This window comes from Neopsephotus bourkii, unplaced genomic scaffold (assembly GCF_033783945.1).
Source record: "Neopsephotus bourkii isolate Nb327-2 ecotype Australia unplaced genomic scaffold, CSIRO-AGI_Nbou_v1 NB_122, whole genome shotgun sequence".
In the NCBI taxonomy this organism is placed as follows: Eukaryota; Metazoa; Chordata; class Aves; order Psittaciformes; family Psittacidae; genus Neopsephotus; species Neopsephotus bourkii.
Genome location: NW_026900639.1, coordinates 1683174 through 1824436, shown reverse-complemented (window position 1 = coordinate 1824436; position 141263 = coordinate 1683174). Strand labels below are relative to the sequence as shown.

Sequence of the window (141263 nt, the reverse complement as noted above, 5' to 3'; positions counted from 1 at the left end):
TACACACACAGGATCCCACAGACATACTCCACAGTTACAACACTTGAAACAGAGACAACAATTAATAACGCAGTTATAACAACTTGTCACCAGTACCAAAATCACAAGACCAAAATCATAACTATAACAACCCACAACATAAGTCAGATACCAGTAAAAATCCAAAACCTTTTCTACAAGACACCCACTGCGTCTTGCAGGAGCCAAACCACAAGATGCCCCCTGCTTCTTGTGGGTTTATACCAAACAGACGCTAGCAGCCGGGTATACACGTTTACCCACGAGATAATACCTTTCACGAGATGGTCCTTGTCTGCTCCTGCAGGGATCCGAATGAGTGAAGGGGTCCCTCCAGGAAAACAACAAGAACTCCCGAGGGCGCTAGGGGAGCCCTGTCCTCAGCGGGTCCTGCAGCCGAGCAGAGAGGGTCCCACCTGGGGTGCCAAATTGATTCGGGGAAAACTCCAGGAACTCGTCAACAAAGTTTTAAGTTGACAAGCAGGTATTCTTTATTGCGGCTCCGGGAGACATGGGCATGCATACAACAATGTGGTGGTCTTTAAGGGTCGTTTACTTTCCCAACAAGCTTAATTAACATTACAGACATAGCAACCATCCTGCACTTTTACTTATCTATTAGTTTAACTGCTGTCATCCTGGACATCAGCTAGTCTGGGATACTCCCTAGTAGATGTTTACACCAGCTTAACGGCTTTGTTAACACCAAACATAGCAATTATCCTGTATTTTTATTTTACTCCTGGTGCGACTGAAGGGAGGGGAGGATGGGGGAGCCGATGGAGAAGATCGGGTGCTATGGGTGGGTAAATGCCTTCCCGATCACCTCTCGAGTCCCGCCCTTGATAAGGGGGTGGTAAATTATCTAAAGGCTCCCATGATGATTTATTTGGTTTATTCACCTTCCCTTTCTTTTCTTTTAAGGGAAATAACGAAACTGTTATAGATGACCCTTTCCATATTGCAGCATAATCACTCTCCTCTTGATTGAAAGGTTCCTTACCATTTACATATAGATTTAAAGCCTGACAAATCCATCATCAAAATACCCGAATATTGGCCAATATTTCCTCTTTGATCCACACTTCCATACAGTAATGGACCATTTATTTATTTATTTATTTATTCCCCCTCCTGGGATGGCCAAAAGCCCCAGTACTTAAGTGTTAACCCCAAGGGACTGTCTGGGGGTGTATCTGGTAATTAGCTCCCTGTCTTATTCCTGGGACCTCTCCTTAAAAGAGGTCCACGCTTGCTTCACAGATCCCGATGCCCTGCCCCGTATTTCCACAGGTCCAGGATACCCAGTCCGTGTCTCAATGGTGCACAAACACAAATCACCAAGCACTCCTTCTCTGCACCGGCCAATTCCCTCAGGGGAGATTGGAACCGCGGTTAGAGGAGAACATCACAGTCACACTCACACACCGGCCCTCCCACCCAACCGAACGGTACTCACAGTCCGTTAATGTTTTATTACAAGTGATTAATACCGAGAGGCAGTAAGCAAGCAGCGCTGGGTGCGCCGGGGAGTCTCCGCTCCACCCAAGACGCACACCGAGAGTTCTGGGGTACAGTCTCTTATACTCCTCGGCCTTGGGTTTCAACCAATCCTGTCGTCTCCTTCACCCGAATATCCACGTGGTTCTTTTTCATTGTTCTCCTCCTGTTGCTGAGGTCTTATCTTTGGGTGATGAAACTTCTTAAAAAGTCATTGAATTCCTTGGCAATACATTAACAGGGAATGTCTGTCACAAGCTTAACCACCATCTTAGCCCCCTCAATTCCATTTCTTATATAGTTACATATCGAATACACAAGTTTCACCTCATCCCCTAACAGAATGTATCCCTTGATTACCTAGCCCCCTTAAGGTTAAACAAAACACCCTCTGTAGTTAGCAAAGCGTTTGAGACATTCAAGTAGTTAAACAAAGTACCCCTTAAAGTAACAAAGACTTTGATTAGGAAGGATTATTCCTTTGTTCCTTCTTTTCTTTTCATCATTGTATTGACAGGAACTCCCATCTTAATCTGATCATTCCTATACATCCTACACATGATTTTCGATCCCTCCCAAAGTGCAATGATGACAAGGACTCCTAAGTTTCTGACACGAATCATTCCTATATACCTCACAATTCCCCCCTTTGTTTTTGTGCAACTTATTGAGTCGTGTCTTGGCCTCCAATTTAATAACTGCCTTTTGAGCAGCAGATAATAATGGAGTTATCTTTGTTTTCAATATCATTAACGAGTGGGTTCCTCCCTTATTTTCTGGTTCCAATGGCATGATGGTTAATTGCATGTTTTGTATAACTTTATGTATCAATCCGGTGAAACATGGGATTATACATGGAATAATTAATAGTCCTCCAAATATTCCTAATATCACTATACCGATTTTAATGATCCAGTCCCCATTTAAAAATTGTCCCCAAGATCCCAATCCTCCTAAATTGATTCCATTCCAGGTTGATACTGGAACATGGGTTATCTTTTTCATTTCTCCCACAAGTTCACTTGTGGCTTTTCCCTCATCATCTGTTTTTAAACAGCAATTACTGAGATTGAATTTTCCACAGACCCCTCCTTCTTGAGCTAGCAAATAATCCAAAGCCAAACGATTCTGGTATGTTGCAGTTCTCATTTTAGTATTTTGCTTTGCAACTAGTCCTAAAACATTTCCTGTTTTATTTACTATTATTTCTACTACCGCTTGTAATCTTATAAACCTATTCAGCATATATATAGGAGTCCTGTATCCCCAGGACCCATCTGCAGCCCAAGTTGCCGGATCATAATAAGAAACTATTCGCTCAGGTGGCCACTCATTGTCTTTCCAATTGCCAATTTGTAGTTCTATATCGTTTTCTCCTTAGTTCACCTGTTACTCTATATAACTGGACTCCCAAGCATTCCCCTCGGCTTATAGGTAATAAAAAGAAACTGGGTCTGATGGTTCCTAATATACATGATCCTGTCCAATTTTGAGGTAAAAATGCAAAGGCTATTTTACCACAGATCCAATAATGTCCATCTGGAGTGGGCCAACCATTTGGTATGTTAGTTCCATTAGTCCAGTTACTGAATCGCTGATTTGTTTCAATAGGTTTTCCCCATTTTTCCCAGTCTTTTTTTGTTCTGTTCCATATATATATAACCCCCCTCACAAAGTAAATTTCCTACTGGTTTTCCACCATTTTCTAAACTCTACCAACAACTTTTCCCAATTATATTCGTTTGTAAGATCCATTGTTGTCTCCTATTTTTCCCTTTTCGATTTTTCCACATTGCAGGATTGCTTATATTACTCTCCATTGCCTCCCAGGGCCATCTCTCCCCTTGGTTAGTTCCCCCACAAACACAGCAGTTAGTTACATTCAATGCTTTAGCTATATTTTCAGCAAGATTTACGAAGAGATTTTTAGCAACTGTGGGAATTTCATATTGGACTCCTATTTCCTTTTCATGATAGAAGGAATTGAATAATAAGTGGTGTTGTACTGACTCTCTAGATTTTTCTTTAATTATTACTTGTAAAATCACCCCTGGATCTTCTCCAGTTCCATAAATTGATAGTCCAATTTTTACCTCCTCTTGTCTCCATTGTCCTGGGTTCCAGATAGGTAGATCGACAGGATTACAAGAATGGGCTGTGCAATTGGCAAAAGTTATTCCCTTTCTAATTTCTGCCCTCAGTTGGGTTCCCTTGCATTCTTGGGGCCATCCCCAAGTAGAAGTTGTACTCCAGCAGGCACAACTCCATCCAGTATGTCCACAAAAATGCTAACTTCTTTCGGATTGACTATCATATTCCCAATCTGCGTAACAACCTGTAGGTAAATATGATTTCTCTTTTGGTCAGAGACAAATATATTATTCACATTCTCTATAATACCTCCTCCAATCCAAGTTTCCACAATTTGAATATAGGTCATCATCAATAGTGTTACAGGCATCAAAGGTTACTCATACAGGTTGTCTTAGATTAGTTATTATTTGGCTTGTTGCCATTAGTCTTCCTTCTGCTGAGTTTGCTCTTATCTCCATCCAATATTGATAGGGGAGGTTTTTTTTGGATTAAAACATACCATTTTAGTTCCTTCTTTACAAAGTCCATATTGAGTTTGAATATATATATATAGTAGCCAGTTACCATTCCCTTGCATTCATACACGGTGTGATAGAACAGTGTTTGAGAGCTCACTTCTCCTCGTCTAGTTGTAGTAACATATTCACTACAGTTGTTGTTTCTAGCAGCCACTGCAGTTTCCCATACAGGTCTTATCAGGACCAACACCAAAAGAGGTCCGGTCAGGATCAGAGTGCTCAGCAGTCACAGCCCCAGGGGTTGCAGCCCTTGGCAGACCTTTTCAGCTGCAACACCTTATTCCCTCCAGTCTTGCCCTCTCTGGTAGGTCAGAGGTATATTTTCTGTCGGTTATTATGGCAATATTATTTGCCTCAAAACAACTGTTCCAATGAGGTGATAATTTTACACCAAATGCAAAAGGACTGTAACTGATTTCTCAAAAATGATTCCTGGTCCTCCCTACAAACAGTAATATACTTTTAATTGAAACTCTGAGCCCAGTTATACCTGTATTTCCCTTACCATTTTACAAGAGTCAATATGAATTCCCTCAGTTACTCATTAAGTCCTTTTTAGGGTCAGCTTGATGTCTCCAGGTTCAGTCATGACCTTCCATTCTTTTACCGGTCCTTTTACTCCTGAGGTGTGTGTCCACCCTTTTTCAGCAGTTCTTATCACCATTTCAGAACGCCATAATCATGGATCCAGAGTTGACACCATCCTGTCATTCCCAGAAATGTCTGGATATCTTTAACTGTAGATGGTCAAGGTGTTCGGCAGATTGCTTCCTTCTTAGCTGCTCCAAGTTCTGGTTGTCCGCCTGTTATTTTGAATCCTAAATAAGATACTCAGGTTCGAATTAGTTGAGCCTTCAGTTTAGATACCGGGTATCCATTTAGCCCAGAAAGTTTAACAATTCTACAGTCCATTGAACACATTCTTCCCCAGTTTTGGTAGCAGTTATCAGGTCGTCCACATACTGTAGTTAAGCTCCTGTCTGGGTGGGTGTTTCCCAGAATTCTAATTCTAGTGCCAATTGATTTCCAAACGTGGTCAGTCTGGTTTTTAAATCCCTGAGGTAACACCGTCCACGTGAGCTGTGTCATTCTTCCTGTTTCAGGGTTTTCCCATTCAAAAGCAAATGCATTTTGACTTTCTTTGGCCAGGGGCAGACAGAAAAATGCATCCTGTAAGTCCAGAACAGTAAACCGCTCCTGATTAGTATTCCATTTAGTCGATAAGGTTTACAGATTAGCTACTACTGAATGAATGTCCTCCACAGTTTGATTGCTCGGAGATTTTGAACTAATCTGTAAATTTTCCCATCGGATTTCTTTAATGGCAAGATAAGAGTGTTATATTCCAATTCACATTCAGTTAATAATCCATTTTTTTTAATTTCTTTGTTTCCCTTTTGATCCTTCAATTTTAAGGGATATTGTTTAATTCTAATTGGGCAGGCCCCCTTTTATTTCTACTTTAACAGGCAAAGATTTTTTTTTATTATTTTTTTTTCCTTACCTGGAACTTCAGATGCCCATACTCTCAGATATACCTGATCAAGGATTTCTTCTATTTCAGGGAGATCCTCCTGTTTGCTTTTCTATTGAATTGAAGATAAATGTAAAACTTCAATTAATCGATCATTTTTGACTCCTAATTCCATTTTGCCTTCTTTAAATGTTGCTTCTCACCCTAATAAAGATTTCTGGAGGATTTGGTATGTATAAAAATTTATGCATTCCTCTTTGTTTTCCCAATTTATACTCTAAAGGTTTCACAAATTCTTTTCCTCTGATTTAAGATCGAATAAGTTGCTCCTGTATCCACTTAAAATTCCACTTTATTCCCTCTACTTCCTCATTTTAATTTAACCACTGGATCTGCTAGGACAGATTCCCCAGGTCCCTGTTAGTCTAGTTCTAATTCAGTCACCGGAGCCACCCCATGGCACTTCCCCCAGGGCAGTCTCACTTCCAACATCCAAACTCCTTACAGTATGCACACTGATCCCATCCCACAAGAGAATTCAGGTTCTTATCTCTGCCTGTCAATCCTCCTCTACCTCTGCCTCGTCCTCTCACATTAGTCCCTCCATCAGTTTCTACTTGTCCCAAAGCAGCCACTGTAGCCGTGCCTACAGCACAACTCAGCTCTTTCTTCTCTACATGTTTCCGACTCTCCACATTTCTTTAACATTCCCAAGTCCTTCTGCTCCCAATATCACATCTCTCCACCTTAGCTTTATGGTTTTCCCTTTCCTTTTCCAAAGCCAAAATTAGGGATCTGGCAGAGCTATATTAATTTCACATTCTGTCTGCCACTCCGGGTGGTTTCTTAAAGTGAAAAACCTATCTGCATACATCACTTCATCCCATTTTCCCTGCCGCCTCAAAAACAACATTAATTGTAACAATGTATTATAATTAAGAGTTCCATTTTTAGGCCATTTCTCCTGATCTTCCAAAGTATATAAAGGCCACCATTGGTTACAATATTTTATCAATGTTTTCTTGTTTACTGAGCCCCCAGGAAACCCTCTCAGTTCTTTCCAATGTGCCAAAACGCACCCTAAAGGACTGTTTTTCAAGATCTCTCCACTCTGCCGATTTCCCATCATTAATCTTGCATTCACACACATACACACACAGGATCCCACAGACATACTCCACAGTTACAACACTTGAAACAGAGACAACAATTAATAACGCAGTTATAACAACTTGTCACCAGTACCAAAATCACAAGACCAAAATCATAACTATAACAACCCACAACATAAGTCAGATACCAGTAAAAATCCAAAACCTTTTCTACAAGACACCCACTGCGTCTTGCAGGAGCCAAACCACAAGATGCCCCCTGCTTCTTGTGGGTTTATACCAAACAGACGCTAGCAGCCGGGTATACACGTTTACCCACGAGATAATACCTTTCACGAGATGGTCCTTGTCTGCTCCTGCAGGGATCCGAATGAGTGAAGGGGTCCCTCCAGGAAAACAACAAGAACTCCCGAGGGCGCTAGGGGAGCCCTGTCCTCAGCGGGTCCTGCAGCCGAGCAGAGAGGGTCCCACCTGGGGTGCCAAATTGATTCGGGGAAAACTCCAGGAACTCGTCAACAAAGTTTTAAGTTGACAAGCAGGTATTCTTTATTGCGGCTCCGGGAGACATGGGCATGCATACAACAATGTGGTGGTCTTTAAGGGTCGTTTACTTTCCCAACAAGCTTAATTAACATTACAGACATAGCAACCATCCTGCACTTTTACTTATCTATTAGTTTAACTGCTGTCATCCTGGACATCAGCTAGTCTGGGATACTCCCTAGTAGATGTTTACACCAGCTTAACGGCTTTGTTAACACCAAACATAGCAATTATCCTGTATTTTTATTTTACTCCTGGTGCGACTGAAGGGAGGGGAGGATGGGGGAGCCGATGGAGAAGGATCGGGTGCTATGGGTGGGTAAATGCCTTCCCGATCACCTCTCGAGTCCCGCCCTTGATAAGGGGGTGGTAAATTATCTAAAGGCTCCCATGATGATTTATTTGGTTTATTCACCTTCCCTTTCTTTTCTTTTAAGGGAAATAACGAAACTGTTATAGATGACCCTTTCCATATTGCAGCATAATCACTCTCCTCTTGATTGAAAGGTTCCTTACCATTTACATATAGATTTAAAGCCTGACAAATCCATCATCAAAATACCCGAATATTGGCCAATATTTCCTCTTTGATCCACACTTCCATACAGTAATGGACCATTTATTTATTTATTTATTTATTCCCCCTCCTGGGATGGCCAAAAGCCCCAGTACTTAAGTGTTAACCCCAAGGGACTGTCTGGGGGTGTATCTGGTAATTAGCTCCCTGTCTTATTCCTGGGACCTCTCCTTAAAAGAGGTCCACGCTTGCTTCACAGATCCCGATGCCCTGCCCCGTATTTCCACAGGTCCAGGATACCCAGTCCGTGTCTCAATGGTGCACAAACACAAATCACCAAGCACTCCTTCTCTGCACCGGCCAATTCCCTCAGGGGAGATTGGAACCGCGGTTAGAGGAGAACATCACAGTCACACTCACACACCGGCCCTCCCACCCAACCGAACGGTACTCACAGTCCGTTAATGTTTTATTACAAGTGATTAATACCGAGAGGCAGTAAGCAAGCAGCGCTGGGTGCGCCGGGGAGTCTCCGCTCCACCCAAGACGCACACCGAGAGTTCTGGGGTACAGTCTCTTATACTCCTCGGCCTTGGGTTTCAACCAATCCTGTCGTCTCCTTCACCCGAATATCCACGTGGTTCTTTTTCATTGTTCTCCTCCTGTTGCTGAGGTCTTATCTTTGGGTGATGAAACTTCTTAAAAAGTCATTGAATTCCTTGGCAATACATTAACAGGGAATGTCTGTCACAAGCTTAACCACCATCTTAGCCCCCTCAATTCCATTTCTTATATAGTTACATATCGAATACACAAGTTTCACCTCATCCCCTAACAGAATGTATCCCTTGATTACCTAGCCCCCTTAAGGTTAAACAAAACACCCTCTGTAGTTAGCAAAGCGTTTGAGACATTCAAGTAGTTAAACAAAGTACCCCTTAAAGTAACAAAGACTTTGATTAGGAAGGATTATTCCTTTGTTCCTTCTTTTCTTTTCATCATTGTATTGACAGGAACTCCCATCTTAATCTGATCATTCCTATACATCCTACACATGATTTTCGATTCCTCCCAAAGTGCAATGATGACAAGGACTCCTAAGTTTCTGACACGAATCATTCCTATATACCTCACAGGATGAGGATGCAATGGGATGGGGATATAATGGCATGAGGATGGGATGGGGATGTGACAGATTGAGATGGGGATGGGATGAGGATGGGATGGGATGAGATGGGGAGGGGATGGGGACAGGATGGGGATGGAAAGGGATAGGACATGATGGAACTGGATGAGACAGATGGGATAGAATGGGACAGGATACTCTATAAGGTGGAACAGGATGGGACATGGCAAGACCGGACAGGACACAATCGAGTCGAAGGAAATAGGATGGGGATGGGATGGGATGAGGATGGGACAGAGATGGGGATGCAGTGGGACATGATGGAACTGGATGAGACATGGCACAGGTGGGCCAGGATGCAGTGGGGTGGATAAGGTGAAACAGGATGGGATACAGCAAGACTGGACAGGACACAACAAGGTGGAAAGAAATGTGATGGGACAGGCCAGGACGGGGTTGGGGTGGGATGGGACAGGCTCTGCGTGGGGACAGGAATGGTCCAGGAGCGAACAGACCGACCAGGACCGGGTGACACAAACGGGATGGGGTGGGATTGCACAGGACGGGATGGGGCAGAGGCGGACAAGCGGGGAGGCGCGGGAGCTGCACGGAGGCCGCGGTGGGGGTTGGGGGGGTACACACTGTTAACGATCGTCCGGTTTCCATGGCGACACCTCCCTCCGGCCGCCATTTCACAGGCCCGCGGGGCGCGAGGCCGCAGGGCGGGGCGGCGGGGCCGTGCCGCGGAGAGAAGTGGCCGCCAGGGGGCGCCCGCGCCAGCTCCGGCCATGGCGGCGCCCGACGGTGCGGGCCGGGCCCTCCCCCCTTCCCTACATGCGCGGTGTCCTGCCCCGGTCCCCGTGGCACCCGCAGTCCTCCCCCCCGTTCCCCAAGCGGAACGCTAGGGCCCTCGGCTCCCCTGGCGGCCCCGTCGCACCGATCTGTCCCCCGTTCCCCACGGTCTCTCCCATTGCCTTCTCACCCCCCACCCCGCAGTCAGATCTGTCCCCTGGGACTCCCCAGGAGCACCGCGTTACCCTAGGCCCCCCCCACCCCTCATATTCCTCTAGGCCCTTCCCAGTTACCCCTCACAGTCCCCAGCCCCCAGTTTCCCCAGCCGCTCCTCAATCCTCCCCAGTTCCCACTCCAGCCATCCTCAGATCTCCCCCAGTTCTCCCCCTTAGCCCAGTTATTCCAGGAACAGCCCCTGTGCCCCCAGTCCTGCCAGCCCAGTTATTCGTGGGGCCCCCTTTAACCCCAGTGCTTCCAGTTGCCACCAGTCCCTCCCCAGTTCTCCTCAGTCCCTGCCCAGTCACCTCAAGGCCCTCCCCAGTCCCCTCCCCGGCCTTCTCCAGGTCCCCCGGCACCTCCAGTCACATCAGTTCCCCTCCAGTCCCCCCCAGTTCACTTCCGTCATTCCCTAGTTCTCTGAGCACCTCCAGTCACCCAGTTCGTCCCGGGTTTCCCCCAGCCTTGCCCCAGTTGCCCCCAGTCCTTCCCCCGTTCTCCCAGCCCCTTCAGTTAACCCCAGTCTCTCTCCAGTCACACCCGATCTCACCTCAGCTCCTCCCCAGTCGCCTCCCATACTCCCCCACTTCTCCCAGCCCCACCAGTCACCCCAGTCCCTCTCCAGTCCTCACCAGTCTCGTCTCCATCCCCCGGCCCCCCGTGCAGCCTTCCCTGCGTCACCCCCGTTGTCGCACTCCCCCCCGTTCCTCTCGCAGCCGCGGCCCGGCTGGAGAACCCACAGACCCGATCCCGGGGCACCCCCCACGTCCCCCTGGCCCCTTCCCCGCGTCGCGGAGCCGATGACTGGGCCGGGCGGGCCGGACCAGTGCAGGCGGGGGGGGGCCCCGACGGTGCGCGGCTGCCCGCGCGCGGTGATGCCGTCGATGCGACAGGGGGCGCTGCGGTGGCAGCGGGCGCCCCGCTCCGCCCCGCCAGGCGCGGCCCCCGGCGCGGCCCGCGCGCGACGGCTGCGGCCTGCCCGCCCCCTGCCGGCTCGGCGGGGCAGCGGCGGGGCCGGAGCGCCCAGCGCGGAGCGGCGGAGCCGGGACGCGGAGCCGCTGCTCGGTCTCACGTCGCCGCCCCTTCGCCCCCTCCCCGACCTTCGCCCCCGCCTTCCCCGGTCGGGTCGGGCCGGGCCGCGCCCCGCCCCCGCCGCGCCGCCCCGCCGCGCCCCCGCCCCGCCACCGCCCCACCGCGCCGCGCCGCCCCGGGCCCAGCCCGATGCCCGGCGGCTGGCGGAGGTGAAGGAGCGAGCGGGTGCTGCAACCTCCCGGCCGCGGCCCCCGGGGCCCCGGGCAGGGAACAAAGGGCCATGGCCGAGGGGGCTCCCGTTCAGGTAAGGGCACCCGCCGCTCCCCGCCGTCTGCCCAGAGCGGGTCGCGGCCCGGCCCGGCGCCCCCGGGCCGCACGTCGGGGAGGGCCGCGCCGTCGGGGCCGCGGCGGGAGGCGGCAGGGCGGACGGGCGGCGGGGGCTGTTAGCGTGCGGCACCGCGGCCGCCCCCCCGGGGGGACGGGACGGGCAGGGCCGGCGGAGGCTGCGGCAGCCTGAGCAGCCCCGGGGGGGCGGTGCAACCGGGTCGGGCCGGGCCGGGCCTCCGCGGCCGGCGGCGCCAGAGCTGCCGTCGGGGGCCGGGCCTGCGCGTTCCGCTGCCTTCCCCAACCCCGGCGGCCGGGCCCTGCGGGTCGGGAGCAGCCTCCCTGTGACAGACCCGCCGTTCCCCGGTGATAGGCCGTCTCCCCCTCCCCCCCCCCTCGTGTCACTGCTCGGTCCCCATGGTGATAGGGTGCCCTTGCCCCGACAGCACCCGACAGCCCCCCCGGGGGTGTCCCTTCTCCGTGCCCATGGCAACGGGGCTCAGCTGTCCCCTGTCATCCCCTTCCCCCAGTGTCACCACCCGGCCCTGCGGTGTCGGGGCGCTCCCTCCTTCTCTCCCCGTGTCTGGTGCTGCCCATCCTGTGGGACCGACGTAAGCAGCTTATCAGGGTCAGCGCCCTGCGGGGACGCGGGCACTTCCCCACCGCCCTAGGCCCTGAAATGCGCCTCCCCCGGGGTCTCTGTCACCCTGAGGATGCCCCCCCCCCACCGTGACACCTGCACACCTCTTCCTGCAGGCGCCGGAGCCGGTGCAGCAGCCGTGCTATTCCTCACCCTTCCGGCCGGTGGCCGGGCACGAACGCACCTCGGAGCAGGAGACACAGACAGCTGAGGTGTCCTTGATGGTGGTGGCGGCAGTGCAGGCGGTGGAGAGGAAGGTGGACTCCCATTCCACCCGCCTGCTCGACCTGGAGGGTCGGACGGGGATGGCAGAGAAGAAACTGATTGACTGTGAGAAAACGGCGGCAGAACTGGGGAACCAGCTGGAGAGCAAGTGTGCGGCACTGGGCACCCTCATCCAGGAGTACGGGCTGCTCCAGCGGCGCCTGGAGAACATGGAGAACCTTCTGAAGAACAGGAATTTCTGGATCCTGCGGCTGCCCCCAGGCAGAAAGGGGGAAGTCCCCAAGGTAACGGTGTTCTCTGGCCGGACAGAGGGAAGAGGTGGTGGGTGAGCAGGGACAGCCCTGGCACATGTGAGTCACTCGCAGCAGAGCTGCTTGCTCTCAGCTTCCTGGCATCTCTCCCATGGGACCTGCCTGCAGTGGGAGATGGACCTGAAAGCAAGATCCCCTGTATTCAGGCTGGAGGTTTCAGTTCTTCACCACACTGCACAGCCCAGCAGCAATTCACTTCCCCCCCCCCCTTTCTTTTTTTACCAACATTTGAGAGAAACCCTGCAGATTTGGTGGCTCTTTTACTACCTTGGCGCTGCACTGGGGGCCTCCTGGGTCAGGAATGGAGCAAGCAGGAGCTGCTGCTGCAGGGAATGGGGACCTCTGGGATTCAGGGGAAGGCAAGTGAGCTTTCTGCATTTGCAGTTGGGCTTAGCTGAGCTTCAGAGGGAACCCACTATCAGTATTCAGTTCCCTGCATTTCATGGTCACCTCAGTAAAAGCAACTTTGCAGATGGGACCATGTTGAACATGGCAAAGGGGACATCACTGGAGAGAGTGGAGGGGCTACAGAAAAGGGGGGTTCAGCTCAAACACTCAGTCAGGGAGTTAAAGCCGAGTGCTGCATCTCCTTCTGAAGAGCTCCATTCAGACATGGTGCAGCTTGCACATCCCAGATTTATCCTTAGAAATTATTTCTTGGCACACAGATTTGAAAGCTGCAGTCTGCTCCTAGCCTATGTGCACACACTAACTCATGATAACTGGAGCCCTTCAGGCCCAGGTACAGCTTTCCTTTGAGTTCTGGGGTTTTACATCAGCTCATCAATAGAGATGAGATCCAGCTGTACCCCGTTTTTTATCTCCTTGACTGTCCCTCCAGGTGGGCACAAGCCCTATCACCTCTGCAGGTCATCCCCACTGGTGTGGGGACCAAGAGGAAGATGTTGGTGTCGGTGGTGGAAATCATGTTGTGGGTTCATGACCAGGACTGGCCATTTGACTGAGACCTTTGATCTCATAGAAATATCTCTCCAGGAGCTGTTTTAAATATAAAAACCAACTCATTGATGGCCATGAGGTAGCTGAATCCTGGCCATGTCCAAGCAGGAAGGAGCTACTGCTGCCACAGGCTGGAGATAGGTGTGGGGCTCCTGGGGAGCAAGGTGGCTGCTTGAACCTGTGCTGCTGTGATTGCAGGTGCCGGTGACGTTTGACGATGTGTCCGTCTATTTCAACAACAAGGAATGGGAGAAGCTGGAGGAGTGGCAGAAGGAGCTGTACAAGAATGTGATGAAAGGGAACTATGAGTCGCTCATCTCCCTGGGTAAATATGGGCTCTCCAGGGCTTCTGGCTGCCTGCAGGCTTGAGCACCTTCTGAGTCCTCCTTGGAGATCCCTTTGGATCCCCTTGAGACCCAAATACCCTGTTAAAAGGAGACCTAAAATCACAGGAGGAGGTTTCTGGCCTGGGTAAGGGCATCCCTCCGGCAATGTTCACTCCCAGCTCGGGGTACACTGTTGTCCCAGCTTGGTGGGGGGGTGCCCACAAAACAAAATGGGCTGGAGACGTCCCAAGGCTCCTTCCAGCCAGTGTTACTTGATGAAAACCCAGTACCTTCCCCATGGCTGTTGTAAGGGATTCCCTTTGCTTTTTGGGTCTGCAGTGGGTACCAGTCCATGCACCCCATCAGAGAAAACTTTTCCAGAGGGAAAAATTGTCTGAGGTGGTCTTAGCCCTGCTCTGTTGAGGTGTTTCCTGCTGAAGCTGCAGGAGAAATCCTGGCTCTGCTGCAGCCAGAATAGAAATGCTTTTGGCTTCAGGAGAGCCAGGAATTTACCTGAGAAGTTCTAAAAGCCCACCAGAAAAACACACAAGTTGGGTTTCTTCTCAAAGGGAGTTCCTCTGTGTGTGGCTCCTCAGCTTCTGCCTCCGTGACTCCCTTCTGCCCACAGCACCAGGCTCTCCTGTCTGCAGACCCTGTATGGACATTTCTGAGTGTCTTCCTGTGTCTGCCCCGGGAATGAGGAAAGGTGGAAGCCAATATTAGGATTTCCCTGTGCAGTAATCCCTCTCTTCATCCTTTTCTCAACAGACTATGCAATTTCCAAACCCGGTGTCTTGTCTCAGATTGAGCAAGGAGAGGAGTCGCGGGTCAGGAATGAGCCAGACTTGGAGGAGAGTGAGATCATTACTGATGCCACTGCAGGTGAGGCAGCAGCTTAGCACAAAGGGAGACGTAAGTTCAGAGGAGGTGCTCACCCCGAGGCTAAAGCAAGTGCTGCTGAGAGCTGTGCCTGCTTAGGAGTGGGAAAGATTTGGCTAATGGGTGGTTGGATGTGCAGGTACAGCTCAACATATAAACCAAGGCAGGTGGAGCCCAGACAGTTGGACACTAAGAGCCATCAGCAAGGGAAGCATCTGTATCCAGACCAGGTCCTCAGGGAGCAGGTGTGTTTGGCAGACCAGGCAGTTGGGTCCTGTTGGGTAAACCCATCCACCAAAAAAAGCCTCTGTGCCCTCTCTGACTGTGTGGATGCTGCTTGGGTTTATCCTGGGAGCACCCCACAGGCAGGGAAGCCTGCTCCATCCTGCGCATGGGTACTGGGGTGCTGAGGGGTTTCTCTGAGGGCAGGGAACCAGGGACCCCGAGTCCTGCAGTGACTCCTGCTCTAAGGGTGGTGGTGGTGGGGGGGTGATAAAGAGATAAGAAGAGATGGTGTCAGCTCCACTCACCCCAGGCTGCAAACATGGGGTTGCTCCAACCCCCTGCTGTGATCTTGGTCACAATGATCTTTAAGTTAGATCAAGGCCAACAGGAAAAGAAAAAACGGAGCTGCTAGCCAGCATGGCAGCCAGGGATGTAGGGTGGTGGAGGGGTGCTGAGCTGCAGGTGCTGAGTCCCCAGGCCAGGCAGAGCCAGTCCCCTCTGCCTGCAGAAGATCCCAAATGAGAGGCAGGAGCATGGCAGGGGTGGTTGAAGGGAGAGCAGCTGAAACCCCTCTGTGGGATCAGCAGGCAGAGCTGGTGGGGATTGTTGCAAGTGGTTTCTTTGTCCCGGCTCCCTGGAATGATGGTGGGTGGGAATCTCTCTTCGCTGCAGCTGGCATAAGGGTTGTGATCAAAACGGAGGAGCTCCTTCCTGAAGACAGCCCTGAAAACCCTGAGCTGCATGGGATGTCGGGGCAGTCGGAGGGGAGCTTCCAGAGTCCAGATGAGGAGGCAGCCTGCGAGAGTCCCTATGGCTCCGTCTCACCTCCGAGGGACCTCCCGGGAACCAGCCTGGGTGACTCGTCTGAATACGTGTCTGACTTCAATGAGATCCAGAGAGTCATCGTTCACCATGGGAGCTGCGCGGGTAAGATGCTCGGCTCGCGGCTTGGCATGGCATGGCGAGGGGGCAGGAGGCCCAGGAGGGGCTGTAGTGTGGTGGGGGAAGGTGAGGAATGGGTGAGATAGAAGAAGGGATAAATCCTCCCAGAACCAGCAACAGAAGGAAAGTTTCCGGCTGCAGCAACCTCAAGGCAGCTGTGGTATTAACTCAGGCTAGGAGGAAGAGGCAGCACACACATGGTGGACATCAGAGCGTTGTCTCTAAGGGCACCTGACCCACTCCAGAGCAGAGCAAGCACCTCTGAAGGTGGGAAAAGCCCTTGTTACACACAGAGACCAAGGGAAGACGTGTCTCAGGCAGCATTTTAATGAGCCCCAGTGAGCTCCCACTGCCAAAGCCGTACTGTTGCAGAGGGCAGGACACCAGCTGAGGACTCCTGCCCTGGTGTTAGTTGCACAGAGGAATGGTGTAAGCCACTCAGATGTTTACACACCAGAATCTGCTGGAGGAAAGTATGAGGTCCAGCATGTTGACCAGTATGGCGGTTACTTAGGAGAGGTCTGGAAGACAGAGAGGAGAGTGGCCAGAGGTCTGTGGTGTGGGAGCTGCTGGAAGAGGAGGGGAAGGCTGAGGTTATTTACTGGGGATATGAGAAGATAGCAGCAGGTGCTTCATGTGTAGAAGTCTGGTATGGGCCAGATCCTACAGACATGCTTTGTGGATGGAGATGGGAAAGCAGAGTGATGGGCTGTTGGGAGCAGCAGGTTCCCTGCCTTCTGGTGGCTTTGCAATGGTGTAACACAAACCAAGAAAGATAAAGTTGGGCTCTTGAGGTTCTCCTCCACTCTGTCTCGTGTATCCTGTGGTCTCCTCATGGTTTTCTGAAGGAAACCAGCCAAGCCACCAGTGCAGCTGAAGCTGATCCTCATCCAAGAGCCAGCACCTCTGCCAATGCTTGGGGCCCCCACTGGTGGGGTTGAGCGGGAGCTGCAGCAATGCTCTGACCATGGTGCAGGTGCCAGCTCGAGCAGTGACAGCCCCTGGGTCCACATAGGGGAGGCTCCTTGCTGCAAGGAGGAGGAGAGGAGAACCTGGGAATGTGGGTTTTCCCCACAGACCCCTCTGTTGGAGGGGAGAGCTTTGATACACTCTGCACCCATCAGCTGCCTCTTCTTGGGAAAGCATGGCTGCTCTTCCTAGAAAAGTACATAGGCCTGGCTCAAAGTCCAGTGCAGGGTGACATGGGAGGGATCCACCATGGGCCTTTCCTCGGGACATGCTGGCTGTGTGTCCTGCTGTGTGTGTCCCCACAGCCAGCCTCACCAAACGGAAACAGCCGGGTCACCTCTGGCTGGCAGTGGTGACACAAGGGGGGAGCCTGAGCTGTAGCTATCCATTGCATCACTAGTTGTCTTGGGGAAGGAGGGGGTCTTTCCCAGTGCCCTGTCCCGGTGAAGCTGAAAGAGGTTGACAGTCCCGGGCTGCGTTAATGGATTCAGGAGTGGAGCTGGAGGCCAGCAGCCCTGTGTGGTGGTTCTGTGGAGCAGTGCCATGCAGGTGTGGTGGTGGAGCCCAGAAAAATGGTAGCAGATGTAGCTGCTCCAAAACCACTTGGCCACCTGATTCCTTGCAAATCGGTGGTGCTTTTACCCCCTCTGTCTTGTAGCATCATGAAATTGCAAAGCCTTTTGGCAGACAGGGCTCACCGCACCCTCTGAAGGAGCCTGTCTGGGAGGCGGGTTTTCTGTCTTCCCTGTTGCAGGGTGTGCAGACTTGCCTTGCTACTGCAGGAGGACATGGCTTGTCCCAAAGCTGGAGGCTTTTCATGTCCGGGTGGTTGGGCAGAATGGACAGTTGCACGTGTTTGAATAAGATGTTTGATGGGCTGCGAAGAAGCCCATGCAGATGTTTCTGTAGTAGCCCCCAGGTGCATAAAAGGCCACCCATCCCACCCAATGACCCTAACACTGTTCTGGTTTCCCCCCTCAGAGGATGGGATCGTGATCAAGACGGAGGAAGAAGAAGAGGAGGAGGAGGACCCTGACGCTCTGGAGCCGTGTGACATGTTCTCAGGCAGGAGCGAGCCGCCGGCGTTCCCCAGCCACGAGGCCGGGCTGGGCTGTGAGGCACAGTGCAGTTCCAAAACACAGCCCAGGAGCCTGGTGGCCACCCGCGTGAGGAAACCACCAGCGTGCGAGAGGGACTCTGGAGACATGAAGCCAACCGCAGCCCAGCAGCGGAACCGCACGAGGGAGAGACCCTACATCTGCCCCGAGTGCGGGAAGAGTTTCATGCTCAAGATCAACTTCATGATCCACCAGCGCAACCACCTCAAGGAAGGGCCCTATGAGTGCCACGAGTGCGACCTCAGCTTCCGCAACAAACAGCAGTTCCTGCTGCACCAGCGCAGCCACACGCGCCGGGGTGTGGAGGTCCCCCGGCGCCCTGAGCATGGTCTCAAGCCCCAGCCACGGGCCCAACCTCCGGGGAAGCCCTACAAGTGCTCCGAGTGCGAGAGCAGCTTCAGCCACAAGTCGAGCCTCAGCAAACACCAGATCACACACGTCGGGGAGCGGCCTTTCACCTGCGGCGAGTGCCGGCGGAGCTTCCGCTTGCAGATCAGCCTCATCATGCACCAGAGGATCCACGCCGGCAAGAACGAGATGGCCTTCCTCTGTCCCCAGTGCGGGAAGAATTTCACCCGGCCCTCCCACCTCCTGCGGCACCAGCGGACTCACACCGGCGAGCGGCCCTACCAGTGCAGCCAGTGTGAGAAGACCTTCAGCGAGAAGTCCAAGCTCACCAACCATTACCGCATCCACACCCGGGAGCGCCCGCACGCCTGCGCCGTCTGCGGGAAGGGCTTCATCCGCAAGCACCACCTCCTGGAGCACCAACGCATCCACACGGGCGAGCGGCCCTACCACTGCACCGAGTGCGGCAAGAACTTCACCCAGAAGCATCACCTCCTGGAGCACCAGCGAGCGCACACCGGCGAGCGGCCCTACCCCTGCACCGAGTGCACCAAGTGCTTCCGCTACAAGCAGTCTCTCAAATACCACCTGAGGACGCACATGGGAGAGTGAGGGGCTGCTGACGGCTTCCTCTCCCTCCCTTTCTTCCCTCCCTGCCTACATCCCTCCCTCCAGCCTTCCCCTTCCTTCTCCACTCATCTCTCCCTCCTTCCCTCCATCTTCCTTCCCCCAGCTCAGGGCATGGACATCAAGGAAGCTTTGTGTGGCAGCGCCGCTGCTCTGGTGGAGACAGCTAGGCTGATTGGAAATAAATTAATTAATTAAAGCAAGCGATGTGCGGCAAAGTGAGAAGATTAAATGTGTGTATACAGTTCACAGCAGCAGTTGGTTTAGGGGGAATCCTCACCATCAGAAACAAAACCACAAAGGCAAGCAAACCACCAACAAAAAGAAACCTGTACAGGGTGTTTTGCCGGAGTAGGACTCTTTAACTGCTTTTTAAATCTACTGTTTGGTTTTCTAATAAATGTGGAGGAACTGTTGGGGTTTTTTTGATAAGGAAACGTAGGATGGCCAAGAGGATTTTTTGGTTTTCCTTTTTTTTTGTTGTTGTTGTTTTTTTTCAATGCTCTGTAGGCTAATTCTGGCACAGTCACTTTTTTTGTCCAGGAGATCTGCAGAGACGCTGCCTCGTCCCAGCTTTCCAGGCTGGACGTGACAGCCGCTCAGCAGCGCGTGGAGACAAGGAGCTCCCAGCCCGGGGAAGGTGAGTAATAAATAGATCCAAATGATGAGGAAGTTCTCCGTGTGTCTAGATTGGAAGCACTGATTGGTGCCTGCCCAGCTCTTGAGGCTGTGATGCACTCCTGAGTTATACAGTAGAATAAAATACTAGTTGCAGTAAAAGAACCTTTTTCTGGTAGGACCCCATCAAGCCAGGCTCCTCTGAACACTCCTTTGTAGCACTTAATCCTTCCACAGCAGCAGATGTCTCTTTGATGAGCAGTGATCCAGGTGCCCATCCTGCTGCTGCCATGGGAGCTGCGCCAAAGGCATCTCGATGCTGAAGCTGTGGGTCTTGCCGTGGGGTGCTGTAGGGTCACAATGTACCCGGGCACGAGACCGTGACCTGTTTAACCTCTCTTCTGCTCTCTTTGACATACGCTGTGGCAAGCAGGCCGCCCTTGCCCATGCCAGTGGCATCGTCCACACAATCCTCAGTGGCAGGAGCAGTGGGACGAGGGACAAGTCCCATGCTGGCTTCAAGAAAAGCCATGGCCAGCTTGGGGCTGCCTGTGGGAGACCTCCCAGCTCCCAAGCACTTGCTGCCAGGGTCCCTTGCCATGCAGCTGTGGCTGTAGTCACAGTGGCAGGGACATGGGTCAGCTTCCTGGCTGTTGGTTTGAGTGCCTGTCTCCAGCAGCTCAGCTCTCCATGGTCCTGGTTTCTCCTCATCACAGCTCCTGTAGCTGGGTGAGATGCACCCCAAGGGCAGGGCCATGGCTGAGGCAGTGACACCAGCTTCCTGGTGCACACTGGGCTCTTGGCCAGCGGGTGCTGTGGGGAGAGCGGTGTCAGATCTCATGTTGGACAGTGGCATCAATAAACAGAGTGATGATGGGATAAGTTGTCGGGACCTGTTAATGCCTTTGTAGAATCAGAGTCCTCCAGGGCTTTCCGTGTGTATGAACCCCTCCTAAATGTGTAATTTACAGCCTCTTCCATGCTGGGAAGTGTGTGAGGGCAGTGCAGCCACACAGAGAGCACCGGCTGGTGACCATTATGGAAAGCAGCATTTTGGGGCTGCCAGGGCAGGATCCAGCCGAAGTTTCTGCGTTCCCTTTGCCAAAGTTGTGCCTGAGGCTCCCTGGGAGCAGTTTGGAGTTCCAGTTCATGGCATGTGGTCTGACATGGGTTAAATGTGTGCTGCCGTGGGGCTGGATGTCCCAGAAGGAGGTGCTGGTGCAGGACTGGAGAGCCTGGCTGCAGCTCTGGCCCCTCAGCAGCTGCCCGCATCCCCCTCATCAGGGTTAAATGCAATTAGAGGGAGCAGAGAAATTAAAAGCAGAACTGACTCTCAGCAGCTCATGTTCATCCCACTGACAGTGCCACAGACCCAGTGGTGTCCTTTTTTCTTCCTAAAAATGGATGGATTCAGCTCTTTCTGCCGAAGCAAGTGCTTGGGTGTTACAGCCAGCCTGGGCAGCCTTGGGGATGGACATGACAGGGCTACCAGTGCCTGTGCACTGCTCGGTGTCACTGGTCCCTCACACAGCAACTGCTCTCCGCCTGGTGCTGCTTCTTGCCTGTCACACACACATGGGACAGCATCGGGTGCTGGACATTGCCAGGATTTAACAACATCCAGGTGACCTTCAGCAGCTCAGATGTCAACAGCGCATCTGCAGGCACAGCTCCCACGCTGAGGGGGACAGCACACCCATTGCAAGCCCTTGGGGTGGCAGCAGCACTGAAAAAACAGAGGTGGCAGTGCTGCAGGGCACAAACCTGGGGGTGGCATGAGCCACAAGCAGCCTCACCACTACACAAGTCTTTGTAGAATCACAGAACAAAGGATTCGTTTGGGTTGGGACCTTAAAGCCCATCCAGTTCCAAACCCCTGCCACAGGCAGGGACACCTTCCACTAGACCAGGTTGCTCCAAGCCCCATCCAACCTGGCCTTGAACACTGCCAGGGATGGGGCAGCCACAGCTTCTCTGGGCAACCTGTGCCAGGGCCTCACCACCCTCACAGGGAAGAACTTCTTCCTCAGATCCCATCTCAATCTCCCCTCTGTCAGTTTAAAGCCATTCCCCCTTGTCCTGTCCCTACAGACCCTTGTCAAAAGCCCCTCTCCAGCTTTCTTGTTGGCCCCTTTAGGCACTGGAAGCTGCTCTAAGGTCTCCCCTGGGGCCTTCTCTTCTCCAGGCTGAACAAGCCCAGCTCTCTCAGCCTGTCTGCAGAGCAGAGGTGCTCCAGCCCTTGAAACATCTTCATGGGTTGATCAGTCAGAGCCATCTGCAGGTTACTGGCACCCTCCATGTAATTGCAGTTGGGTTAATTTGGGCAGTGCAGGATGCTGTACAGTCCTCTGCTAAACCACCACTCCACTATGGGGGTTAATGGCACCATTCTGTAGGAGGACCAGTTATTCGAGGGCTCATGTCCCCATAGGTTTGGCCTGGTCATGGTTGCCTAGCCCTTCCTGACACAGGGTTCTGGGGGAGCTGGATGCTGCTGCACTGAGAAGGCTGCAGCCCTGGAGACAGGGGACAAGCAGGATGCACCCAGCACGCCACAGCCCAAAGGCTGTCACCCTGGGATGCTGCAAGGATGGCTGGTGAACAGAGGGATGAAAGCACCATGTGGAGCTCACCACAGCTGCCAGAATGGAGTGTGGGACCTGCTGTAGTGGGGAAGCAGGCAGCTGGGTGACAAACAGGCTTTCATCAGAGCAGGAGACGTGGAGAGGGGGCTGCTTGACCGCTTCATTGCCCAGCTGCCATCAGCACATCAGGGATAAGTGGTGAAGGGCTCAAGGGGCTCTCAAGGGCCCTCTCCTCTTCCCTAAGCACCTGTTTCAGATGTTTCGGGGTGAGAGCAGAGCCATTAGGAGTGCTGGTGGTGGCCATAGGGTGCAGGGACAGAAGCTGGAGCGTGAATGCCCCCCCACCCCAGGGCAGCAGCTCAGTGAGCACACAGCGAGGCAGCCGGTGCAGGGATGTGGCTCATGGGCTGGATTACACTTGGCTCCCTCATGTCCCAGCTGCTGCGCTGCCACAATCCCTTCAACTGCATTAAATCCCCAACGCTGGCGGGCGGGAAGCAGCTCCTGCAAGCATGAGGCCTCCTCAGGAAGGACCCTGCTCGGCACCTCCAATCCATGCTTATAAATGACTACCTTTATTGACACAGCCAGCGCAGCCGTGCTAGCCAGCAGCACAGTGCCAAACGTGAGGGCTCGCAGCCCTGCATGCCCAGGAGGGCTCCAACTGCTCCCAGGAACTGCAGTGATGATTTATGCACACGCATATACACAGACACACGCGTATGCACATGCCCATGTATGCACAGACACAAACACATGCACACGTGCACTCACACACATGCATGTACACACACGTGCATGCAGAGCTACACACACAGAATCAACTAGGTTGGAAAAGACCTTTAAGACCATTGGACCCAAGCGTTACCCCAGGACTGCCAAGACCACCACTAAACCATGTCACTAGGGGCCTCATCTACACAGGTTGTGAGTGCTTCCAGGAATGGTGACTCCACCACGTCCCTGGGCAGCCTGTTCCAGTGACTGATCACCCTCTCTGGGAATAAGTATTTCCAGTATCCAGCCTGCACCTCCCTTGGAGCACCTTGAGGCCGTTTCCTCTTGTCCTATGGTGTGTTAGTTGGGAGAACAGACTGACCCCCATCTCACTACAACCTCCTTTCACGCAGTAGCAGAGAGCGGTGAGACTTCTACACCTGAGCCTTCTCCTCTCCTCAACAACCCCGGCTCCCTCAGCCGCTCTGCACAAGACTTGTGCTCCAGACCCTTCACCAGCTTTGCTACCTCCGGACCTGTTCCAGCACCTCAAAGTCTTTCTTGCGGTGAGGGGCCCAACACGTACACACATACATATGTATGCGCACAGACACACAGGTGCATGTACACAGAGCCATGCAGACACACACATGGACGTACACACACGTCCAGGCACCGATGCACACACACACGCGTGTGAACACACGGCACGTCCCCACCGCTCCCCGTACCCCTCCCGGGGCCCCCTCTCGGCACCGCCCGCGCCCCGCCCGGTCCCTTCCCCTTCTCTTCCCCTCCCCGCCTCCGGCGCGTCCTTCCCGGAGGCCGCAGGATGGCGCGGGCCGTGCTGGCGCTGGGCGAGAGCCTGGTGGAGGAGGCCACCTGCCCGCTGTGCCTGGGGCTCTTCCAGGAGCCCCTCATCACCGACTGCGGGCACAGCTATTGCGGGCCCTGCCTGGCGGCGCTCATGGGGGTCCCGCCGCGCCCCGTCGCCTGTCCGCAGTGCCGCGCCGCCGTGGCACCGGCCTCGCTGCGGCCCAACCGCTCGCTGCGCTCCATGGCGCAGCTGACGGAGGCTCTGGACAAGGCGCGACGGGCCCAGTGCCAGCGGCACGGAGAGCTGCTCGGCCTCTTCTGCGAGACCTGCCGCTGCCTGCTCTGCCCGCTGTGCCGAGGCGAGCCCCAGCACCGCGACCACCCCGCCCGCTTCGCTGAGGAGGCCGCCCGGCAGCTCCGGGTACGGGAGGGCGGGGGGGATGGAGGGTGTCTTGGGGTTACTGGCGGGGGCTGGGCCCCTTCCCTGGCACGGCTTGGTGTGCTTTCGGGTACAGACTGGGGTACCCGCGAGGCACGGGCTAGGACACACTTGGCATGGATCTGGGTACTCCCCATGCGCGGGCTGGGGTCCTCTCTGAGCACAGGTCAGGGTCCCGTTGGGGCATGGGCCAGGGTCCCTTCCAGGAACCGATCAGGGTTCCCTCTGAGCACGAGCTGGGATCCTCTTTAGGCATGGGTCTGGGGCCCCCCATGCTGGGGCTGGGGTCACTCAAAGCACAGGTTAGTCACCTCAGGGCACAGGCTGGGGGCCACTCTCAGGCATCAGTCTGGAATCAACTCCCAGGCACAGGGTGGGATTCCCTCTAAGCATAGATCCAGATGCCTTTTGCACATGGGCTGGGTTCCTCTCTGGGCACAGGTTAGGGTCCCTGTCCAGCTACAGCTTTGGGTCCTCATCCAGCTGTTGGCTGATGTCCCCATTTCGGTATGGGTTTGTGGTCCCCGTCTTGTGGCAAGGCTGGCGTCCTTGTATCTCCACTACCCTGCTTGGGCTGCTGGTCCTCCCACTGCCCATTGCCTCCCCAAGACCACCCAGGGTGCAGGTCTCACTGCTCCCTGCTCTGTGACCCCACAAGGTCCTGAGGGCCCCATATGTCCCCAGCCGGGGACAGGGCTGGGGCTAAAGGGACAAAGGCTCTGCCCCCAGCACATGGGCTGGGGTGCCCCAGGCCAGCACCCTGTTCTGCTGCAGGGCATGGCTTGGAGGAGCACAAGGGGACATATTTAACACTGTTGAATTTATGGAGCATGCCTCACACACAGGGCTGCTGTCATTACAGACCTCTTCCACAAATCCCACTTCCAACACCAAAAGTTGTTTTTCCTAATTAAAGAAAAAAACCCCAACAAACCAAAACCGAAACAAAAAAAAACCAAAACAACAAAGCCACAAACTTCAGGCTTTCCACATGAAGCTATTCCAGAAATGTGTCTGGAGCAGCTGTGCATGGGGATCTCCCTAGCCTGGCATAACACAAGTTGGCAGAGAGGTGGGTGCTGGCTCTGAGTGCAGCTGAGCACAGGGGCTGTTTGGCGACATCACCTCACTACTGCGTTTGTAACCCTCAAATATCCCTATTTTCCTTTGTTTTTGATGGTTTTAACCCAGGAAACACTCCAGAACAACCTGGTTCTTCTACAAAAAGAGAAGGAAGAATTTAGGCCCATGGGACAAAAGAAAAGTGAGAGCCTGCTGGTAGGTATTTCTCTCCATGTGCACAGTGTGCACCTTCCTGTCTCCACAGCCACATCCTGTCTTCCCTGTTTCCGTAAATATTTATCTCCTTTTCTGTAACCACACCACTTTCCCTCTCTGTCCATCCCATATATTATTTGTCCCTCCTACTCTCTCAGAATCTGCTGTCCTTTTGGGGCCACCAGCATCCATCTTTGCTTCCCCTTTTCCCCTCTACCAGCTTTTCCTCTCCAAAACTTCTTTTCCCCATGATCCTGCCCCATTCTCTGCAGCCCCCTTCCCATGCTGTGATGTGGCAGCCAGAGGATGGGATGGCTCAGGGGCCTCTGCATGGGTGCCTTGCAGGAGAAGGTGGCCTCAGAGCAGCAGAGCCTGCGAGGTGCTTTCATGCAGCTGCAGGAGTTCCTGCAGGAGCAGGAGGATGTCCTGCTAGCCCAGCTTCACGAGGTGCATGAGGAGCTCAACCAGGAGCGCTGCAGATACATCTCCAGCATTTCAGAGAGGGAAACGCTGCTGGACACGCTGATTGCGGAGATAGAGAGCAAGTGTGACCAGCCGGTGGCTGAGTTCCTTACGGTGAGGCTGCATTACCCACCTGGGCGCTGCACCCATCCCTGGTGAGGCTGGGGGCACACTGCATCCCAGTGCCCATGCAGCCTGGCAGTGAAGAGCAGCGCAGTGCTGGCTGGGTTGTGACACCACAGTGTGTGTGGTATGAGGTTGGGCCTGCAGCATGAGCTGAGGATTTGGGCAAGTGACTCGCTGAAGAGTGCCCAGGAGTTTGGTGTGACCCCCCCCCAGTCCCATCTTCATGCAGCAGGGGAGCTGCTGTAACTCACTGCTGCAGGGACCGTGGTCCTTCCTGGCAGTGCCAGAGCTGACCTAGTGTTTCCTCTCTTCCAGAATGTTGGCAAAATCCTGGACAGGTATGAAATGGGCTCTGCATCGCTCTCTTCCCACGTGGCTCTTTGGGGCAGAGGTTTGGGAACGCTGCAGCCAGCTGAGCAGCAACAGCCAGGAGGGAGGTAGCTTTGGCCTGCTGGGCATTTGGGATTTAACAGGATGTTATGTGGAACCAGAGACCATGGCACCCCTGTTGAAGACAGGGTTCACATGCCGGTAGCTGGGGCACAGCTCCCTGGAGTTCAGGGCTGTAGGGGATTTTCCCCTGTTTCTCTCCTGGCCCATGTGCTGGCTGACTGCTGGGGTCAGAGCTCCTCTCCATGTTTTTTCCCCCTCAGGTGTGAGGCAGTGAAGACCCCGATCCCTGAGCCGGTTTCCCCGGGGCTGGAGAGGACCCTTGAGAGACTCTTTCAGAGTACCCAGATGCTCGTAGCTGTGATGGCCGAATTCAAAGGTAAAGCAAAGCAGCAGCGAGCAATGCCTTGCTGTGTAGCTGGTGTCCAGGCCCCAAGCGGGTGTGCTGCTGTCTCTGCTGTGCTTCCCTGGGCTCAGCTGCAGACATTTATCCTCACCATCATGGTTTGGGAGCAGAACACGTCTGCTCCAGACGGGACCCTCCTAGATGGGCTTTGCTGGAGCTTGGGGCTGTGGGAGCTGGGGAGCAAGCTCCACATCTCTGGCTTGCTGTCCTGATGGGGAACAGAACTGCTGCAAGAGTCTCATGCATCTTCCTTTCCCTCCTCTAGTGAGCCTGCTGAGTAAGATCGACAGAGAAAGGGGTGAGTTTCTGGAGCTCATGGGCATAAATGAGGGAGAAAAGCTTTCCAGAATGAGTTTCCTTGTGTCCTTGGGTGCAGACCTGGACTCACACCACAACTTTTAAACTCCAGGGTCTGTCTAAAACCGGGTCCCTTCATTTTTAGTATAAAAATCCAGGTCTGTCCTTACACCAGGCAACACCCAGACACCAACCAAGAGCCAGGATAGTATGAGTCCCTCAGCTTCCCCGTTGCTGGAGACTTTGTTGTTACTCTGTTATGCATAAGACTGTGAATAGTTAAGCAGAGGAGCCCTGTGCATTTTGAGCTGGCTTTTAGGCACAGATTTGAAATGTTTTTGCAGGTGCTTTGGGTCCATGTGGTCCTGGCAGCATTGCAGAGCTTGGTCTCTGCTCTCTCAGGTTTTGGGATGAGAGACCTGACACACAGCGCAGTGCAGCCTGCGTCAAAATCTGGGCTGCAGAGGAGAGGGTTTGGCAGAAGTCCTGGGGTGGCATTGTGTGATGACACCTCTGTGGCCTTGTGGGATGGCCGCGGGATGGCAGCAGAACATTCCACATGAGCGGGCATTTCCAGCTCTGCAGTGAGACTGCCTGGCTACTCGGTGGAGCAGGGTTAGAAGCTGTTGAGTCACTGGACCAGGGACTGCCAGGGCACCACTGTTGCCTTGCAGGCAATGCTTCCTTACACCCGTGGAGGTGTATCACTCCCCCACACTCAGCCTTACTGTAGCCCCACAAACTCAGGGCCAGCAGTATCCTGGAAGCAGGTTTATCAAGGCCCATCATGTCTGTCCCCTGCATGTGGGGACACTGCCTGGCCCAGTCCCACTCCAGAAAGCATTGCTTCTCCGATGGGTCCCAGTGGGGAGGGCATCGAGGGTCCTGTGTGACATGCCACCAAAGGGGGCTGCAGGTGCTGTATGTATGTACTCAAGGGGCATGTCCCAGCGCCAGGGCAGAGGAGGGAGAGGTGCTGGTTCACTCCTCAGCAGGCAATGGACTGATGGTCCTCTCTGTTGTGCATTAGTGAAGGTATGGCTGGACCCAGAGACAGCGAGCCCGTACCTGAACCTCTCAGAGGACTGCAAGACCGTGTGGCTGGCAAGTGGAGAGCAAGAACTCCATGACAACCCTAAGAGATTCACGGGCAGCCCCAGCGTCCTGGGCTCCAAGGGCTTCATGGCCGGGAGGCATTACTGGGAGCTAGAGGTAGGGCACGGGGACAGCTGGGCCGTTGGTGTGGCCCTGGAATCCGTTCAGAGGAAGGATGTGCTCAGCAGGGCCCTGGGGAAGATCTGGGCCCTGCGGCTGGACTGGAATCGCCAGTACACAGCACTCCACATGCCCCCCACCCCACTGGAACTGAACCAAGAGCTTCGGAAAATCAGGATCCACCTGGACTATGAAGGGGGCCAAGTGACCTTTTATAATGCGGAGAACATGATGCAGATCTTGCAGTTTAAGGCCACCTTCACTGAGAAGGTCTTCCCATACTTTTGGCTCTCGTCACAGGAAACCTACATCCAGCTGTGTGCCTGATGGGGTCAGATGCCTCCTGGTCCCTTGCCTGTGCCCTTGCTTAGCTGAGCAGGCAAAAGGTATGGAAATGATGCACCATCGTTTTGCAAACTCCCTGCAGTTGGATCTCCTCTGTGTGGTGTTGCACCTCCCCCCAAGTACTTTGGAACATTAAAGCAGTGTTGTGCTGCCTGGCTATGTCTGCAGGCTGGTATCCTGGTCAGATCTCACAGCGGCAGTGGTCCACCTATCCCTGTGATCACTGAGGACACACACAGATAAGCAGGAGGGAGGCAGGGGAGATGTTCTGATTGCCTGTGGTGGTCTTTGGCAGGGCTGCATGGCTTGTTTGGTTCAGTATGGTGTGCTGTGTTGTAGGCAGCCTGGGGGTGCAATCACTTTGCAGGCAGGAACAGGTTGGAGCCATAGAGGTGCTAATGGTGGTGGTAACTGCTGATGAAAAACTGTAAAAATGTGCTTGAAAGGAAAATGTTAAGGGAGGGGACAGGGCTGAGTGGAGTGCTGGAGAGAGGGCACAGCCCAAGCCTCTCCATGCTAGAACAACAGGGCAGTGGGGATGTGATGGGGATCTCTGGGATCCTGGGTGGTCAGAGGGGAAGCATATACCAGAAACCAGGAGCATTGTGTGGATGTGGTGGATGGCAGGGCCTGGGCAGAGGGACATGGGTTGTGTCCTGGAGGTGTGGGATCCCCTGACAGTAAGTTGTTTTTCTCCTTCCTAGTAACACGCTGGTGCAGTGCTGTGGTTTGGCTTCAGTCTGAGAACAATGCTGGTAACACACCGATGTTTTTAGTTGTTGCTCAGTAGCATTCAGCCTGACCAAGGACTTTTCAGTCTCTCATGCTTTGCCAGTGAGGAGGGGCACAAGAAACAGGGAGGGAGCAGAGACAGGACACCTGACCCAAACTAACCAAAGGGGTATTCCATACCACAGCGCATCATGGCCAGTGTATAAACTGGGGGCAGTTACCCGGAAGGGACCGGTCACTGCTCGAGTCAAGCTGGGTATCGGTCCGTGGGTGGTGAGCCACTGAGTTGTGCATCACTGCCATTTATTGTTTTTATTTTCCCTTTCCCCTTTCAGTTTTACATTCTCTTCCCTTGTTATTTCCATTATTATTATTACATTATTAATGTTATACTTCAGCTATTGGACTGTTCTTACTCAACCCTGGTTAGGGGTTCATCATCTAGTTCCAACCCTGTGTTTCTACATTTGTGGGACTGTGTTTTTGGAGCTGGCACTGCTCCCCCTGCACCTGTAGTGTCCACAACCTGAGGCCTGAGGGGTGACCCATGCAAAGACTCCCCCACAGCACAACCATTGCTGCCTCCATCCTGCTCAGTGACGGTGGGCAGGGGACAGAGAAGGGATTAGGCAACACAGGCAATAAGCCCTCTGAAAAGTTGGTCTTGTTTCTGTTTTTAAGGCAAATAGCAGTGCCTGGGTAAATGCCAGAGTCTCTTAAAGGTAGTGGATGAGAGCAACGTTTGTCGCGGTCAGAGTGTGACCGTTTTCCCTCATCGTGCCCGGCTTTACCCGCTTCCCCTCAGGGCCGGGGCGGTTGGAGGCACGGTTAAACGGAGAAGGTCAGAGAACCAGCAGCAAAAAACGGCTGTGCGTGAGGCTGGGACTACATTTCCCAGCATGCACCGCCGAGGAGGGGACGGCGTTGCATGCTGGGAAATGTAGTCTCCACTTTGGCAGTTGCGCTGCCCAGCGACACCCGCTTGTCTGGCTTCCCTATTGGTTCGGAGTGACATCAATCAACAGCTGGAGGCGGGGAGTGGGCCACCCGTCGCTGTTCTTATTGGCCAGAACGAGAACGGTAGGCGGGAGGATATGAGCGAAGTTATCCGCCCACTTTAAACGTCGCTTAGGGAGCGGTTTTGATTGGTGGAGGGGAGGTTTGGCGCGAGCTTCGGAGCGGGCGACGGGTAGCGGCTGCAGTCAAAGCGGTACTGGTCGCGCTGACAGTAGGACGGTTCGGCTTTGCTCTGCGCGGTTCCTGCGGTTCCTTCGGTTCCATGGATCCCACACTGCGCGGTTCCTACCGCCGCCGCCTCCTGCTCTTCTCCCCGGTCTCCTCCGCTTCACCCGCCGTGGTCAAGGTTCTTTTTCCTGACGATTTCTCGCCGGTCTCCAACCTCCGCCTCACCATGGAGCAGCTGGGACGCGGGTCAGTCAAAGCGCGGGCCCTTTCTGCTGTCCCTGGGATCCTCCTCGTTTATTTGGTTGCTTGTTTTTTTTTTTTTTTTTTGTGTTTTATTTTTTTGTGTGTGTGTTTTGTTTTTTTTTTCTTTCCCTGGCTATGAGGCTCTACCACGCTCCCCCCTAACAAAATCCCCAAACGGGCCCTCGAGGGCCTCTTCCTCCCCCGTCTTCCCTCCCTGACCCGAAGCGAAGCCTAAGGGAGCTCCCCATTTACCCCCCAGACCGCCATACTAGGCCTTAAGAGTCCCTTCTCCTCTATCCCAAGCCAAAAGCAAGGCCTAGGAGAGCTCTTCCTCCTCCTCCCATTTCAGAGCAAGGACTTGCGCCGTTGTTCTTCGTCCGTTCCACACGCGCCCCCCCGCCCCGCCCCCCCAACTGCCTCCACCGCACCGAGACCTTGTGGACCTTCTACTCACCCCCAAATTTAAGGCCTCGAGAAACATTTCTCTCCCCTTTTCCACCCCAAGCAAGGCGTCAGGGACCTCGCCTACCCTCACCCCCTAAAAAAGTGAGGCCTCGTGCATCTCTTCTTCCTCCCTAATGGAGGCCTTGAGGATCTCTTCTCTTAATCTCCTTCTCCCTTCAGACGAGGACCTCATCCCTTATTCTCTCATTCCAGACACCCTCCATCCTTAACACTGAAATCTGGAGCACCTTTTCCCCTCTTCCCCCTCCAAAAGAGGCCTCGAGGAGCTGTTTTCTCCCTGTCTTTACACCCACCCCCCCCTACACCCCCAATTAGGCCTCGAGGAGTTCTTCCTATGTACCCCCATGCTATCCTTGCAAACCCAAGCTTTCCATTACTCCCTTAACCCCCACTTTTTGTGATGCCTTCACCCCTGCTGAGTTCCACTCCCGCTCCTGCCTCTCCTTCCACCAGATAGCCCCCTCTCTCCTTAAGCAGCACGGAGACTGCCACCCCTCTAGTCATTCCCGCGGGAGCTCCTGCCCACATGTGGCTGTGGTTCCGATGCTGTGGGCCATCTTCTCACTGAGTGTCCCTCCACGTGCCACCATCTTCCCCTGGTTCTGCTCTGGGTGTCTGCCTCGCTTCTGAGCCCCATGTTGGGTGTTTTCCCTTATCCCACATATTATTGCTGGTACCTTTGTGTCTGTCCTTCCTGCCTTCTGTGCCACATTAGCTGCAGTATCTCAGCTCTGTTCTCACTCCCCTTTGCCTGACTCCTGTGCACCCACTCCTCTCTTTGCCATTTCACGTATGGGAAGTGCTGCACTCTCTGAGCTCTTTAGCTCCTCTCCACAGAGCTCCAGCCATGCAGTTGCTCAATCCCTGTTACTAGTTGTAACTCGTTTAATCTCATTATTCCTGCAGTAACCTCTGCAGTTTGCCTCTTGTATAGTTTCTGTTTTGCCCTGGCCTACTCTGGTCTTGTTTGTTCTCCTAGCATTTGTCCTTTATTTTCTGATTTTCTATCATTCTTGTTTCTGTAATCACCTGCTTTCTTTATGATCCTTCCCTCCTTCAGATTCCTGAAATTCCTGCAAACAATTTGCACAAGTCCCCTCCATTTCATTCTTGTGTCCTCTCAGTTTGTAGCCCTGGCTTATGCCCTGGTGCATTTTTTCATTAACTCTTGATCGAGGAGCAACACTCAAGTAGCTTTTCCCTTCTTTAAGGTAATCTTGAATAAGGCTACATGTGATACATACATCTCTGTATTGAAGCTGCTGTGACATATGAAATGAGTGTGTGTTTGATGTGGCCACTGATAATGGTTTTGAGGTATGATTACCTGTGCCGTATGTTTACAGGCAGGCATTTCTATATGGTATCTATTGCTGCAATAAGCATTTAAAACAAATACCTATTTTCTTTTATAGCCAACATGAAAAAGCTGAGGAAGATCTGGGAAACAAGAATACTAATAGTTTACAAAGAACTGTGTCATCGGAATCGACAGACTCAGGTATGGCTTTCTCAATTAATAAATAACAAGTAAGAAAGGAGAAGTGTCCTATCTTTACACAGCTGCCTGCAATCCCTACAACCACTTCTTAAAAGGAGGGAGGCAGGCAGGCCATTACTCAGCAAGCTTCTGCAGCTCATGCAGTTTGGGTTGTGGATGTGTTTTTGTGTTTTTTTTTGCTTAAGTTCTCTTGGAGTATGTTAGTAGTAGAGCTGTATGGAGGAAAAACTGGTTCACTCACTGGGGGACTCTGGCAGAAGGGCTTTTCCCTTTTTTCTTAGGATGGCTGTTGAGACATGATTGCTGACTTGTCACACTTCGTACTGCAGCGTGATGTTTATCACTACAACTTTCTGATTGCTTTGATGTTCTACTCTGTACATGGTAGTAGGTAAACACCTTATCATGAGTGTATCAGCCCTCCTTGCAGCAGAGACAGCTGAAGATGAAGCCTGCTGAAGATAGCCCAAGATAGGCTTCACTGGGGAATTGGAATCCCACCATTCTTCAGTCTGTGGTGTTTTGAGATATTGGCTTGGGGGTGTTTAGAGTTGCATGTTGGGGCTGTGGTCTAAAAAATGGAGAGATAGTGTTTTACTCTTCATTGTTAGGATCCATCACAGATCTGTTTTCATCTGTGAATGGGACTGACTTGAGTTTCTGGAGGGTGATAGCTTTGAAATACAGTCATCACTGTGTGTTTTCTCTCTTGAAACCCAAACTGTGCTAACCTGCTCTGCACGCTTGAATCAAGGCCATTGAGCAGGGTTTGTCTTGTGGTTTGGGGTTTTTTGGTGGCAGTTAGCATGAGCTGATTGTTTGTGTGAAACCTGAAATACTGATACTTGCCTAGAAGTGTGTGTTTATCCTTTTTTTCAGATGAGATGCTTTATCAGTGGAAATGAAATAAGCCATTACCCCATAACTGTTAGAGTCAGGGAAGCTTCTGATAGTTCACTGGTCCAGCCCAGTGATGGGAATCAGTGTCTCCAACTGAATTTATATACCAGTCTGACTGTGCATGGTATTTTCTGCCTTCAAAGGAGCTTTATGAACTGCTAAAACACAAGTATAGCTGACAAACCACAGAGCAGGATAAAATAACCCAGCTTGCTAAATCTTCACTTTCTTCTTGGCGTTTTTGTTTCTGTCTCCAAAGCAGGTCTTAAGTGCTTACAAAACACTTGTGATTAAAGTTTCTGCTGGTTTGAGACCACTTCCTGTCAATGTTAGTCAAGTTAATTCTTTGTAGTTGTTTGTTTAGAACACAGTCACTGAAATAGCAACAAGTCTTGTCATGAAGGTGTAGAGAGCAGCCAGTACACTGCTGGCCTATCACTGGGTCTTGTGAATATGATACAAAAACTCCTTGGGGAATCTGTGTTTAAGTAAGCTTCACACTTGGCTGTACTTAGATGCTATGTAGCTGGAATGTTTAGCTTGGTTTGTGCTTACAAAGTGCTTGCTATTGTTTCCAGTACACTAGCAGGCATTAAGAAGGGTATTTTGACTACTTGTTTTGGAATGAGCCAAAAATTTATTCCTATGAAGAGGTGTAACTGAAAACATGGCTTAAAAAATCCTAAAGGACTAAGTTGTTAAATATGTGTGTGAGGGAGAATAAGCCAAGAGTGTTCCATGACGCTCTGGTCTATATGATCTTCTAGGCAGGGCTTAGGAATGCTTTTTTTTAATTACTCCTATTTTACCTGAGGCACTAACCCTTGATTATGGCAAAAGCCAGTGCGATGGAGTATCTGTAACTGTTATTTACTTCTCCACTGAGGTCAGGCTGCAGATGGGACTTCTTGCATTACTTTCCAGTCTAAGCTCATGGTCTCTCTGAGGAAATCTGTAACAGTGTGCAACACTTCGTATTTCCTAGCTAATACTCAATAGAAAACATTCTATTATCTTTCCTCTTGCAGGCTGTGCTTTGGATTCACCTGTTCCTGCATCCTCAAATGATATCATGGAGGAAACGTATGTAACCATATGCTGTCTGATTTGTGGCATTTCACATTGCACCGTTAGCAAACGTAGGCTAATAAGAGGCTTGATGCAGCTTTTCTTTTGCTGGCACATGTGCAATGGGCTCTTGTCTCTGAAAAACTTGTGCAGTGCTCTGCAGCTTGAGCTCCTATGGTTTCTGTCTTGTCTGCATCCCAGAGTACATAGCAAGTCTTGGGTCTGGGTTAATTTATTGTACCAACCAGATTGTTTGAGCATGACATGGGCACCTTACCAGGAGGCTGAGGCTGCACCAAACTGCATGTAAGCTGCAGTTTTCACTCAACACTTAAACTATAATTTATGTTTCCATATGTTCCTACTGATACCAGGCAGTTGCTCTGAGCTTTGCATTTGCCGCTGTTGCCAGGGATGGGGCAGATGCTTGTGGTCACTCATGTACTGATCTTTTCTTCCTTCAACCTAGCATCTTGTCTAAATGCTGCTGAAAGGAAAGGAGGGGGAGAAAGGAGTCGAACTTATGTACTAAGAACTAGGATGGGATCAGCTGGCTAGAAATAGCTTTTAAGAAAGTGTCATCAAGCAGTATCTTGGCTTCTGCTTAGCATAACACTTCTTGAGTGAAAATGAAAGTTGATTTTTAATGTACTGTGCTTTGGTGCTAACTGTGGGGCATCTTGCTTGCTTTAGGTTTGAGAAAGCAATTCTTGAATCCAGCAAACTGAAGTAAGTATATTTCTACTTCCAACTCCTTTGTCAGTGACTGTGGTAGCTTGTGGAGTTTTATGGGGGGCGGTAGGAGGAGAAGTGAGTTCTACTCGTGTTAGAGTCTTTTAAAACATGTTGAAATAAATCTTTTTGATTCTTTTTTGTTGTAGCGTTCGGATGCCATTCAGAAGAATCCATTCAATGCCAGTAAGTGAGATTGGTATTGGTATTCTATAAATATTAAAGGATTTAGTATATTAAGTGCTTTTAGTTGGATACATTTTATAACTTGTTAATTTTCTGGCTGCAAGAACAGCTAGTGTGGCAGTTAGTGAAAACTGTCAGAATTACAGCTTGTAAACTCAATATCTCATTTAAGTTAGCATGAAATATCAGTGATGTGGCTCTGTCACTTCTGCAGCTGACGCATTTTGGTACCTGAACCAAGATATCAGCATAGAGTCCTGCACATAGTTTGCAGTTGCAGTTGGAGTCTTTACAGTCTTTATTAACCACTCTTTTGTTTTAAATGCAGTTGTGCAAAGACTTATATTGTACAATACTGAACTGGCACTTCTGTATGAATATTGTAGCAAAACCTCCTGGGATCCAGTCCTGCTCTGAAGAGAAACCATTCTGATTCCCTGGATGACAATGCTTTTCAACTGTTGAAACAAGATGACTACAAGGAGAATGTAAGCATTGCTTTCCATTGCTGTGATGATAGGCATAAGAGGTGGTACCGAGAGAGCTGGATTAGCACACCCCTTTAACAGTGGACGTGGTGGAAAAGGCTTCTTTTCCTCTCTCCAGGCAGCAGTTCAGACATAACAAAGTTTTGCACAGCTTATCTCAGGGGAGCTTGCAGTGAAGTGCAACAGCACTGATCATAGTGACTGCAAGCTGATTATATGTTCACAAAAAATCTGGAAGACTTTGGTTGCCCAGCTCTACATTTGTGCTGCTGAGCCTGACTCATTTTAGACTGTGGCAAGGGAAAATGTATTCATGCCACTCACTTTAGATAGCTATGAGGGATGCCTTTAGAAAGCTGTTTTGATAGATCACCCCATCTCTTTCCACTGCTGGCATGGGAAGCCTTGATTCCTCGCAACACCAGTGTCCTTTTGGCTACTTGGTCTGGAAGGCTTTGCTGCTGGGAATCCCATTGGTAGGACTCTGACAGGTCTCGACAGAAGAGCGGATGTCAGCAGAATTTAAAAATGATTCCTTTTGCAGAGAAGTTGGCTGACAAAAGAAATAGAAAAGCCTTAATCCTATGGGTGATATCAAAAGGATAAAAGCTTAATTATGTTAAATGAATTGCTATTCTAACACCTTTAATCTGAAAACATTTGCCTTCAGACTACTCCTGTTGGCAGTAGGGAACTTAAAAGCACAACCTCAGGTAGCTTTAAAAAAAACCCTAAAAAGATAAAATGACCCTAGAGCTTTACAGTTTTTTATTTTGGTAAAATGATCACTTTGCTCCTTTTTAACTCAGGAACCATTTGAGTTTAAGAAGCCAACCAAACCAGCTTCTCGTTCTTCTGTGCATGTTCATTACCCTGCTGGAAATGGTGTTCCTGGACCAAGGCAGAATTCACCTCCAGCTCAGAGAGTAAGTACTATAGTGTTCTTTACAACTAATTCTCATCTAATCTTCTGCATTCCTGGAGGTACGCAGAAAGGGAAGAAAAATTGGGAAGAAGAAAAATTGCATCATGTTCTAAGGCAGCACTGTTAGTCACCTCTAATGTGTCAAATGGAAAAAATTATCTTGCAGATAAGAGAACTTCTCACTTTTGGCTTGTAAAATGACGAGGAGTTTGAAACATGGGGTTTTCTGTAGTCTGGAAGATTAGTCAGTACAAAGCTGGGTTTATGCTGCAGTAAGTTAAGGGAGTGGATGTTGATGTGGAATAGAGGACTTTAGTTTATAATTGTTTTCACTATCAATAAAATAAATAATTAAATTGAGGCAGATGCATTTAGAATAACTATGCAGATGTGACTAGATCTTATGTCCAGATATGACATCCAGGAAGCAACTGAAAAGCCATGATGGGTCCTTGCATAGAAACAATGCTGGGGGACTAAGCCTTCCCTCTGCTCCTTGAATCAGTTCCTTCGTCCTGCTTAGTACTCTTGATCTTGTGTTTATCAGCTGCAGAGTTTATATTGCCTCCTGTTCCCACTGACACCAACAGTTTCTCTCCATTGCACCTTCCCTGGATGGTGTCTTTCTCAGACGAGGGTTATTGCTTAATGAGTCTAATGAAGCACTTTGCTATTGTAGGGATCAAATAGAAGTACTGGAACTCAGTTTGGGGTTTGCTCAAGTCAGTGTACTCAAGGTGGGGGAAACATCTTTTCTGTAATGTAGTAAGAGGCAAGGCACTGTTATAGGTTATATAAGGTTATACCTCTCTGCAGTAAATGGGAGGAGTGTTGTTAAAACTATCTATCTTGTCTCAGGTTCCCATGGGTGAAACACCCAAGGGTAGAAAGAAACACTACAGCTCAGTTTTCCTGCGGAAGTCTTCTCTGACTTCCTCTGAAAGTGAAGATGATGATGGATTCCTGGAGTTGCTAGACGACCAAGATTTGAAGGTATGTACAAAGGAAATATGGGCATTTTGAAACTTTCTCTGTCTAACGTTAGTAGTCAGCTACAACGTGTTTGTGGTGCACATATGTTCTAGCAGAAGTCAGTGTGGAAAGTCAGACTGCAAAAAGCTAGGTACTAGGGAATCGTAGCAGGCGAGTTATAACCTTTTTCAATTCAGTTTCAAGTGTCTCTGTCTTATACATGCTCTTTCCTAGTGCAGACAGTGAGATTTACTTGGGGTGTGAACAGCAGCTAGTTTAAGAATTACTCCTGATGGGAGTTGCACTACTAGAGGGAATTAGTGGAACAGTCAGCATTTTTCTTTGGTAAAAGAGCTAGAGGTAAGATTTGCTTCTGAGCTACTTAAGCAGAGGACTTTCTAATTGAATTTGAAATGCTTAAAGCTTTGGATGAACATAATTGTTAATCTGTCAATGAATTCATGTAACTTACCTTCTCCAACACATCTCTACTTGGTTCCGTTATTTCATTGAGTATTGGACTAGTGATTGAGTTAAATTCCTAAAACATCACTAACATGAATTCAACTGGAATGCTGGCCCAAGCTGTGCATAAACTGTATTTAGTCTCTGCCCACGGTGGAATAGATGAGCATGAACTTCCTTTTTTTTTCCTCAGAACGATGAGGAGATGTCACCTGATGTGGCAAGCCTCTGGACTGCACCACTAGTCATAAGGAGAGCAGACAATCGGGTGAGTGTTCTGTGGGAGCATAACAGAACAGAGATGGGGACTTTGTTCTTGCAGCTGTTTTCACTGCTGGGAAAAGTGATCACATTGGCTCTGGTCCTGTGTCCCTAAAAACAAAGTAAGATGTGACATAACCCCCCTTCAGTGTTCTGTTATCTCTAAAGACTATTTGGCTGAAAGACTGTCAGTGTGGAACAATGCCCATTGTGTGCATATATATGCATTAACTTTCTTTTTCCAAAGCCACTTCATAAATGCAAGATGATCTTGACTTCCCTTATCAGATACTTATTGATTTACCTTGAATGCATCCTGCAAATCCCTTAGCCAGATATTCTGATAAGAGACTGTGAAGGGAGGCTAGATTCCTGCAGAAAGTTCCTTAATTTGCTGATAAACTGTCTGTTAATTGGTATAAACACCTCTGCCACCAATTGATATTGCTTCTGGTGCTCCAAGCTCACCCAGCCTGCAGGGCAAGAAATGAGTGTTACTGGAAATGTAGGTCCTGAATTTAGATGACCCTGTTAATATCCCATTGTTGCTGTGCTGTGGCAGTGTCTTCAATAAGGCAAAATTTGTAATGGTCTGAAAGTCTGAGGCTTGCTTGGTTTCTAACCTTAATTTTTGCTAAACAACTATTCTCATATCTCGTAGGCCAAACGATGCCGGCTGTTTGGCTCTTCATCTCTGACTAGTGGTGTAGGAAGAACCACTCAGAAAAGAATGGAGAGATCCCAGGAAGAGGATACTCCAGGGAAAAATAAGAGGAGGAAAAGCCTGACTGAAACAACTTCTGAGGACTCAACAGTTAGTGGCTTGGCATCCAGTTTTGTAACAGAATTGATTAGGAGAAGATCTAGCATTAGTGTCTAGCTGGTGAACGTTAATGAGAGAGCTTTTTCAAGTGAATTGCTGACCTAGCAAAACTGCATTCTCTCTTCATAGTGAGAAGATTTTTGGGAGCTGGTGCAGCAGTTGCATGCTCCTGAGTCTGAGTTTCACCTTAATCCAAAGGGGATGCTAGGGAGTTGTAGTTCAGGGCTTCAGAGTAAACTCTGAGTTTTATGTTATGTTGTGGGAAAGGGATCTCTCTGCTGTCAGTGCTCAGCATTGATCTCTAACCCATTTTCCTCTAGAATCTGGAAACGGTGAAGACACAATGCTCCATAGCAGAGATCGAAAACATTTTGGATGGTGACCAGACAGACCTTATTGGTGACTTCTCAAAGGTAAGGATTTAATGGTCAAGTGTTAATTCAAGTATTTTAATGGCCTCTCTTACTGGAGATGTCTCAAAGCAGCCCAAATAAAGCAAGTCCCTTCAACAGTGCGTATTCCAGTTATCAGGAAAGTATGTTGGCTAGAAGGGCTCTTGTCTGCAATGTATCTGTGTTACAAACTACACAGCTGCTGGACACTGTGCTATGGCCTGCCTTTGGAATTTTCTGATTGGAATGCTGTCTGTCTTACAGAGTTATTTATTCCGCACTGTCGATGGGAAACATCAAGACTTGAAATATATCGACTCGGAAATGGTAAGTGCTCCAGGGACAGTAAGAAAAAAATCTTTACTGGGGGGAGCAAGACAAGAACCTCTTGAAACACCTGAACTCTGGGGAGTTTTGTGGAGTTCTATTTTTGGTTTTGTTTTTTTTTTTCCCAGATTGTGTCTGTGCTGACTGGGAAGTTCGCAGACTTCATCAAGGAATGTGTGATAATTGATTGCAGATACCCATATGAGTATGAAGGAGGACACATCAAGGTATGTTGGCCCTGTAGGAGCAATGGAGAGTTGTCTGAAGTTGCAAACTGGGGTCACTTGGCACCATGGGGACTGCTTAAGTGGGATGGGCTCATTACAGTCTTCCACTCATTCCATGTGCTTGTGTATCACAGGGTGCTATAAACCTACATATGGAAGAGGATGTGGAAAACTATTTGCTTAAGAAGCCAATCAAGCCATCAGATAACAAACGAGTGATAATAGTATTTCACTGCGAGTTTTCTTCGGAGCGCGGTCCTCGAATGTGAGTTATCTCACACTCCTCTATATGGAAACTTTCTGCTGTGCTAGCTGGGAGCAAAGCTTTTGGGTGCCACTGGTTACTGTGCTGGTGGGCCACTTAATAAGCAGCTTATTGTGAGTAGCTGTTGGTTGTCAGCTCTGGTTGGGAGGTAGCGCAGCCCATGGTGGGAAAGGGCATATTGGAGTTGTGCTGCACAAGAGGTGGAAACGAAAAACAGGTGAGCTGCAGCAGTGGCTTACTTCCCCCAAGAATGGGAAGGCTGGGGTGAGAGCTCTTTTCATGTGGTGTTTGTTGAGTGCAAGATTTAACACAGGGTTTTCCTGCTGCAGGTGCCGGTTTGTGAGAGAGCGGGACAGGCTGGGTAACGAATACCCCAACCTCCACTACCCAGAACTGTACATCCTGAAAGGGGGCTACAAGGACTTCTTCTTCAGATGCCGTGTAAGTAACATTCACTTAAATTTATCTCTTTCACACTCGGAGAAGAAACTATGGGTAAATAATACTGATGTGTTTGTACTGAATAAGGCTTCTTTTGGAGTAGGACGTTTTTTGCCGGGGTGCTTTTCCTCCTCTGTTTCACTGTAGTCTCCCATACTGAGAGTAATTAGACTTTGGTAGTGAGGCATTTGAAGCCTGTTCCATGCTCCAGAGCTGTCTTGTTGCTGTAGCTGAAAGGTTTTCCCACTTGTCTCAGGACAAGACATAGTATAAAACTGGTTTCTAGCATAACAGCCAGGAGTTCAAAATGTCATTTGGAGAAGGAAATTCAGACTACTCAGTCTGCAAGGACTGGAAGAGAAGGCAGCCTTGACAGTAATTGCTGATAACAGTCCTGAAGTCTCACACTGAAATAGCAAAGTGGAAAATTTGAGCTTTGTGTTTTCAGTATCTAATTCAGAAAAGGAAGCTAAAAAATGCTCAGCAGCTCTCACACCAGCATTGTGGGGATGGTGCTTCCTGTTATCCCTTGGCTTCTGCTGTCTTGGCATTTCAGTGGCTGTACTGTCCTTCTCCAGCTAGTCCTTTCTGTGCTTCTGAGTGTAACGAAGCTGTGTCCTGACAGTTGCTTTAGCTCCTTTTGGACCCCTGCACTGTAGAGTAGCTCTTAGATTACCTTCATGTTCTATGACCTTGTGTGCTTTCAAGGAGATTCAGGGTGTTCATTCCCAGTGGCATATTGGCTTTTCCAGCCTTTGGGATGCTGCTGTTCATGGTAGGGAGTGCTCCTCCTGGGTTTTGGTGCTCTCTGTGACCTTAATGGTTCCCCCATGGCAGTGGGTGCACCTGGGTTTGGTTTTGGAGCCTGTAGGTGCCCCCTTTTGAGGCTGAAGGACCAAGGGCCTCAAGGTGGCAGCATGAAACAGCCGATGGCAGCTCCTATGTGCGCCAGGGGCTGGTTGGTTTCTGGTACAAGTGTTCTTCAAATCTTTGCCATTCCAAGGTGAATGCTAGATAGCCTTAGTTTATGTATTGATGCCTACCAGAAAAATCTGGGTGAGAGCTCTGTACACAGGGCTGAAAGTCCTTCATTTAATAGGTGTTATCCCTCCGGAAGTAGCTGTAGTCTGAGTATCACTTGGTTTTGTTCATGAGGGTCTGGTATGAAGCTCCTGTATAGAGCCGGGGGAGGGTGGTCTCTTTCTGATTGTTCTGGTGGTAGTTGTTGGAACAGTTGTTGGCAGGCTCTGTCAGGGACCATCACTCCTGTGAGACAACCACAGTGAAAACAGCTTCTCTTTCCCCAGAGTTTCTGCGAGCCCCAGAGCTATCGCCCCATGGACCATGAGGACTTTAAAGAAGACTTGAAGAGGTTCCGCACCAAAAGCCGAACCTGGGCTGGTGAGAAGAGCAAAAGGGAACTGTACAGTCGCCTGAAGAAGCTCTAAAGGCTGAACTGAACTTAGAGCAAAGACTGCCTGTCCGGGGGGGAAGCTGCAACGGGGGGGAGAAGAAGCTGTTCCTGGCTTGCAGTGATCAGGCACTGGCTCTCTCCCCATCTGTCATCTCACTGGGAACACCCTGGAACTTGGAGCTGCAGGCTTGCTCCCAGCAACCGGGATGCTGTCTGGGAGCTGATTCTGCTGACTATTCTCATTACGTTCCATTTTGGAAATGGCTTCTTGTGTTCTGCAGCATCTACAAAGTTCAACATCCTGCCCAGGGAGGGGTGGGGAGGCTGCTAAGTGCCATGCACGTGGGGTACGTGCTATAAGCAGGGAAAGTATTTTAGTGCCTGTTGGGATTTAGTTAGTTTGTTGGTTTGTTAGTTAGTTTGTTGGTTTGTTAGTTAGTTTGTTGGTTTGTTAGTTAGTTTGTTGGTTTGTTAGTTAGTTACATAGTTAGGTACATAGCTAGTTAGTTAGATACATAGTTAGTTTGTTTGTTTGTTTTAATGCTTTATTTTTATTTAAATACAGTCAAATGAAGCTAATGCTGCTGCAGTTGAATCCTATGAATTGTACTTACACTGCGTTTCTGCTAAAGGGCAGCCTGCTGGTGGGAGGTGTTAATTATTTTTCTCAGCTGCAGCTTTGGTTCCGTGGTTTTCTAGTGTAATGTGTCGTAGTGAAGAAAAAATGGGAAATGGTTCGTTACAGGTAGAGGTTCTCAGGTCATTGAACTCCTGTGTTCTGCTCTGGAAGCCTCATAAAGACAATCTAAGGGAAAATTTCTTATTATACCTAAATATGTTCACCTTTCTTAGATTGCTTTATTTCACAGCAATTTGAGCTGGCTGCTCCTTTAGCTCTAGTGCTGGTGTTTCAAAGTAGGACGAAATTCTGGGAGCTGAGGTGTCTCGGGTGATCTCAGGAGGGCCAGGTCCCAAAGCTGTTCCCAGGATTCCCAGCAGCAGCAATTTACTGTGTCTGCTCCCACCGAGGCTGCATATTATCATCATGAACTGTGTCCAGAAAACAGCTCAGCTGTGAGGAGCCAAGCTAATGATCCTGCTCTGGAACCACTCTGCTTTGACTTCAGCTGCTTCTCCAGTAGTAGAAGAACCTTCTGCTGTGAAAGGCAGGAAATAGAATTGATTCCTGACGGAACAGTGTGTTGTACCCTGTAGCTGAGCCCTACAAACTGAAGCAGAACACAGTCTTCCATAGCACAACAGTGCCTGAACAGCTTTGCTGCTGCTTTTGGTGTTGAAGGAGTGGTTTCAGGGTAAGGCCAGCTGCTTGCACAGCAACACTGTGATGATTACTGTAGCTTATCTTCCTCACATATGAACTTATTGGTAGAAGTGCTGCTCCTGAGGCCTGGCACCCAGCCTAGGAGCAGCCACGCATCCAGGAAGCTCATGGCTCTTTAGCAGAAATCCATGCTTTGTACAGCTTTGCTTGCTCCCGATGTGTTAGTCCTGCTTTTGTACCTGTGTCAAAAAATACTGAAACGGAGGTGACTTATGTGGAATTTTAACTTGAGGTTTTTTAAAACTCCTTTTTTAAACCCTGCTGTTAACCTTGAGGCCTGCATGGATGAACCATGAACTTTCTATTTAAAAAAAAAAAAAAATAAAAAAATTGGATTTTACTGCCTTCCCTCAAAACTGATGACCTGGAAGGGGGAGGAGATGCATTCTAAGGGTGGTGGCTACATCTCGCCTGGAAAATCTGACCTCCTGGAGGAAGCTGGGAGGTGCCAAGGGCCTGTGTGGTGGGGGGAGGCTGGCTGCTGATGCACCCAAGCTGCACCAAGCCTCGGTGGTAAGTAATCAGTTTAGCAAACTGATGTCTGGGTGCGACTTTGTACATGAGTAGCTGCTCCACGCGAAAGCTTAATGCACCGGTTGTTTGAGAAAAGCAGAGGGAGCCTTGATGCTCTTCTCTGAGGTCACTCAGGTGCATAAAAACATTTTGGCAATCTCTGGCTTTACACTTGTGCTTTCAGTTTGTCAACCCAAACTTACTGATATTTAGGAAATTGAAGATGAATGGGAAGCCCCCAGCAGTACTGGGGGCCAAGAGCCGCAGCTTCTGCTCTAAGGGCTCAGCCATGGCTGTTAATCCTGTGGAGATGGACACAAGACAACACTTTCTACACCCTACTAGTTCTGTATGTGCTGTTTTATTAGGAATCGGGGTGGGGGGGAGGAAAAGGCTGCAAGGTGCTTCCAAACAGGATCTGTACCATATCGCCCTGAACTGTAATACACTTCAGGGGTGTAAGGGAATAAAGTACTTAAAATCCAGATGGAAAAGAAACCATTTGTGATGGCCTTTTTTGGGTCATTTGTGTACCTGTAGCTGGGTGAGAAGCACTCACAGCCTTGTGCAAGGGCCCAGGATCCTGGCAGGGCTGGATGGAGCTAGGAAGGTCCAGTTCAGCCCCAGTCCAGGCTGAGTCTTTAATCACTCAACTGACCTGGGCATAGTAAGGCCGCAGCCATCTGCATTTCAAGGTAGCATGTTTCCTATCTATGCTGTGGAGAGTTGCAGCTCATTTTTGAATGAGGATCCTTGTTTGTGCTGGATGCTTTCCCAGTGGAGCACCTGAGAGGGCTGTTTTGTTAAGGATGTTAATGGCTTCTGCAGAAGGCATGGGGATGAAAAGCAAGTGGCCAACAATGGGGTCAGCATTAAAAGCCTCACTTAAAATAAGCAATGTGGCTTCAAATCCACTGGAGGCTAATGCGGAGAACTGGGTAGGTTTTATTTTCCTTGCCTCCATCTGTCATCCTTAAAACTGATGTTGAAAGCAGCTTAAGGTTGCATCAGCTTTCACCATAGGCTCCTGCATGCTGCAACGCTTCGTGTTTTTATATTGCTTTACCTTTTGTGGCCTAAAAGGATGCTTGTGATATAGAACAGTATCATAGAATCACGGAGTGGTTTGGGTTGGAAGGGACCTTAAAGCTCATTCAGTTCCTACCCCCAAACGAGGGCTGTGCAATGGCAGCTCCCGGCCTCTTGGAGCCTCTTCCTGCATCCTGTGCTCCTGCCAGCTAAGGCAGGATTCCTGGCAGGCAGCTGCCCTCCCTTCCCCACCTGCAGCAGCTCGGCCGCTGTGAAACCCAGCCATTGTCTGTAGTTATTTGTTAAGTGAAGCTGCCCCCACCTGAGGCTCTGCCAGGCCAGGGGCAGGAGCACACAGTGTGTTAAGTCTGCCTGGCACACAGCATCGTGAAAGGGCAAAGTAGGGTGCCAAGTAGGGCCCAAGTGCTACCGGCTTGCATTGGGGCAGAGGGGTTCAAATGATCAGCTACAGTTGTGCAAAGCATTTGGACACTGGCCTGCGTGACCTGCCTGTCTTTAAACTGGAGACACGGGTTTGATGAATGGACCACTCGGTGGGTAAGCACTCAGAATTGCAGTCAAGCCTGATGGAAATCTTGGCTTGACCTTGATGCAGGCAATGCTTTTTGAAGGCAATTCATAGAATCAGCTAGGTTGGAAAAGACCATTAAGATCAAGTCCAGCCATTACCTCAGTTCTACATGTGGCTTTTCTGGGCAGACACTGCTTTGTTAGGAAAACCACTGGCTTCTCATCTTGGCATTGGCTTTTAGTGACAAGCGTGACTAAGCTGTCTCCTGGTGAGCTGGTCCGTGGGTGGCAGTGCCACATAATTCCTGCAAACATTAGTACCAGGATCTGGCCAGACTGTCATTTGGGATTCCTTTGAACTGGAGCTGGTCAGTGGCTGCTCCCATGGGGATGTTCCTCCTGCTGTGGCACAACCCAGTGCCCTGGAAGCCTTCTGCTGCATGAGTTGACTGCTGTGTCACATCCCACCTCCCTTCCCTCTGGTCCACTGGGGCCCTACAGGGATGTCCTGCCGTTGCCTTATCCCTTATCAGAAGCTCTGTGGTCCCTGCTCTGCATTGGGCACAGTTACATCCCATTACCAGGGCTGGAGCAGGGGAGGGTCAGAGGATGGTCCCAGCTCCTGACTCTGCACTAGTTCCTCTATTTCAGTGTGGCTCTGCCCCTGGGAGAGGGGCCCATTGCCCTCCCTTTAGTGGGAGCAAGGAATGGAGGCTGCCAGCCTGAGTGGAAGGTCATCGTTAGAGGTCACCAAATCCAGGCAAAGCTGGAAACGAAGCTAATCTCCTGCTGTTGAGCCAAGCTTCAGGAGTGCTGGAGAAAACACTGGGTGCTGGTGCCAGCCCTGGGCCTGGCAGTGGCTGCAGGGTGGCTGCATAGGGAAGGTACACTGGAGCCTGGGCTGGCTCAGCACTGTGGCCCCAGGGGATGGGGCACCAGGCACAGCCACCACGATGCACCCACACTGGGGCTCTCACCAATTGCACCCCTGCTGGGACAGGGCACAGGCACGGCTCTGTGGTGTCAGTGCTGGGTGTCACTGGGTCCCTCCATGCTCCCTGTGGGCCCACGTTGGAGCTGAGGGGCCCAGGCGGCTGCTGCCTTTTAAGGCTGCTTTGGGCTGATGAATCGAATGCCAACCTGCGCAGTGGTGCTCAGCAGGCAGAGGTCCCGGGTGAGGGGCACAGAGCATCTGTTCAGTGATAAGGAATAACAGGGTTTCCCCAGCAGTGCCCTGTGCTCTTCCGTGCTGGCACCAGGGCTGCTGTTGCCCTCCGTGCAGCTCTTGCTCTTTCACTGTCAGACGGCAGCCCCAGCTCTGCCCCGTGTCTTGTTTTAGGTGCACAAAGATGAGTACAGAAAGCACCAGGGAGACCTTGGAGCAGCTTCCAGTGCCTGAAGGGGCTGATGAGAAAGCTGGAGAGGGGATTTTGACAAGGGGTGGTAGGGACAGGACAAGGGGGAATGGCTTTAAACTGGGGAGGAAGGGCAGGTGTGCAGGGGGAGGCAGCCCCAAGGCACCTCCATATCCCATCTGGGCTTCGCTCCTTGGCTTCACCTCCTGTAACAGGGCCGTGCTCACAAGCATTTCAAGATGGCACAGAGCCTTGGGCACCTTTGGGGAAGGGATGTCACTGAGTCACCCACAGCTCGGACACTTGGGCCAGTGCAGGTCTGCCTTTAGGAACTTGATGTGCCTTTGGGGAGCAAAGTGGCTGCAGACTGGATGTGCTGGCCCCTGCGTGGGGAGTTCCTGCTTTCCACCCACAGAAGACATGTCCCATTTGTTTCTGTTGGATGAACTCCCCAGCGATGTTTGATGGGGCTTAAGGCTCAAGCAAGGAGCCATAAAAAGGGAGGATAGCATCAGAAGAGGAAAGTGGAAGGAGGCCAAGAGGAACATATCCAAGTGCCCTTTCCTTCTTTCTCTTTCGCTCTGTGTGGGAAATCCCAGAGACCGTGGGCTGTGTCTCATCCCTGCACCAGGCGAGACACGGCCCTGACCCTGAACAGCTCTGCCATGAGACAGGAGGGTCCCCAGTGGCAGACTGGGGGTTCTGGAGCGGGTCAGCCAGAGGAGAGGGGCCCAGGGCAGGAGTCAGGGTGAGACTGCACTGCAGCTTTCGCTCCACTTCAATGGATGGCTGCACAGGGTGACTTCTGCCATGGCACCTCTGGGGATGGGACAGGAAGGCTGGCTCCCAGTGGGATGGATGTGTGGTGGTGGCAGAGGAGCCCTGTGGTTGGATCCAGGGTGTCTCCAGAGAAGGAATTAAGCAGGGTGGGGAAGGAGACAGAGGCTACTCTGCGGTGACAGGATTAGCATGTGCAAACAACACCGCAGGCCATTGCATAAACCTCTTCAAACGAGTGCCGGGTGCCACGCAAAGGTACAACCCCCCCAGTGCATCCTAACCAGGTTTCCTGCACTGGGCAGTGCTCTCCACACGTGCTGTGGCTCGGCAAACCCTGCACAATCAAAGTCTGGTCGTGGTGGTGGGCTGGGAAGCGTGGCTGGAACCTGGGGGATGCTGGCAGCTGCCCCGAAGGCCAACCCGTGTGCCATCAGGCCTCCGTGCCATCCAGCATTGATCATCTCCTGCAGCTTGGTGCTGCGTGGAGGCACCCCAAGGAGGAGAGGCCATGGCCTGCCCCTGGGAGAGGGCAGTGCTGCGGTGGGAGTGTGGGGTTGTGGGGTGTGCCCTGGGAACAGCCCCGGGGCTGTGCACTAATGAGGGATGATCCAGTCCTGGCTCTGTGTGACACTGAGCAACACTGTAATTAGAAGGTGCCAGGGCTGCTGTGGCTCATCCCTGCTTCACCTCTGCTTCCTCCTCCTGCCGTCCTCCTGCCCAGGGCACAAGCCCCATCAGCAGGAGCTGGGCCCAACGCAGGTCTTTGACTCCAGCCACCACCCACTGCAGCCCTTCTCACACAGGTTAAAGAGCAGAGGCATGCTTTGGGAGGCAGCACTAGGAGGGATTCAAACCTATCCCACCACTGGGTTAACCAGTTTGGTGTGCAGCAAGGTCCATGCGGGATCTCTGTGCTCATGGGAGCTCTCCAGGCATCACCTCAGTCCCAGATGTGGGATCTGTCTCTGCAGAGCAACCTGAAGCGCATTTGGGGCTTTCCTGAGTGCAGTTGATGCTTTGCATGAGGAGGAGCTGAGTTTGGTCCTGGCTGTTACCCTATCGCTGCAGAAGGAGGAGCGGTGCCCCAAACTCCACACTGGGAACAACCGGTCACATCTCTGCCGGTCCCACGGATCTGTGCTCCCCTCCCTGTGCCTTTCCCCTCCATCAGTCGTGGTTGGAATTGGGTAAGAAGTTGGGCCTTTGCTGTGCAAGCAGATCCACAAACGCAGCACTGCTCAGCCCTGTTTCCCTCGGAAACCTGGCCAAAAATCAAGGCAGGACTCGGAAGGAAGGACCACGTACCACCCCCATTCCAATGGGAGCTGCAGTGCAGGGAGCCCTTCAGCAGCACACGCACCACCGACCAGTGCCCACCATGGTGCTTGCTCAGGAGCTTCTGCACCAACATGAAGATGCTGCCCATGGACAGGGTGTGCGCTCCAAAACCCCGAGCGGTGTGAGCTGGCACAGCACCGAGAAGCTCTTCCTCAAAAAGGTGATCCTGGCTCTGCCCATCATCGTGGATGAGCTCAAACAGCCGTGCTGAAAGAGCCCCTCTCTTGAAACCCACCACACGAGACGCCACTCAAACAAGTGCTGAGGAAGATAATGGGAAGCAGCGCAGCATCTTCAGCTTGTGCAAGCCTGGCTACCTGGTGGAAGGGGCACATTAGCTAGGGCCCTTTCTCCCCAGGGGTGAAACCCATCCCTAAAGCACAGCACCACACTGGTTAAACCCCAGAGATGCTCAGAGGGAGTGAGAGACCAAGGCCCTGTGCAGTCTCTGTGCATCCGGCATTAGTGTTGTGCAGGTCCTGGAATGCAGAGCTGCCTGTGCTCTCCATGGATATGGGTGGAGGATCTCCCCTCCTCCCCACTCTTGCACATTCAGAAATCCCTGTTTCCCAGCACCAGGCTCACTCCCAGCCCACTGCAGACCCCCTCAGCTTTCCGGTTAGCTTTCAGACCACCTCTAAAGGCCACTGTGGACAGTGGTCAGGCCAAGACATTCCCAATGAAAAGCTGCCCACCCTTTCCGATGGAGGACTCTCATTGTGCCGTCCTTGTGTCTCCAGCTACACAAACACCCACAGCCAGCAGAGGGGCAGTGGCCCACAGGACTTACACTGTGTTGCAGGATCATTTTAGGACCCTTGGAGACAGCATGGAGCTCATGTCTAGCTGGCATCTCCCCTTGTTCCCCCCTGGCTACACCACTACAGGGTTAAGAGCCATGATGGCCTCACACAAGGAGTGGGGTGGCATTTGTCCCCCGACTTGGGTCTCACTAGGCTTAGCCAGCCAGCTGGAGTACCACTGCAGAGAGGGCATGCAGGGAGCCCATCTTCAGCTTCACCTCCTGCCCTTGGAGGCTCTTTCCTCACCTCCAGCTTCTCCAGTTGGAAACCAGCAGGACCCGCTCCTCCCTCGGCTCGGGAAGATTACCAGGGCAGAGCCATCATTTACAGCACCACCTGCTTAAATGATTGCCCAAAGTCTCTCTCTGATTATTAGCAGCATTCCTTGAGATCAGGGTTGTTGTGCTACAGGCTGTACATGCACACAGACACACACAGACACGCGCTACAGCTGTGCACAGATGTCTTTTGGATCCTTCTGAGAGGGTTTAACGTGCTGCTATTCCCAGCTGCTCACAGCTGACCCTTTAGCTGGCTGCTGCACTGGTGGGACCATAGGAATCATTCACAATCTGGGGTTTGGCAAGAGCCACAATAGCAGCAAATCTCTGCACCAGTGGCTGTGCGTGCGGGATCCTGGGGCTCTCTCCCCTCACCAGTGCCTTATTCCTTGCCTGGTCTGACCTCACTCCGCAGCCAGGGCCTGTTCCTAGGGGATTTCACCCCAAACTCACAGCAGGCAGGATGCGATCTGCCACTTCCACCCACACTTTGGGCTGTGTCAAAAAGCCCCGCTGTGGGGTTTGAGGCAGAGAAGGGATAGCTCCCAGTGCCAGCTCCTCCAGGCACCAGAAACTGCAGCAGCAGCTCGGAAAGGGGCCAGCAGGAGCAGGGCACTATCTCGAACCGCGGCAGCTGTTTGCAAAACGAACGTGTGTCCGTGCCCTAGGAGACCGGCTCCTGCCTGGAGAGCCAACAGTTGGAATGAAGACATTCAGGCCGAGGAGACAAAGGCACAATTGTTGCTGCCACAGCATGGACAGCGTTCAAAGAGGCGGGTGGCTGTCGTGCACGGAGGCTGCGGCCGAGCTGTCGAGTCCTGGAGGGCCCTTGCACTGCTGTTGGCTCTGTGCTGCTAAACAGCAGCTGGAGCTCGTGGAAACCAGTTCCCCAGTGCCCCTCGCAACACCAGGAAGCTCCCTGATGCCGAGCATGGAGCCTGGCTGGCAGTGCCTGTGCTGGCAGTGGGTACCACAACAGGGAGAGAATCCCTGCAGCTGCTGGGAGAGGCAGGTTCTAGTGGGACTGAGGGAGAAGCATGGGGTTTGGCTCACGGGTGCTGGGGTTGGAAGGGAAACAACCAGCCGTGCCTCATAGGAAAACGCTCCGGGAATGTCTGCGTGGGCTCTGCTGGATGCCGCAGACCTGCTGACCCCAGGCTGTGCCGATGCTCAGGCCCTGGGAGATGAAGAGTTGCCACATGTAACCCGAAGGCCATATCTGCCATGCTGCCTGCCCACTGAGCTGCTGTGCAAGCTTGAAGCATCCATGTTGTGCCTGGGATCCTGGCTGGGAACTGTGGGATGCTCAGGTCTGCCCTTTGCTTAATCTATCAGCCTTTGTGAAGGAAGGTGGGCTGCCCTGAGCCCCCAGAAGCATGCAGACCCTCACCCTGCAGAGTGCTCAGGCTACAGTGGGCTGAGACCACACATGGGCTCCTGAGTAGCTCTGGCTGCCCTGGGTATCCCATGTGTGGATGCACATCGGTGCTTAGGTGAGTCATTGAGCCTCAGGGCGTTACTCACCCTCTAACACACACTCCACTTCGTTGAGATAATGTTGCTTCTGCCTGATGGAGCATCTTTCCATGAGCCCTGCCCCTGCTGCAAGGGGCTGGTGCTGCAGAGCCCAGTGGAGCAGCACAGACCCAGAGATATGCTGAGCATGGCTGAATACCACTGGGAATTTGCAGCAAGCTGGACATTTCATACTCATGAAGCAGGAGGTGGACTCGGAGCCAGACACTCTTGTGCTGCCTCTTTTCTTCCCCAGATGGATGCACGAGTCCTTTTTGTCAGAAGCATGTTTGTAGGAAGTCAAGAGCAGCGAGTCTGGACTGGAGCCTGGGCTCTGACCCAGGGCTGCAGAGGGAACATTCACAGACACAGGCAGCTGGCGGGTGGCAGGAAACGCTGGCTGCTACCCGCATTCACACCCGCCCGTGTGTTAGCTGGGATGCAATGAGAAAGACTGAGAAAACCAAAACACTTGAACAGGCTTTAAAGTAGCTTTCTCTCCCATTTCTGCAGCTAAGCATTCACACTCTGCTTTTGGCTAAAACTGAGCGGGAGATCGGATGCCTTGCTGAACACTTGGGTGGCAAAATTAGGGTTCAGATTATTTTTCTTCCTCCTGGAAAAGATGAGGAGATCCCTGCCCAGTGAGCTGGGCTTTCCCTCCTCCTGCACAACAGGACAGCTAGAATAGACTTTTCTTTCTCTAGAATGATGCTGCTATTGACAAAAGTATGCAGATACCAGCCCACTCATAAATAACTCAGTTATTTCCAAACAGAGCTGGTCTTTGCCTTAGTTTCCTGCAGTCCCCCATGCAATCAGCCTGCCTCTGTGCTCCAGAAGACCAGGCCTATCAAGAATTGCCTCTGCAGCAGATCTCTGGGCAGCCAGCTCATCCAGGGCTGGATTTCAGTTGAGTCACGGTATCAGGTTGCTCGAAGCATCCATTACAAGACATTTTAATCAGCCTAGGAGGAGAAACTGTTCCAGTTGAAAAGAACAAATTACCTCAGACCTTCATGGCTCATCTGCGTACCCAGGGGCTTTCAGTACGTAGCATTTCAAGGAGTCCAGGAGACACTGAGATTTACCATATTCTCTCCCCACCATAACCAATGCCCCAGGGCACTTCTGTGTTTCACCAAACTTCCACCGAGATGAATTTCAATATTCAAGTAACAGCAGCCAAAATTTGTACAAATGGTAGTAATCATAGAATCACAGAATCGCAGACTGGTTTGGGTTGGAAGGGACCTTAAAGACCACCTAGTCCCACCCGCCTTCCCAGGGGCAGGGACACCTTCCACTAGACCAGGTTGCTCCAAGCCCCTGGGTCCAACCTGGCCTTGAACACTGCCAGGGATGGGGCAGCCACAGTTTCTTTGGGCAACCTGTGCCAGGGCCTCACCACCCTCACAGGGAAGAACTTCCTCACATCTCATCTCAGTCTCACCTCTGCCAAGTTAAAGCCATTCCCCCTTGTCCTCATGATCCTTAATGGTTTTTACATGCCTGGCTGGACAAACGACATGAGGTGCTTTCCAGCAAACCCCAAGCCTTGCTTCTACAGATGTGGGATGTTCAAGGTGAAGAAAATAGCATGGAAGCCCTGGCCTTTTTAGAAATGTGGTGTTTGGCAGCATCCTGAATCCTTTCCCTCTGCCACCCTTGTCGTTCCTCTACCCACCCCTCTCCCATTGCTCAGTGGTGAGCAGCAACATGACGCAGGCTGGTCTTTGTAGATGACAGAGAGCAACGTCATCTACTCATTTTCAAGAACGCCTTATGAGGAAGTAATAGTAGCAATCCTGCACTGCACATCATTATACATATGTATATGCATAAAATAGCTATTTTATGCTGTCTCTTTGTTTAGCAACTTTAAACACTTTAAAATTAATGGCCCATAAATATTAGAACCAGACATAACCACTGCAAGACTCCGCTGAAAGAGCTCTGTTCTGGAGTGAGCCTCTGCACAACATCAGGATGTCATTTCTGATATGTCATGCAGCTCCCCTCAGCTGTGCTGGCAGGATGCAAGATTTGTGCTCATTCTTTTTTAACAAACATTAGTGGTTAAAAATATGCTGATTGTTTTGAGCGCAGTGTATTTCCAGTAAGAAATAAACGCCAGCAGAACAGCGCAGCGCTCCGTTTGTGCACTTCTTGGTTTCGTGCAGTGGGTCGCTGGCACCCCAGCCTTCCCTTAACAATAGACTTCCCTTTTTCTGAATGGTTCTTGCAGTTTTGGCCTGATTTCCCCCTCTGAACAAGAGGCTGTCTGTTGTCAACTGCGAGAAGAGAGATTATCTCTCCATTCTTCATGCCTGGCTGGGAAGCCCCAAGGGATTACCACAGGATCACTTGGTAATAAATAGCTGTATTTGTAATATTTGGTTACAAATCTCACCATAATACTCTTTAATAACGGGGCATGTTTACCCTACAAACACAGACTTTCTCTTTCATCACAATCCCTCCAACATTTCTTCCTACCTATCTTTTAACCTAAAACCCCGTGAGGAACCCTAGAAACAACACTTACATCGATGTTCTTTCATCGTGCTGCCAAATGAAGTTGTCTGTTCTCTCCTCCCAGACTAAAGCCTGACGCTGTGGCTGCGCATGGGGAGTCTGGGACACAGCCTTGTCAGCAAAGCCATCAGCAATGACTTTTTTCACTTGCAAGTTTCCTCACTGGGCAGGCACCATCCCTGCAAGGGAAGGACAGGATTTGGAAGCTGTGGGGACTCAGGTGGCCCTGATTCCTCTGATCTCCACAGCTCCAGCCCTTTCTCCCCCACAGCCACTGGTAACATACAGCACAGGGACCTGGGTTGTGTTTACTGCCTGAATATGGCCCAACAGGCTTAACCAGAACACTAGCAGAGTTTATTTCCATTTCTGAATAAGTCAGGAAAGTTCCTTTAGTGACCCGCTGGCCAATTTTGAGTATTTCTTTGCTTTCCCAGTGCTTAAATCTCTTATTTCATGACTAAGGTTTAAAACCGGTGAGAAAGAGCAATGCCTAGGTGCTTCTGTCCCAGATAACAACAACAAAAAAGTGCATTTTTGGAGGCAGTGATCCTTTTCTTTAATTAATATAGGGCAGCAATAATTATGCTCATAGCCTTTTCCCCAGTAAAGAAGGGAAATCAGGTGCACTACAGCCCTTCTGTCCACTTTCCCTTTGAGGCTATGGCCCTGATCCCATCCCACAGTACCTGAAGAGCCTGTCTAGCAGCAATCCAAACAGGCCCTTTTCTGTTCTTTGTCTGTGCTGTATCATAGAATCATCATAGAATCCCAGAATGATTTGGGGAAGCTTAAAGCCCATCCAGTTCTAAACCCCTGCCACAGGCAGGGACACCTTCCACCAGACCAGCTTGCTCCAAGCTCCATCCAACCTGGCCTTGAACACTGCCAGGAATGGGGCAGCCACAGCTTCTCTGGGCAACCTGTGCCAGGGCCTCACCACCCTCACAGGGAAGAACTTCTTCCTCACATCCCATCTCAATCTCCCCTCTGTCAGTTTAAAGCCATTCACCTTGTCCTATTCATACCTGCCTTTATCAAAAGAGCAGGTTGGGATAGGACAGAAACTATCTCTACCAGCTTTCTTGTGGGCCCCTTCAAACACTGGAAGCTGCGCCAAGATCTCTGGGGACCCTTCTGTTCTCCAGGCTGGAAAAAGCCCATCTCTCTCAGCCTGTCTCCACAGCAGAGGTGCCCTGGACCTTGGAGCATCTCTGTGGCTTCCTCTGAACTCCCACCCCACTTCACTACCATGTGTGCATTGTCATTTCCTCCCCTGTCTCTGCGCGACTGATCTGGAGGAGTCAGAGTTGTCCCTAAGGGCTTCCACCTCACTGTGGCTGCTGTAGCTTGTGACTCTGCTGGAGGCAGTGGCACACGTCCAGTATCACAACAGGGATCAGTTGGCTGGTTGGGAGCCCCAGGGATCCCCCCATGCACACAGGGACACACGCACATAGTTCAGACAGAGCAGACCACACACATGTGGAAAGGGATGCAGCTTTCCTCTGAGGGCTTCAGGACATGTGGAACAGTGTGGAAGGGCATCCTGGTGCTGCTGTGTGCTCAGTGAGCACATCAGGCGCATGAGAGGTTGTGAGCAGCAGTGGTGTGAGGCTGCAGGGCTCTGCTTTTCCAGCTCCAGCGGGGACCCACCGAATGCAGACTCAGCATAGTCTGCTTTCCCCATTCCCACTCTAGCAAGAGACATGACCCTTTTTTAGAACCTTTGAGCTGCTTCCCCTAATTTTACCAGCCTCTGTTACAAACCTACATTCATTCATTAGTGCTCAGGCTGTTCTTATTCTACCCCCTTTCTAATAACATTGCATTCCCATTGCATGGGATGACTGTGGGAAGATTTTGAAACCAGATATAGGCTTGGCAAAACATTCATTATGGCTGTGGCTCATCTTCTCAACCAAGAAATTGCATATTCCCCCAGTGCTCCAAATCTGCTTCCATTTGCTGAAGCAGCAATTTGACATTTAAGTCGTTTGGCTCTTTAGTGGTTTCACATGTTACTTCTTATGTTTCTTGAGGAATCTGTTGCAGACTAACATCTAATCGTGCTCTCGTAGGGCGACAGCTCAAGTTTAGCAAAAATATTGCTGATATTCAGATCTGGAATAATTTAATTCAAAAGCAGATGCTTTCCCAAAGTAATGGGTTTATTTAAATACTAATTTTAGGGAAATGTTTGGGCTGGTTACAAGCAGCACTACTCCGTCAGCATGCAAAGCTCTCTGACAGTTGTGACAAACTGATTATCTCTTACTCTCTTCTTCCAAGTAGAGGAGACAATGGGCATTGGAGCCTGTTCTCAGACAGAGAAGAATGAATCCATTGGCGTTAAAATTGCCTTGGGGCTGACACTGACAGACGTTGTCCATTAGCAATATATGGGAGGGATGTCCACATGGGACGCAACTTCAATGAGAGCTCCCTTTCCAAAACTCTCTCTACAGCAAGAGATTCATACAGCTGAAATGAAAAGGTTCTCTGCTGGCTAAAAGCAAGCACTACGAAGGCTTCCAAGTGCTCTGTTAGCAGGATCTGAACATTGTCCTTGTTTCATCCAGTTTCAGTTGGGGTTTATACAAACCACAAGCACAGGCTGCAGTTCACTAGCTAGCATTTTTGCTAAAAGCTTTAAACAGCAATTTTGCAGTGATATGGGCCTCTAAGAACTGCACAGAGCAATGGCTCCTCTCACCAGGAGAAAAACTGCAGTAGTTTCTTTCATGGACAAAGGGCATTCCTCTTGAAAGGAATGGCCTGAATGTCACCCCTCAGGGATGTGTTAACAACGCCTTAAATACCTGATGACATTTGTCTAGATATTATCTGATTGTACAGCTTTCAAACTCCCTCTTGCCTCTAAATTTTCTCAGGTTACCTAAAATTTCAGGTTTAATCAATCCCCCGTATCTGCTGCTCGCAGATCTACTTGAGTAACCCCAGCACTTGGCTATTTGAGAACTAGAGGGTTTTATATTAAGTGTCAACAGCAGCATGTATTTCATTATGATGTATAATGGCCTTTGGGGATCGTTTTTAATTTAGGAAAGAATTCTTGAGTCATTTCAGGCTTCCAAACCAGTATCTTTGTCTCTTTCATAGGACATCTTTATGTTTCTAAAGGGTTGCTTGCCAGCATCTGTCGCCAACATATTCAACCATACTCTTAAATGAGTTAATTGTGACACAGCTTTCTAATCTTCCAAGTCTTTTTCACTCCTTCTCTAGTACTTATTTTCCCAAGCTTGCTCTATCTGTACAATTCTCTGTTTATTGACTGGTGCTGGCACTGAAGACATCTAAATAGAGGTCTTTATCACTTTTTTCTTTATCACTTATTTTGTGGCATTTCATGCCCATCGTTTTCCCAGCTGCTGCAAACCTTCAAATCAAATAATCTGGGAGTAGTTTAGATGAGGGGGCTTTGATCCTTTCAGAGTTTGTCCTCTTCTCTTTAAAAGTCAGTCTTCAATACATTTCACAGTTAAGTGCTGCTAACAGTGATTCATTCATCTTATCAATAACTTGAAAATAGCAGAGTTGGGCTATTTGGTTGCCTGGATCCTGGTCTGGTGTATGCTTCCAACTACATTTGATTCACAGAGGTGTGCTGTGCTGTACTGTAGTGGCAGAACAAGGGGTAACGGGTTAAAACTTAAACAGGGGAAGTTTAGATTGGCTGTAAGGAAGAAGTTCTTTCCTGTGAGGGTGGTGAGGCACTGGAATGGGTTGCCCAGAGAGGTTGTGAATGCTCCATCCCTGGCAGTGTTCAAGTCCAGGTTGGACAAAGCTTTGAGTGAGATGGTTTAGTGTGAGGTGTCCCTGCCCATGGCAGGGGGGCTGGAACTTGATGATCTTAAGGTCCTTTCCAACCCTAACTATTCTATGATTCTACGAATTTTCCTTAATTTCTGCCTGTCTGCTGCAGTACCATTTTCTGTGATAATTCCACTGCAAAAATGAAACCCTGGAATAATACTTAAAACCAGTCCCCAACAGCACTCCTTTGCTGGGCCCTAAATAGCTGATTACTCTCCCCAAAGCGTGTTTTACCCAGTGACTCACATGAAATACTGCTGGGGGGGGGGAGCTGTCCCTCGCCCTCCTTGCTGAGTTCGACGTCTGCAATTGTTGGGACTTTCTACAGTCTTCTGCCTTTTCTCTCCCCTCCTTCCTTTTCTGAATTTCACAGTCTGCCAAGATATTTTTTCTTTGGATTATCATTATTTTCCATGCATTGTATGAACGAGTCGTATTTCTATTCCAAGCAACTGAGCGCATTCCCTCCCCCCTCCACCCCCTTCCTTAAAGGCTCTATTTTTTGCAAGATGAATAAGGATTTAAACGGGGATTCTCACCCATAGCAATGAGAGCTGCTGTCATTTCCCCCAGCTTTCATCTCTTTTTAAAGCGACAGCAGAAAGATAAAGTAGAACAAATATTGCAGTTTGTGGCCTTTGAGCATAAGCTTTGGGTATTGTCTGTATTCGTTTCTTTTCTTCTCCTGGCAAAGATGAAATTTTGCAATCAGGTCTCCAGGTCTGCTACGGAGCCCCAAGGGAAGACATAGTCTTCTACAAACTGTGTTTACTTTGACTCTTCCAGTAAGCTCTGGTTTAACAACATGGTGATTAAATTTTTATATGACAGATTGAGTTTCATCCGTCAGCATTTTCAGGCAACTTTTAATTCTAATGTCATCCGCCCTCTGTTTTGTATGTAATTCAAGTAGCCGTTTGCTGTAGCCGTGTCATGCAGGACAGTGATGCGCTTTCTCTTTTCTCCTTTGGGCCAGCTTCTCGCAGTTACACCCTTATTCCTTTTTTTCCTGCTACAGTTTTGGATGAGGTAAGTCCTTGGAAATCACCTCTCTAACCCCAGCCTCAGGGGTTAGCTGATTTTCTCTGGTTCAACTCTGTTTTGGCAGCAGGGGTTTGGGAGAAGAGTCAAAAAACCTTTCCAATTGCACACCCAAAAAGCTCATCTCAGCAAGGAAACACATTTGAATGTTTTGGAAGTTCCATCTTCCACAGCCTGTTGTTCCGTGTCTGCTAAGCTGGGTGGGTTCATTAGCTGGTAAAGGCAAACGACTCTGCTGCCTGCACCGGGTTCAGCCCAGCATGACTGGCTGGTGCTGAGCAGCTTGCAGGGACCATCTGACCTCTGACTGGTCGAGAGACTTCTTGTGATGCTCTCAGGTGAGACACAGTGAGCTGGGTGTTATACATATAGAAGAGGGGAGATTTAGATGAGTTGTGAGGAAGGAGTTCTTCCCTGTGAGGGTGGTGAGGCCCTGGCACAGGTTGCCCAGAGGACCTGTGGCTGCCCCATCCCTGGCAGTGTTCAAGGCTAGGCTGGAGGAGGTTTTGAGCTTGAATCGAAGACGTGTTGGATGAGCTTTAAGGTCCCTTCCAACCCAAACCACCCTCAGATTCTATGATTCTATGATCTCTCTGCTTTCTTCTGTACTATAGCTGAATACCTTGTGTTTGGCACAGGGGCTATACTGCTGCCCGCACTGGTTCAAGCTGCAGGGGAAAGAAGCTGTCGTGGTTTAAGCCCAGTCAGTAACTCAGAAACATGCAGCTGCTTACTCACTCCCCTCCTGCTTCCCCCCACTCCCGGAGGGATGGGGTGGAGAATCAAAAGAATGTAATTCCCACGATATAAGAACAGTCCAGTAACTAAGGTATAACACAAACCACTACTGCTGCCACCAATAATAATAATGATAAGGGAAATAACAGTGGGAGAGAATATAAAACTAAAAGGAGAAAGAAAAAAACCACCAACAAACAGCAGTGATGCACAACGCAATTGCTCACCACCCACCGACCGATGCCCAGCCCAACCCTAGCAGTCATCGTCCCTTCTGTGTAACTCCCCCCAGTTTATGTACTGGGCATGATGTGCTGTGGTATAAAGAAAAAAGCCTACAGCACCTGGGATTCCCAGTCAGTCTTCCATCCAAGTACTAACCAAGCCCTCTGCTTAGCTTCCAAGATCAGACAAGACTGGGTGTTCTCAGGGTGGTGTGGCCACAGGCAAAGCTGAACTCAAAGACAGAAGCCTTTTGATCAAGAATGGCTGAGCTCTGTCCTTGCTGCTAATGTGACACTGCCTTTAATCCACACAGAGGTCTTGCTTCTAGCCTGAAAAGATGTTTTTCATGCAATTTTCATGTGTGGCTCATTTTTAAAGCTGAAGCATAAACATGAAAGCTACACACCCTTTGTTTGCATGTTTGAACTGATGAGTGTGCAAAATAGGACTAGCAGTGGCTGCACAGCTGTGGATGAGCATCATGCATACGGCCTTCCCATCCCACATGTCCTTCACAGGGTTCATGCAAATGAACTAGCTGCCCAAACTGAAAACAAACAGCAGAAATACCTTGGGAATTCTTCAGACAGCCAAAGTGCTCTCAGCCATTTTGATGAACCAAGGGGAATTTCACAGGAGTCAGGTTTCTGAAGTGGCTGTGTCATTTCAGAAATGGACCTTGGGCATTACAGCACATAGCACTGCCCTGCTTGGGCCTGGTATATGATCAAAAGGAACAATAAGATGTTAGAGATTTAAGAGAAATAAGATGAAGAATAATGAAAGTACTGGAACGCACATGAGTGATGCAGGAGACGTCTTTAAAGGGTATGGTCTTTCTGAAGACAATATCCATAATACTGTTTCATCCCACCACAGCAAGGAAGTTGCAGAACTCAGGAGAGTTCACCACAGGCAGGGAGAGCAGCCATGGAAGAGAGAAGAGCACAAAATGAGACACTGAGAAACCAGCCACCTCGGGAAAAAAGGTAAGTCAGAAATGGTGTGACAGGACCAGGGAAAACACTGAATGGGCAAGAGGAGGTACAGCAGGAACTTTCAATTTCTTTTTTTCTGTTGTAACACAAAAGCAAAGGAATTAGAAAGCCACACATTCCAAACCACAAATTTGCACATGTACCATTACCCTGCGTAACTTGTTGCCACAAGAAAGTATTGCCACTGGCTTATTAGGGCTCAGAAGGGGAGTGGACCATTGGGTCCCAGGAATGCCTAGAATAGTCCTCATGAGTCGCATGGAAAGTGTATTAAACCTCCCGTCCCAGAGCTTCACTCAGTCCAGCAGAATCCAGGATGAGAGTTTCATCATGAGATCACCTCCATTCTGGCCTGGCAATTTGACCATGCCTGTTACAGCACACCTGGCACCAGCTACCATCAGACACAAGGTCCTACACTAAAAACACATGAAGCTTGGTTGCCTTTTGTAATTCTCTCATTTTGTTATAGCAAAGACAACATGTCTCATAACAGAGGCATGGCAGTCCTCCAGATACCTGAGTCCTTCTCATCACCCTCAGATCTGTTCCTTCCAGCCTCTAGATGAATGATTAAAACTTTCTCCTCTGCTGCTCTCTGCACCTCATTTTGTACCTGATCATCCAAGCAAGGAAGAGAATAGTAAGCTTAAAGCTAGGTCCTGATCCCTGAGATGCTCTCCTTTTGGTAAAGGACCTGACCTGCACAAAACTTCTTGCAGACCTTCAGGGCCTAATGGAGCTGGGCTCTTTGCAGATTGCTTTTCCCCAGAACAGTCGTCTTCTGTCTCATCACACAGCTTTTGTCAGTCCCGGTTACACGCTCCATCTAGTTCAGGCTGGAAGCTCCTCCGGGCCCAAAGACCTCTCACCCGTTCTTGTCCCTCGAGTGTCCTGTGCACCAGAAGCAGGACAGAAATAGCAAATCATCATCAAAGTGATCAGGAGTAATTTGTGAGCCGCGTGTTTGGCACAGCAAGGGAGGAGATGTCTGGGGCTTCACTGGGGATAGTTGCACAGAGTGGAGAATGTGATCAAAATCTCCTCTCTCCCCCACTTGGTAGTTTGAGGAGAATAATTTGATTGAAAGGCAAATCCTTTAATCTCCAGATATAAATCAACAGAATGGCAGAATTGCTTAGGACAGAGCATCTCATATACGGCATGCACTGTATGTCTTTTCCCTTTAAACAAACAGAAGCCCTCCAGCTGTTAACCTATTTATAAAAGGTAACTCGAGGCTACACGCAAATTCCTGAGGACATTTTGTTCTCTCATTACAGCACAGACCTAACTTTTCTGCTGAAGAATAATTGGGCTTCGTTTATGAAGGCCCAGTCTAGAGAAGAGATCAGCTCTGCCAACCTGATGCTAAAAGCACTCTCCACTGCAGAGGAGCAGAATTAAGCCCTCTAGAAGGCCAGGCTGCCCTGCGCTTCCCAGGACAAGGATCTGCTTAGATAAAGAACAATGCAAATATCAGCTACTCTATCATGACCAGCCTCTGCAAGTTCTTCTCTTCCCACATGCAAAAACCCATGCTCTGGTTCACTTGCTGTGTGTGGGAAGTGTTCTGAACCCTGGGTCACCCACAGTAGGATCTATGATGCAAGAGAGCAGCTAGAGATGTGTAGACTTCAGTACCTGAAGGGGGCCTACAAGGATGCTGGAGAAGGACTATTCATCAGGGACTGTAGTGATAGGACAAGGGGTAACGGGTTCAAATTTACCTTGGGAGATCTAGGCTGGATATAAGGAAGAAATTTTTTACTGTGAGGGTGGTGAGGCCCTGGCAGAGGTTGCCCAGTGAAGCTGTGGCTGCCCCATCCCTGGCAGTGTTCAAGGGGTGTCCAGGTTGGATGGGGCTTGCAGCAACCTGGTCTTCTGAAGGTGTCCCTGCCTGTGGCAGGGGGTTGGAACTGGATGAGCTTTAAGTGCGCTCCTTCCTACCCAAACCATTCTGTGATTCTATGATTCTGCCAGTGCTCCTGGCACTGTAGAGCCCTCCGCACTGGTACTCCCGCAGCCTCAGTGCAGCATCTCAGCCATGCTCCTCCACTGCGGCCCGGCAAAGCAGGTTACAGCTGACGGACAGATCCCAGAACAGGAGATCACGGGGTGTGCCAGCTGCAAGGCAAATCCCATGACCAGTCAGAGAGACTTGACAGGTCTCTGGGACAGCAGGATCCCTGGCCAAAATTCCATACCTTCCATTGTGCTAGAGTCAGCTTTGATGAGCATAACAGCCCTGACTGGCTGGCGCATATCTGCCAGTGGCCCACAATACTTTTGTTGTTGCCTGAGCAGTGTCCTGCCCCACTCTGGTTAGTTAGCTTCTACTTGCATGCATTCCATAGGGAAGTGGATGTGAAATGGAGACTGCAGCATGAGAGTGAATGTTGCAGGCTAGTTTTGCAAGAGTATTCAAATTCTCAAAGATACTTACAGGCATTCACTTTCAAAAGTACGCAGAAAACTACATTTCCTGAAAATGAGAGTCTGCTTGGTGCTGCTCTATGTGTTGAGGCAATTCTCTGCTCCACTCAGACACTTTATAGATCTGGTTTCTCCCCCTCCTCTCCTCCTCTCCCCTTTATCTTCCTCACAGGGGGTTCAGGTTCATTACTTACTAACTGCCACAGAGAGCACTCATTTTTGGAAATGACCCCTTCCATGGGCTCTGCTGCATGTCTGACATGAGAGATGAGAGGAATGACAGCAAACCCCTCAGCAACAGTCAGCTCATCAGGCAGCATGCCTGTGGAGGCAGGACAAACCCCAGCAGCCCTGCCTCGCAAGCATTCACCTTTGGCTATCACATCATATGCCTTGAGGAGAGAGTGACAAACTTGAAAAATGGGCAAGAAAGATGCATCATTCACTACTGTTCCTCTCCAAGTCTTTTGCTGTCAGTGACCTGGAATCAGCAGATCCAAGGCCTGCCACATTACCAAGTGTCCTTAATTTGCATTGGCTCCCATCAAAGTGGTGATAAATGAGCATTCACCACAAATGAGCCCTCCCTTTCCAGCTCCCTCAGTGCTCACAAGTGACTCACATGAAGTAAGTCAGGCCTTCACATAGGGCAGCCTAACTACTGGCCTGCTTTACCTGCCCTGCTGGACTAATGGGCCTGGCCAGGAGTGACTTGTTAGGAAGATGAGAAGGTCCCCTTCCCTTTTCCCCATCTACTTTCACTGTCTGGCTTGATGAAAGGGAAGAGCCATAGTCTACATGCTTTCTTTCCTCCACCTGTCCCACAAAACCCCAGAATAACCCCCCATTGCTATTACAAGGGCAGACACACCTGTAGCATCTCAGATTTTGTCTATTATCAGACCAAATGTTTCATGCTGTCCTCTCTTTCAGGCCGAATGTAGCTGTGAGAGGACTTGGGGAGTCTGTAAAGGCAGCTGGAAAAGCAAGTGGAGAAGTAGGTTATATTCCTTTCAGGGATAAACAAAGATAAATGAGATGCTTTGAATTTTTGCATAGGGGTAGTTAAGCGGGAAGGCAACAAATGGAGTCTGACCTAAAGTTGCTCCAATAAAGCAAAGAGCAGACTTCAGATTTTAAACTAAATTGAGAATTTTCACACTAAACAGTGCCCCACTATTTAATGCTATGCTTATTTCGGGTAAGAATAATATAGTAGGCAGCATTTTTTCTGGGCAAGCTAGGCTTGTAAGCACACTAACAACTAGGAAAAGTTGTTCACTTAGGAATGAGTGCAGCTGGGAACTCATCCTGCCTTTACACTGATGATTTCTGAAGAGTTACAGGAATTCACCTGTGTGGAGGATAGAGGTGCAGCTCCCGTATACTGCGTTTCCTTCCTTCCTTCTAGTCAGGAACAAGTTATTCTGTTCTTCAGATGTAAGTCAAACTGCAGAACACTGTCTTCCATCCTGTTCTTTCTAACAGCAATCATAAAAATTCAACTAGCTTCAGCTGAAACAAAACAGGACTTAAATCAGGAAGCCCCGTTCTCGATGTACTGCGAAGCTACACATCATGGAGTAAAACACCATAGCCACTTAGGATGTGCAAGGAGCGTGGCACATATTACGAAGAAGAAGCTGTAGATGGGGATAAGACAACCAGAAGAATGGGTTCTCAGCTGGCATCATGTGTAGAAGAACGGCAATGGGAGCCAGCTGCCTGGACTGTGATCCTACATGCTGTAGGAACAGATTTACTTTATCTTCAGTGGAAGGAAAACCCATACCTTTTGGGCTGCTGGTAGCCCATCTTCCAGGGTTTTGACATGCAGGTTTTGTTAAGTAGGAAGCCTCATGTTCAGTGAAATATGGATGTTTGGATTATGGTGGACAGTTGCCTGCTGCAACATATAGTTTATAATAGGCACACCTATCACATTAAAGGGCTGCTCCCTGCTCTGGTTTATGATAGGCGTGCCTCGCTGGGATGAGGGTGAGTTATCAAAGTTGTCATTTGACAGAGTGAAGTCTGGGGGACACTTCTGTCTCCTTAAAACACCAACAGTTTGCTCCTGTGTGACCACTATTCATTAAAAGCTAGACTTAGGACTCCCATGTTTTTCTTTTGAGCGTTTTGGTCAACAACCAAAAGTTCATTTTGAAGCCGAAGGCAGGTCAGCCTGGTGGTCAGACCTACTCCCTAATACAAGGCTAATATAACCCACTCCTTTTTGAATTACTATGCCTGCTTCACAGACACAGGAATTACTGTCCTGCAATATGACCAAGGTCTACCCTGTTTTGGAGAACCCTTAGCAGAAAGGCTCCAGAGGAGAAGAGAGTTGGATTTACTAAGGACAGAGAAGGATCTCTAAGCCTATGATCCTCCCTGAAGCCCAGGGTAGGCTGAGACAACCCTGAAATTCAAACCGTCCCCTGATCCTCCCAAAGAAAGCCACTAGGATGCTATTTTATCTTAGAGCTTAAAAATAGCACATGGTACAAACAGTTGTTATATATATGCCTTTCATGAGGACACGGGATTTCCCTGCTGCTTTCCCCTTACAAGCTCTGGCCCTGGAAACGTACCTATACTCTCAAATTTGGGAGAATGGGGGCAGGCAGAAGCTGCAACCTTAAACCCATATGGATGGGGTGTGCTCCCTTCCACCGCCTGATACAAAGGGTGTTTCCTCCCTAAAGTGACCAGACATAAGAGACACACCTGTTTTTGTTTTAATTTAGTCACCACACTTGGATTTGCTTATCTAACTGGCCAACCTGCCACATATTTTCACAAGGTTTCGTAGCTCTGTAGCTCCCTCCGGTCAGAGGAGTGAACATATACACCCCTTGGGCACTTGGAGGACCTTGCTCTTCAACAGACAGGGGATGATCTTCCTCCCTCATGGATTAATTTACACGAAAAGTTGTAATGGTTTAAACCATGAATAGTCCTTGTGAGTGGTTGTTGTCACTGGACCAATACTGGATGGTCTCACCTACCTTATTTCTGGAAGAGTTTCATCCATGTGCACTACATGGTTTCACTCAGGGCAAATTGTGCCTGACAAATTTGGTGGCCTTCTGTGACAGGTGAATAACAGAAGAATGACTGACATTATCTACTTGGACTTGTGCAAAGCCTTTGACACTGACCCACATGACATGCTTGTCTCTAAACTGGAGGAACATGGATTTGACAGATGGACCACTCAGGGATCAGGGAACTGGCTGGATGATCACACTTGGAAAGCTGTGGTTAATGGCTTGATGTCCAAGTCCATAACTCATGTTCCTCAGAGGTCAGTATTGGGACTGGCGCTGTTCAACATCTTTGTCAGCGACATGGACAGTGGGATTGAGCACCCTCGTCAAGTTTGCTGATGACACCGAGCTGTGTGGTGTAGTTGACACGTGGGAGAGAAGGGTGAGTTTTAAGGTCCTTTCCAACCCAAACCATTCTATGATATGATACGATATATGATGTGTGTACAGGTATATATATATGACACATGCAAACAAGAATTCTTACTGGTGCTCTTTTATTTGAGTATTGCTTCTGCCTTGATCTTTGGCAGTGATATAGGTCCCATCCAACCCAAATGAGTCTTCGATTCTACAACTATGTACAGGCACATGAGCCCAGGACATGCTCTCCCCCACCAAACACAGTCCTTTCCCGCCCCACCTCACCCTCCCCAACTCATGGAGTTTCCTTCATCCCATCTGCCCTCATCCATGCTCAAACTTCTCTGTCTGTGAGAACCATTCTGGTCCTCAAAGGTGAGATGACAAACTTTCGCTGCCAGGAACTGGAATGTGCTGCTTGCTGGTCATCTCTGCGTGTCAGTGCTGTACAAATGCTAGTGCTGGGGTTGTTCCCCACTGCCTGGAGAAGGGACCTGCTTTTACAACCCCCCACAGACTGTACAGACTCCAAAGCTCTGCTGCAAAGACACCCTCCCAGCGCCCAGCCAAGCTCAGGCCCCATCAATGCCTGACAGTCCCATGTCTCCTCAAGCCCCTACCTCCCTCCGCCCAAACTCCTCTCCCTCCTTTTCCCACGTCCACGTCCCTTCTCTACTCCCCCTTAGGCTCTTCCCCTCACGCCCATCCCCCCCCAGCCATGACCTTTCGCCTCACTCCACTCCCCACCCCCCCATACCTCCTCAGCCCCCTCCCACCGGCCCGGCCCCGGCCCCTACCCGGTCCCGGCCCGCCCCACCCAGCGCCATGGCCCCTCCGCGCCGCACCCTACCCCGCTGCCCTGTCACTGCAGCACCGCCTCACTCCCGCCTGCCGCCCGCCCGGCCCTGCACCGCCCGCGCTCAGCGGGATTGGCAGACGGCGGGCGCGGCGCGACGCTATTGGCGGAGCGGCCGAGAGCCCGCCCACAGCGCTAGCAGGGTAGTGCGTTCGGCGTGAGGCCAGCGGCTGCTCTGTTCCCTCGTTCTCCTCCTCCCCTGGGCCCGCAGGGGAGAGTGACACTCACCAGGCGGCTCCGTCCCGGCGGCAGCCCCCCGCGTACCCCTGCGCCTCTGGTAAGGGCCGCCGGGGGGCTGCGGCTGCGGGGCTCCAGCTGGGGGGGGTGACGGGGAGAGGGGACACACCGCTCCGAGCGGGGCGCTCTCTGAGGGGATGGAGGAGCCGCCCGGCCCGGGGGCTCCGGCCTCGCCCTTGTGGGGGTCGCGGGCGGCCTGCGGGGCAGGGAGGGGCTCGAGGGGGCCGAACGGGCTGCTAGTGGGGGGAGGTGGCGGCACTCCGGAGCCCTTCGTGAGGGGCGCGGAGGGAGCCCGGCCACGGGGAGCCGGGTTGAGCGATTAGGGGCGGGCGGCGCGGGAGCGGGCTCGGCAGGGCCGCGGCGCGGTGGGTGACAGGGGAGTAGCGGGGCGGGCGGGAGGAGGGTCCCGGAGCATCCGGAGAGCATCTGCCTGGCGAAGTTTGCGCATGGGTCATCCCGGAGGAAGCGGGAGCTGCCGGGGAGTGTCTTTGTTGCAGTGCGGGAAGAGGCTGAGGTGATCATGGGAGGGCTGCTGCTCGCACAGCTTTGCTTTGGACTGAGCGAACTCCTGTAGAGATGAGTCGTCCCCCACCCCCCCATCCGAAAAGTCAGAAATGCGTTTTTTTGATTGAGGGCAACGGTTTGAACACGCACATCTCGTTGGGACTTCTGGAAACTTATAACGTGTTTTCCCTCTGTTTCCCCGCTATTCTCCTGGTTGGCCGCTCTCCTTCCCTGCTTTATAAGGATGGATGTGGCGTTGCATCAGGGATATTTGTGCCATAACTCGGGAGCACAGAAGGGATATAAGTCTTAGCGGAGCTACTGCTCGCCCGCCGCTTGTGCAATGGGTGTGGCGAGCGCAGTGGATGCGGCGGCAGCGAGGCCTGCGCGGCCGCGTTGCCCGTCACCGGCAGAGTCGAACAGGGAGCTATTTATATAGAGCGGGCCCGGTTTCAAGATGAGCAAACTTGTTTTAGAAAGAGCAGTTATAAGTATTAAACGTGTACCGAACACAAATTTAAGACTGCTGCTAATAAGTTTAAACTCAAGACAAATGAAATTTTTAGTTCTGAAGATGCTCTACTACTGAAAGCTCTTTCTAAGGGTATCTTGCTGTAGGTGGTAGGCTTCGTTGCAAGCTCTGCCCCTCTTAGAGGGATGTGTTAAGTGCATGATCTGTGAGCATGCTGAACCTGCATTTAGATGCTGCGATTTGTTTCATACTCTGTGGGGTTTTCAGGTGATTCTTGATAACTCTTACTTGTTTCTTCCTCTTATTTTTTTCTGTTGATGCTAGCATGGATATAACAAACTTTTTTTTTTTTTTTTTTAAACCCCAACAGAAGCCAAACCCAAAACAAACCTGGCACCCTGTTTTCAGTGAACCATGATCTTCCCAGCTTACAGTTTCAGCAGAGCATCTGAAAGGCTTCTTGACTAATCTGATAGCCATGTTGGTGCGCTCTCAGTGTTCCAGCCAGTGGAATAGCAAACTTGCTCGGTACCTCCTGTACTTTCTTTAAACAGGGCTCTATACACAACTTGGCTGTAGCTTCATTTTGGGAACTGACAGGACTGTGCTGGAGTTTTACAACTGTGAAGCTTTTTTCCTCTCTGCTAAGGCTTCATTATCCCACCTATTAATGGATGTTTTACTGGTATTATATATATGAGGTGCTGTTGCAGCTTGATGAACTTTTTGTTTACTTGAGAAAGACAAATAAATTGGGACTCAAAAATATTCACTGTAGCAATACAATTATGATAAAAGTGATACTGGCTGGACAGACCTCTGTGTAAAAATTGCTTAAGTTCTTTGTGCTGGTTTATTTTTCTATATGAGAAGTGGTGAAATTTCTTGTTGTTCTCTTGGGTACATTTTGGAGGATTCATGGACTCTTTATTTTTGATTTTTATTTCTTTTGCCTTTCTCTCATCAGGAGAGATGAGCTCTTTTTCAGTTTTAAAAAGAGCTCAACTGACTTGCTGTTGCAACAGCAGCAATATCCTGTGTCTTTTGTTTTCCTTGGTAGTAATTACATGTTGCTGACAAATAATAAGCTTGAAGGCAGAATAGTTGATCTTTTGTGAATGCAATTGTTGACTAAAACTGAAGGACGTGGATGTTATTAAATCTGTATTATATGTCTCTGCAGAAATGGCATCAGTGAAATACCAGATGATAGAAGAAGTGTTAGTGGTGTGAAAATCACAACCCTGCAGTTCAGCTAGAGCACGATGTTGCCATGGGTACAGTTTGTGGGTCACCCCCTCGTTCCCCCTGAGTCCTCAGATGATATTAGGAGAGGATTATCTTACTCTTGTCCTTAAAGAGCAAGTGGGAAGCCTGTTAGTAGTATACTTATGCCAGTGGATACTTGTTGGAGCTTTTAATATCTGACTTTATCAGATTGTTTCTTAAAAGGTAATGACTCTGTCAGTCAGTTTATGTGTTGGTGGCCAGTGATCCTTAGGACATTTCTGAGGAGTGTCGAACACCACGGCTCTTCCCTGGGAACTGCCCGACCTCACTCTTCTTGCAGGATATCTGGAGATCTGTTTTAACAAGTTGCCTAATTTGTCTGTGGGAAACTTTGAAGGTTATGAGTAGCGTGATGGTGTGGGTAAATGCTTTGCTTTAGCAGTTGCCCGCTGCTTAGTATGAGTTGGATGTGGGCAGTGTAGAGAGTAGAGTGAAGAGACCGTGAGGTGAATAATCACACAACAGGCTCTCATAAGCTGCTGAAACCATCTTGGACTTATTCTGGTGTCTGTGTGTGCCGTGCCTTACAGTACCGGTAAGTGCCATTTAAAGATGACAGTACTAATTCTGATGTACTTGGGTTTACAGTTCAGAGGTTTATTCATATTTGGCTTTAGTGTTTAGTGCCTCATTTGTTTCCTTTTCAGAGACACTAAACATTTAAGTCTAGGTTTTGAATACCAAGTTATTGCTTAAACTGTTCTTTTTATCATGTTCTTTCTATCATCTATCTTTTCATTGTGTTCATCTACTCCAACAATATAAACATAAGACAAACAGAAGCATGTTGGGTTTTTGAAGGGTCAATAGGTAAGGCTGTGTGGAAGGTGGGCCATGACTTGATTTCCAGTCTTGAGCTTGTTTTGTGGAGTCTGATGAATACTTGGTTTAAACAAATGAATTACGTATTCTTCCTGGTGTTTGTAAAAGGGCTGACACAGCCTTAATTTTAGCAAATGGAGCTATAATTATATTTGAGGTCCCAACCTCTGTAGTATTTTAGTGGTTACCCCTCTTCCCTGGAAATAAGTGAATCTGAGCCATTAAATTAGATTTGAATTTTTGAAGAGTTCAGGTCTAGTTTAGACCCATCACTGCTAGTAGCTTTTTCTTTTGCATGCTGTTGTTAAACTTACCTCGGGCTTACTAAACTGTTGATACCTCCAGCTAATAACTCCCTACTTAAAGTACATTTGTCTCTATGTACGTAGTGCTGATGTGCAGACTTCCAAATTCTGATGTATGTCAAAGTTATGACTAAGGGAAACCACTGGTCAGACTGGGTATAAGTCTCTCAAGATGAATTTGAGCTACTTGCAATTCAAAGTGATAATACTTAAAAGCCAAATAACATATAAGTATACCTTGGTTTGGTCCAGAAAAATGACAAATCATTTATTTGGCTAGTCCAGCCATAGATTGAAAGATAAAATTCCAGTCTCCTTCTCTGAGAATGAAGAGTTCAAGGCACGTTACTCATCATGTTGTTGCCAGTCTGATTATAGATGGCAAAATTATATTTTGTGAATGTGCTTCTGGAGTTTCAAAGGCAAATCTGAAGAAGCTAGTATTGCTCTGAAAGGCAGATAGTTATTTCTTGTATCTTCTTGTTTACACTTCCTGTCCCAGCTAAAATAGATCAATCTTTTGGTTAGTCAGATGTCTGTGTATATGGCTTCCTTGTGTCTTAACAGAGCAATTGAAGTGATTTTTTTCTTTGTGCCCTTTTTTTCTTGAACACAAATTAAATTATACTCGTCCATAGATCAGAGAAATGCAGGGATCTGTGGTTAAAGCAGATGGCAGAACAGCTCAAGTCTTTAGCCTCAGCAATCACCACTGCCAGCATCTGCTGCAGAGAGTTCACCTCTCAGAAGAAAGAGTAGATGTACTTTGGATCCAGTTCTTGAGGAGGTGGCGTAAAAGCTGGTGTGTTGAACAAAGTACAGCCTATGTGAATAATGTATACAGGAGGCTTGTGCAGTGGCAAGCCCATGTTTCCCTCATCGTGAATTTTGCCAGCCTCCTACAACTCGGAAGCCAATTTCATGACTTAGTATTTTGCACATGTAAAGGAATTTCTTGTGGGAAGAAAAGGTCACTGAAAGCAGTTGCTGTAGATGTTATGCACGTTTGAGCTTGGTGACAATAAAAATGAAAGAGTTGGCTGGCTGGCTCATACAAGTGCCCTGGCTTACTCTTGGGGAGACTTCTTAATAAAGCCTTATGTTAGAAATAATTAAATGCTCCATCCCTGGCAGTGTTCAAGGCCAGGTTGGACAGGGCTTTGAGCAACCTGGTGTGGTGTAAGGTGTCCCTGCCTATGGGGCTGAAACTGGATGAGCCTTAAGGTCCCTTCCAACCCAAACCATTCTATGATTTAATAAAAGATTGAAGTTATTTAAAATTACTGGGAATTCTAATCCCAGAGGATTATGGACACACATTAGGCTGGTGCTTACATTTATATTTGTACAGAGTATTTAAGCTCTGGCACTCTTTAAAAAATATATCAGGATAGTGCTAAGGGTTTGGTAGGGCTGGAAGGGGAAATCTGTTCCTGAACAAGATTAGCCTTGACTCCCCTGAATAAGTTGTTAAATTACGTGTGATGTCATACAAGCCCATATTTTGTAATGTTGGTGTGCAGGATAGCAGAACGTTTGCAGTTGTTGCTCTAGAAAATAGGGGAGATGCTGTATTAATGGGAAGTGTAAGTCTACTACCTAGATGAAAAATGGATGTCTGTGTAAATGATAGTCTACTCAAACTCCATAGTACGTGTTCTTCCCTTGAAGTACCTGCTGAAGGGGGGAGGCTGCTGGGTTATTTAGTCCGTTGCTGTGCCTCTAGAAATAGCGAGGGAAGAGTCTAATTTTTTTTTTTTCTTTTTTTTTTTTCCCCTGCCCACCCAGCATTCCTGCTATTAAGAAAGTCTGTTTCTTGGTTCTCTTTTAATCCTTGCTTGGCCTCTTATCAGTTTTCCTCTGAGAGAGCAGCAACTGGTGAATTAATAGTTCCTCCAAGGATTAGCAAGATACTAACTTTGAGATAAAGCTAGCAATGTCCCTGTGATTTGGACAAAACAAGACGGGCGAAGAAGGTGGGAAATCATTGTAGTTGAATTATTCAGGCAGGTTTGTGTAATGCAATAGGCCCTGTATTAGCTTTCCTTTGCAAAGATTGGATTTCCACTCTTTGGGAGCGGTAACTCTTCTTGTAATGAGACTTCAGCACAGACAAACACAGATCTGGAGTCTGTACCCTGCCCAAAATGATTGTGTTGGCATGGTGGACAATTTGATACGTGGGTGGAAAATAAGGTTAAGTATTAGGTATATCCTTGCTTGTTGGATGACGTGACACACATGGTGTAGCTGGAGATTAAAATGGGATGAGTTCACTCCTGCTGCATTCTGGCTATCAAGCTACTCATGTGTAGCTGCAGGAAGCTTCTAGGAGAAGTATGCAGTTAATCACATCCATTAGCATGATTAAAATCCTGATTAGCCTGTGTCACTCACTCCTATTTTCCACCTACACTTCACCCCTTTTATCTGGAGTATTTGCAAGTATGAGCATAAGACAGACTGAGAACAATGCAGGCTCAAACCTGAGAGATGGTCAGTAGGCTTCTAAATGGATCAAATAATTCTGCCCTTTATTGCTCTAGTGAGCAGGCTCTTCAATAAGCTGTACAGCTGCTGTCTGAACATAAAAACCTTAAAAATCAGCCCTTCACAGCTAGAGGATCCTCAGCAAGATTGTCAGGAATACAGCTGAACATGAAGGAGGCTCATCTTGCTAGTCAATCAAGTGCTTATAGCTTGCTAGTGTTTCCTATCTAGTGTGTGTTAATGTTTTAATTTTAATGCCTCCATCCTCATTTGATGGCGATCTCTTCATGTTGGTTGGCATATTGGATTGGTGCTGTCCTTGCATCAAACGTCTGGGGCTAAAATGGGTTGGTGAGGAAGTCAGCTGTGGATGGAATTCCACGGGGAGATGACCAGGTTTAGGCTGGTATTAAGGCTAAGGGAACTGCTTGCAGATAGGCTGCTTGGATTTTGATGAGAAGTGAGAAAAGCAAAAAAAAAAAAAAAAAAAAAAGGTAATTTTGTAACTTCCTTTGTGCAAAAACTCTCCCTTTTTAAAACTTGTTGGGGAGATACTGTACATATTAAAGCTAGATCTTTTTGAAAAAGCAAGCTTCTCTCTGAATATTAGGTCATACACTTCCAACAGATTCCCGCCTGGGAGTGAGTCATTGTTCCTTTTGTAAAATTGCATTAGAGCTACATCATCCTGAAAAGCTATTTTTCAGCTGAATTTGGGGTGTTGACACTTGCTTTAAACAAAGTAAAACTATGGGAGCATTTTTCAGATGAATTTTAAAGTATGTTTACATACTCTTGAGTTATGACTCCTGAAATGCTAGAATATGAGATCAATTCCTACTTGTTAGTGAAGGCCCTCTGCTGTGGGAAGCGCTGCTTTCTGAGTATGCCTGGTTTCATTCCCCCCTCCCCAAGTTTTGAGCTCTCAGCTCACAAACTGAGGATTGTGGTAAATACGATGTTTGTGAAATGCTTAAAATCCTTTGAAAGGAGCAGAAAAACATGTGCATGTTTTCACTTGGTCTTATCCTCCCTCTCCCACTCCCCCCCAAATTGTCACTTGTTTCTTGCACTCTGGTATGTTTGATCTAGCTCTTTGCTGGAGATACTCTGGCAATTTGTCCTTCCAGGAGTGTGATGCTGGGAGTTTGTTTCCATATTGTGGCTTGCCTTTTTTTTTTTTTTTTTTTTTTTCCCCTAAACCAAAACTGGCCTGTGGTTCCAGCCTTCTTCCATGTTATGCTTTTTCTTGTTACACTAGTGTAACTCTCTGTGCTGTAAAATGGGTCGGTGATCTGGTGGGATTTCTAGAACTGTTCTTATAAGCTGTGTCAGCCCTAGTAAAAGGGAAGTAGAAGCAACAACTAGTTGGAGAAAGGGATGCCCAGCATACATCAGACTGGCTTTCTGTTGGGAAAAATATGGAAAAACACTGTCAGGGCACAACAGCGTAAGAGCAGTGTGAAGCATTTAGGCTTGGAGGTGGAAAATCCAGCCCCAGCCCATACTTACTGTTGATTGGAAACGTTTAAACTGACTGGCATGCCAAGACATTAATGGGAATATGGAAACTGTGCTTTACAGACAGTTTTCCTTTAATCCCCTGTGGAAAGTACCATGTATCTTATGAGTGTGTAGCTATTAGTATTTTAAATTTGGCTGGCTTTTAGGCACAGTAAGAGGAAGAGGTGTGCTGTGTGGCAAAAGGTTGTTGCTCATGGGTTAGACTAAAGGTGCTTCTGGTTGAGAAGTCTCTCTGATGTTTGCTTAGGAAGTTCTCACGTGCTCTGTTCCCATGTGGGTAAGTATGGCTTGAGCTACACTTGAGTAGTCCTGTGAAATTATTAATGATGTTAAGTTTGAAATGCTGTTGGAAATATTGAGGAAAGCCCTATTGAAAACAGCAGCTTACAGAAAACATTTTATAGTGTAATTGTTAGCACTGTTTGTTCATAGTGATTTGAAGCCCATAATTCCTGCCTGTAGCCTGATCACTGTCCACACTAAGGTTTCTTTCTGTTGGACTGAAATGATGCTCACACCAGACACAGGAACACTGAACTTTTTATTGTTGCTGTCTGGGTATTTTCCTGTTACCCCTCTCATGGTCTCTTCTTGTTTTTTGTGTTTAACCTTGAATATTCAGCTTCTCTGTCATCTGACTCTCTAAAGGCTATTTTTCAATTGCAGTTTATTAAATGTAATGCTCTTTTTAAAGATGCTCCTATGCTTACCTGCACTGGTCTTAAAGAATCTCAGAACAGTTTTTCTGCTCTCCATAGTTACCTAATTAGTAATAGTTGAAGTAACTGAAACTTTACAACTCTGGAAAAGCGAAGACAAAAATTCACAAGCCAGCTCCAGCAGAGGCTTCAAATTAGGCTCTGCAGACATGGGAGGCAAAGAATGAGACAAAGAACTGAGTCACTGGCTCTTCCTTCCTTTTGAGCTTTTGGTGGGAGCAAATAATTTCTCTTTTTGGTCATGAATCAAAGCAATTAGGAAAAGGGTTCTAGATGTTAATAGCTAGATGATTTAGACTCCTTAAATAGCAGGAACTGTGGATTTTAAAGTGATCTAGTTATACAGTAGTAACTTAATTTATGTTATGACCTGTAGTATTCCTTTGATTATAACATCATATATGCTAATGTTTTCTTCTCTCCCTGAAAAGTTGGAGAGAAACCTCTGGAAAGAAATGTGGGATGTAAAAGGAAACCTTTAAAATGATCTTGAGATTCTGGAGGAAATGTTTGGTCATGTCAGCAAGTGATACCTGTGCTTTCAGTGGCTGCATTCTGGCTGAAGCTTATAGAATGCAGCTCTTGGCATGTAAGTTGGTGCCACCTACACCAGCAGAGTTGGACAGAATGGCGAGACATTGTCATTGTGATGTCTCTAGAAGTAGCAATCACTGTTGGGGTTTAAATCTTGCACAGACTGCTTTTGGGATGTCATACTGTGATGCTTGTCACCTAGCATATATATCGGGTGCTACTATTGTGACACCATGATGGCAGGAGCTCTGTAGGATGCTGGGGGTGGCTCAAGCTATGTTTGATGTAACAAATTTGCATTTACAGAGGAAGCTCAAATGTGTGTAATCTGTGATGTTGTTTTTTTTCAAGATCTCTTTAAGCTTAAAGCATATATTTTTTTTTCTTAGACTGTGTTTTAACTTATTTAAGCATTTACAACATGAGAATTAAAGGATGGATCCATCTTGTGTTCTGAGGAGTGGATTTATTTATTTTTTTTTTTCCCCACAACTTGTCTTTTAGGTAAAATGTACTTTTTCTTGGTTTGTTTTTTGCTTTTTTTTTTTTTAGTTGGGATTTGGGCAGAGCATGTAGGGCAATAGGATCAAGTGTCACATTGGGGATTACATATTTATCCTGGAGTGACCCTCTTAGTAGCTTGCATTGGTGCAATTGGTGAATGTCTGACTGGATTTGTAGGGATGTATATATGCATTAGTACTGGTTTGATGTAACGCTAGCTTATTTGCTCTTGGTTCAAACTATCTTCAGCTTGGGGCTTTACTTTTAAGGAAGAGATCCTATAATTTGCCTCAAACTAGCATTTTTAGACTTCTATTTCCCTTAAAAGTAATTATGGTTTTACTAGGAATGATAATTCTACATGTGAGTATAGAAAAGTGTTGTGTGGCATTGGCTGGTTGCCAGAAACCAAATTTATCCAATAAGCTGTGTATTTCTTTGAGACCTATTCATGTTAATAGTGTTAAAAAAAATAAATTGATCAGCTGTTCTTTTGTTGCATCAGTATCAGTTGTCCTGTTCTTAAAACTACAGCAACTCTGTAACTCATGGCTTTGTATGTTATTTTGATGTGTTGTGTCCCTTTGCTGGCTGCTTTTATGAAAGTTCCCTTTCGTAGAATGAGTAAATATGATTTGTAAAGAGTTTGGGAATGTAGAGAAACTCCCCGCAATTTCAAGCTTCCTTTTCTCCAGCTAAGATTTTAACTTGCCAAATTACCAGTAATTGCTGGGATCGCTGACAGATTTACCCTATGGCCACATCCTTCTGCACTTGTCTCTAAAGGCAACTCTTGCTGGTTCCTCTGCATCCAGTACTGGATCATAGAATCACAGAATGGTTTGGGTTAGAAGGGATCTTAAAGCTCATCCAGTTTCAACCCCCTGCCACGAGCAGGGACGCCTTCCACCAGACTAGGTTGCTCCAAGCCCTGTCCAGCCTGGCCTTGAGCATTGTCAGGGATGGGGCAGCCACAGCTTCTCTGGGCAACCTGTGCCAGGGCCTCACCACCCAAGTAGTGAAAAACTTCTAATAACTTATCTGAATCTGTAAGTTCAGTAGGATTTTCCCATTTTAATCTAGTGTGCAATTAATGTGTGCTCCTCTCTGCTGGCTCAATGTCCTAGAATTGTGTTCAGGTAATCGTGAATTAGTAAATGGTCATGATTCACTAAACAGGGTGAATTTGTCAGTTCACAGCAGATAGCCCCATTGTACCTTAAATCTCCTTATACCTTTGATGAACATCTTCAGTTCTAAAGTATTGTTTTTTTTTTTTTTAAATTAATTACTATGGGCTGTGTTTGTACTACAGGCTCTACTCTGAGACCCTACTACTGCTGTGCTCCTCTCCATTTCTCTAGTATCTGCATCTGTATTGGCAAAACTTGCATCTGACCTGTGCTGCTGTTTTCCTCCTGTATTTGTGTTTCTCGCCTACCAAATCCTGTGTAGACCATCTGAATGTATTGAAGGTAGGGTGGTTTGGGTTTGTTTTTTTTTTTTTTGGTGCTCCAAAGACCTTTAAGAAAGGCTGTTTGAGGGTTGACTGGAGATGTAATTTAATCCAGTGCTCCTAAAAATCCTAATGCTGGCTGGCATCAGCTGATGCTGTGTCTTATTTAAACATACTGGAGATGTGATGTTTTTCCCTTGGGGGACTGACTTCCTGTGATAAAATGAGATTCTCTTTTAAAGTAGAGGTCCATGGTTACATAATGAGAGTAGGAAATGGTTCAGAAGTGACATGGGGAGAATAGAAAAGTTATTTTGGTAACTGACTGTTAGGAGAATAGGAAGTATGCTCAGGAGCATACTACTAGTAACTTGAATTCTCTTTGGAAAGTGATAGGAACACATTTAAGGAATTAAGTTGGGGACTGACCTGCTCAGAGCAGCAGAAGGGAGGTTATGTTAAGAACAGAGTCATATAGTGCACATCTAGGATTCCTCTTAAAAAGATTTAACTCTTTCCAGACTACTCCTGATGTCCTCAATAAGCTGCTGTGTAGTTCTTAAGCGTGTGTGTCTTGAAGATTGAACCTGTAAGAGCTGTGCTGGCTTTTGCTTTGTTTGATTTGAAGATGTAAATATAGATTTGTTTTTAACTTGTGTGTGGCTTTGTGTTCCTCCAGTGCCAGACTAGGGAACTCTTTTCCCCCAACCTGCAGTTTCTGTTCCCCCATACCACTGTGGCAACCTTGCAAAGAATTACGTAGTAGTTGGTAGTCAAACCTGGCTTTTAATGCTACTGGGAGGGCAGTATTGACACCTCTAAAGGAGATCGCTTTTACTCAGCAGGCATTGTTAAGAGGCATCGATACAAATTCACCAGGAAGCCAGCTGGATTCTGGCATGGGGTTGCTAAACTTGCCGAGCCTTCATGGTTTGCTCTTGGAGGAATTCAAATTAAGGGCTGCATACAAAATACATTCCATGCTGAGAGTGGCCATGCTTGCATGTCTGATCTACGTTTGGATTTAAAACAAAATATTGTTTGTGTTTTTTTGGATTGAAACTGGAATATTGGTTGTGTTTCTTTTGTATAAGGCTCTTCAAAGACTATTTAAGATACTAACTCCAGATATTCACATTTTGTTGTGTAATGAAGTGAATTTCTATCTCCTTGCTTATTGTGGTTTTGATTTTTATTCCCCCCCCCCATGTTTTGTACCAGTTTGTGTCTGTCTTTTCCTCAGTGGATGAACACAGGTGGGAGGGTGGAAAAGAGACTAACATTAACTTAGCCCTTAGTTCTGTTTGCTTCTCTCCTGCTTCGTAACCTGTGCTAAATGGTTGAGCTTTGAGATAGTGCTGATACTTTTAAAGTGTCATCTTCAGTAAACAGGGGAATCTGCTTCTCTTGGCTTATAGCTTCATTGGCATTGTATCTATGAAAAAGCAGTGTTGTACGCTAGGTAATGCATTTGTAGCTCTTGTGGGTACATTCTGAGGTTAGCATATCTTGATTTTTGTCAGACCTCAAGTATGCTGGTAAGCTCCAGGATGTGGGGTACTCTGGAATAGATGTATACTTCTGGCACCAGTTAGTTTTCTTCCTGCAGAGAAGGGTAAAAGGAGATACCAATTTCTGTAGGTGTAGTAAGTTCATGTGCGGAATCCACTTTGGAAATCACAGTTTTTAAAGCCTGAACTTGCAGACTCTGCCATTCCGGATTTATCAGATAGGATCATCCCTCTGTTTGTCTTATAAACCCCTTTTCTTTGTCAGCTTTCTATTAAAGAAATAGCATGTGGGAGTGGGAGGAACACAGGCTGTCTGAGAGATGTTCCTTGTGAAGCTGTTGGCCTTATCTTAATGAGAACAATGCTCTCTGTCCTGTGCTGATAGGACCTAAATGCGTGTTGATCATCATTATTGCTAACCTTATAATGCTAAGCCCAGATTCCCATGTCTGCCTAGGATCCCACAGACAAGGCAAGATCCTGTGGAACAAGACACGGTGTGGTAGTGGCTGCAGGTTTGTTTCTGGAAGGACCCTCAATTGCTTTTTGTCTGCAATATGCCTGTAGAATCACTGGATATGCCCAAGACTGATCAAAATTTTTCTTCCTTCGAGTCTGGGGTATGTTTATTTTCTCTAGTATGTAATTTATCTGTAGCCTTATTTTTCAGCAGCCAAATATGCTGACTGTGCATGTTACGTTTCCCAAATGAAATTCTCTGGCAAGCCTCAGCCCTAATGTAATTTTGAGGTGCTGATGTAATCGAATGGTTGAATGTGAGCTGAACAGGAAATTATATAGTGCAAAACCTGCTCTTAAAATCTGTGTGGAATGAAAATGCATTTGTTCTTTTTATATATTTATTTGCAGTAGTATTTGTGGTATTCAGGAATTTCACTTTTGCTCATTTTGTTTTAATTGAAGAGAAGTCAGTTTATTGAATGCCTGAGGAGAGGGGAGGGAATCAAGACTGATGGTTACATGTTCTTAACATCTTACCAGAATTTCAGTGGGAGTTTTTCAGTTCTGTTATAATAATTAAACATTGTGCTGAACTGATTTTTCAAATGTGAGGGGGTAACACAATGAGTACATGAAAATAGCTATCTAAGTTGGAATGCATTAGAGCACCTAATTGTAGAGCTGTAAACCGACACACTTTTCTGAACAGTTGTAGCATTACATAAAAGAAACCTCACAATTTATAAATGGAAGAATAAACACAGATTTGTTTGCTCATTTCATTCCAACCCCCTGCCATAGGTAAGGACACCTTCCACTAGACCAGGTTGCTCCAAGCCCCGTCCAACCTGGCCTTGAACACTGCCAGGGATGGGGCAGCCACAGCTTCTCTGAGCAGCCTGTGCCAGGGCCTCACCACCACTTCCTCCCAGGAAGAACTTCTTCCTCAGATCCCATCTAAATCTCCCCTCTGTCACTTTATAGCCATTATTCCCTGTGTCCTATTCCTACCTGCTCTTGTGAAAAGCCCCCCATCAACAGCTACACTTCCCATTTTCTGATATTGGACTTTTTTTAAAAGTAGTATTCTTTCAGCAGTCCTGTTAGTGCTTTAAATTCAAGCCTGAAGTTGGTTTTGTTGTGACTGGGGGTAGGGGAAAATGCTAGATCAGAGGAATAAATTTGAATGTATTGCATAGGAAATGGAAGCAAATAATTCCACATGAACAGCAGAGGGGTGGATTGAAGTAAGTCACTATTAATTAGTTTGATATATTTTTGTAACTCAGCAAGACAGAATTATTCACTCTACTTTTGCAGCATATGAAACCAAAACCAAATGTAAGAACTACGACAGGTTGGGCCAAAGGTTTACCTCTGTGAATTTGTGCAGCAGCACGTTTTCCGTTTTATCCTATATTCCTCTTCTCACCTTCTATGCTCAGGTGAGGGTTAAGCGTGGGTTGTCTCCTTTTGTAACTACATGTGCTGGACCCTTCGGTGCTGAGCAGTAGTGTTTGTGCTGCAGCCTGTGTATGTCTTAAGCGCATGTGATCCTGTGGAGTGCTTAGGTGTTTCAGAGCCTCTTCAGCTGCGCTACCAGAGCTGACCTACTGCAACAAAAAATGCCTGTCCTTCATAGAATGTAAATAATCTGTAAACAGGGAAGTGCTGTTGGTGTTGAGGAAATAACCTGGCTTAAAAGTCTCAGTATCTCCAAATAAAAAAAGGTAATTTTTTGTCACCTCTGTTACCTTTGTCCTCACAGTTGTAGCTTGCAGGTCACACTAATTGCTTCCGTGTCCCTGCTTATCTCTTTTGAGAGTTTCTTTTTCGATCCTTCTAAGTACAGGGAATACAAGTTCTAGATGAATGTTCTATATTACTTCTTGCAGAAGCATAATATAGAAAGGGTGTTGTATACTGAGGAGACCATTTTCATCCACTAAACATGAATGTAAGTTCTGTTTTATGGAACTGACTCAAATCTTACGTTTCTTTAGTCTGAGGATTGCTTATGAATCATACTTTCTTTGCTAGTTTTTACTTATGTTAGTGTACTAATTCATTTAAAGAAAAGTCAAGTGTGTTGATGCTCACCGACTGATCTGATTAAAGGCAGTCCCTTGCTTTCACGTTTGCTTCATGTAAACTCTAAGTTAATTAATTGACTCATTCATTCTGTGTAGCTAAAGCTGAAAGGCCGCAGAGGAGGCAAATGAATTGCAGGCAGCAGATGCTTGGATGAAAGAGGAAACAAATAATCCACAGGGTGAAACTTTCTGAAGCATCTGTGCTCCCTCCTGAAGAGTGAGGTGAGAACAGACAGCTTGTGCCTCACTAGGGATCTGCAGAATCGATTGTTTCATAGAACATAAGCAAAGGTCAATTTTGGTTCCTAAAACCGACATGACTTCTAGTTTTTCTTAATTTCTATGATCTAGCAATTAGTAAATGCCACTGCATTTTTATTTGTTTCAGCTGTGTGCTTTACAATGGCAAATCTTAATTCTGCCTCCAGTTTTCTTTTGTTTCTTGTGGCCAAGATGAGAATTCTTGCTTGACTGGAATAAAATAATGGGATAAATCTGGAAGGAGGTTCGAAAAATGGCATGCTTAGTAACAGCAGAGAGAATAGGATGCTCTGGTGTCAGGAGCTGGGTGTTCTGGCTTATATCCTTAGGATTATTTCTATTTTTATCTTGTATGAAATGGAGAAGCAGTTCCTGAAACAGAAGTCAAAACCTAGAATGCTTGGTTAGGAGAGGGATAGACAGACAAGGTCTTGCTGGTCTCTGGGGTTTGTAACTCCCACATTTGGGCTTACCTTACATGTAGAAGTTGTGCCCTGTGCATGAAATACCTGTGACAAATGTTTGGTTGATAATGTGCATTCCAAAAGAGGGGTAGTTGGGTTTGAATGCCCTGAGGCTGAGGGGGAGGTAGAACCAGGCTCTCCAGCTCCCAAGGTGTGGAGCCCACTTCACTTAAAATGGGGACACACCAGATGCTTTGGATCAGCTTCTTTGAAGGCCCATGTGAAGATGCTGAACCAGATTTAGAATGCACTGGGTATTAGGCTGAATCAGTTGCTGGTGCCCTTGCACAGGTACAAATCAGAACTTCAAATGCTGAATGAAGCTTTCAGTGGAGGACTTGGCTGTCTGGAGCCTATTGGGCACTGAAGCAGGCTACATAATCTTTGTTGAACTGACAGCTTGAAAGTGTGTGTCTCAACTCTGCTGAGCTGAACTTCCTGAGCCTAGGAAGGATACTTGGATTTTATGGGAGGGGAATGGTACAATGGCTACGATTTTTAGTCTCCCCTGCTCATTCTCCAGCAAGGGTGCTTTGTGCAGTAGCAGCCTTCTCCTTACATACGGGTGTATTCCTTTTTTTTTTTTTTTTTTTTCCCCAACCTGAGACAAGGTGTGGGCAGTTCAGAATATTGTATAATCACTTTAGGAATAAATGCAAAGATGCAAACCCTGACTGAAGTGGTGGTGTAGGATCGAAAAGTATTTCTTCTTTCAAAGATTAAGATAAAAAAACCCCTAAAAAGTCCCTCCTGAACCCGTCTGATACTTGTCAGAAGTCATCCCCTTAGGATTCTAGTAATTTGGGTAAAAAAAAAAAAATCTTGCAAGCATTCTAAATTTAAAGAGGTAGAAATGAAGGAGGAAGAAAAAAGGGGTAGTGAATATTTTCTGAGTAATAAAGTGAACCCTTCTATAAACCATCTTTACTAATGAATCTTAAAATGAAACTAACTTTCTGAAATACAGCAGCATGTAACAAAAAGCTTTTTTGATAAAGTTTGCTGTTGGGAATGATCTCATCCTAGTGACTGACTGGTCACTGTGCAATGCTCTAACTATTTGCTGAAACAAAAGTATACTGCATCGCCTGACCACCGGGTAATCTGTTTGGTCGCGCTGGGGGGAGCTGGGGGTGAGCTTGGCTGCAGCCATGGTGCACAGCAGGTAGGAGATGCTGTCTGTAGAGCTTTGCACTTCAGTTTACCAACAAGAGCTAACCTTCAAGGTGTGTTAAGCATGAACTGCTTCTTGGGAATCTGCTGTTGTTATTTTTCTGGCAGTCCCATTTATTTGGCATGTAGTAGTGATAGGACAAGGGGGAATGGCTTTAAGGTGACAGAGAGGAGATATAGATGAGATCTGAGGAAGAAGTTCTTCCCTGTGAGGATGGTGAAGCCCTGGCACAGGTTGCCCAAGGAAGCTGTGGCTGCCCCATCCTTGGAAGTGTTCAAGGCCTGGGTTGGATGGGGCTTGGAGCAACCTGGTCTACTGGAAGGTGTCCTTGCCCATGGCAGGGGGTTGGAACTGGATGAGTTTTAAGTTTTCTTCCCACCCAAACTATTCTGTGAGTTTAAGATCTATATGAAAGATTTAAATTAAAAATGCTGGAACAGTGATCCCCAGCTTCATAGCTTTATTTTTTTAAACCTTAGTGCAGTGAATCAATATGACTTCTGTATTAAATTCACCCAGCTGTATTTTGCAGTGCATTAATGTCTGGCCTGAGTAAGAAATGAAGGCATCTCTTCACTGGGCTAGAGCCTTTATCTGATGTTCCGTTTAGATGAACTTTGTTGCAGACTTAATAGAGCAAAGACACTGGGTGACTCCTGTAACCGCTCTGTAGCTCAGAGCAAACCCTGGTGCATTCACTGCTAAGTACTGGCTGTCAGTGTATTTGTGCTGCCATGGCCAAAGTTCTCTGGCCTTTGGCAATGGAACTGTTGAGAGGAGGACCTTGTCCCCTCTCCCCACATCACGTTGCTGTGTGCATGAACAGAGTCTGGGTATGAGATCACTGACTTTCAGTAAAAATTCTGGAAACAGTAGGATTTTGTTTAATAGTGCAATCTGCCAGAAGTGGTTCATAGTGAAATGTCACGGGCTTTCTACCCATTTCCAATTTAAAAATTGTAAAACTATTGCTTTAAAATAAGCAGTTGATTGGAAAAACTTCCTGCAGTAAGAACAAACCCCAGGTATTCAATTTCTGATTCTTGTGCGAGCTGACAGTTGTCCCTGTCTTACTTGCTGAGTTAGAATTCAGTGATGTGCCAGAGACAAAGTGAGTTTGAGGCATTCTAAGTCAGCTTTAAACCTTAGAAGTTGTAACACTTGTTGCTTTTGTTCTTTCAGTTTCTCACACTGATACGGTGATTTGTTGTCCTTGGATGCATTGAGACTCGCACGCTGGTTCCAGTTTAAAGTGCAGTATCTGTGTGTAGGGGGAGCCAGAATGTTTGGAGTCGGCTGGAACTCAAATGTAGATATCCTATTTTCCTCAATTAATGAAATGCTGAGAACTGGAGAAATAGAATTGCATGTGAGACAGTGTGTTATTATACCTGTCTTCCTTTGTTTGGAATTTGTCTTAAAAATTATGGAAAATTTAGTTAGTAATTCTAGTCATAACAGCATCTAAATCCGAATGCAGGATTCAGAGGAGAGAATTTATAGGAGCAGGAGTGACTGCATTTCTGCTAGATGTTGTTGATTTAGGAATCCCCAGACCTTCGGTGGCAGAGGAGCAGAGCTCTTCATACAATTCCATGTTTCGTGAGTAGCAGTCAGATATTTTGCACAGGCCAGTTTCACCATATTCCCACCTCCTGGTTACACTTCATTAGTGGTGAACGTGGTATTTGGGAGTAGAGCCTGTATGTGCAGAGCTGCAGTTCACACACCTGCAGACAATGAAACAGATTTGTTGGATCTTGCCAGTGAGCTTAAAATTCATCAGAAAACCCAACTCCGAAAAGCAAACAAGCCCAGTTCATAAGTAACTCCTACAGAAGCCCAGCTTGCGTGTTTAAGCAGGAGCTGGTAAGTAGAGTGACTGCTGATGGTGCGCTCCTGGTAGTGGCCCATAGCAGAGCTCCCTACTTTGTGGCTCAGCCAGGAAACGAGTGAACCTGTGGATGGTCATATCAACGGATTTATTTATTTATTTATTTATTTATTTATTTTTAGCCCCCTCCCCCCAGTGAGCCTGAGCTCATAAGTTTTAAGTTCAGACTAAAAGCAGGATGGGATAATTATTTTTAGCCCAGAAAGCTAACGGTATCATGGGCTGCATCACAACAGCATGACAGCAAGTCGAGGGAGGGGATTCTTCCTCTCTACTCTGCTTTGGTGAGACCCCCTCTGCAGTCCTGCGTCCGGCTCTGGGGCCCGTACATAATAAGAATGTGGAGCTGTTGGAGTGAGTCCAGAGGAGTCCAGAGGAGGGCTGGAGCACCTCTGCTATAGAAACAGGCTGAGAGAGCTGGGCTTGTTCAGACTGGAGAAAACTCTGTGAAGACCTTAGAGCAGTTTCCATTGCCTAAAGGGGCCACAAGAAAGCTGGAGAGGGGCTTTTGACAAGGGTCTGTAGGGACAGGACAAGGGGGAATGGCTTTAAACTGACAGAGGAGAAATTTAGGTGAGATCTGAGGAAGAAGTTCTTCTCTGTGAAGGTGGTGAGGCCCTGGCGTTGGTTGCCATAGAAGCTGTGGCTGCCCCATCCCTGGCAGTGTTCAAGGCCAGGCTGTATAGGGTTTGAGCAGCCTGGTCTAGTGGAAGGAGGACTGGAATGCGATGTTTAAGGTCCCTTCCAACCCCCTGTTCTCCATCTCACTATTTACTGTGATTGAATAGCAATTGCAAATAAAAGATCATGAGTCTTTAATGCTCCACACTTCTGGCTGGGTTTGGTATGACCATAACTACTGATAGATTATTTTTATTTTTTCTTTTTAGTAAATTAAAGTTCTTTCTAACAATGCATTGTCGTGTCTTAGTGCAGCGCAGAGTGGATGTTGGATTACTGGTGGTCTGCTCTGCAGCCATCTTCTGCAGGGTGTTATTTTTGAGCCTGTCTGTGTCAAATACACCGTTATGTGTATCATGTTTCAGATCTTGAAACAATTTGTTCATCTGTTCTGGTTTAACACAGCTGTCTGCACCTTGTTGTAACCTGTCATCATCTGTTGTTGGGTCCTAACACTCCATCCTGCTTTTTCACGCTGAGTTGAACAGAGCTGGTTTTGGAGGTGATTGCATAATGGGGAATGAGTGTTGTTTTTTTGTTACAGTTCTGGTTTTTTTTTTTTTTTTTTGTCTTTAGAAACCTTAATTACCCTTCTGAAATTTTACATAAACATCTGAAGGATTTATCAGGTATTTTCCAGGCCAGTCATTTTTGTCTTAATTTTGCTAAGGAGTACCACTGTGTTTTAAAAACCATAGAAGTCATAGTTTTGATAGAGATTATGTGAACATGCTCCAGCTCAAGCCAAATGTTTAATCTATTCACAGACTGGCATTGAATCTTATTCTGACTGCTTGTTTTTTCAACCCATCTGTAAAAACGGGAAACCAACTAACCAAAAAAGGTCGATCTGGAAAAGGTGTGTTTCCCTGTCTGAGTCCCAAGGACTGCTCTTGGAGAGCCCAATATTTCCTTTATGGCAGTACTTCGTTTTTCTTTTTTAATTTTTTTTTTCCCACATCACCCCAAAGTATTAAGAGTTATGGAAAACCCCCAAAGCTTGGGTAAGGCGGGCTGCTTGGTACTTTGGATATGTGATCCACAAGCTAGAAGGGAAATAACTAAATGTTAATGATCTTAATGCTATCTGGCTACACTGTCCTGGCCTTTATCTCCCCTTCTTCCGTTTCATCAGGGATGGGTATAACTTTCACACACCTTACAGAACAAATCCACTCTTAGTTGTTCTGATTTTAACTGGAAGTCTTAAATAATGGTGCTGTTTGATAAATAATAGGAGAAGGTTTCTTTTCTTCCCCTATTCCCTCTTAATGCCTGAGCACTTGCTTTTGTGAGTGGTGGAGAGGCTGCTCATGTTCTGAATGCTCTTGCTTTTAATTGATTATAACACTTTGCATTGTGTCTGTAATGATTTTGAGTATCACTGACTTTTCTGATGGAGGATGCCCTCAGATCTAGAAGTAAATAGAATCACAGGATTGGAAAGGACCTTAAGATCATCTAGGTCCAACATCCCTGCCATGGGCAGGAACACTTTGCACTAAACTATGTCTCCCAAGGCTCTGTCCAACCTGGCCTTGAACACTGCCAGGGATGGAGCATTCACAGCTCTGCAAGGGTGTTCTTAATCTCTTCTCTGCCCACCACTCGTTACTGTTTTCCAACTGGGCATTGAGCCATTGACCACAACTCTTTGCATGTGGCCATCCAGCCAGTTCTTTATGCACCAAGTGGTCCATCTATCAAACTGATGTCTCTCCAAATATTTTTATACTAGGTAAAATACATTGTCTCTGTGCTATTGAATAGTTGTAACTCCTGGAAAGGCTTTTGGGTTTGAAGAAGAGGGGAAAAATACCCTGACCCAAGAACAAAAACCCCTGCAAGGGTTGTTTTAGTGCTCTCCTTAAGGGTGAGTGGCATATGTTTTCACATGCTATAGAGCTACAGTGAGGATCTGTAATTCTTCATTGTACAATTCAGACTTTAAAATAGCAAGATTGGAAATATTCAGCTGGCAAATATAGTGGGTCACTTAAGCCCTGAGCATTTTAACCTTGTGCTCAGAAAGGTCATCTGTCTCTGCAGTTGTGCTGTCACAGAATAAGCGTTGCTTCCTCTCAGCTGGTCCTCTCCACTGCAGGAATGGGTGAAGATTGTCCTACAGATGTGCAAGGCAGCAGCTGGTTTAGTAGTAGTGGATTCCAGAAAAGCAACTAGGAAAGCTCACTGATTCCTCATACTTCAGTAGCAATGACCATGCGTCTGTGCACTGGGTTTAAGTGCTTATTTTGCTTTCCTCCTTCTGATCCATGTTAACGTTTTGGTTCTTGAGAATGCAGAGGGAAATCTGTTGGTGAAGCAGAGACTAAACGTGCTAGCTTTGTGCAGTGGAAAATAAAGAAGACTGATTATTTTAAATGTGTTCCTTGTTGTGTTAGTTGCATTGCTGTCTGGCATGAGTAAAAAAAAAATCAAAAAGTTGCATTCCCTCTGTCTAATCAGAGCTGATAATGCATCTTCGATGCATATTAGGAAGAAGTTCTTCCCTGTGAGGGTGGTGAGGCTCTGGCACAGGTTGCCCAGAGAAGCTGTGGCTGACCCATCCCTGGCAGTGTTCGAGGCCAGGTTGGATGGGGCTCGGAGCAACCTGGTCTAGTGGAAGGTGTCCCTGCCCATAGCAGGGGGTTGGAACTGGATGAGCTTTAAGGTCCCTTCCAACCCAAACCAGTCTGTGATTCTATCATTGGCTAAACAGCAGTCCTGAAATAATATGGAAAATGTAAAAGCAAAGTAACGTTGTCGTGTTTATAATCTATCACATTTTGGCATAAGCTAAACTTAAGTGTTGGAGACAAGGGGAATTATCATTTATATCTATCATTTTGAATTATAGGTACTCTTGCACATAGAGGAAATGTTTTCCTTTTTTCATCTGTTTTAAGAAATAGCATGCCTCTGACTTACCCTTGGGATGCTTATGTTCACCTGCGACTAATGAGGAGTGTTAGGTATTTCTAATTAGGTCTTATCTGGCTGTTCTGACACCAGTCCTGTTCATACCCTTTAGAGCCGTTCTGCTCGACCCTGTCTCCAGTTTCGGTAAGAGACACAAGACACTGGAAATGAATCTGTGAAGCTCATGTGTGCAAAGGGAATAGATACTAGGTGAAGGAAGATAGAATTTCCTGTAAAGCAGCATCTGTGTTCAGGAGTGGATGCCACAAAAAGCAAGCAGGAAAGCATGCTGATTTCTAGCACTTAAGTAGCAACATTATGTACTTGTCTGTTTTGTTTATTTCTCTGGTTCCCCTGCTTCACTCCTGCTCCTTTCTGCCATTCTGTGGCATTTGGTCATTCACCTTCATAGCGAGTCAAGGACAGAATTCTTTCCTCTGTGCTGGTGAGACCCTCCCTGCAGTCATGCATTCAGCTCTGAAGCACCAACATAAGAAGGATGTGGAGCTGTTGGAGTGAGTCCAGAGGAGGCCAAGCAGATGCTCTTAGGGCTGGAGCACCTCTGCTATGGAGACAGGCTGAGAGAGCTGGGCGTGTTCAGCCTGGAGAAGAGAAGGCTTCAGGGGAGACCTTAGAGCAGCTTCCAGTGCCTAAAGGGGCCAACAAGAAAGCTGGAGAAGGGCTTTGGACAAGGGCAGGTAGGGACAGGACAAGGGGGAATGGCTTTAAACTGACAGAGGGGAGATTGAGATGAGATCTGAGGAATTTCTTCTGTGTGAGGGTAGTGAGGCCCTGCACAGGCTGCCCAGAGAAGCTGTGGCTGCCCCATCCCTGTCAGTGTTCAAGGCCAGGTTGCCTGGGGCTTGGAGCAACCTGGTCTAGTGGAAGGTGGCAGGGGGTTGGAACTGGGTGAGCTTTAAGGTCCCTTCCAGTCCAAACCACTCTAGGATTCTATGATTCTAAGTTTCCAAACTGAAAATACAAATATTAAATAAGTAGGAAATCTCTGTCTTAAAGATACTTCTGGATCAAGATTGTGGCAGGTCCATGAACTCAGGTGAAGTAGCACAGGTCAGTAGTACTGGCACACTTGAGTCCTCAAGTCCCTGTGAAACAATCCATTCACAAGCACTGAGTAAACCTCAATTTAAAGAGCACCTGCTGTTCTCTGTGTGAATCCTTTTAATAGAAAAATTATAGTGGCCTAATAGGTGGTTTTTAAGATGTGCCAAATGCTTAAGTGCTCAGTGAAGTCAATTACCAGTATCCCTGAAAAATTACCCGTGGCTGTGCTGCGCTCTCCATGTCCTTATTGCTTCTACCCATATGTACTAACAGGATAATCCTCTCTGTACTGCGCTTGTTCCTGGAGGAGTGGTGATACATGAGGAAGATGAGGACCTCTGTAGGAAATTCGCATGTTGGTGAGGAGATACTAATGGGCAAATCTGGCACTTAAATTGTGGAAGTTGGCAGGTGTTGACCTTGAAACATAAGTGTCACAAATTTTCATGCTTTCTTACAATAGTAAAATGTTGGAGACAGTTCAGAATTCTCCAGTAGTGTTTTGCTTTAAGGCTGTTGCCATGGGAACGTGTCATTGCTGAGGAAGCCTTCAAGGTCTCAAAGAAATGGGAAGTCCAAGCTCTCCCTTGTTTGCCCATGCTAGTACATCAGCTGACACTGCAGATGACATTCTTTACTTTGGTCTAATTTAGTAAAGTTGCTGTTGGCACCTGTAACTTCCTTCTTGATTTTCCTTTTCCAAAGTCAAGGAAAGAAAACACTTCGTAGTCCAATTGAGATGATTGTGTTCTCTATTCAGGGGTTCACTGACAGCTGGGTATGTTTGATAGACATTCACATTGTACTTTTAAATGTGCATAGCATCACTGACCGCTCCGTTGGCTCTCTGACCTGCATAGTGAGAGTCTGTCATCTGTGGAAGTGGAAGGGAAACACATGGCTGTGTTTTTGAACCACATCACTACTTGACAGATATGGTGTGGGAAAACAGTGGAGTTCTCTACTGCTACTCTAAAAGAGTCTACTGTGGGTGAAAGCGGTAAAGAGAAGGACATGTTGAATAGCTTGGGTACAGATAAACCCATTTCAGCCTTGTTTGCTGGGCATGGGACCTCAGTGCTTTTCATAACTTGCAGGCTGAAGTCTTCTGTTTCTTCCTTACTCTCATTCACCTGCATCTGGAAATAGTAGCTAGCTGCCTCCACGGGGCAAAAAGGAAGCATTATTAACTATGGCTTGAATAGGATGGAGCTCAGAGGTTCCTTTGAAAAGTGACAGCCAGAGTTTCCACAGCTGAGAAATACTCCTAATGAAACAATATCTACTGCTGTATAAAGAATGAGGGAATCATCTATCACTGGTGAAGAGAACACTGCCAGCTGTTTGTTAAACAGCTTCTTAAGATATAAGAATTTCATCAGTGTCAGTGAAAAGGGAGCTGGGTTGGAAATAGCCCTGTCTTTTAGCTGCAGTTGTTGTGTATGGATGGCTTATGCTGTGAAGGGATAGAGGAATACCACTGAGGAGAACATGTGGAGAGTTGCTGGTTGTCTTTTGCTAACCTCCTAATGATAACCTGTCAAAACCAGATGTGCTGGATAGACTCAGTTTGCATAAAAAGAACAATCTAGAGCAGAGAGACTTATTAAAGACTAGCAAAAATAATATTCTTCTTAAAAAGGCTTTGTAAACAGCCCTGTTTCTTACAGTCATGGGCTGGGGAGACTTTCTTGGTGGTATGCTCATTTGCAGTGGTAGATAAGGGTGAGCTGGACTTCTGGAGTTTCCAGGAAACTGGGGTGATGTGAATATCAAAACAACTTACTTAGTCAAACCTCATAGTCTGGCGTCTCCAGCTCTACCTGTGCTAGTGAATTACATGATTCTTAGTGACATCTGGTAGTGCTGGAATACAGCGTCCGGGCTCCTGTTGCAGTCTTTGGCCTAGGGCAGAAGTACTCTCCTGGAGACTGGTGAATGCTATTCAAGAGCTGGCATGGACCAGGACTGTTCTCGAGCCATTTGTGTGTAGCCACCCTGGTTTAAAAAGACTTCAAGTGGGAATGCAGCCCTTTCCTGGGCATGTTTAAGTTAACTGTGCCATTGAGCTACCTAGTAGGGAGGTAGCCTTTGTGCTCCTGACTGCAGGAAGCATAATTAGTTTAGTAGCCTTTCATTAGAGGACAAGTGAAATTCGAATAAAGAAAGCTTCTTTTTGTCTTTGTTCTCATCAGGTGTTCATTAGTGTTCAGCCCCAGCTAAGGCAAAATGGCCACTGGAGGAGCTTCAGTTGCATAGAATTGGACTGAAATAAGAGCACACTCCAGTTATAGCTCAAGACTTGACTCAGGTTCTTACTGCTCCTTTTTATCATGTGCATGCAACTGAATCTATACATTATCAATCTCAGTAACATCTTAGATCATTAAATATGTATACCTCTGGTCTGTGCTTCCCCAAAATATGGCAGGTTGAATAACACTGTAGGCATGTGCTTTGACAAATAAAGCATATGACAGAAGTCACTGTGGATCTGTATTGATTAGGTATAACAGTAGGAAGAATTCCTGAATTCTTAATAACTTTATTTTTAGATGTAATTTGGATGAAGATTTACTGTTCAGTGAAATGTTCCAAAAATAAATATTTCAGAAAAGAATTAAACTTGAATGTGCAAGACAATTTTTTCTCTTATGCATCAGTGTTTATGGAAGGAACTGGTCAGAAACTGCCATTCTCCTTAAATTTGCATGCTCTGAATGCAAAAAGAGAGCTGCTTTCACCAAGCCCACTCATCCACACAGGAAGCTAGAGGTGCTGTTGGGACTGCAACAGTGAGAGGTAATTTTAGTAATTCAAGTCTTGTTAGCAGAAGAGCTCTTCAACTGTGAAAAGAGATACTTTGGTCTTGCTTAAATCACTTTTATCGAGCTTGTACTGAAAAGGAATGTGCTTTGTTGTTTCTTATCAAGGACTTTCTCTGCTTTGGTTTTTGATGGTGCTTTTTTTTTTTGTGCATGTTCGAGTGTTAAGGTTGTTTTCCATTTAGACACATTTGAAAGATCTATAAAATGATTCAGAGATCACTTCTGTCAAAATATTTAATCTCAGCCTTCTCTAGGTGTTTTCAGCCTCTTGTCCAGTGTATTCTGTTTTGTAGTGAAGTTGAATGCTCTCTTCCATCCTCCCCGGTTGTGCACTGACTAACCTAAGACTGCTGGCTGCTGGAGCTCACCTCTTAATGAGCATTTCCTGCCCTGTCTAGCCTTTCAGGATTGTTATGGAAGGTCCTTGGTTGGTCCTTGACACTGGTGATTTGGCAGTCTATGAGTCATTTTCCCAACTTTCTAGAATCATTGCATGTTGTTTCTTTAGTCAAATCACTCTTGACATATGAAAATCTGTGGTGCTGTAAAAACAGCTACACTCGCGCAGCTGCTTATTTACTGTCTGATTGTATGAACCTCATGAGTTTTTAACTTTGTCAACTTGAATTGCTACAGAAGACGATTTTTTAAAGCCTGTCCCCTTTAATAAGCATTAAATATGGATATTATTGTAGAGTATCTGCTTGCTTTAAAATTTAAGACCTTTATTCTTCCATGTGCTACCTGCAGTTGGGAAGTTTGGTCTGTTAGTACAAGTAAGAGTTGCATGACTACCATTAAAGTCTAACTTACTGTTCATGAATGTTTCCACAGAAGGTTATTCACTCTTAGCGTTCAGTGAAACTACTTCTTGTGTTTTGAAGACTCTTTAATTTATTAGCCTAATCTCAGCACTTACAGCTTGTCTTAGGAGAAGCGCTACTTAAAAGCCTCAAACCAAATCTAAAAGTAGACTCTTTCAAATACAGTCAGCTTCATCTGAGATGCCACATGTGAGTGTGCGAACAGGAATGTGATGCTGAACAAAAAGTCATTGACAACTTGGCAATGGTACCCATGAAGGAAGAAAGTCCATCCTGTGTTCTTGGATAAATTGGTGAATTCAGGTGTGGCCAAGGAGACAACATAGGGACTTACATCTATAAAGACAGTTTTCCTTATGTTGGGCAGTTGCAGTTAAGTTGCTGCTAGCATTATTCCTCTAGGAGAGGACTGGGATGAAAATCTGAGATGCCTTCATGTCGGGGTTTCACAGCCACCACGTATATAGCTCAGTTTGTAAGACTGCATTTGAACCTGTGGTATTCGACAACGCGATGCTGCTTTGCATGAGGAATGCTGTAGCTGCAATCTGTGTCACCCTTCTTAGCTTTTCATATCAAGTGATCTTCATGTACCATGCATATTTAAGATGGAGAGCTATTTAAAGGAAGCTGTTTAGAGACTGGGAAGCAAAGTGTGAAGGGTGAGAGACAACAGGAAGTTTCTAGCTTTCTCTTGCAGGATATGGGAAACAGTCTAAATTTGGGTATAAGAAAACAGAAAGTGTCACTTGTTTAGAGAAACTGAGGGAGCCTATAAGGGCATCTGGTATGAGGAATGTCACATTCTTTGTTGTAAACTTCATTGCGCTGAAGTCCATTTGATTGAGCTGGGTAAGGGGGATAATATAGAATGTAACTGGAGGTTTGCTCTGCCACCATTGTCTTTGGCAGCAACATAAACCAGATTGAGACAAGCACTGTTTATACAGAAAATATTAAATTATTGGAACTAGAGACTGTCTAATTGGAATGCTTTTTGTGAGGGGGGTATAAAGAATCACTTCCTTGCTTCTGTTATGCATCTTTTTGGTTGCTTTCCCAAAGTAAGTTGCATGCCTTTCTCATTGACCAAGGAGAGGTGGTACTTTGCTGTCAAAAGGGCTCCTGCTGGAAACAGTGAGTCAAGTAGTTGATGCTTAAAGTAGTAAGAAATTTCAAAATTATAAAAAGCAGAAATAAATTGTTAATGTTTGCCCTGAAATATGTATATGCTTGTGGGACTCCTCAGAATAACTGTTTTATTATAGATGGGGAGTGCATTTGGTGAATTCTCTGGTGAGAAAGAAATAGACAGTAAGAGACTGGGTTGTAAGCAGGAAGTAGTTTAGTGTATTCATTGGATACAGGTAATTCAGGGGAGGAAATCTGTGTAGGAAACTGGATGGAGTTAGTGGAGCCATTGAAATGCTTATTGCTAAAAGTACAAGGAGCTTGGGAACCAGAAGAGCTGAGGAACAAGAACTACTGGTGCAGGATGTGGAACTGGATATTACAGGGATAGCAAACACGATGGGACAGTATGCATACCAGGCACTACCAGTTTGCTGATAGCTCAGGCAAGATAAAAATGCCAAGTGGGTGTGGTGAGGGGATGTAAACTAAATCAGACTGCCGCTCCTCTGTGCTGGTTTTCAGTGTCACTCACATACAGATTGTGTTGGGGGGAAATGAAGTTGTGAACTTGGAACTGGGATTGCAATGTATAAACAGGCTTTCTTAACGTTAAGATAGTTCTCAGGAATATTTCTCCAACTGGAAAACAACTGTGGCTAATAATGGAACACGTGAGTCAGTATTTGCTGGCTAGGTGATAGATGACACCTTTTCCAGCTATCCACCAATGCTTCTATAAGAGGTCAGAGTCTTCTTCAATTTATTATGTGAGAGAACAAGCTGAGATCTATCCCAGTCTCCTGTAAGACCTAGCATATAAAAAATCTTTGCAGCCACACCTGCAATCTTAGTGAATCTGTCAGTTTGGGGAAAGTAAGATTATTTAGCATTTCTGCTTGTCAGTCAAGAACACCCCATACTTAAGTTAAAAAGCAGTCTTTGCAACTGTGGGTAGTTAAGACCATCTTGTTAGTATTGGAATTCTTTCTTTCAAGGTTTATTTAAAAAGCAACTAGAGATGCAGGTTTACTGAAGAAAGAAGTGTTTCTGCGCAGACTGGGAAACTGCAGTAGATTTTACTTCACTGCTATTAGAACCATGGTTGATACAGTGCTGCCCATGTTGAGAAGGAGTAGCACTGCCCAGCATTTAAAAAGGAGCTAATGCTTTTCAGTTTCTTGAATGTTTTGCCACAAATAAGTGGGTGGATCACAGCAACATATGTGGGATGTACTTACACAGAGCAGACCGTTGGGCTGTGCATTTAGGGCTTGATGCCTCTGGATGTGATCTGAGTGTTCATCAGTTGGAAGTAGGTGGGGAGAGGAACCCTTGATGCCCCAGTTTATCACAGGATGGCTAAACTGCAGATAATGATGTGGCAAAAGAAAACGTGGGTTTATGATGTGTAATAGCAGTCTCTTTCTGCTATTATAGAAAGGGGAAAGGGGAGCATTAGTGTTACCACACAAGCAAGAGCTCATCCTTAATGCTAGTGTATCTGAATCATACATAAGATATTTCTCCGTTCTTTAATTAACATAGTAATCATAGAAGCCTAGAAACAGTTTGGGTTGGAAGGGGCTTTAAAGCTCATCCAGTTCCAACTCCTGGACACAGACAGGGACATCTTCCACTAAGACCAGGTCGCCCCAAGCCCAATCCAACCTGGCCTTGAACAGTGTCAGGGATGGGGCAGCCACAGCTTCTCTGGGCAACCTGTGCCAGGGTCTCACCAGCCTCACAGGGAAGAACTTCTTCCTCAGATCTCATCTCAGTCTCCCCTCTGTCAGTTTAAAGCCATCCTCATAAAACAGGGGAGCAATAACTCTCCACCCCTTCTGAAAGGAACAGGACTCTTTCAGAAGGTTTTACTTGTGAGTGATTTACCACTTCTTAAAGCTGAAATAATTCTGTTTTCATTGGGCTGTTTTCTCATTTAGGTGAAAGGTCTGGCATTCTACTTCTGTGTAACATGAAATGTGCATCTGTAGGGAGAGGAACAAGCATTAGTGTTTCTATATGATTCTGCATTAATGAGCAGGTATGGAGGTGATATTTTCTTCTGAGACTGGCTTGATTACTTGCTGGGATGAAGAACAAGTTCATCCATGGATGTTTCTCCATGGAGGTTGAAATACTTAACTGACTGTGTGGCTTAGTGTATATTCTTTTCTGCGGAGAGCTGCATGAAGAGTAGGAGTATTATTTTGATAGATTTCTGGTTTTTTAGATGTGCTTGTTTCACAATAAAGAAACATCGTGAGCAATGTGTAAAATATTGTATAGAAAAGTCTGGGGCACCACACCCAGTAGATGAGGAGATAGTTCTCTGGCACAGCTGGTGTGTATACCTTCACTGAAATCATGGCAGATGTGCAGAAAATGGGCTGATGTTGGCAACTGACATACAGCTCCTGAATTCTTTCTTTTTTTCAATATCTGGATCTGCTTAGAATATTAACCCAAATATCATTAATCCATAAGAGAATACAGCATAGGCTTTTCTAGTTGAGTATTGCGTCTAGCAATACCTGTAGGTTTTGCCTTGTGAGTGTGTTAAGAACTTTGCAAAAGAGTCCAGTCTGACATTTGGAAGTACAGAAAATTGGTGGAGTTGGTACAATCTCAAAAAAAATGCTTCATCTTGGCTTTCTTGCTTGTCTCAGGCTAAAACATGACAGTTCTGCCATGTCAAAGCCTTCCGTGCACAGTGGCTCTACACGGTAATAACTGATGATTGGGCCACAGATGTTCTTGGTGCCTCTTTAGCTTTGTTCATCTCCAGGCAGATAAAAATCAGCATGTTGAGTCCAACATGGCTGTCGCAGGTGGCCCAGCTGTGACTGGAGTGCTTTGAAGCCATTGTATGAGCACCTGAACTACTGCTTAGTGGAGGGATATGCTAATCATCCTGGATTACCTCAGCTTTAATGGTGTGTTTGTAAAAAACTATTAAGATGTATAATGAGAGAAAAGTTGCTTACAATTTTCATGGTATATTCTTAATAGCTTGAGCAAGTGTTGATGTGAAATAGCTAAATAGTATTCCTGTTGAGGAGGGAACATTAAAGAAAGCTGCTTAGGTAACTGTAGTGGGACTGCAGCACAACTTCTCAAGTTTTAGTTAATTTTAAGTAACACAAATCATGTCCTATCCATCCCCCATTAGCTTACATCCAAGTACTCCACAGTCATATGGCTTCCTCTTAACTGTGAATGCATTATATTTTGCAGATAAGCAGTTTCTGAGGAGCAAAGGACCTGAGAAAAGGAACACCCGCTCTTGAGGTATGAACTGTTTTTCCAATGACACAACACTAAATCCTTAATTAAAGCAAAGGTTTGATGCAGCTGTCTTCACACACTAAAACTACTTCTGTTCTGGAAAACACAGGTCCCATCTAGAGTTCTGAAATGTCAGAATCTCTGACAGAAGTTCGGTAGCAAGGCTTGGCAGAGCAGGCATGCCTGGCTGTGACAACGGGGGTGTTAAATGGATGCTGGGAGAGTCTGCATGTCTTTAAAAGGCATTGTACAGGGAATTCTGTGACTCCTGCAGAACAAACTTGACTGAAATGCACCTACCTTTCCATTCTTTTATGCTAAAATCTTATGTTAAACACTCTATTTTCTATTCTTTTGCATCATTCCTTTTTTGGGTATCTGTTAAAGTTTCTAACATTCCCTGGCTCTGTTCAAGTGAGCAGAGCTGGTGTGTGACTCAAGGGATGCCCTTTCTGGCCAGCTGGACCTGCTTTTCTTACTTTTTCTGCTTCTAAGGGCAGGTATCTTCTTTAACTTGGGCATTCAGATCTTTTTATCAGTGTAAGAGGACTACAGAAGATTAAAATGGGCACACTAAGCTAAGAAAAAAACAAGTCTGAGTTGATAGGAATTTGGAGCAGCGGGTCATCCAGGTTTCTTGTCCTAGCTATCCTTTGTGGAAGGCACCCTAAAGCTACACTTTCACTGGAGTCTATCATCAAGTCTGCAGTCAGAGGATATTTGAGGTGCAGGTGCTCACATAACATGTTTTAATGAAGGAATTAAATTTCTTCATGGTGTTTGGTATGGATTGAAGGATCCAGGTGTCTTCTACATTACAGTTTGATCATCTTGGCAGTGATTGATTGTTCTCAAGTGCTGCCTATTTCTTCAAGTCCTAGAAGCAGTATTATTCTGTTTACTAATTAATATTTTGTGCTGCCTTAACCTTAAGGTAGTCTAGAATGTAAACCAATGAAACACAGAGCATGAACTTGTGCAAAAATGTCTAAGCTGTTAATGTCAGGCTGCCGGTACCATCCAGAGATACCTGGCTGTAAAGAATGCAGAAGAGTCAACTGGATGCAGTTGAATGACAGCTTGTTTTAACATCACCACCTGCATCCACTGTGATTTACTAAAAATATCTTAAAGTGACAGTAGCCTCCTGTGTCTCTTAAAACTTTGTTCTGGGTATGGGCTAAAGTTGTTTCTAAAATGCCTTTTAGTTTCCTTAACAGGCTGGAGCAGAGCTAGCACTGATAAGTGCAAAGGCCTTGGCTTTTGAGTCAGGCTGATGCTCTGTGTGTCCATTCAGGGTGTGACTTGAACCAGGGGCAGCTGCACCACTGGTTGGTTGTACTGCATCCTGTGGCTGCTTGCCAGTACATCTTAAGTCCTTCTCTAAAAGCTGTTTGAAGAAAAGCCAGATAAGATGGCTTATCTCCCTCTGGGCTGGATGGAGGGAGGGGAGGTGCCCAGAATGCCTTGGGTGCTTTTCACTGTGGCCTGGATGAAGCTAAAGAGGTCATGGGAGGTGGACTCAATGCAGGCAGTGAGTGCTATGTGCAGCTGAACAGAGAAGATGCCACAGAAGTGTAGGAGCACTACATTGCCCTTCCTGCATGGTCCAGTCTTGAACGTTTTTCACGTTCCACTTCACTTAGCTTTGACCAGTGTGATCTTAATGTCTGCCGGACTCCTTTGATGTCTGGAATTAATCTCTGGCTTCAATTTACTTGTCATGTTGTTAACTCTCAAGTTGTCTAAGGGGGTGAGTTTGGTATGCTATAATTTTCCTGCTTGCTTTTCCCCATTGTACAAAAATGAGGGTTACAGTGTTAGCCGCCTCCCGGAGTCCCAAGGTTACATATAGTTGTACTTCTCAACATTTGTTGTTCCATGGTTTTAGGACATGGAACCAAACAGGTGTTTCCCACAGACTGTATTCAGCAGCTAAAAATGCTTCCTGAAGTAATTTATCCGGGAACATTTAATCCACGGTCATTGACTGCTTAGATGAATGAAGGAACTTCCTCCCCAACATCCTTTGGAGCAGCCTGGGAGAGCAGGCAGGAAGGAGGAAGTGTTTGTGTGAATCTGGTGCTAGCTAGTTGGTTCTTGTTGGATGACCTGGTTGAGGAGTATCTTGGGTTCTTTAGAAAACCTGTTCATCTTGGCTTGTCAGTCTGAAATAAGTGGGTTCTTCCTGCTTATTTTGTTATGAGCTCTTTCAGCCAAGCACAGTTGCATGTTTGGTCGTACCTGCTTGCTTAAACAACAAATGCTGACTATGACTTGCGCCACTGAGAACTTAATTTGGTTATTGCATTGGGTATGTGTGTATAGCTGGGGATAAGGTATTTCTAAAAACACTATCTGCTGGATTAAATTACGTTTTTTGTATAACTGCTCTAGTGGGAAGAATCATGCACAAACCCACACCTTTAGGATCCTTTTATTGATCAAAAGTGGACTAGATTGGGTCTGCTGCTGTTACAATTGTGGTATCAGCAAACAGCTACTACTTGCTGGGTAACTCCCTGCTCCCCTGCTGCAGCAGTGTTCTGCCTACAGAAAATTCTGCTCAGACAAGGAGAGCAGATAAAGAGAGCTTTCTCTGCCTCTGTGCTTTAGCTAACCAAGAGTGATTGCTTGTCCTTGAGAGGATTTTGCAGTTTGCTGGAGGAAGGGCTGGTGCATTATCACCCACCCAGCTAAAAGGGAGCTGAGAAAGTATGGGCTGACCTTCGAGAGTGAGAATGCCAAGAACAGGGCTGAGATGTAGCCCTTGAAATAAGAGAACACAAGTGGGAAGAAGGCAATTCTACCATGTCACTTTATTACTTATGGTTTTACTTCCTTAAAGTGATGTGGGCAGATCCTCTAATTAAATTTAAAAAGGTAGTTGTTTTTTTCGGTATTACACTACACAATGATTTACTTGGTCCCTTCTCCCCTTGGAAGGGAAACTGCATGTGTCAGAGGGCACAATACTGTGATACTGGATGTTGCGGCTGTACCTGCAGTAAGGAAGTGAACCATTCTCTAAAGAAACTCACAGACTGTGGCTGATAACATTGCAGGGAGACCTGAGATTTTTTTATTGCTCTTTCTTTCGTGAAAGCTCAGCTTTTGTTTTCTAACCAGTGCCTTGTTTTTCAGCCATCGTTGAATGTATTTGTTATCATGAGCACGGAAATGTAAATACAATAGTGGTTGAACTGCAGTAGCTACTCCCTTCCTCCTCTGCTGGCTTCCTGCATACATTTTGGAAGGTGAAAGCTATTCCTCTGCATTAATTCATTTCAGAAATGAGCATTCTTCCCCCCATTGCCACTCCATCAGATTTTAAACCCAAAGGGTATGAGCAAAGAGAAGCAATTGCTCTCACATACCTTCCTAGAGACTGAGAATTAACATGAGGCCTCTTGCTGAAGCTGCTCTTGGCATTTTCCTGTGCTCCAACCTGATCTAAGAGCTGTCTAACAGGGCATCTTGTTTCCTCCACTTCACCAGAGAAGCCATACAGGCACCATTCTAGCTGAACTAAGTCTGCATTCATCTGTTGGCAACATTTGAGCATGTTTCTTATAACAAAAACTAAAAAATAGGAGCAGTGTTTTGGCCAGACTTAAGTTTGAAGTTATTTTTGAGAGTTGTTTCCTAAATGTGGTTCTGCTTGCTCTAGCTGGGTCACTAGTAGTTAGTGCTAGTCGCTTTCTTAGGCAGGCAGGAATTTTGTCACTGAAACCATCTCAAGGTAATGGGAAGATGAAAGGGGTAGAGTTTGTTCTTTTGAGTAACTCAGGAAGAATTGGTTTCAGCTGTATGAAGGGTGTAAGTGGTTAAATGGACCTCAGACTAGGGCTGTCATGTTTGTTTTTGTTTGTTTGTTTTGTTTTGTTTTTTACAAAGTCTGTCATGAACTTTGGCAGTAACAACATTCTGGGGAGAGTTATCTCCAATTACCCAGGTCTACCTTGCCTAACCTGACACTTTTAATGCTATTAATCTGTCTATACTGCACTAATGCCACTCCCTTTTCAGAACTGAGGAGTTCCGTGATGCTCTTATGGCACTTGGCCAACTGCATGACTAAAGTTGGCTAAATAAAAATCCCTGGTATCCTCTCTAAGAATAAACATCACGTGAGAGCAGCAGTGTTTCCCTGCTTTGAGAGAATTAAAATGGCGTGCTGGTAAGAAACGACAGCAGCAGCTTAAGGGCTGAGCTGGCATCCTTCTCTGGCTAAAAGGGATAAGCTACAAGTCTAGAGGAAGCAGAAGGGTCTGGCATGTAACCTTTAGCTTTCCTTGCTGTTGAGTTTGTCAGTCTGGGGTGACATAGTGCTTTCAGAATGTACTGTTCTTATAATTCAAGAATCTGATAAATACCCTTATGAAGGAGATGTGAACATACTTGCTTACCTTCTGGTCTAGCAGTGTTCCCCATTGGGCCTTGGCCTAGAGCTTAAATACCTTTTAACGTGCTATTGAACAAATTTCTGAGCACTTCACTGTATTTTTTTCCTTTTGTGCCTCTTGGTAGCATGGGATGTACTGGGAGCTTTGTAGGTGCCTGGTAACATTGCCTCTAGTGGGCCTGGATGTGGCTTGTGCTTTGGCACAGCAGGAATGGATGCTGAGATAAATGGCACTGCAAGTAATCCCCTTGCTGAGCGAGAAGGTCTCAGCTCTGCTGGCCTGTGGTGCATTAGCACTGGTTATGGAGCACAGGAATGTGCCTTGTATTCAGTGGTCCCTCAGAAAAGTGTGTTGTGCCCTCTGGAAGGCTTATGGTGACTCACTGGGCCTTTCTCTTCTTTGCATACGATTCTGAAGCTAAATTATCCTTCTACCTTTGTTTTGAAGCTGTTATATTACCACATAGGAATGCCTCTTTCTCTTGGATCACAGGCAGGCAATATTTACTTCCTGGCTTCTAGCAAATCCTTTCATGAGCTATTGTAGCCAAACACCTCAGTTCTGCTTGAAGAGGTGCCCAAGTGTGTTCAGCAGTTTTAAAGCTGTATGCTTCTACCTTGATTTTAAAGGATTTCTGGTTAATATTTTTTAAACTTTTTTTTTTTTTCTTACTTGTGTGTAGGCACAAATTTCCCTACTTATAAGTATACCAACAATGACGTGCTGTGGTATGGAATACTCCTTTGGCTAGTTTGGGTCAAGTGTCCTGTCTGCTTTTTCGTGGCTTCTTGTGCCCCTCCTCACTGGCAGAACATGAGAGACTGAAAAGTCCTTGACTTCAGAGTAAGCACTCGTGGCAACAACAAACATTGCTGTATTATCAGTATTGTTCTCAGACTAAAGCCAAAACACAGCACTGCACCAGCTACTAGGAAGGAGATAAGTAACTTACAGTTGAAACCAGGACAGCTGGTTATGCTTGGTAAATGGGCCCATTCATCCCAAACTAGTTTGCCTGCATGGTTGCAGAGTTCTGCTCTGGCAGATGCTCTGAAACCTTGGCTGGGCACTAACAGAGCGTTTGCTTCTCCTTTTTTAAATGTCTGCTTCCATAATGCTGTGAGGTTTTCGAAATGGCAAACCCCCACTTCTCGACTAGTTCAGGTGTGTCTGTTCTATGTCCAGGTTCCTTCTAAGGCATGTTTGTCGGCTCTTGAAATCCTGAGGGGAGGGCATGATTCTCCAAGGCAACTGCTGACTCCACAAACCAATTTACTTGCTTATAGCTAAGATCTTGCGAAATTTGCATGTAGCTAAAACTCATTTCTTAGTATGGAAGTGTGGTTTGTTTCTTTCTCTGAAAGTTTTTTGACCTTCCACTAGTGGAAAGCTTTAAAGTATTGTTTGCTCTTTGCAGATCTACTTGGAGAAGCATTGACAGGTTTGTTGTCCCACTCATCTGGCGCTGAAGCATCAAGCTGCTGACGAGTTGTCATTGACAAAAATAATTTGCTAGTCAGCTTTCTCATTTTGAAGCTACTAGTTCTGTGTCCTGATCAACAGGTTCTCATGCTGTATAATTATGTTGTGAAGAGAGGTGCTTATTTTAATTAAAAGTAAAGTAGCTACTCTAATATAGTCACTAACACAACTAGAATTATTTATCTAGGTAAAGGAGTAAAGTTTGTATGTAAACTGAGTTCCTGCAAGCAGTGATGTGCCTACCTGGCTGCAGCCAGAGGAGCAGCATAATTGTATCTGCAGTAGCTGCCCTTTGTAACCTGTGATGTTTTATGCTCCTTGCTTAAATTTTATCTTGCTTTTTGGTTAACGCTGGCTAGCATGTTGGTCTTGGGGTACTTCTGTAGAGAGTCTGTTTGCTTGCAGCTGATGATGGAAGTTTCCAGGCTTTCTTGTGCACATCAGATTGTGTATCTGAGTAGGAGAAGCCACAAAGCTGCCCTTTAGGAGGTCTACTTGCAAAAGTCTTTCCAGTGCCATTTCTGACTTTATTTGTCCTTCTTGATAATCCTTGTGAAATGAGGAGGCAGAGTTGCTGAAGGAGGTCTCGCCCCTTTCTGCCAAGCCATTTCCACAAGCTTGAATCATTCCTGCTGCTATACAAAAAATATAACCTGTAATTTTCTGGGCTGGCTACAACAAACTTCGTGTTGTATGCATGAGATACAATATAGATGTAACATGTTAAATGCTATTTAATGGCTTCTTATTTTACTCTTCAATGACAGCTTATTTTGACCAACTTAATTTCAGAATCTGTCCTATGTGGTCTTTCCTTCATATCCTTTCAGAGGTGTATAAGGGAGAACATTGTGATACCATGAAGGCATTGGTGGCCTGTACAGCGGTATTCCAACCGTAATTCAACTGGACTTAGATCTCTGAAAAACTTTCCTCACAGCATGACTTGAGCTCTTCCTCATCTCCTGGTTTGTAGTCCCAGTGTTCATACTGTACAATAACAATAACAGAAGAAATCGTCTTAGAAAGTAAAGCCAAAATTCTCATATAAACACAAGATCCATTATTCTGGGAGCCGTGTACACAAGGCAAATGTGAAGTAGGATGGATTTAGAAGAGCTGACAAGAGGACTGAGCGAACAACTAAGTGAATGAGGTGAACTTCTGTAGTGACACTTCTCCCTTTTTAAGTGCATTCGTTAGTTGTCTTTTCCAGGCCATAGCAGTGAGATGCTCTTGTGGGGAGAAGAATGAGGAGGTACAAAATTCCTAATGAAAATGAGAGTTATTGGCAGATACTGGGAATGTGCCACCCTGCCCTTCTTCCCAAGAGAAGGGACTCTTCAGCAAAAGCCAGAAAGCCATTATTTTCTGGGTTTTACTCTTGAGGAGGTGGAAGCTGCTTTTCTTTCTGATGCATGTGCTATTAAAGGAAAGCAGCTGACGGGAACAGCTGCTTGCCTTGCCTGTTTGGTTTGTGGCTTAGCAGTCAATATGCAACACAGAAAGAAAGTGCTTTGCTAACAGCAGAGTTTTTATACCCTGCCCCCACTCTTGAGTGTCTTTCCCTCTGTCCTCTGCCAAGTGAAAACAAGAGACTCTTCCCCTCATGATTAATGAAACTCTCCTTATTTGGTGCTGCCTCTCCTGGTGAGCAGCACAGAAAATCTTGTCTTCTGTGAAGCAGCCTGAAAAACAGCAGACGAGGATGGCTCTGGGGAGCTGCCTTCTTAAGTTGTTAAGGAATAAGTCATTTTACAGCTAAAACTTACAAGTCTGTGCAGAAGGTGGGCAGACTCCTTTATTTTCCATAGACAGGCATTTCTGATTTTTGGAGATGACATAGCAGTTTTTTTTAGGTCTCTTATTTCAATGCTTACAGGCCTTTGCAGAGCAGGGGACTTGAAAGTCCCTCACGGTTTTTATCTATGAACTCATCTTCCATGTGGCTTTTTTGAAGGCCAGCCAAGTTCATTAATCCCCACCTTCTAGAGTCCCTAATCCCTGCTGGGGCTTATAGGAAAGTTATTCTTGTACTTGCAGCAGAGCTGCTCTGGCAGAGCATCTATGCTGCTGTAACTTAAGGCAAGTTTATTACTGTGACTTTTTATCAACTTGGAAACGGTACAACTCATAATGGAGCAATCTAACTTGGATGATCTTACCCCATCTTGTTGAGTGGTTAATAGCAGTAAAATTGCCCAAAGGGAGAGAATAATTTGGGAGGTTGGTGTTCTCTTATCTCATCTTGCTGTGCTTAAGTATAATTAACAATAGTAAAATGCTCATTGCAGACATGAATACATGCCACGTATTTTTTTGGGAATGGGTGCAAGTGAAGTGAAATCAGGCCTGGAAGTGCTCTGCTGGGGCGATTCTTTGCATTTGTATCACTCTTCCTTTTCTTAGCCCGACACTCCTAAAGTCTCTTGGCTCTGGTTTTTGTCCAGTTGTGGCTAGGCTGATGTAAGGCTCTCTTCCTGTGGGAGCCTTCCCTCTTCCCACAGCCCTGACTTGCTCAAAGACTTTTCTTTGGTTCCAAGTGTTCAAATCCTATGTAGATGAGGCCCTCAGTGACATGGTTTAGTGGTGGTAGTCCTGGGGTAATGGTTGGACTTGATGATCTTAAATGTCTTTTCCAAGTTGGTTGATTCTAAGGAAGCTTCTTCAAACACTAAGGACTAGTTCAGGTAAACTTCCCTCCATTTGTTGCCCCTCTAGGCTTCATTTGTGATTTGGGCAGAAGGGAAATGAGAACAGTTTTACCTCAGTTCATGTTTGTTCACTCTTGACAGTCTTGGTAGTGCTGGTCAGCTCTCTTTGTGTTAAATCTTCTGTTGGTGGAAGTGGTTTCTTAGGCAACTTAAAGGCTCTTGCTGTCAAATGTGCTGCCTCTCCAGTGGTACATACCATGGGGAAATTACAAAATTCATTTTAGGCTGACAAACATGGAGCAGTTTCAGTGTCATTTCCAGGGATGTGGTGTTATTACTGTCTTGGATGTCTGGGTCCTGTGACCAGAATTTGGCTCTTTATAAGGCCAGATAGCAAATGAAGTTGCTGTCTTAGCTTTTCTGCTAAGTGTATGCCTATTTTATAAGCATATACTTCATGCTTGGCATTTCCATGCGTCTCCTGCAGCCATTGCATGTTGTTACTTACCTGCTTAGAGAAGACACATTCTGTAAAGAGTACCTCCTCAACCTGAGCAGAGACAAACTTGAAATAAGGGCGGAAGGGAATGTAACCGATGGAGAACCTGAACTGAGACTCTGAAATCTGAGGTGGCAACCACAGGCTCACTGCCCAGTACAACTGCCTGTGCCCACTGAACTTCATGCTGAGATCTTTGGAACAGGCGAGGACTAATCTGTGCCATGTAAATGCTGTGTTCCAGAGAAGTAATGCTTCTGAATGTGATCATTCTTGAGTAAGGTAAGTTCAGCCTTCTCAGGTTTGTTGACAACTCTCAACACTTTCAGAGCAACAACTGGGCCTATTTTATGACCTCTCATGTTTTCCTGAAAGCAGTGCTTTAGGAACAAGTTCTCTAAAGGGGAATGCATGAACACATGAACTTCAATGTTTTGTCTTCAGATGGTGCTCTTCTTCCTTCTGTTCCATGAGGCAGAAGTTCAGTTGCTATGTCCTAGTCTGTGGCTGCATGTTTCTGTGCAGGATGGGAAGTGTGGTGCTTTGGAAGGGTGCTCACAACCAGGATCAGCAACTCACCAAGGGGCTGCTGTTCTTTCAGCCTCGTGAGTTGGTTGTAACAAAACGTGGCAGTATGCTAACAAAAGCCCAAATATTCATATGAATAATGATACCATGCATAGATAATACTTGTTTTTACTTTAAGCTGTATTTTCGTATGCTTTTCCGTGCAGGAAGAAGGTGGACCATAGTGAGAAACTGATCTTTCTTGTGTGTATACATGAAATTCTTGCTTTTGGAGCTGACCTCCCAGATGCATTCTGGTTGTCTTCGTAGTTTTGCAAGTCAAGCACTTCCTACTGTGCTGACTTTTGGCCTCGTACTATAGACAAACTAAAGCAACTGGAGGCAAGTAATAGCTTGTGGGTCTTTTGAAGCAGCAGGAGGAAGACCTTTGTATATTAGTAAGCAGGATCGGTAGCTGCCTTTCTGTTGCAGGACTCGTTAGGACTCCTTGAGGTAGCATCACAGCACTCAAAGTAATTTTAGCTCTTGAATTAACAGCAGGAGAGTTACCTGAAAATTTGAATGAACAAGATTGGCCCTTGTGTATCAGAGATGCAAATTCTGGAATTATTCCTCTTTTTTTTTTTTTTACATAGCCTTGTCTCATTTCCATTGTTATCAAAAGCCATTCCATGAATGCAATTCTCTCTCTACAGCAGGACTGTACTACTGTGTTCTCTCCACACTGCTTTATCCTCTCAGCTGGGACAGAAATGCATCCTTTCCAAAGCTGTATGGGTGCCCAGGGAGGTTGGAGTCTGGTTTTGGTTTGGTTTTAAAGCTTGCCTTCAAGATGCAAAATGGAAGTGCTTTAGGACATTGTTGTTCTGTTCATAGGCTTTTGATCATTGGTTTAAAAAACATGAACAGTAGCCTTCAAAGCATGTCAGAACCGCAGAATGGTTGAAGGTGGCAGGGACACTGGAGATAATCTAGTCTAACATTCACAGCTTAAAGCAGGGTCATGTGAAGCATGTTGCCCTCTGTACTGTTGGGTTTTGAACATCGTCAAGAATGGAGAATCTGCCACCTCCCTTGAGTAGCCGTGCTACTCTTGAGCTCTTAGTCCAAAGTATCTGTACCAGTAGTGTTGGTTATATGGAAGATGATTAATTGATTTCTTTGACTTTCTTTTATTGTCATGACATAATCATAACTTGTAGTCTTAAAGTACTAGTATTTATTTCCTTTCCTTCTCTAATAACAGTTCTGGCCACAGTAATCAGCTTGTGTGGAAGGCTTCTGTAATAACAGGGAGTAGCGCAGTTGGTCCTCTCCAGGACGCTTTCTCAGGCAGAATCCACTTTCTTTCGTGAGAGAGGTGAATGTTAACTTGCCCATGGCAGGAGGATTTCTAGTCTTGCAGGTGATCTCTTGTCAGGAGCCTGGCTGCAAGGGTGGCTTGTCTCTTTGTTTTGAGAAGCAAATGCTTAGTGAGATGCATTAAACGCCAGGATAGGAGGCTGAAAATGGCACTTCATAAAACAACAGAGCCAAGTTAAATGTTGGAATGACCCAACTTCCTTGTGGACCAAGATCACTATAAAAGCGAGTTCTTTTGGCTGGCGCAGAGCATATGTTTTAAATGAACATTGAATTCCTCTTTGAAGAGTCTGCTGTAGATGCAGATGAAAAAATTGAGTGATGCACTGATCTATGTGTTAGCATAAGGCTAAAGTTTCTTGAAAACCATCATCCTGGTTGACAAGGCTTCTGCTCTGGAAAGGGTGGAGCAGCCATGTCATCTTGCTGTGTTTGTTACAGCTGTAAACGTATAATCCTGTCATAAGGTCTTTCAGTATTTAGTAGCTCTTAAAGTCTCCCTCCAATGAAGGAAGTGAGGCTGAGGAATTTTTTATTTGCATTTGGGCACTTTTCATTACCTGGTGGTGTGTGGATTGTATAACTCTGCCTGGTGATGGGGAGGTAATGGCCCTTACTGACGTGCAAAGCTGATGTCTGAACAGTGTGTCTGTCAGTCTGGTCACGGTCCTCATCAGAAAGACAAGACAATGTGTTTTTCCCCAAATCACAATTTGTCTAGTTACACTTTGACAATTCCAAGTAGACTTGAGTTGTCCTTGTTGCTGTTAACCTCTCCTGAATGGCTGCCTTTTGGTCCCTGCAGTGTCTTTTGAAGCCTCTTTTACTTGGAAGTAAAATGATTTCTTTTTGTTAAATCAGGTACAGATAACTTTAGCGTAAGTGAATGTCTGCATCTAAAAAGAGCATCTATAAACTGAAATATAGCTTTAGTAAACCTGAAAAATGTTGGACTGTTGGCTTGGAGGCTGGCTTTAATTACTGCAGCGAGTAGAAGAGCCACATGTGGGGAGAGGAGGTTATTTTACAGCTTTCCTCTGGCTAGTTCAGGATTTCTGCTTAGTTATCTCTATGGGCTATCATTTCATGAAGTGGAAGCTCTCCAAGCTATGAATGACTGGAGGGCAGGAAGAAAATAGAAGTTGTTTCAAATCTCCAGAAAATTGAATCTTTTTAACATTGCTGAAGAGGCTCAAGTACTGGGAGACTCTCTGCTGCCTTACTTTGCTAATTCACATGCCATCTGAATAATTGAATATGGTGAAAACATGCCTCATTGCCTTTATTATTGTATGCAGCCTAGTTGTAGAAGTTGGGTATATTTGCAGTAACAATTAACAGCACAAATAATACTTGAACAGTGGAGAAATGGCTTGTGTCCTAAGTAATGAAACCCTCCAAGATGGTGGTTACTCTTTGGAAATACTAAATACACCCCAGAACTATGTAGGATCTTACAGGGCATTGTGAAATTGAAATAACTGCCCTTTTTTAAGACATCAGCTATGAAATTTGGAAGTTGAAATTTATAAGAAATTGAAGGTATGGTGTTAAAAAAGAAATGGCCTTTGTCAGCTAGAGCTCGCTTTGTTCAAATGACTTTCCCTGTCGTAGTCTATTGCCCTTGCTGTGGCGGTTTCCGTTCTGCCCTGACAGTTGCTCTTTGTTTATTCAAAATATTAACATGCCCATGGAAGTGAGTGACTAATGGCATTAAGGAAGTGCAGTTGGCATGAAGTCCCTGTTCACCACCTGCGGTGCTCGCAGCCCCCTGCCTGCAGCAGCCTAAGCATCTTCTGCAGAGTCACTTCAGTTCCATCCAATTTTCCTAATTCTCTAGTACAGCTGAGATCATAACTGCTTCCCAGCTTGTCCTTGTGGCCACAGCCTGGAAAAGTTCCTAACCCCACCAGGAGATAACTGTGCTATCTTCCCTCGTGTTTGTGCGTTGGTCAGTGTGCAGCTTTCGCATCTTAGAGCTGTCTCACTAAGAGTGAAGCTTACTAACCAGTGCACCACAGTCAAGCTTCTGCTCAGTCCTCTTGTGACTCTGGTGTTCATTTTCCTCCCATTCCACTTCTTTAAACTTGTTTTCTATTTTGCTTTAGGCTTTTTTTCTTATCCAAAGTACATATATACATGTGTTCCACCCAAGGCTTTACCTGACTCCAGTGTGTTTGCTCATGGTTGTGCTTGCTCACAGGTTTAATGTAGCTTTTCTTTCCCAAGTGAAAAACCAGCAGTGCTTAGAGGACTTAATCAATTTTCTGCTTGGATCTGTCTTGCCTCCTGGTGTGCCTAATGTGCAAGTTTGGTTACCCACAACTGAACAGTCTACAGGGAACTTGAGAATCTCCAGCAGTTTCAGTGTGTGTGTGTGTGTGTGTGTGTGTGTGTGTGTAGTGTCACTTGGAGCTCATTTAACCTGTTTTCTTGTGTAGGCTTTTTGCTGTAGGAAAAAAAGCTCAAGTGAGAATAACAGTCTGAATCAAAGCTGAAGGAAGGGTTATCGGTGACCTGATAAGTGGAAGTAGTGAGATATCGGACATAGAAGAGGAAATGACTCTGGGCAGACTGTGTTATGGGGAAGCAGTAATGGCTGAAGTTCTGCCTTTGCTTTGAAATTCTGTTGACGAGATGAATCTCAACTTCATTAAACCCATCTAAAGTCAGAAGTTAAACCATCACATTTATTATCTCATGTGTGGCTGTAAACTGATTGTGGAAGTGAGCTGAGATTTGCATCAATCCTTTGGAGCTATGTTTATGGTTGTTAGTATGTGGTTCAGTGGCACTGACTTCTGCATAAAAGCTCAGACTTCTGTGAACACAGCAATATGTCCCAAAGTCCTCTGTGTTACCCTCGCAGCCATCACTGGTTCCTGTTCTATCTGCAAGATTACAAGCATGGACTGCAGCTTGGTAGTCTTGAGTGGAATTACTTATGTTGTCCTTGTGTTTTTCCGTGGAGGCAATAATAGGGACTTTCTCCTGTTTACTTTAGTTGTGCCCTTCTTGATCTGTTACCTATAGGAGCTTGGAGGTTCTGGGACGTAGTGAATATATGCTGTATTTTTAAAACTAGCCAGAAGGCCGTTGGAGAACTTGTGCTGAGAAGGGTAACAACTCCACAGGTACTCTACCTGTTGTAGCAATCCAGGCTTAAAGCCATCAAATGCCTTAAATCTGCCTTCTCCATACTTGCCACTTCCTTTGTCCTTCATAAAGGAGGAGACAATTACTTAAGCTGTATAAATAATAGTTGGAAACTCTTTAGCTGATTTATGTATTTATGTATTATCTGAAGGAGAATGTGGTTTTGATGACATGACTCTTAGTGAAAACTTGATGTTGCTGAAAGTCCAAACATGCATTTGAAATTAGTAATAAGATATTTTTATGTGGGGCATTACGTAAGCAGCCCCGTTAGCATGGCGCGGAGGTTGGCAGCACACGCGGTGTGGAAGGCGGGAGCTGGAAACTGCTCTCTGCTCTTTGCTTCAGCTCATAGGAGCTATGAGAGAGCTGCTGACAGTGCTCTAGTTTAAACAACTGCTTGAAGTTCAAAACTGGTGTTTGATTTTAGCTATAGAACTGTCTGTAGTCTTATTCTTAACTAGTGATCCCAAGCACAGATGCAGGCTGGAGGAGACTGGATGGAGAGCGTCCAACTCTGGGGCCCCCAACTTAAGAAGGATGTGGAGCTGCTGGAGTGAGTCCAGAGGAGGCCACAGAGATGCTCTGAGGCTGAGAGAGCTGGGCTTGTTCAGCCTGGAGAAGAGAAGGCTCTGGAGACACCTTAGAGCAATTTCCAGTGTCTAAAGGGGCCAACAAGAAAGCTGGAGAGGGGCTTTTGACAAGGCAGGTCAAAGGGTAGGATAAGGGGGAATGGCTTTAAACTGCCAGAGAGGAGATTTAGATGAGTTGTGAGGAAGAAGTTCTTCCCTGTGAGGGTGGTGAGGCCCTGGCACAGGTTGCCCAGAGAAGCTGTGACTGCCCCATCCCTGGCAGTGTTGAAGGCCAGCTTGGATGGGGAGCAACCTGGTCTAGTGGAAAGTGTCCATGCCTGTGGCAGGGGGTTGGAACTGGATGAGCTTTAAGGTCCCTTCCAACCCAAACCATTCTGTGAAAAATAAAGCAGTCATCTTACTGTATCTAACTTTGAAATAATAAATTAATGCCACTGGTCCAGACTGTGCCAAAAACCCCCATGAAACATTAAATTAGGTCATAGATTTGGTGTGCTCAGCCATGGAATGTAAGAAACATCAGCAACTAGCTTCATTAATGTGTGCGCTTCTCTTGGAAGATCGATGCAGACATACTTTTCATGGAAGACTCCCTTCAGGATACTGTGAAGGAAGATGACTTAGCATATCTCTGCTATCCAGTTTTCTTTTGCTTCAGTAGTCACTGTGAAGTGCTCATGGGAGCCTCCTCTAAGAAAAGTAGGCTGACTTACAGCAGCAGAAATGGGAGTTATGATTGAGCTGTCCCTGCTTCTTCCATTTGGGGATTTTGTTCTGTATGTAGTTAGGAGCTAATTTTAAAGGAGCAAGTGGATCTGGTGTAATAATATACATGCTTTTCGTAAATCTGTGTATCAGAGTTTTCACATAAGTCTGTGTATCAGTCTCCCTTCAACAAGCAGAAGTGAGTAAACATTGCTTTGTTTCTTATTCCTTTTAGATATGCTACTCTTGTGAATATATGTCTCTTCCCTCTTTGGCATGAAGTTTGTTTGAACTGTAGCTAGGTAGGGGAGAATATATAGTTAATATTGGTAGGGTTACAGCTACCATCTATCAAAGTCAGTGTGAAGGGGAAGATGGAGACTGAGTATAGCTTACTGTGTACAGGGCAGAGGTATGTATCCGTTGCAGGAGATGAGCAAGGCTCTGGAGTTGGCTGAAGTGCTGTGTCACTGTGGGGCTGGTAGGCAGTGAACACTCTGCCCTGTATAACTGGCAGAGGGTGGTACCTGTCGTGTTCATGCTTCCCTGGTAAAAATAGTGTATTCCCTTTGCCAGAACGAGGGAAGTCAATCAACATCTGGTGCCAAGTATGATTTTTGTTTAAACATTTTAGAAGTTTTCAAGTATTTATCTTTTTGTGGGCAGCATCCTCTGCCCCTGCTTGCCCACTCTTCCCTTTCTCCGTCTTCAGACAAGATGCACAAAATCTGGGTCAGACTGATCATAACTTGAGATTCGCAGGCTGTGCGTGCCCAGAGGCATGTACACAGCAGCGCTGTTAAGGAAGCTACAAAATGGAAATACAAAGTTCAGGAAATAAATTCCACTCTTCCCTAGATGGGGAGTTAGAGGCAGCAGCTTATGCAAATGTTTGTATTGCCTCTGCTTTCAGAGGGTGGCTGAGTAAGGTGATGGTTCTTGAAAGTTCTTACACTGGGTCACTTAAAGTAAAATTCCTCCAAGGAAGTGCCAGTCTAACTCCTTTAGGATCTCTAGGATCTCCAACCTAGCTCACAGAGTACAAGTTCTGTGGACATGAGCAAACCTCACCCTTGTGGATGTGGACAAACATCCGGTAAGATGGTGGGAACACCAGCAAGGAGCTTGTTTTTGAAAGGGAGAGACTAATTGAATGGGGTAAATAGTAGGAGCTCCTTGGAACAAGACACCAAGATGGGGGTGTGTGGTGTGTGTCTGTTTGTGAGATGGGTGCAACAAAAATAACTTTTCGGTATCGTTTCAGATTGGCTAACAGAATTGATTTTATTTATCAAAATGAACAGGTTACTGGGTGCACAAAGATTCTGAGCATAGAAAAGAACAGATGGGGCTAATACTGTACATAACAGATCAGCTGTTGCTGGAACATGAAGAGGGCTAAACAGTTCTTTAAAAAATAAAAGTGTGAATTGAGGGTTTATGATTTATTTGCAGTGGAATAATTTGAAGATTTCCTGGTATTGATTGAGGAATGTCTAGCTACAGGAAAACTCTTTTTTTCCATGTCTGTAGAAGAGCTGTCACTGCAGGACTGATAATGCCATGGTGTCTTCCTCTCCATGCCTTTCCTCTGAGCAAAGTACTTACTTGACGTTCTTCAGGGAGGACTTGACTGCCATTTGAGGCTCATTCAGAGATTGAAATCTTGAGTTGGGCAGGTTGGTGTTACCTCATCATTGCTGTTAACTCCCTGTGCTATTTAACAAACAGGAGGACCTCAGCAGCTGTTTCACAGCTGAGGAATTTAATGCATTTTTAAACTACTGCCTTCTGAAACCTCTGTTGTTCCTCACTTTTGCACTTTCTTCCTGCCTAGGGAAGCTGTGGCTGCCCCATTCCTGGCAGTGTTCAAGGGCAGGTTGGACAGGGCTTGGAGCAGCCTGGTCTAGTGGAAGGTGTCCCTGCCCGTGGAAGGTGTCCCTGCCCATGGAAGGGGTGTTGGAATAAGATGATCATTAAGGTCCTTTCTAAACCAAACCATCCTAGGGTTCTGTGATCTTAAAAATTGTCAGGATTCATACTTGTACTCTGTTAATATCTGATATGCGTGGCTACGTAACACACTGTATTAAGGTCCATCTTGATGAACTTTCTGGAGTGCTTCCTCTTCGAAGCTAACTGCATTCCATATGAATGGAAATAGTACAAGCATCATCTGATTGCTAAGCTAATCAGCACATGAATATGCTTCAGTATTTGCCTTCTACCCCCAGGCAGAATCTCTGCAGTATACTTACTTTCCTTTTGTCATTAACTCCATAAGCCCTAGTTCAAACTGGGTGTTTGGGATCTGGTGTGGTTTGGCTGCTGTAGCACCGGAAATGGGAAGTGGTGAAGTAGCTTCTAGTCCAGTTCCCAGAGACGTGCTTCCACGTTCCTGAGATACCATGTCTGTGTTTGCTACAAAAATGTAAGATTACTTTTATTAGTGAAGGTGATTTATTTATTTTTAATACATAGTTTCTGCATTCCCTATTGTACTGCCAATAAGTCTGCGTAACCTCATTATTATTTTTCCCCAGAAATTAAATTGCTTTAGGGTCCGTCCTAGTTCAGACGCAGGTCTGAAATAGAGGCGTTCTCAATGCTATTTTATGGCAGCTATTTTATAAACTGGTACTGCACTAATATGGACTGAAAAAAAGCATGATGTGAAGCCATCAGTTGCTTGTGGTAGAATATTCGTATGTTGGAGGATGGTCTGGGTGGAATTAACCTTGATTTGGGTTTCAGAATTCCAAATTGCTTCCCTAATCTCACTGATGTGGCAGCTCCAGAGGCATTTGCTCCATTAATTGAGATGCAGTTGGGTAGCTCTAGAGGAAAGGTGACTGAATATCTCAGTGGAACAAGGACTGTGATTTCTGAGCCATCTAAATACTGCTTACAAGCTTGCTCTGCATATAATGCAGATGATGGTGATGATCATGATGATGGCTGTACAGGTCTCTGGTTTTGGCTATTGATAGTTTGGCTATTGATAGGTTTGGGTCATGCAGAGGAAAGGATGCTGGATGTTAAAGGACCTCTATAAAGATGTTGAGTAATAGTCTCCATTAGAGTGGGAGGACAGCAATGACTTGCTGTTTGGACATACCCTGAATTAAGCTGTCAAGAGGAAATGCTCCTAAAAGGCCAGTCATGTTCCTGAAACTAAAATAGCAATGTTTAATCTGAAGTGAACGTGTGAAAATTGTGAGCTGAGAGTTCAGTGTACTGACTGTAATCTACTGCTCATGAGCTTTTGGAGCAAGGCTAAAAAGGGAGGTTTTCCTAAATGCTTTTTAAATAAAGCTTTGGGTTCTTGCTGGGTAACGTTGATGTGCTGGCATTGGTGTGGAACCGAAGCTTTTGCTATGAGCATGAGGACTTGTGACATCTGCAGAGTTGAGTTCTGCCCAGTCTGGCATGCCTGCTGTAAGGAATGGGAGTCTGTTTTTTCTGTTGGCGTCTGGTGTGTTCACCCCAGCCTTTGCTTGCTTGTTTCCTGAGTTATTGGATGTTCTGCAGCTATTTTTGGACCATAGTCTTGATTCTTGTATTTGCTAGTAGCATTGTGAAGCAGCTTGTCAAAAATTCTAAATGTTTCTTCTTTCTGTTAAATAAAAAGGATTAAATATTTGTAGCTCCCTCTTGTTTGTTTCATTTTGGTGGGTTTTTTTTTTTTTTTTTTTTCTCTTCCTGAACAGCATCATTTAGGGCTGGAGCACCTCCCCTCTGGAGACAGGCTGAGAGAGCTGGGCTTATTCAGCCTGGAGAAGAAAAGGCTCTGGGGACACCTTAGTGCAGCTTCCAGGGCCGAAAGGGGCTGGAGAGAGGCTTTTTACAGGGGCAGGTAGGGATAGGACAAGGGGGAATGGCTTTAAAGTAACAGGAGTTTTAGATGAGATGTGAGGAAGAAGTTCTTCCATGTGTGAGTGGTGAGGCCCTGGCCCAGGTTGCCCAGAGAAGCTGTGACTGCCCCATCCCTGGCAGTGCTCAAGGCCAGGTTGGATGGGGCTTGGAACAACCTGGTCTAGTGGAAGGTGTCCCTGCCTGTGGCAGGGGGCTTGGAACTGGATGAGCTTTAAGGTCCCTTCCAACAGAAACAATTCTGTGATTTGACTTCCAAGTTGAAAACAAAGGAGGACAGGGTTGAAAAAATAACTATTTAAGAGCCCCATTTCTTCCTTGGAAGAGACTGGCCAGTGCAAAGATAAAACTTCTAGACGTGTCTGTCTTGCTTGGTTGAAACTCAGAAAAGGGTAGCATGGTCAGTTCTACATGCTGACGTGTCTTCATAGTAGCGCAGACCTCTATCTGAAGGAAACTTCTAAAATAAAACTCACTTCAGTATAAAGATGGCTTTTTGTAATAATCATAATTCATTCAACTGTAACTCTGCACAGAGGGTTGAGAGCTCCAAACCTTTCACCTCCAGATTTCCATTAAGTGATAACTCTTCAGGGCCTTTATCAGAACGAACAAAATCTGCAGTTGCTGCTTGAAGTCTGATCTGGCTTGAAGTCTGACCTTTTATTGTTAAAGAGAAAAAAGAACAGCTTTAACTGAATTAGTTTCCATAATATACTTGCATGTAATTACATAAACAACAATATCAGTGTGATACCATTGTGTATAAAGAATGCGAAATATTGTTAGATGCAGGCTCAAGCCTGTAGGTATGTGTCGGTGGTCGTATACTGCTGACAAAGAATTTCCTGCAGTTCAAGGAGTAGGAGCCTTTATTCTTTCAGAACAAGAGGATCTGTGTTCTGCCATCACCCTGTAAGTCAGTGACCCTGGGCTGCTGCACTGTGGCCACTTGGGTCAGCCCTTCATTAACCAGCATACAAATACCCGTTGTGTTTTCTTGGGAATGTGTTGGTGCCTCTTTACATGTGCAGTTCAGTATCTTCAGCTCTGCTTTTCCTAATCTGCCTTAATGGTTCTTGTCAAATATAGTGGGAGTTGGTTGTAAAATTATGATCACTTTACCTAAGCTCCTTCATATCTGTTTCTTTGGATGAATTTGTTGTTAGAACTCTAAACTTCACTTCCCTGTGAGGGTGGTAAGGCCTTGGCACAGGTTGCCCAGAGAAGCTGTGTCTGCCTCATCCCTGGCAGTGTTCAAGGCCAGGCTGGACGGGGCTCGGAGCAGCCTGGCCTATTGGAAGGTGTCCATGCCCATGGCAGGGGTTGGAACTGGATGAGCTGTAAGGTCCCTTCCAACCTAAACCACTCCCTGATTCCATAATTTATGGCTTTGGTTTTTACAGTTTGTACCAGATAACTTCTGCAAATAGCTAAAATGTATTAATAGAGCTTTTGATACCTTTGCTGTTCTGATAGCATTATGTGTACAGAATGCTGGCTAACACTGCTCTGAAGGAAAGCTTCAGAAATGACTGTTTTGTCACTTGGAAGTGGTGGATTTTGTTCCTCTAGACAGCTTGCTATAAATTCACATCTGTGTGTGTTGGCAGCTGTTCCTAATAATAACTTCAAAGGGATGAAATGTGAAAAAAATAAATAAATTAGGTGTGTATTTGTTATGTTACGCTAGTCTGAAAGCTTCTGCTGCCAAACACATGAATCCTTTCAGGTAGGTTTTCTGTTTAGTGACATGAAGTTAAATTGAATGCCGAGATACAAATCAGGGAGGAAAAAATAAATGTTGATTCTTTCTGCTTCATTTCAGTTTCATAACTTTAATGTTTGCATGTGTAGTTTTAGTGTATTTTTTCATGTAAGCATTATCAAAACTCCACCTTCCAGCACAAATCCTAGGGCTAGAGAGGGTTTGTTGGTATTAGTGAGGTTTGCTGAGGACATAAACATGCTGCAGGACCATCACCGAAGTATACATTGGAGATTATGTAAAATCCTAATCTCCATAGGGAGAGAACCCAAGAACTAAATTCCCTTGCGTCATATATCTTTCTGCTGCTGGGAATATGTAATTAACCCAGAGATCTGGGGCAAGGTAGAAATCAATGTATATGGTTCTGTTTATGCTGGTCAGGTACTGGGGGCCTGTCGTCCCCCCGTCCCCCCCCCTTTTTTTTTTTTCTTTTTTCTTAAGGTTCTGATAAAATATCACATGAAGTGGAGTGTTCATGCAGTACAACCTGATTTAGATGATGTACCTGTTTGTTTCTGTACTTGAGGGATTGTAAACATCTGGGAATTACTGAGCACTAAAGCAAGTATTTCCTGAAGTGTCAGGGCACAGGAGGCACGTAGTTGTCAACATCAAACTGAGGAAACTTGAATGTTTTAATAAGAGACCTTTTGTTTCTTTTTCTTCTCCCCCCCCATCATCTTTCAGGTTGCAAAGGTGCTGAAGCATGGCTGACTTGGATCACAACCTCAGTCTTGCGGATGCTCTGACAGAGCCGCCTCCTGAGATTGAGGAAGAAGTGAAAAGGGACTTCATTGCCACACTGGAGGCAGAGAAATTTGATGACGTGGTTGGAGAAACAGTAGATAAAACAGACTACGTTCCTCTGCTGGACGATGATGATGCAAAACCTGGGAGTCAGGAACCAAAGAGCAAACCCCATGCAGATGGTACTCAGGTGGAAAGTAAGTGTCTAAAGCACAACATCAGAAAGCTGCATTGTTTAAGCATCAGAGAACACTTGTAACATTGCTGAGCCTGCTAAAACAGGACTTCTATAGGTTGCTGGGTTTAGGCTGAACAATTCATTTTAAAAGCAAAGATTGAGATTAAATCCTGTTTCTTGCTTTTCTACTCTACCTTCAGTTCAGTTCTTCAGCCTGTAAAATAAGCTATTGTTGCTAGTCTGCAGGAGGTGCTATTATTATTTCTGTTAATACTTCATGGGCTGCCTTGGACTTCTCAGAGAAAACACTGTCTTAAGTGTGACTGCTACTCATGTATATACAGCGCTTTGCATCTCAAAATACTAGAACTGTGCAGGATGCCACCACTCTGAGTGATGGCAAATCCGAGGTGTAATGATAGGTGACTAGCCGTTGTTGGCAAGGTTTGCAGATTAGCATTTTAAGTGTTCAAGGCCAGGTTGGATGGGGCCTTGAGCAACCTGGTCTAGTGGAAGGTGTTTCTGTGCATGGCAGGGGATTGGAACTGGATTTTCTTTAAGGTCCCTTCCAACCCAAACCATTCTGGGATTGTTTCAGAAGTAATTTTTGCCTTAATCTTGCTGCTCACCAGTGTTGATGAAAGTAGAATGTACAGAGCTGTAATGATCACCTATCAGAAAAAACAGAAGCTCCAGGATTACAGCATGGGGAGTGATACCACAGTCCTCCTAGTCTATTGAAGGCACTTATTTGCATTGTTTAGAAGTGTATCATGTGCCTTGTAATACAGAAAATGCAGGTTTGAATTTTTCATGGTAACATAGTTCATTACGTGGTAACAAATGAGTAGGAAGAATGGAGGTGGGCAAAGAGATCATAGAACTTTGAGCTTGGGTCAATTTTGATATGTATTATTGTACTCAGCTATGGTACCTCTAATGGTAGGTGTTTTATATTGCAGAAGTGGCAGTAACAGAGAAACATGAAGACTTGTTAACACTTTGCATATAGTTTAAGGATGGCTTAAAATAATGCTTTGTTATCTGAGAGTTTTGGATTCTGAGCTATCTCAGTACCAGAATTTCTTGACATTAATATGATTATATGATATTGTTTTAAAATGTAAGTTCCTTAAGTTCTGTCCTTCCAGATGTGTATCCCTTGAATGTTACCATCATAACTCACTATTTCAAATAACTTCAGGTTCCTGAAGCAGGTATACTGAAGCTTATTTGTTTTGCTTGGTAATTAAAACTTGCTGAACTGGCCTGTGAGAAACTACTGCTTTCTGTGGGAAGAGATATAGGGGCGCTAATGCAGGTTCCCTTTGGGCTGGGCTGCTTATCTGCAGTTCTTGTCTCTCCAAACTTCCCTTCCCTTTCACAGTGCCTTCCCTGGCTGTACAACTGGTTGGTTGGCTGCTTGAGCAGAACTAGTTCCCCTCCTACATGGTGAGGGAGAAGGGGGGGGGAGAGATACGCAATTTCTCGTTCTTGGTTTGGGGATTTATTTTTCCCTTGTTCGGGATAGCTGGAGAACAGCTATTAGCATTATCTGAATCCTTGGCAAGATGAAAACAAGACCTTAACTGAAGAAATTGGACAGCTTGATGGCCTTGAGTGGCTAAGATAATGTTTTTCAGCTTTCCCACCTTGTACCAGGAGGGAAAGGACTGGCAAGCTCTGCAGTATCAATTTACTACAGGCCAGTTCTAGGATTTGGTCCTGTTTATGTCTTGATTTACATATGTTTTTCCCTGAAGTGGCAAGGCTGCTTATTTCTTCCATGAGATTTAGTCGATGTTTAAAATTGTTTTTTTTTTTTAAAAAGAGAGTAAAGCTTAATGTACTTGCCTTTATTGAGGCTATAGAACAAATGAGCCTGGGAGAGCATATTAAAAGGCCTTAATTGGGGGTTTTAAGTGTTGCTTTAGTATAGTGAAGATTTTGGGAAGGACGACTGCTATGTGAAAGGCAGCAGGAATTCTATGTCTCTGGCTGCAAATAGGACTGTAGATAGCTTTGTTTTCCTGAGGGAGAAAGTGGCTTTGAGGGAGAAAGTGGCTTTCATGGATCAGGCTTTTCAGCCTCTGCTTGTTAATTTATTTATGTTAAAAGGAACGGATGTGTTCAGACAGCACTGTCTCTGCTGCTGAGATTGCCTTTCCCCAGTCAGAAGAGGTTTAATCATATGTCCTGTCAGGCTCTGACTATTCCATCTCTACTCCAGGTTTTTCTTTCACTTTTTTAATAAACCCACAGCCAAGTTTAACGATCAGATAGGCTCCCATTATGGACCTGGGTGAACTGTGTGAGTGCAGAGATATGGAGAAAGGGAGGGAGATGGAGTGAACAGTTGTAGGGTCATCTACACATTTGTCCTAGAAGAAGGCTGTAGTAACAGTTAACTTTTAAAATGTCATTGGAACAGCAAGGCTCAGGGAGAAAGGGTTTTACTCCTTGTAGCACCTGGCTGGACATCACAATTCGGCGAATTCTGGAGTAATCCTCTTATGACATTGTGGGCTTTATGTAATACTGGAGGATCGCTTTGGGTGTGTGCTACACTGTTTGAAGCTAGCTTTCCTTATGGGTTCCAAGGCTCCAAGCAGTTCAGAGGATACTGCAGAGCCTCCAGTTGAAGTGATGGAGGCTGTAGTGGCAGTTTTAGGGTGCTTGTGTGAAGTAATGGGTGTGAATCCTAAAGTGCAAAGAAAGAGATCTGAAAGGAAAATACTGTGCTTTAACATCTGGCAGCATTGCTCCTGTGGAATGTTTCAGCTCAAGTGAGGACCAGTATTGTTTCTCAAACGTTTGACTGTGGTGGTGTTGAGGAATTGTATGCAAAGCCAAGTCTGAGGCGTAACTGCTTGTGGTCTTGTACACAGTAAGTGCATGTTCTGCATTCTTGCACTCTCTGCTCACAAACTTGGCGAAGAGTCTTAGCTTCATATACAGTTTTTCCATAGGGAAGCCAATCCTGAGCATGATGTGAGGGATGAAGTTAGTTTAATTTGCTCTAGGCAGTGGCTTTGGGGTTTATTTCAAGCACACATCACCACAAGATGGCTCTGCTTGCGCTGGGAGATGCTGCTAGACAGGCACTGCTCCAGAGCCAGACATCCTCCCCTGGGACGGAAACGAAACAGCTGTGCAGCCTGGAAGCAGGCAAACCACAACGTTTCCCTGTCCTTTTACCTCCCTTTTTGCACTAGGACTAAGTGCCTTTCTTGCAGAAGGCAGTAACATGCTTTGCTTTTGAAAAAGAAGATTTTGACACTCCATCACATGTGAAACCAAAGATGGAGAATGCTCCATATACCCCAAAGTTTCAGAGGCATTAAAACAAGTCAGCAATGATGTCAAGATACTTGTATTTTAATCTCTCATGATACATTAAACACCTTCTCCCTCTGAAAGTCTGTCCATCCCTGTTCCTGCCCCAAAGTTGTTAAAGTTTCTCCTGGTATAAATCTCTGTATTTATTTTTGTGCAAAACACAAGTATTGAGTGTGATTTGAGTGCACTCTCAGATCTGTTAGGTGCTTGTGAAACAAATATAGTTCAGGAGGCCCAGGTCATTCTGAAGGTGCACTCTGAAGCTGTGTGTGGTTTGTATACTTCAGCCCTCATTCCAGCTGCTTTCCCAGCACATCATGGCCCAGCTGCAGAAACTGCAGGTTCCTTTCAGCGCAGGCCTTGTACCAGTCATCTGTCAGGAGTATATCTCAGTGTGAAGATGGTTTTGGTGCTTTTTGTTTGAAGTGCAGATTGTATTGTAAATCTGCCTGGATCTTGGTTGAATTGCTTAACTACATAATATGCCTCTTTTCTTAAGGAGGGAGTGCCTTAAGTATTGTCTCAATAAGCCAAAATTTTCTTTTTTTTTCCTCCATGTTTTATGAACGCAGGTGGAGGCATTAATCTATTTGTTACAGTTCACAAAGCAAAAGTTGGTTTTGTTTTTATGTTTTCAGCTCAGTTGCTTTACACCAGTTTAGCATCACTCAGATAATACTTGTGCTCAATTAGTGAACTTCACTTGGAGTTCTCTGAGGATTCTATGTCCTTGGATGCTAGACCTGCTGGTGCATCTGTGCTGCTCTTCATCCTTTCTGACAGTACATTGGTGCTTCTGAAAGTTTTGGCATCCCAAAACACAAAACAAAGGAAGCCTTGGCTTCTATTTAAATTCAAATTCTACTTTGATTTTCATGGTTAGAGAGAGAAGTTTGAGAACTCGAAACAAGTATTTGTCATATTGGAATGCCAAAGGGCAAACAAAACTCTTAAGCCTTTTTTTGGTGACTCTGAGACGATGAACTTGACTGCTGCTCAGAAGCCATTTTGAGACAGAATACTTGAATTCATGAATTGAAATAGCTTAAGCTATTTGTTTAAGAGTTATCATCTAGTTTTGACTGCATGACACTCTGTCAGTGGTTTTGTTCCCCGTTACAGCTATTTTTGTCTAAGCTCTCTCAGAGTTGTGTTCCACTAAGCCTGTGCCCACAAATGCGTGATAAAATGATGAAACATGCGAAACGACTCTCATCCACAACCTGTCCATCTATGCTGGCCTGCCAAGAGCCCACTTTGGTTTTTGCCCTCTGGTATCCCAAGCCTAGTACAGAGCAGGTTGCAGATCTGTCAGTGAAATGTGCTCAGCTGTGGTTATATTTGCACGTGTGCTACGCCAAGTCACTGCTGGAGATTAAGGTTTTTTTATATTGGCAATGTCCATTTGCTGGAGATTATCGGTTTAGCGAATGCTGACTTAAATTTGTTTATATAAAAACAATCCTTTGATCCACTAGCCAGATGCAAATACTATCTTGTGATTCTGATGAGGATTATGTAGTTACAACATCTTGACATGTTTTTGTTTTTATGCAATTAAGAAGATGAGGGGAGGAGCGCTGGCCCTGGGAAGATCGCTGGGTACTTTCACACTTGCACTCCAGTGAGACAAGGGGGTCCGAATCACTAGCTAACTAAAATAAATGTGATTTGCTCCAAAGGAGCTGACCTTCAGAGACATAAAAATGAAAACTACTGGTGCTGGGTGGAGTTGTTTGATTTGACCCAATTTTCTGCAAGACAAACTTATCCCTGCCTGCTTGCAGAGCTTTTTGAGTGAGGTAAAAGCTGTTGCCTGTATCAGACCTGCCAGGTTCTTCTGCTGTTCTGGTGGCAGGAGCTTTGTCAACTGCTTCCCCTGATGTGGCTCTGATGGCACAGAAGGAGCCTGCTGCAGCTAGCAGAGTGCACACAGGGAAGAGCAGCCACTATGGTTACTAGTCAGTGTGCCGAGAGGGAGAGGAACCCTGAAAACCGCTTTAACCTATTATTTTGCCCTAATTCCTGTGCTGTTAAAGCAAATGGAGGATTTTCAATATATATGTCTTAACATTTGATTTCATTTTTTTTTCAAATGAGAGAATATATGAGACTGACTAAGGTGAAATTTTGTTGAAGGAATGATTTGTGCTTGTATTCTGGAAGCTGCATAGATGTGAGAGCCCTGTCAGCTCTGTGGAATGTTAAGCTAGAAACACAGCTGGCTTTGAGCTGTCTTTGTATTCAGCTACCATAGTGTTTGGTAGGCTTGACTGATGTTTTGGTAGGATTTTTCTGTTTTGTTTCATTTTAAGTTTGCAGAGTCCTTGGTAGGGGAGGCTGGGGTGTCCTGGCTTTTTTCTTTGATAGAACACAATTGGCTTGGATTACTTGCTGCCTGGGAAAGCAGTCTCAGAATGAAACTTCTACCGATGAAGTGTTTATTTTCTGAATAGCTGAAATGCACTGGATTGCCAGAAGCACCACAGAGTGGCCTGTGTGCAGTGCTGGGCTGACCTGAAGTGTGCACAAACTCCTTGTTCCAAGTGCTACCAGGCCGGTCTTACAGATGAGTGTATTTTTGCAACTGAAGCAAGTGCTTAAAGTATGCAGACTTGCAGACCAAATGTGTAATTTGTTGTGTTTGGCCGTATTTGTGATCAAGTCAAGTCCTGTTTCTAATGCATGGATATGCGGTAGTGGCATCAGGACCAGACCATGAGACTGCCCTAAGATCTCTTGTAAGGTTTCTCTAGTGCAGCCTGGAGAAGAGGAGGCTCTAAGGAGACCTTAGAGCAGCTTTTAGTGCCTAAAGGGGCCAACAAGTGATATGGAGAGGGGCTTCAGACAAGGGTATGTAAAATTCTGAGCAAAGTGGTCTAGTGGAGGGTGTCCCTGTCTGTGGGAGGGGTGTCGGAACTGGATGGTCTTTAAGGTCCTTTCCAACCCAAACCACTTTGAGAAATGTTTCAACACCTTTGTTGTCTGTGCAAGGTGAAATGATCAGGTTCCAGTGAAACTGAAAGTGGTATGTGATTGCTTTGTCCAATTTAAACCAGCTTGCGCTCAAGTTTTCAATTACAGTTTAAATACTGAAGAAATGGGAGTAATATTGTGGGTCATGGTAATGGGGATGTGGGGGTTGCTGTTTATTTTCCCCATCAGCAAAAGACTTTTTGACACATTTTGCCTGAATGAAGACTAGGAAAGACTTGTGAAGCCTCTGTTAAAGGGCCATTGTCAGCAACTTCCATTAAACCTGCGTCATGGCACCCATTTGAGCAGGACTTAGAGAACTTATTGCTCTTGCAGTTGGACTAAGCTTCCCTGCTGTTAACTGGAGGGTTCAGCAGGACCTGCATAGCTCTTTAATGTGATTTCTTGGAGGTCTCATTATAAGACTTTGTTACTCCATGGGATGCCCAGTGTACCTTTTGGTAACTGTGAAACTGTGTTGTATAAACCATCCCATGACTGCAGTTTCTCCTTGCCTGATGGGTATATTCAGTGACTGGCAGTAGTTCTCCCAGTTACTACTTAAGACAGTTCTACTGTTAGAGTAAATACCAGACCTTGTAAAGACTGACAGCAGGAGGAGCTGGTGTGTTTAACTGCTAAGAAACAGGTCCAGGGATTCCTGTAGTATTTTCAGCTACTTGAAGAAGATGTAGGTGTATGTTTTTCTATAAGCTGTCTGGCAAGTTCATGTTGAATTTTTGTAGAACACCAGGATGAGCCTCTGAAAGTAGCTGCAAAGACTTCCCTTTTGCTTTACTGAGGGTTGGATTAACCCTGAAATGCTGTGTCTGAGGGTATACTGCTTTTGCTCAGGGAAGGGACTCCCAAGGTAACTGAATGTATCTCTCTTTGGGATTGATTTTACTTTACTTAGAGGATTTTTTTTTTCAAGCGATTGAGTGTTTCTTCACATTAAGTAGAACTGATGGCCTGAGGAGCTGAACTGCTCTTAGAGCTTGTACTGCTTGTTATACTTAACTAATACTACCTAGTTTTGTTCTGGCAGTGATTTGTCTTCACTGTTTCACAACTGGAAAATTGGGTAAATGCTTAGAAATTAAGTGGAGTTCATGGAAGAAGATATTAGAATATGTATTTTAAAACTTGGTACAGGGATAATGATTTCAGTTAAGGTAATGGTCTTGTAATATTCCCCTGTGATGGTGGTTGTCACCTGCAGAAACACTGTGCTGCTGACAGCCTGCACCCGTATGAGTACCAGCACAACCCACCTACTTTTGTAATGCCCATAGTCTGATCTCAAAAGTAATAATTCAAAATATATGAAGTTCCTCAAGCAGTTTGCCTAAGCAATTGTATTGACCCTCAGCAGCCCAGTGTAGAGATTATGGGGTGAATGCAGAATTTCACTAGTGTATTTTGATAATTAGGAAGAACTGTGTGAGTACTAGAACAAGCGTACTTAAAAAAAAAAAAAAAAGTATTGTATTAATTAAATTCCTTAATTACTCCCGAAGATGATTTCTAATCAGCATTTTCAAAACCAATACACACTTGGAGATAGCTCCCTGTTAGCAGGGTGGCTTTCCAAAGGCAGCCGCTCACTGAGAAGACTGCAAAGCCAAGTTTAGGGCTCCATTATTTGGTTCCCAGTTGCCTCAGCTGTCACTAGGTCTTGTATTGCTGCCATCTTTTCTAAGCTCAGTGTGAAAATCCTGGTGCCTGTTAAAATTTTATCTGGCAAAGTCAGAACAAGGTAGAGTAAATCTCTTAGTGGTAAGTATATGCTCTTTTTTGGAACTGGTGGTCTTCCACCCTGAACTACCCTTGTCTAAATCTTTCCCTGATATCTGCTGTCAGTGCTGACAGTGTGCTGTCAAAGCTGAAATTGAGGTCTTCTGATCCTTTTTTCCAATAGTATTAGGATAGCTTTTTCTGCAGGAAACTTGTCATGGCTGAAGTAGACCAATAGTTAAAAATCCTGGGGAATTAGTTTGTGCTGTTGGCTCTTGTTTTGTCACTGGATTCCACTGACAAGAGCGCACCTCAGGCTTCTTTACAGCCTCTTCCTTCAGGTGCTGGTCGTGTTCTAGGGTGAGCTGCCCTGGCTCTCTCAGCCTTTCCTCATATGAGAGATGCTCCAGTCCCTTAATCATCTTTGGGATGCTTCACTGGCCTCTTTCCAGTAGCTCATCTCTGATGTACTGAGAAGTCCAGTGCTGTACCCAGGACTCCAGATGTGTCTCAACCTTGCTGAAGAGAAGGAAAGAATCACCCATTCAGTCTTCTGGCAGTTCTCTGCCCAGGATTCAGTTGATCTTTGCTGCAAGGGCAGCTGGTTTATGTTCAACTTGGTGGCCACCAGGTCCCAGGGCTCTTCCTGCAGGACCTCAAGGGCTTTTCTTGCAGGGTCTGGTTTCCAGTGAGTTGCCCCCTGTGTGTACTGCTGCCTGGGCTTCTTCCTCCCTTGGTCCAGGACTTTGTATTTTCCCTTGTTGAACTTCATGGAGATTCTTCTCTGCTCATTTCTCCAGCCTCACCAGGTCCCTCTGGATGGCATCACTAGCCTCTGGTATATCAGCCAGACCTCCCAGTTTTTGCTGAGACTGTGCTCTGTTCCATTGTTCAGGTTAATTAAGATGTTATTGGCCCCACTGGGGGACACTTCTAGTGTCTGGCCTTCAGCTGGACTTTGTGCTCATGACCACCACCCTCTGAGCCTGCCTGTTCAGCCAGTTTCCCGTCTACCTAACTGCAGTTATCTGACGTGCTTTGTCAGTTTGTCTATGTGGATGTTATGGGAGATGGTGTTAAAAGCCTTATTAAAGTCCAGGTCGACAGCAGCAACTGCGCTTGCCTCACCTTCACCAAGCCCATGAATTTCATCAGCTTGGCTAAACATCATTTGCTTGAAGGAAATACAGAGTCTAGTGCTGCCCCTTAGGAAAACTTAGTTTGGTATGGATAGATAAAGAAGCATCTAGTTGTGCCTTGAGTCTCCTTCATGGTTCTAGAGTTTGTGATTGAAAAGCTTTTTCCTTTGGGTTTTAAGTTGTGCTGACTTGGTGCCGTGTGGGTGCCTTCAAATTTAAAAAGCAACTTTTGGGCAAAAAATTCCCACCCTTATCTGATTTTGATAACATTACAGTAATTTTGTAACATTACAGTCCTTACAATATTGTTTTTAAAATTTGGATTAACTTCGTCCAGTGCTAACGTTTCCTTTGTTTTCTTGCAGATACTTCAGCTTCTGGGCCAACAGTTGTAGAAAATGGTGACCATGGAATAGATCACCGCACAGGTATGTGCTTAATGCTTGAAGGAAACACATTGAGGTCTTTCTTTGTTAAATGCAGGTATGACCAAATGTATCTTCTTTTTGAGTCTTCTTCATAGGGAGTTGATTTTATTTTTAATGCTCTTTTCAATTAATTTTAAACAAATAGAACTTCATTCTCTTTTGGGTTTGAATTTATTTGCATAAAGCCTTGTTCTGAAGATACTGTATGCTTCATCCATGGTCAGTGTTGGGAAGGCAGCTTCTAGGGTAGTGGGTCCTAAGTGGCTTATAGCTGAACTTCACCCTGACCTGTGAGTGCGACTTCTCCTGTTGTCTGCGAGACCAACAGAGATGTCTCTTCTGAGTACACCATCTTTTGATGCAGTTTTTTTATTCACTACTTAGCTGCTCCTGAAATTACTGCTCTGTTTATTCAGCAGCTTCTTCCACTCCAAACTACCCTGCTGTCAGTATCTCCTAATACTTGCTTTAGCAATGTCAAATATGAAGTTGAGGTCATCTGAACCTTTTTCTTTTTTTATGCAGCATTAGGTAGACCACTATTTCAGATTTGTGAGGTATCTGGAAAATGATCTTTGTAGTCAGCCTGACATGCTGAGGTTAGTCTGTTTAAGCAGTTTTAGCAGTTACAGTTAAGGATAAAAAAGAGTCCCTATTATAGGACTTTCTTAGTGTGAATTGAGTTTCCTGCCAAATTCTGCCTGAACATAATCAGGATGAGCAGTACCAGCTCTGTGGCCTGTTCAGGAGCCAGCTGGTTGTTTTGTTTTATGGTGAGGAGGATTTGGGCTTTGACAGACTATTCTGTAGCACCTCTGTTTTCTCAAGGGTGGAATATTCAGAAGTTAATTGTCATCCTGTCATTGGTAAGAGCTATTTATTTGGTCTCCCTTTTCGTGATCTCCAGCTCGGCTTTAGCAGCACAGATCATTGCTGAGGTGGTTTGGATGTGCCCAGTATTGGCATCCTAGCTAGTTCATTGGTGTGGCCCCGAGGTGGGGCTGAGTTAAAATGCTTATTTGCTGTAATTCTGTTCAGAGGTGAGCAAGCTTCATCTTCTTATTGAGGGTGAGAATATAAAAATTGGTCTTTGTATTTAATTTGCCATTGTAAATCTGGTTAGAAAGAAGCTGTGCATGTTTTAGAATTTAGCATCAAATTGAAATTGAGAACACTTTTGAATCTGATAAGGATACTCTTCTCTCAAGTATATATATATATATATATATATAAATGGAGACAGAAATAAAATCAGATTTATAATACTCCAGGTATAACTAATTAAATGCATTGGAATATTTTTATTGAGCATCTCAATTGTGCTTAAAAAGTATCTTATTTAATACTAGCTTTCTGAAGGATTAACTCTTCACACACTGAATGAAAACTTTGATCAAAGATACTTTCATGTGTCAGGAGCTTTTTAATTTATTAATGTGTTCTATCTTTGTGGTGTAGAGTTGGATTATTTTTTTTTTTTTTTTCTTGTTAAAGGCTGTCTAAAAGTGACATCAAAGTGGTAGGAACAGCATGTCAAAAGATGAAGAGTTGAGGGCATCAAGTTAATTAGGTCTAACAGAATAACATAAGATTTACACAACACAGCTACTTCACAGGCTCTTTCTCCCTACCCCTTCTCTGTGGAATACTTGAAATAGCTATGTTTATGTGTTGGGGAGTGAGGGAGAAACACTGACTTTCAATCATACAATGGGGGCTTTTTTCAGAGTTGAAGAGCAGTTGATGCTCTGCAGAAATACAGAGTTCTTCCACACCAGGAGATGGACTTCATCAGTGCCTGGTTCCGTTTTAAATAGGTGGTGCTGCCTAAAGCTGTTAGTCCCTGGCCCTAAGCCACCTTCAAGTTTCGGCTGGCTTACTTGTTTTCAGCTGGATCTCTTCCCTAATCTGTCTCTCAAGCTGAAATTATTCTTAAGGATGTGCAGTGTGGGCTCAGTGCAGAGGTGGAAAATGGAGTAGCTGAGAGACGAGTAAGAAAGGAGATGTTCAAGGTAACCAGCTTTTTGCTACAAAAAGTAGTGTTAAGATCTATAGAATGAGCTTTTAAAGGCAGAGCTGTGTTTGAGTTGAATTCTGAAACAGACTTCAAGGAAAATATTGGGGAAAGAGGTAGTTAAGCTATTTGAGAATCCAGATGTCTGCTATCTCTAGATCACGGGAAGCATTGCTGCACATTCATTTATTTATTATCACCTATCAAATAAAACAGGGTGATGACTTGTTACTGTTTATTACGTGCAACATTATCTACAGACATCTGGTGTACGTGTATGCAGAGGTTAGAATCAGTCAGGACTGAAGTTTTAGTGCTGGTTTGGCAGCCTGTGCTGCCTCCTGACCGGATGCCCCACTCCAAAATACCGTTAATGTACTAGATGGCATAAATCCAAAGCTAATGTAACTTGGGGGCAAACCCTAGATTAACTGTTCAATTATCTTTCTTATAACAGGGATGCATTTAAACCATTGATGCAGGGATGCGTATAGCTCAGTATTTCAGAGTGTAAAGGAAAAATATGACCAGTTAACTTTATATTGGCTGTTTACTTGACGGTCCAAACCTGTGTCCATGCGGTAGAGAAGAACTCTCTGCCCCCATTTGCTTTCCCTGAAAGGAAGAGACCAGCAGCTTCTTTGAACGGTTCAGTTCTTGGCAGTGCTGAGCCTTATGTGATGATCACTTATTTGGCTTGTGGGGTTTTTGTTTTCTTATTTTTGAGAATTGCAGAGCTGCAGACCTGGAGCTCTGGCTTGGGTGCTCAGCACATAGACTGAACCTCTATTGATTCTGTTCTTCCTTATAAGGATGAATAGAAGAGCAGCTGGTGCAGTGTTTGGAAGGAAGCTGTGCATGTCTGGTGCAACTCAAGCGAATGAATCAGTGTGTGGAAATTGTTAATAGCTTATAATCACATATAAATTATAAGTTTAGAAGTTAATATAACTTATAAATTCTAAGTAATATATATATAATTATAAATTATATTAAAGATTATAAGTTGTGCAACATAAGAAGGACGTGGACCTGCTGGAGCAAGTCCAGAGGAGGCTGTGAAGATGCTTTGAGGGCTTGAGCATCTCTACGATGGTGACAGGCTGAGAGAGCTGGGCTTGTTCAGCCTGAAGAAAAGAAGGCTCCAGGGACACCTTGGAGCAGCTTCCGGTGCCTAAAGGGATTGACAAGAAAGCTGGAGAGGGGCTTTTGACAAGGGCTGACAGGGACAGGACAAGGGGGAATGGCTTTAAGCTTAGTGAGAGTGGTGAGGCCCTGGCCCAGGATGCCCGGAGAAGCTGTGGCTGCCCCATCCCTGGCAGTGTTCAGGGTCAGGTTGGACGGGCCTTGGAGCAACCTGATCTAGTGGAAGGTGTCCCTGGCCATGGCAGGGGGTTGGAACAGGATGGTCTTCAAGGTCCTTCCAACCCAAACCATTCTGTATGTTCACTGATGGCTGCAGGTATTGAGTTAGGGAGCTAACTGCTAACTTTCCCTATGCAAAAGTTAAAAGGTGCTTAGTAAAATTGTTAACAGCAGGTTTAAACAAACAAACAGTCTAATTTTTGAACTGTGCAATGTTTGGAACTCCTTATTGCAGGATATTTGCCTAGAGTTCAAAGGAATTACATATATTATATATATTATATATATATATATAAACCCAAACCAAACCAAATTTCTGCAAAGAAATCCATCAAGGATGAGCATGTGGCTTAATCTGGATATCTCTTTTTCTAAGATCCTGGTCATTATCTTGCTGGAAGGTGAGAAGTAACCTGGGGAAGTATCGCTGTCAGTGTTCATACTTTCCCTAGCTGGACTTTCTCCCCAGCCAGCCTGCTTCTTGTCCTGTCATCTGAGATCAGGTCACAGAAATACTGAGTCACTGTTCTCAGAGTAAATTGTGCTTTTAAGCAGCATCCTGAGCTGCTGCTCTCTTGATAACTGTTTGTCACTAATCTTGATTTGTCACAGCTGATTTTTGCATGTGGCACAATGTCAAGCCTTAGCCTGACTAGTGATATATTTTCAGACACTTCTAGAAGCAAAATTCCACGTCTTTTATCTGGCTTTTGGCAAATCTCCTGGCTGCACTAAATGAAATATTGCTTGTTGTGCAGTGTGCTACCTGAATGTTCATGTTTACTAATGACTTGCGCTTTTTTGCCCCTTTCCCCATCCCTTTTCCCTCTCCTACTTCTTTTCCTCTCTTCTATTTTCTCCTCCTAGAAGCCTAGACTGTCTCCTAACACTGGGGCTGCCACTGATACAAGACCAGTGTACTTTTCTACCCGCCATTACACTTCTAAAATCTTCAGCATTTTACAGAGCTCTTGCTTTACATCCTTGGACTGTACATGTAGAAGAAACCAAAGGGTAGCTGTGCTGTTGGCCGATCAGCCCTGCTCCTCCTCCCTCTCTGCTCTGCAGTGCTTGTTGAAACCTTCCTTTCTTTGTGTAAGCACAAATGTGCATGATGGTTTTGGACTGCACTATTTCAGCACTCCCACTGGTTTTAAATCACCACTACAGCTCCATTTTGAGTTCAACCACTTTAAAATTTAATTTATATACTTTTTCATGGATGCCTAATAACAGAAGGTTTGATGTTAAAGTTGTGCTTTCATAGCGGATGGGTCCACCATGACTGCAGCCCCTTTTCCTTCTCCCCGTACTCACCGCAGCCTTGTAGAATAATGCTGTTATCTGCCTTTATCCTTGCTGCTTTGAAACCTTCTCTTAGGAAGATTTTATCTTTAATAATGTTGTCTTCTTTGAAACATGGGTTTTCACATCATAGCAGTTACTATACAGACTTCAGAAACAGATTAGGAAAAGTCCATGTTTATTGAGACACAAGCAGATTGTCTCTGGCTTGTGTGGGGTCAGTTGTGGGGTTCCAGTGCTTGCCATCAACTGGGGGTATAAAGGAAAACAATCAACCCTAAATTCCTGCCTCAGGAAGTTGTCTTGCTGCCATATTGCTTTCTGAAGCCTTGAAAGTAAGAAAGAAAATTGCCTTTCTTTAACTTCTAGCTTTGGTTTGGTAATGACAACTTTGGATGGAATTTTACCTAGCATGAAAAATAGTCTGTCGTCTCTACAGCTGAGAGAAAGAAAAGATCTAGGACTAAATTGTTAAATCTGTGATGAAATATTTGTGACTGTTTCCAGCACTACCAAAATGAGTGGGCCAGTTTGAACCTGGAACAAACTGCAAGAGGTCAGCAAATCCACTGCAGTTCCTGCTGTCTCTATAAAAGGTGCAAAGGTTTCCAGACACAAAAGTATTAGTTCCTGCCATTCAACAGAGAAAACTAAATTATTTCCTTCTTTGGAATTTTGAGAGACTACTTAGTATTTTACATGAGGCTAAAGGTTTTTGTAGATGAGTGAACATTTTGTTCGAGTTTGTTATGTAGCTAAAGGGACCTTGCCTACAATACCTGATACAAGTACAGGATTTATTTGAACCCAAATCTAGTTTTAAGGTAGGACATGATGCTCCAAATTGCCTAAGGATAGCATTCTAGCACCTTCACTTGCCTAAAAAATATGGTATTTTCTTGTTGCAAAGAAAGTAGCTCGCACCAGAGCATTCTTGGTACCCTGCCAGTACTTGTGATTACATTCTGATGTTGTCTACTAATGACTTACTGTATTGCACCTTGAATTAATACTACTATTCAATGAAAGATTTTCTTTGAAGATCTCCCTCAAATAGTGACCCTTGGTGTCTTGATTATTTATTTATTATTTTAATCTGAGACCTCAGCTGCTCCCCACCCAGGGTGGCAGTGTCCAGAGTTGCTGCAATGAACTGTGTGTAATCTGCCTGTTTAATGATGAGCATCAGAACTTGAGGCTTTCATTCTCTAATTTGGTAGCAATTCATTACTTTACCCACCATTCCAAGCCTCGTTAGTAGCTGAGATCCTCAAAGTGCCAGTTTCTGAACAAGCAACACCGTTGGCTTCTCCTCTGAGGTAGATAGCTGTCACTTCTAAGAAACCTCAGGCACTCAGCTGCCAGAGCTGGGCTCTTTCCTTGCCAGTCTGATATGCAGAGCCACCACACTTAAAGCCAGCAGCCTTTGCAACCAAATCCTGGCTGAGCTAAAAAATAAACATTTCCCAGTGGACTAGAGCTGTAATGGTAGCTGGGACACAGGATACATGGGCAAGCATGGCTTTCACGGGGAATAATGCCACAGGGTAGCACATAGCCAACAGCTTTTACATTTGACAAGTCTGCAAAGCCTCATGAGTGCTCTTTCAGTGGGTGGGAGGCCTGTCTCATGCTGGTCTGCATCTGTTGGACCATTTCTCCAGCTGAACTTTGCACGTCAGATCATCTACTCAGTCACACTGAAAAGGTGAGGGGTGAGCAGTGGTGTGTGATGCAAGGAGAGGTGTTTGGTGCTTGTTGTCATGAAGTGCTTTCCTCTTGAGGTGTTCTTTGGTGCTTGTTGCCATATAAGGAGATTGTTATATTCTTGGCTTTATTTTTAAAGACCTCTTTGTAGCTGTTTTTTTTGTAATGTGGTTGATTTTGGAGCAAATCAGCATCACGGCTAGTTTGGAGGTGTTTAACTTGGTTCCCCAAGCCATTCTTTCTCACCTTTTGCCTTAAGTGGGCTTAAAAATTTGTGCCCTAGAAATAGAGAATAAATAATGAATTACAGAGAGAATTTCTCTGATTGAATAATAGAAGGTTTCAGATTAACTGAATATCAGACTTTCTTCCTCTCCCACAGTTGCTTTATTTGACTGAAATGCAAGAATGCTTCAACATGTTGGCTGGAGGGGAGTTTCTAGCACTTGCAGTGGTTGGTTGAGCTGTGGAGTGATCTGCCTGGTGCAGGAACCCCCAGCTCAGTGGACTCAGGTGGGATGAGCATGAGCTAAGCAGGACAGCAGAGCCCTGAGCAGCCCAAAGCAGAGACTGTGAATGCAGGCAGGGACACCCCCTGGGGCCTAGGCACTCTTGCAACCGCTAACACGAATAATTCATTCCATTACACTACCACTTTTTTTCTTTCCTCCTACCATATTTTTATGTTGTTTATTTTAAATGTCATTAGGTTTACAAATCTGAATGTGACCTGTAGGTGGAGGAAGAGATGGTTCTTTCTGTGTGTTTGTTGGTGGGCGTAAGGGGGTGTAGGAGGATGAATGCTATGTGGCTCACCTTTTGTCACTCCCAGAAAATGCACATGTATCTTGCTGAAAACTCAATGTAGCAAATGAATATGCAGGGGTGTGTGTTTCATTTTTCAGGTTTTATTTTCAGAAAGCCAGGTAGCTACCAAATGTGCTTCTCTGTTTAAATTTCATGTTATTCATACTTCCAGTCTTCGGAGATGATACTATACCTTTGCAGAATATACTCTTAACTTTCTTGTGCTTACAAGCTTGTCTGTTATCACTTCTGATTTTTCTTAATGATTCCAGTGCTTTGTATGTTGTGAAGTTGTACATCAGTGTTGAATAAATCACCCTAATAAACATCTCAAACTAACCTCTCAATAGTTGTACTGTGGTGAGAGTTGTCTTGGATTCTGCTGCTTGTTTGTAGTTAATATCCGCAGGTAGCTGCGTGTGCCTGATTAACCATGCTGGCATTATTGCTGAAAGACGTAAATGGCTTAAACTGGAAGAATTTGCAGCTGGCCACGTTGGAAAAGAAACCTGTCGAAGAATTGATATGGTTAATCCATTAAAATGGGAATTATTTCTGTGAGCCACATGATTTTGTTGTTGGGGTGTGTGTGGTTATGCAGCAATAGAAAGGAGAACTTCTTCCTGCAATGCTCAAGGAGTAAAATTGAGCTGGGGATGGATGAGATGGATGCTCGTTTCCATGCCGGACTTTACCAGATACCAAAGATCTGCATGTATGGAGTAGAAAGAAAATAATGCCTAGGATTGGTGGCAGTGCACCACTTCTGGCTTAAAATGCTTGATTTTTGGGGGGATTCACAGAGAAATTGCATGTCGGGGGGGGGGGGATGGTAATACACACTTGACAATATTTCTGAGGATATGGTGTATACAATAGGAGGATTTAACTGCCACTCCAGCTGAAGTTCAGTCTTTGGTGTTTGTTATCTAACCCTCTTGTGCTGTTAAGTTGCTAGTGCACGAAGTTAAAGAACAAACCAACCAAAAAAATCCACCCAAACCCCAAACAAATAACCCCCAAACCCCACAAAATCAGTGGAAAAGTCATTCCTTGTATTTAACACTTTCTAAATAGGATACTTAATGGTGTACTTTCTAATTAAAGCTGTTTTTCCTCTTTTACCTGCCTTCATGTGTCCCGTTTGGCGCAGTTGATAATTTATAAAGGCTTTTATATTTTCTGGGCTGAAGAGAAAGCTCTTTAGGCTTTTCAGAATGGGTCTGCATCCAGCCATGTTCGCTAAAGGAGAGTTCAGGTTTTCTGTGCTTCGGTCTAAAAAAAGCAGCAAACTGAATAATTGAGAAGATTGTTTAGTTCTGCAGATGGGCATGACTAAGGTTTTCTGTGCGTCTGATCTTTTAGGGGTGATTAAGCCCTTAATGGCTTCAAGCTGAAAGAGGGGAGGTTTAGATGAGAACTTAAGAAGATGCTCTTCCCTGTGAGGGTGGTGAGGCTCTGGCACAGGTTGCCCAGAGAAGCTGTGGCTGCTCCATCCCTGCCAGTGTTCAAGGCCAGGTTGGATGGGGCTTGGAGCAACCTGGTTTGGTGGGAGGTGTTCCTACCTGTGGCAGGGGTTGGAACTGGATGAGCTTTAAGATCCTTTCCAACCCAAACCGTTCTGTGATTTTTTTATGATTGTTTTTAGGCCTGAGATACAGGATGGGGTAGGAGAAGGTGCAGGGGTCTGAGACCTGGGGAGCAAAAGCTGGGGGTCTTATATCTCTGTGTTCCCTGACTTCTGGTGAGGATCCTGGGTAGGAGTCAGAGGTGCTGCTGCGGGATGTGCGGCGTCCTCCTCATTCCTGGGTGTGAATGTGCAGGATGAAGGCTCCTGCTTTGCTGGGTGCTCGTTGTGTAGCTCTGAAGGAGTCAGTGGTCTTTCAAAGTACCTTTGTGGCTTTCTACAGCTAGCGAAGGAGCAGAGTAGAGGTTAGCCTACTCTCACCTCGTGAGCTACCCCCAAATGGTTCAGAAAGCTTAAAGAAACTTTCCAGGTGCTGAAGACATCATAATCACTGGGAATTTGAGGGACATCAGGGTAAATCTTTTCTTAGAACACAACTTTGCTTATAAAACTGGACGGCTCTGAAGAGCCCTTTCTATGCCCTCGATTAGATCAAGGTCTGTAATTCTCACATGGCTGGAGTATTTGGCGGAGCGTCGTGGAGGGGAGAGAAGTCACCGAGCACTCCCATCGCAGTGAAGATGACTCACGAGATCACAGGGGCACAGATCTGTCACTTCAATGTGTATTTTATTAATACAACTTTTCGTATTGTTTGACTGTTTTCTAGTTCAAGGTATCTGATGGATATTTGAGTTCTTACAAACTGAAAAGGTGCATTAAGAGCTGCTTAATAATGGTTCTTTAAGTGTACATAAGGTCTTGCAGCAGCTTGGCATTAAAATATTACATGTCTGTGCTAAAAGTACTTCATTTAAGAGCTTTCAGTCTTTAACTTGCTCTTCTATAGCTCAGTGAGTTGAATAGTTCCGTTTGGGGTGGAAGCGATGTAGATTTTACTGACCACCATGGAGGAGGGTGTCCTGAAAGACGGTAATTTGTGCTACGATTTTCTAACTCCTTCTTTCTGTTAAGACTTTGGATATTTTTGTGAATATTCAGTTCAGAATGCTGGTTTCATGTGAACCTTGAGTCTCTGATACCCTGAGAATAACTTATTTGAAGAACTGTGACTTTGGAAGATAAAATAAGGGAAATCTGTTTCTCTGTGTGGAGGAGGAGCAAGCTGCTACTAACAACTTTTTTCACGGATGAAATTCTAGTGCAAAGAAGCTTAAGTGTTGTCGTGTACTTCTAAGGCTCTCGGTGTTTTTCCCCAGCGTTGGACTCAGTTAAGACTGGGCTGGATATGGTGCTGGGCCATCTAGTCTGCATCATACTTTGCCTAGAAAG

General features: G+C 46.2%; 4 protein-coding genes and 1 pseudogene across 8 annotated transcripts; 4 read left to right on the top strand and 1 right to left on the bottom strand.

Annotated features, from left to right (window-relative positions):
* Positions 1-11083: 11083 nt before the first annotated feature.
* Positions 11084-19039, top strand: LOC133219141 (zinc finger protein 777-like). 2 transcript variants are annotated; one of them, XM_061366251.1, is made up of 7 exons: positions 11115-11246; positions 11797-11894; positions 12023-12415; positions 13601-13727; positions 14497-14610; positions 15505-15759; positions 17725-19039. In XM_061366251.1, exons 3-7 carry the CDS (start codon positions 12128-12130, stop codon positions 18819-18821), a joined length of 1881 nt encoding a protein of 626 aa, XP_061222235.1. In that variant the 5' UTR covers positions 11115-11246; positions 11797-11894; positions 12023-12127; the 3' UTR covers positions 18822-19039. The 2 variants fall into 2 exon arrangements, with proteins under 2 accessions (XP_061222227.1, XP_061222235.1); XM_061366243.1 differs by lacking the exon at positions 11797-11894 and having other exon boundaries at positions 11084-11246.
* Positions 19040-23539: 4500 nt separating this feature from the next.
* On the top strand, positions 23540-28683 carry LOC133219130 (zinc finger protein RFP-like). Of its 3 annotated transcripts, XM_061366211.1 has the most exons (7): positions 23540-23993; positions 25203-25289; positions 25635-25865; positions 26193-26215; positions 26531-26646; positions 26939-26971; positions 28001-28683. In XM_061366211.1, the coding sequence occupies exons 1-7, from the start codon at positions 23589-23591 to the stop codon at positions 28510-28512; spliced, it is 1407 nt and encodes a 468-aa protein (XP_061222195.1). In that variant the 5' UTR covers positions 23540-23588; the 3' UTR covers positions 28513-28683. The 3 variants fall into 3 exon arrangements, with proteins under 3 accessions (XP_061222195.1, XP_061222204.1, XP_061222215.1); XM_061366220.1 differs by lacking the exon at positions 26939-26971; XM_061366231.1 differs by lacking the exon at positions 25635-25865 and having other exon boundaries at positions 23541-23993.
* Positions 28684-30531: 1848 nt separating this feature from the next.
* On the top strand, positions 30532-42850 carry CDC25A (cell division cycle 25A). Of its 2 annotated transcripts, XM_061366201.1 has the most exons (17): positions 30638-30693; positions 32571-32656; positions 33536-33673; positions 34585-34639; positions 35318-35353; positions 35506-35542; positions 35929-36030; positions 36840-36956; positions 37814-37948; positions 38586-38660; positions 39315-39467; positions 39797-39889; positions 40133-40195; positions 40324-40422; positions 40557-40687; positions 41017-41128; positions 42436-42850. In XM_061366201.1, exons 4-17 carry the CDS (start codon positions 34629-34631, stop codon positions 42574-42576), a joined length of 1305 nt encoding a protein of 434 aa, XP_061222185.1. In that variant the 5' UTR covers positions 30638-30693; positions 32571-32656; positions 33536-33673; positions 34585-34628; the 3' UTR covers positions 42577-42850. The 2 variants fall into 2 exon arrangements, with proteins under 2 accessions (XP_061222179.1, XP_061222185.1); XM_061366195.1 differs by lacking the exon at positions 33536-33673 and having other exon boundaries at positions 30532-30693.
* A 17668-nt stretch (positions 42851-60518) lies between these two features.
* LOC133219165 (5S ribosomal RNA) lies at positions 60519-60634 on the bottom strand (annotated as a pseudogene).
* A 7608-nt stretch (positions 60635-68242) lies between these two features.
* On the top strand, positions 68243-137351 carry LOC133219100 (microtubule-associated protein 4-like). The gene is made up of 6 exons (XM_061366174.1): positions 68243-68394; positions 89253-89387; positions 99522-99575; positions 121289-121545; positions 131083-131145; positions 135392-137351. Exons 4-6 carry the CDS (start codon positions 121308-121310, stop codon positions 135397-135399), a joined length of 309 nt encoding a protein of 102 aa, XP_061222158.1. The 5' UTR covers positions 68243-68394; positions 89253-89387; positions 99522-99575; positions 121289-121307; the 3' UTR covers positions 135400-137351.
* Positions 137352-141263: the final 3912 nt, after the last annotated feature.

Coding starts and splice junctions, on each gene's coding strand:
- LOC133219100 (XM_061366174.1), top strand. CDS start 121,308: ATGGCTGACTTGGATCACAACCTCAGTCTTGCGGATGCTCTGACAGAG. Junction 121,546..131,082: donor AGATGGTACTCAGGTGGAAA/GTAAGTGTCTAA, acceptor GTTTTCTTGCAG/ATACTTCAGCTTCTGGGCCA.
- LOC133219130 (XM_061366211.1), top strand. CDS start 23,589: ATGGCGCGGGCCGTGCTGGCGCTGGGCGAGAGCCTGGTGGAGGAGGCC. Junction 25,290..25,634: donor AGAAAAGTGAGAGCCTGCTG/GTAGGTATTTCT, acceptor GGTGCCTTGCAG/GAGAAGGTGGCCTCAGAGCA. Junction 26,647..26,938: donor TGTGATGGCCGAATTCAAAG/GTAAAGCAAAGC, acceptor TCCCTCCTCTAG/TGAGCCTGCTGAGTAAGATC.
- LOC133219141 (XM_061366243.1), top strand. CDS start 11,223: ATGGCCGAGGGGGCTCCCGTTCAG. Junction 12,416..13,600: donor GAAAGGGGGAAGTCCCCAAG/GTAACGGTGTTC, acceptor CTGTGATTGCAG/GTGCCGGTGACGTTTGACGA. Junction 15,760..17,724: donor TCACCATGGGAGCTGCGCGG/GTAAGATGCTCG, acceptor TTCCCCCCTCAG/AGGATGGGATCGTGATCAAG.
- CDC25A (XM_061366195.1), top strand. CDS start 30,542: ATGGATCCCACACTGCGCGGTTCCTACCGCCGCCGCCTCCTGCTCTTC. Junction 30,694..32,570: donor ATGGAGCAGCTGGGACGCGG/GTCAGTCAAAGC, acceptor TTTCTTTTATAG/CCAACATGAAAAAGCTGAGG. Junction 41,129..42,435: donor ACTTCTTCTTCAGATGCCGT/GTAAGTAACATT, acceptor CTCTTTCCCCAG/AGTTTCTGCGAGCCCCAGAG.